Below are 144179 nucleotides of genomic sequence, written 5' to 3' on the forward strand. Positions count from 1 at the left end.
CGAGCTTTAAAATTTTTTTTAAAACACCAAGTATAACAAAAATGTACTTACAGCAGAGAACTGTTTTACCATATTTGACATACTTTATTTCCTACCCACAGCCCCTCTTGCTGTTTATAGTTGTTCCTCATGACTGACTTTTCCTTCCTCTCTGTTCTCCCCCCCAGCTACTTTTCCACTACTGGGGATTTCTCAGAAATGTTACGCTGCCAGAATTCACTTTTGTTCTTAGAAATTGGAGCACAAGGGCAATTGCTTGGAAGCAAAATGACATCTGTGAAGAATGACTTTGGACATTGAATAAAATAGAAGAGGCGCAAATTGGAGGACAGAAGGCCAGAATTCCTGTAGGGCACTTAGTTAATTTAAGGACATTTAGCATATAAATGAGGTTATTTTGGCAAAATGTGTCCTGGTGTAGAATATGTGACTGATCAGCAGGGGCTGCTGAGGAGCAAGTACTCGAAAACATTGGCTTCTCCTGGTTAAAAAAATCGTGCAACCCTTGTCACTGATGGAGGTAGTATCCTTCCAACAGCCTTGAGGCATAAACCATGGCTTTATGCTGTGTTTTATAGGCACAGACAGAAACAGAAACAGATTTCTTGGGAAAACTTACAGAGGCAGGAAATTAAAAAAGGATGTAGCTCAGTAATGTCCCTACTGATGAACATCACAAACATCCAACATTTTAAAAGAAGATTAGCACCACTGATAGCCTTGGTCTTAGTGCTCCCACCAACACTTTGCCCGCCACTGCTGGGTTATAAACAAAACAAATTCTCAGGCACAGATCGACCCAGGCACGCCAGGATGAAAAACTGAACATGGCCAGACATTTTCTGTGGCAAGTCCAGTCCTGCTGCTAGCACAGCAGCTTGGTGCCCTCCAAAGTGCTGGTCCTGCTGTAAGATGGAGTCACCAAAGAGGTGTCAGCAGCAAGCAAAGGGCTCCTGGTTGCTGAGGGTCCTCATAGTGGAGGTGTGGTCTCATTTATGGTGATTTTCCTGAATGAAAGACTTGTATCTACCTTGTCTGGCTTCTCTGCTTCTTTAAGGGGTGCAATAAATTAGAAGGTGGTAAGGTGATTCAAAATTCTGTTGGGGTCCCTTCCCACAAATTCCAGTGGCATTTCTAGGAACTGCCTGGCGTGCTCCAAGTTCCTCGCAGTGACTTGCTGGCCAGCCTGCAGGAGGGAAGTGGCTGGCCACGGCAAGGCTCGTACGTGGACCAAGTATTCATCCCTAGGAAACAAACCTAAAAAGCCCTTAGAGCATCTCAGATTACCTTGTCAGCTCTGCAGACGCACAGGTAGACAGTCAGTACATGCTCTGACAAAGCAAGCAAGGAAGCACCTTCGTAAATATTAATGTGTCCCCCAATGGGCCAGGAGTACTGGGTGAATCCATGTGACTGAGATTTCCACAGTCCCTGCTGGTGCAGCTTTCCAGAAGCAGCACAGATGTTGTGAGCCAGTTCCTTGCAGGGAAGTGGGAACATCACCTGACATTCCCTCAGCGCGGCTGAAGGGACTCAGGTAAGCCAGTTTCTGCAGGACATTAGGGATGGCTTCTCCCTTAGCATGGAATGGGCACATCAGCATCTCCCCACAGCACGGGGCCTCGATGAAGCAGCCCTCATGCCTGTAACATACAGGTCTGATGGAGGCTTTTCCAGCAATGTTCTGGGAGCTAAAGCAATTCCTAGTATTGAATGTGATGCTGGAGATCACATTCATGGTGAGACAACATGATGCAAATGTGTCTGAAGTAACTTCTTGAATTTTACTCTGTGTGTATGAGGAAATGGCTCTTCTGAGGTGCCCAGAAAACATGGGGCAAAACACAGATTAAGCACCTGGTGTCCCCAGCTCACCACGGATGCACTCTCTCTGCAATGTGCAGGGTGACATCACTCTCCTTCATTGCAGTTGCTCCTCTTTGAATCCCTTTGCAGAAATTCCAGCCACGCTGAAGTATGTCTGGCTGTTATTTAGATATCCCTATTAAATACATAGGTATTTATTTAGATATCCCTCTAATCTCCCGGGTTGGAGGGACTCTGATAAGCAAGACACTACATTACACAGAGCTCCTCTCTGGCTCAGTTCAGGGTGGAGACTGCACTTATGAGACTGCACTTATACTTTCCTGGCTGGACTTGTTCTCCCGCAGGACTTGGGCTCTCTTGATCTGTTTATGACTCCAACCCCAGTTCTCAGGAGTGTTGCCCTTGAGAGGAAGTGTGGGGGTTGTGTGGTCTGGTTTGTGCTTTCTGTTCAATGGGCTTTTTATTTTTCTTAACTTCAATGACCTCACACCAATATGGAGACTTCCCTTACCATCACTTTCTCTCTCTTCCAGGACTTGCTTTTCTCCTGGGCAATTGCCATCTTCCCGCTGAAGGGCTAGAAAGAGCATGATTCATGTTTGGGAATTCAAGGGGAAATATTTGCTGCTGCTAATGAGTGAGTGCAGCACAGGAATGTGCCACAAATTAACAGCCAGGGAAACAACCTAAATCTTTATTTAAGTGTAGCTTTTTTAAAAAGGGCTGTTTGGTGACTCATCTGCAGATTACTGGGAAGTTACAGGTAATCTCTGCAGGACAAAGAGGGGCCATGTTAGGATAAAATGAGGTGTTTTTCAGCATACAATGTGTTGTAAAGTGTTAACACTTTTATTAATCATATGTGGGCAGACAACTTCACACACTCTACCAGAATTTACAGTACCCATGTAATTTTTATATTGTGTGTCTGTAAGTGTTATGAATCAGCCAATATGTGACATTAATTATCTGCATTTAGCATTGTGCAAACTGGCATAATGATCAATTATGGAGTAACAGATCTGTAACTGTTTACTGAAGTACGGAAGTAATCCCCCAGTTTTCTAAAATATTCTGGAATTATTCTGTACACACTATATCTAACCAAATCCTGTTTTTGTCCAAAAGTAACATTCTTCCATGGCTGAGAGGTGCAGCATGCAGTGCTCAACATCTGCTTCAGCAGCAGGTTCCATGGAGGTGGCTCTTCTCCCACCACCATGCGAGATCTTCTTCACTAATTCACCTCTTTTGAGAAATGTTTCTCTATGAAATGCTAGGAAATTGCTTCATGGCTTTGAATTTCTTTTTGGTGAAATTATTTGAATTTCAATTTCTCACCTCCTTTGTTCATCCATAACTGGAAACACAAGGTATTTGTCTCACAGTTAAGTGCCATATGATCATTTTCAGGAACTGTTTGAAAAAATGATGGAAGAATGCAGGGTGTTTGGTCTAAGAAAAAGAGAAGAGAGAACAGGTAGAAAAAATACCTTCCATAATGAAGATTTGTCTGGAGACAGTGGCAATCCAAATATTCCCTATGCCCACTGAATACAGGGCAAGAAAAAATTGTGTTAATTTTCTGAAAAAAATTTCTAGGATAAATACTAGAAAAAAAATTCCCAATTTTACAGAGAGATGAGTCTTGGAACAACATAGGAAAATTTAGACTTTCCTTTTCCAAAGTTTAGAAGAAGAGTTGAGGCAAACCTTGGCCAGGAAAGGCTGAGGACAACGTCCTAAGTAGATGCTCTTGAAGTAGGTGATCTGTGATTTTAGGATTCAGGCCATGAGGACTGTCCTTGCAGACTGACAGAGTTACAGGGCTGGAAGAAGCCCTGTATAGTGACAGCCATCCACCCCATCCCTCAGGGGCTCCTTAGGCAGAAACGGATTTGCTGTGCTCAAAGCAGCTGTGCAGAGCAAAGGAGTCCCATAGCAGCTTTGGAAAAGAGCTCCCAAGAAATGTGTTTCTTCCATTTTCAGCCTCTGTAGTTCCAGAACTGGGAGTTTCCTCTGTATTTATGCAGAATTCAGCACAAACAGGCCTTTGAACACCACTGAAACAGAAAAATCAAAATGTGCTCCTTTCCCACCTTGAGAAACAAGCATGTCCCAAACACTCTTACCTCAAAAGCAGAAGAGACAGGCTCTGAATGTGGAAACATTCAGTCTGGAAATTAATCTCTTGAACAGGAGCTGAGTCTGAACAGACTATATAAATATTTGTGTTTGCCTGTTTTGAGTTACTTGATGTTGTTTTCATCTTCAGCTGAATAAAATTTTATAACGATTTTTTAAAAAGTCCAGCACATTTGTCAAATTTACTACTGCAGTAAAAGGCACCAATGCTGATTTTTAGTGAGTTTAGTTCCTTACTGTAGTAGCCAACTTAGCCTTATTCAATTGGAAGCTGGACAAATACCTCCTTTGAGCCCAATCCACCTTAATCAAAGCTTATATAAATCTCTTAATATGAGTAATCCTGTGCCTGCTAAACCCAGTAGTTATTTTGGTTCTATCTGGCAAGACAAAACTATCAGTACTCAAACCCCATGATTCTGTTTGTTGCCACATCCCTGTATATTGACACTATCTATTTTATGGCAATATGTGTGTGTAAAAAATCCCCACACAAAGTGTCCATGCTCATACAGGGCACAGGTATGTGCTCTGCCACATCACACCATGGTGCTGTGAGCAACAGAGGCCACTCTAGGACAGGACAAAGCTCCCTTTTGGCATCCACTGAAGCATCCCTGAAGGCAGTTTCATATCAATCTGCTTTTGGTGTGGTGTCAGCTGAAAATTGGTCATGTTTCTATGGCAGCAATGCAAGGAAGCCATATCCACAAATAAATATTTACAGGATAAAATAAGCACTTGCTCTGGAAATGCTGCTGCCCCAGTGACATCCCTGTGGTAGTACTTGGTAGATGAAAACACTCTCAGTGAACTCTGTTTGCATGGGGATGAGAGCACATGCTTTCAGATACATCATTTCTCTCTGTGGTTTTCCCAGCTGTTTTTACCAGGAACACTGTCACAGAGAAGGCCAGCCCTTCTCCCTCCCAAATCCATTCATTCCTTTTCACTTAGGGCTTATTTTGGACGTCTGTGAACCCAAAGGTGCCCCAGACACACTCCTTTTCTCCAACCAGCTCTTCTTCCTGTCCTCCCTTGGATGTATTTTTGTGGCTGTAACTTAAGAGGGGCACAACACAAAAGGAGGCCTCACTGAACCACTACACAACATTTTATTTACCACTCTTCCCTCCAACACTGCAGCTCTCAGCTTGCTTGTAACTTTCTGTAGCTAAGGGGAATGCAGGGAAAATATGGCTTTAGTCCAAATGCTGGTTGTTTGCCCACCCTTAACTGATTACAAGTTCAGTATAAATCAGTGTAACTCAGTGTAAAGAGGTGAGCAGAGGCATGAACCAGTAGTGCTTTCTGCTGAAATGCAAAGTATACACAGCGCAAAGGTCACGCAAATTATCTGACCCTCATTTTCTTCCATGTAACAGAAATACATGCCAACATGAAATATAAGCCAAATACATGCCATTCATGCCACAAAATAAGTTATTAAGACATAAAATGAAATCTACATTCTCCATTCTTTGTACTTCAGCAACAAAAGATGTCTGGCAGCTCAAGAAGATGAAGATTATCTCTACACCATATATCAGCTTCTCCTCCCCAGCCTTTTCCATTGAGTTTTGGCACTCAATCATTGAGGTCTTTTTATTTCAGGAACATGAGCAGCCTTTAGCATGGAAGATATCTGCATGTGGAATCCTACATACAGTAAGTTTAACCTTAAAAAAGAAAAAAAAAGGGACATTTTTATAGCTTGTTATATCTGATCAACATTTGTGCAACTATCTGACTTGTATTTGAACTAGCTAAATAAAAATTCGCCACTAAGAGAGATGAGTAGTTTTTTTTCCTTGCTGAGACTGGCTTTCCTTTCTTTAGATGCCAACGGCATCTCATGACCTCAACCTTCTCCGCAGAATTCAAATATGAATGTGTTTGGATATGGGTCATGAACCTGGATACTGAAATGTGAGTTCAGAAACACATGTAATAGGTCACAGTGGGGTTAAAGAACATCTTAGAAATCTCCCACTCTCTTCAAAAAACACAGTCTCACACAAAGAGATGTGTCGTGTTTGATAAGCAATAGGAGGTAGGCATCCAGGGCTCTGCCCTCAATACCCAAAACCACTATAAACAACTAGGCATCCACTGAAGGCAATGGTTTATTTATAAATTTGCAATTTATATGCATTAGCCAAAAAATAAAAATCACAAGTAACTCTAGTTTATGGTTGCCCAGTCAAATCTCTTGGGGTTGCTCAACCTCTTTTAGATCAAGTCCTCAAACACTGCAGTGCTGACCTTGCATTCCCCACATAGCTCAGGATTACGAGATGCCCCATCAGAATGATGCTGAGGAGCTGTTTGGTTCTGGAGTTATTCATGCCAAACTTAGACCAGAGTAAACTGGTTTGAACTGAGCCTCTTGAAATGCAAAAACGAAATTGCTTTCTCATTTGGCTCGAGACATTTGAGCCAAGGTTAGTCAAGCTTACCTCCTTTCTTGCAGACCTGCTGATGAAGAAGTAAGCCTCCTCCACACCCTGGGGCTGCAGATCATTCACAGCCACCACGTGGTCTCCGTGGTTAAACAAACACCCCAGTCTGTGAGGACCAGTCCACTGTGAAACGCTGTGGAGGGCAGACAGTAAGGGAAACATACAGGATATCCAGTCACTGCAGTGGCTGGGCAGGACTGCAGTTATGGGGCTGCCCTCTGGAAACGACACACGCGTTCAATGACTTCCTAACTTTTTAAATCTGGTTCTGGCTGAAACCATCACTAATTATTACAGAGCATGCTGGATTCTGTAGAGACCTTTACAACAGCAGTTGAAATACGAACTCAAGTACACAAAGAATCTGAGAGAGCAGAAGGAATCACTGAAGTACCGACAAGCACTGCCCCTGCCCTGTTCTGTCCTGCCAGAACTGCACGTGAGTGTCCATAGTTGTACATTTCTGTGCCTGTCACTTATACCCATCTCTCAGGCACTGTCACAAGACATCCAGACTTACCATATTCGTCCTGCTGCTTCAGTAAGTTTTAGGTAATTGTTAATATCAGCCAGGGGTACGAAAATATCCAATTTCTGCAGCTGCATCTCATCTGTAACTTGACTGTGAGAGAAAAACATCAGAGACCACAGAATCATAGAACAGCTCAAACTGGAAGGGACCCATAAGGATTATTGAGTCTAACTCCCTGCTCCTTGCAGACTCCCTAAAACTAAATGCTATGAGTAAGAGCATCATCCAGATACCTCTGGAATGCTGACAGGCTTGGCAAGCTGAAACCCATGAACATGTCTGTCTTCTCTGCAGCCAGCTGGAGAAGACACTTACCTGAGCAGTATAGACAAGTGAACCACTGAGAGGGGTAATGAGTTTTGCCTTCTCTGAAGGGTTGGCTGCAGGCTGGTGCTGCCTTCTGGGAATTTTGTGTCTCTGTTTGCTTCCAAGTCTCTTGGACATGCACCGTTGTTCTGGCATTTGGGAGGGGATGGGAGCCCATCACGTCTGCACGTGAGCTGGCATCTCTCATCCAGCAGCTTACTGAAGAGAAATGATGATAAAAAATTTAGGGGGTTGACAATTCCAGGCACTCTAGCTGTGTTTGAAGCTGGATCAAGCAGCCATCAGTAAAGCAAAGAATAACAAGTTCTTGTAGAATATCCAGTGGACAAAATAAAATTGAAGTAAAATAAACAGCCCTTCTAAAAATGGATCATAAATCTCAAAATAAACATTTTCAGTATGTAAAAACTACTTACTAAGCCTGAAAATATTCCAGCTAACAGCACGCCTTGACAAAGAAACTGAGTACAGATTGTTGGCCTTGTCTGTACTGGATTCTGCAGGGATGTAAAGCTGTCCCTTGGGAGATGTGATAACTCAGAAGTACTTGAACTCCTTTTAGTTTTATTTGATAAGCCTTTTATTGCCTGGAGCTGAGTCCCCATCATGCCCCAAACAAGACTGGGGTTAGTAGCAAAAGCTGCTCTTGGTTTATTTTAACTCAGATTGGCATAACCTTGTGAGGTTTTTATGGTAACTCCCTCTGGGGGAGTCCCGAAGGCACAGATGAGCTTGAATTAATCTATTGGGACAAACTGGTTAGTGGGTCTGCATTTCCAGTAGCCTCCCTCCATGTGGCCTAAGATCTGACACCTACAGACAGTCAGATCTTAGGCCTTTCTTTGGGACATGGCAAACACTGTACCTTCAAAACACACAGCAACAGAGCTGTTCTTTGGATGGGAAAATGAAGTGAGAATGTGACCTAACTCACACAACTTCCTAATGGAAAGTTGGGAGCTAATGCCCCATCTCTACCTTTCTCTTTCAACCTCTAGATAATGCTGCCTGATCTGGGAGCATCTGTCTGAAAGGTTGTTGGAGTTTGGCTGCAGTGACTCAGTAAAGTGGTGAGCTGTTGTGTCATAAAAACCCAGAAAATGTTTGAGTCAACAAAAAGTGCTGCATCCTATAGTCAGAGCCTGTATATAGTCAGAGCCTGTATAGTCAGAGCCTGTATAAGTGCAGGAGTCTGCAATGTGAGCTTAAATTTCATGTTAATGAGTTTGAATTTGACTCCAGTGTTCCCATGAGTGCTGAACTTTGTGAACCAAGACCCAACAAGGACTCATTCAAACAAGATGCAGCCTCTAGACCTTGTTATGCAAATACCAGAGATGTCAGCTTTATCTCTATTGCTCTGTCACTTTTAATTTGCAAAACCTTAATGAAGTTGTTACTTACAGTGATTTCATTGACATATAAATGTTCTCCTTTACTGGAGTGTTCTGCACTGGCTTCTCTTGCACAGGGACATCAGACTCAGCTGTAGGGTCAGGTTTTGACACTTCAGTAGTGCACTGTGAGAAATACGTAACAGTATAAGACATTAATGTCATTGCCCTGCCTACAGAAGAACCCCCCCGTTAATTTCCTTATTTTGTTCAGTGCTTACGCTGTTTAAACACATTGGCTAATACAGCCTGGCTTTCCTCAAATCAGTCAGTTCCCAGGAACTGGGAGCTAGAAAGGTGCTTGAAACTTAAAAGTTAATGCTGGAATTATTGGCACTGCCAGACTGGGGTGTGAGAAGCCATATTCTAGAGTGCTACCAGAAAAAAATGGTTGCCTTTTAATTTAAGCAGGCTGTAAAAGGAGACTTGTTCTTTGGGTATGCTTAACTTGGAGTACTTAGATTATATGACCAAATCACATTGTTAATGTCCTTCAGTCAGATGTACAGCCTGTGACTTCTGCAGAAAACTGACCACTTATATTCTGACCACTGATTTCATGGGAAGCCTAGAGAAATTAGCCTCCCAAATTGGGTGTCAAAATTTGTATAAAATTACCAGCATGATTTCTCCTGCTGCCTTGTTTCGCAGTGAAATGTGGATACCAAAATGTAGCACAGTGTTTTAACAGAACTGCTTTAATGCAGCTTACTGGTGCTTCAACAGAATTACATTTCAAAATACATAAAACTAATGTACTGTTACATTCTCTAAATGAAGTTTTCACATTCAGAAGAAAAAACCAACCCTATCCTATTATACAACAGGCAAAAGCCATTTACAATGAAAGTCAGTTTGGGGAGTTTCACCGAAATCGGCAATGTTTTTGTCAAAATGCCACTTTGCACCAGAAAGATCCTTTGAATGAATCTAGTGTGTTTTTTCTTGTATAAATGAAAGCTCTATTACCTAATGCTTTATCTTTATATTCCTTTTGCAAGGTACAAGTGGTTCCTCCTACCAGTTCCTCTTTGGCTCATTAAATGTCTCTTGTGTCCTTGGAGCTGTTAACAAACCATTAGAACTCACAGCTGATAAACTACCTTTGCTAAAACGCTGCTGGGAGTTTGGTAATAATCTTCTTCATCCTTTTTGATGTTTTCCTCTGGATCTGACAACAGCAGATTTTCCTCACTTCTTCCCAGAATTTTTTCCTTCTGAAAGAACGAGTTTGTATTTAACAGGCTCAGTTATACAGATTAACATGCACTTTTCTATTTACGAGAAGTAATAGAATCAGCAAGTATTCACAAAAAAACATGGGAAGATACAGTTCTCCTTGAAGTGAGATATGCTCAGAGTCATCTTATTTTAGAAACAAGGTTTCTGTATCTGTGCTCCTGACTGTATTTTTGAAATTCAGTGCACACAGACAAAACCAGACACTGGTACTAGTACTTCTCATAGATGGATTGGTGGTAACCAGGCTGTTGCCATTGATTGCATAATCATAACCTGTTATTTTGTTTAAAAATCAAGTGTTTTAAATACTTTTTTGTATGAATCTGCATGAATTTAGGGTCACTTGTGTGGAAAAGTTTTTCTCTTTGCATTCAGTTCTGAAGTCCTTACATTAGGAAGAAAATCTGTAGGAAATATAGGGGTTAATTTGGATATATTTGTCCTTTTTAAGCAGCTTTTAACTGCTATCAAGTAAAGAATGAATTTGGGATTCCCCTGACTAATGAGAAATTTATTTTCTCTTACTTCTCTGTGAGCAAAAAGATACTCCAGAAGACTGGAGATCTGACATAGAATCCTCTGTGTCCTGAGTGATATTCTGCCTTCATAAATACCTGAAACATTAAGTTTGGGGCAATTTGGTAAGTCAAGGAGAAATTCATCCCTCCACCAAGTTTAGCTTTTCAAGTTGCAAAGAGAAATTATTTATTTTTATGTCTCCTTGTTGACTTCACTACAGTGAAGAGTATGGTAATTAGTATTTAGCTGCCTCCTAGTTCAATTCTCTGTGCCATGTTTGTGATGTGTTTTTTATCTCTACACTTACATCCTTGGTTTCCATGGTGATTGTTTTAATAATTGCTAAATATGCCACGAATATATTACTGTTTTCAAGGTAAAGTAAATTAAACTAATTACTTTCTTATACATAACAAGAAGAAACTGGCAATGAATATTAATTAAGGATGATTACTGTATTTTTTTTTCCTTGTTGGTATAAATGGCATTAAAATCAACTCATGCCATGGGAGTCAGAACAAACTTCAAGTGTCTGTTGAACCATAATATCGGATTTACATCCAATTTTATATCCATTTACATTGGAGAGAAAGTAGACTATGGAGAAAATTGGCTGTAGCACAAGATAGAAATGACACCTGGAGAACAATTGAGTCACTGATACCTATAAGCTCCTTAAGGAAATGTAGGTGTTGCCCTTAGACAGAGGAACCTCTTTAAAAAAATCGGGTGTGTGGCAGATCCCAACAAGAGTGCTTTGCTGCCTGCAATACAGTAATGCCCAGCACAGGGTGATGCAAGTCAGGGCTCCTCATTTTGATGTATTTCAGATCTTGAAAGCTGTGTATCAAAATAGCTGATACTGAATTGCTGAGTCAGATGAGGTTTGGTAGCTCCAGAAGATGGGTTGAAAAGGAGCCAGGTCCCCAGATCCCTCCAGGGTCTCTGCCAGCATGACTAGACTCACTGACATGGAGAATCCTGTTTGCATGAGTGACAACTACTTAACAAAGTGTTTTCAAGGTCTGGGCCTGGGTGAGGGAACCACGGATAAAAAGCAGAACACATCAGAAGCTTGAAATGGGGAGTCACACTGCTAAAAGGAAGTAAATACCAGGGATTAGGTAGAAAGCCAGTTGTCTAGATGTCACTGAGCAGAGAATAGGTCCAGAGATGTTAGCAGATGTTAAGCTTATGAGTCAAGAGAAATATTTTTATCGAGTGAACAAACGTTGTTGTTTCTTGTTCTCTGTACAGCAAGGTTATTTATTTTCACACATGCCGAAGCAGAAACATGAGCTTTGTGCTATTCCCTCTGCTTCAGGCTAAAAAGCTAAAATCCAAATTCCTTATCTTTTAACCCTCGTGGTCAGTCTGTCCCAGCCTGAACAGCTGCATGTAATACCTGCTCTCTGAGGCATTGTAAGTATGAGAAGAATTAATGAATAAGACAGAAAAGGTATGCACAAGGAAGAGACACAAAGAAATTCTTGACATACATCCAGAGCAGGACTGGTTAAATTCAGACCAAGAGTTAACTCAGTGCATTTCAGAGCTCAGACTCACAATTGAATTACTGCAGCTTTATAAAGTACTGTGCATCAGCTGAGCTATGCTGACTGTCTGTGGCATTGCAATGTAGTTTCAACTATTCACTTCTTTCCACTAAATTTAGCTGTATTATCTCATAGCTGCTCTCAGCCTATATACAAGGATGGTGATTGCAGCATGTGATTTACCACCCTGCTAGCTGTGATAGCAGAACAGATTCTTTGCCCTGTATCTCAGCCACTCCAGGTCATAGGTCAGTGCATAAACTGTCAATAAAGATAGGTTTAAGCTTCAGAGTGGTGTGGTAGAGCCTTGGCTGTGCCTTCTGTCCTCTTGACTCTGCTGCAAAGGCAGCAATCCACGGCAGAGGAAAACTGCTGCAGGCACTAGTTCAGGGAACACAGGTCAGAACACTTAGCCAGTAATACATGATAACTTTCATCTTTTTATCTTTCTAAATCACTCCTGCTGGATATGGAAGTGAAATTACTTGAAGACATATTAATGCTGACAGAAGGTCAGTTCTGAGATGTGCCTCAATTTAACAAGCTCTTGTTCTGTAATTTAGTTACATTGACTCGATTGCTACTGGCAAAGGCTGAAGAAATAAACCATTTAGGAACAACTGTGGCACAGCTGAGAAATGTGCAGGGAGGGACAAATCCTCAATCAGTGCAACTGCGGGGCTTTCTCATCAAGTTTGTGAGAGCTGCCACAATTAGCAGTTGCTGTGTAAAAACTGAGGACCTGACTCCAAAAGCCCCAAACAAACACAGGTATTTCAAGCAAGTTTTTAGAAGATTATTTTCAATGGTAAGCAAGAAAACAGACTAAATATTTAGGAAACTTTCATAGTGGAAATCAACTCAGTGTGCTGGGAAAGTAGGTGGATAATCTATAGTCACAGACACTCAGGTGAGATAAAAGCCAATATTCACTTCTGCAGATGGAACAAGGCAGGAGCTGTTTGATTTGTTCTGCTCACCAGGCTTGGCAAAACTCCTCTTGGTGAGTCACACTGAGCCTGATGAGGGCCAGGATCCGAATAAGGCCTGTTCTTGTCTTCTGAGGAACCATTCTCCTGTATACAAAGAAAAAAGATTGACTCCTCATAAAGATGCACTGGAGGTGCTTCACCCACATTCATTTTCCACTCGCTGGGGCTGGGCCATTTGCACAGAGCTTTGTGACTACAGAAACCCAGCAATTCCTTGGCTGCTATTTCACCCTGCTACCTGCACTGCAATTGCTGTGGGATGGCAGCAATGCTTTCCCTCCTTTCTATTTAAATATTGAGGGGCAAGTCTGTAAGGCACAGAGGAATTGGATCTGAACTCTCCTCTAAGCTTTACAGCCTAAAAAGAGAGAGATAAAGCACAATCACACATCAGGAGGAATGTGGCTAGCAGCTGCCAAAACAATCATCACATACCTCTGCCAGGGCATGTCAAAGCAAATCTTCAGGAGTTTACCTAATGCCCACTAATATTTGCCAGTCAGTTGAGACAACCAGTGAGTATTTTCTCTCATGTGCCTTTACTTATATGCAGACTTGCCTCAAAAGTATTTCCCTTGTGGGGTCTGTGGTGTTACCATCCAGGTGCTACTCAGGAGCCCCACCAGAACAGACCACCCAGGTATCCACTGCAGAAACTCTGAACAACATTTGATGGAAAAGAGCAACTATACAAATGAAATTTCACAGTCATGCCTAGGCACAGACTTGTTATTAAGGATGGTTAATCAGTTTACCTTCTGGTAGCTTTGCCTGTCCGGAAAGCTGGTCATTTCTATAGAATTTGAGAACAGTGGCAAAGAGGAGGACCGGCTTCTGACTTCTGGATTTGGAAGATCTTGGTTCTAGAAGTAAGGGAACAGCAGTCTAAGAAAACAGGGCACCTTTTGGGTGTGGGCTAAAATGTACTAATGCACCCCACTAGGGCAAATTTTACTTCTGATGGCTCAGAGGCATTGTCTACATGGCATTTTTCAGGCAGACATAAATTTGCCCTGCTTGCACTTTGAGCTGTCTGGAAGCTGCAGGGATGTGAGTACTTAGTGCTGAGTCTAAACTGGTGGGCCTGGCTGGCTGACAAGGTGCAGAAACTTGGGCCTGAGCTTGAACTACTTCCAGGGCTTCCAGCTGGTTCATAACTTTGACAGACTGATGTAAAACAATGTGTAAATGTAACCAAAATGCACCCGCTAAGTATAACACACAAGTTTTCATTCTGATGCATCAAAGGTGCAGTTCATTGCAGCATAATATCAATCATCCCCTCATTTCCATTTGGCTTACTCTTCAAAGATATTCCTTCACTGTAAAATCAATCCCAGTGCAGACAGACTGTGCAATGCCTGCTTGATGCATAATTTAGCCAGGGTACAGGATTTATAAGAAAATTAATTTCTGAATAACCAAGGTCAGAGGCAACTTGCAAGGCAAAAATCAGGAAAATTCCTTTGCACAGTTTTCTAATGAAAATAGAAACATCTTCTTTTTTCTAAAATCAAGTACAGTAACATGTCACCTGAGGGCAGCATCCACCTCTTTTGTCCTCCCTGCAGATGGAAGATATCAGAGTGACCCAGTCGTCTGTTTCCTGCCTGTAGGTTGGAACAATGGGAATGAAAACTTACTGACAAGTAACACAAGGGCAATCCGTTTGCCTACCCACTTCTTCCTACGGGGCCCAAAACAAAATTCTCAAGATCAGTGGGAAAACTCTGCACCTTCCTTTCAGGAAAGAGTGCTCAGCAGGTCATGGCCAGATGGCAAAGTCTGACTCAGAGAGCTAACAAGGCTTGGGAATGCACTTGGGCCATCAGGATGAGAAACAAGCCATGAAAGGATGGTTGAAGCTGTTTTTCATGCTTGCAGTGGATTTAGTTGGATTCATTCTGGAATGCTTTCCACTGAGTGTGGGCTGTGAGAGCCGCGCCCCGGGGGAAGGCGTTGGGTGGCACGCTCAAGTAGCACTCAGGTATGTGTTTTTCTTCTGTGCTTATCAGAATTTCACACATCAGCTACTCTTCTGCAAAAAGGCAAAAAATCCCCTGACACGCTTGTGACTGGGAAACTGAAGAGGAGACACTGGGAACCAGCAGCACAGCAGCACAAACATCCTCCCTCACCTAAATGAGCTCTGGCTGATCACGTCCACAGAAACAGTTTCTGGACTCAATTCCAGCCTGAAAAAGCACCACCCTGCTGCACCAAAGCCCCCAGTCTGTACGTTTGGGATCTGTTTTCCTTCAGGAGAATTTTTGTCTTCAATCTGCTTCCCTTGATTAATAACCTACTTTGCAGGCAATATTACTCCCTGGGGTTTACCCATAAGAAGCCGAAGCTTTTCTAACCCCCAGGAGCTGCTGGGTGAGAAGGCAAAGGTCTTCGCTCTTCCTTGACCCCTAACCAGCACAGTTTGAAATGGCACTGCCATGCTGAGGTACTGCCACTGCCATCCCCACTCCCAGGCCTGTGCTCCCACTGCTTTCCCATGTTGGATGCTGTAACAGGGTGGCTGCAGGGAAGGTGAGCTCACCTGCCTGAACCAGCAAAAAATTAACCCAGCCATGAGCAGGAGGGCGGCGGGGGGCAGGAAATGACATAGAAAAGAGCTGTTTTCCATTGGACCAGCCAGCTGAATCACCTCAGCCCAGAGCTGTGCCTTCAGTAGCTGAGACACAGGAAGGGAAGGGAGCGGCTGTGAAGGAGCAGGACCCTGCCTTGGGGCAGCAGCAACTTAGTGCTACATCAGTTTAACAGCACTGTCACACTGCTTTTGCACATCTTGCTATGCCCACCTGCTGTTCCCGATGAGGTAGTAACATCTGTTTCCAGTGCTGATGGACATCACCTGCTCGGGAAGGCATTTAAACATCTTCTTCACTGTTTCCATAATTTCAGCATTACTTATGCCAACTTCAACACTCATGATTCTGTGAAGAAAACCATATGAAACATCCTATATCACTCTACATAGTTACATACAAATAGACACACATATATATGTGTGTGTATGTCCATATTTTACTCTAAGCACAGCCTAATATGATGACATCTGCAAGGGAAAAGTTAAACATTTTTCCACAGGAAAAAAAAGTGCTCAAGAAAATAATTGCACACATTCAAAGAGGTGGTCTTTCAGTGAAGAAAACATCCAGGCAAAAATATAAAATTAACTTTTGCAAAGTGTCCAGACAATGGATCCTCATTTATGGAAAAAAGGGCCGTTGGTTTAATTCAGAATCTTGAAAAGAAGCGATAGTAAGAAAAATTTCTTGTGGAAGTTTTTTAACCACTATAAAACAATAGATTTGATTTGAAACTAATTGTATATTAATAGTGTTTTAATAGAGGGGAAGAAGAACAGAAGTGCTCTTAATGGATACTTGAAGCACTTGAAGTACTACTTCCATTAACTTCCAAGAAGCCAAATTAATAAAAATAATAACAACAATAATTATGGTAATAATGTAACCACAGACCACTGAGCAAGTTGCAGTATTTTTGAAAGCTCCACAATGTAAATCATTTTAATGGAAGAAGCACAACAGCAATGTGGTGAGTGACCTCCAAGCCTAACAATTCCAGGAGCCTGGAGTATTAACGTCTAGATCTGACAGGTAAAATCTTTACATTTCCCATTACATTTTCTGTTTCCCTTGCAAGTATCTCGTACCACCTGTGACATGGTAAAGGGTGCCAATACAAAGCCAAAGATACCCAGTCTTGCTGCAGTAGCACTGTGCTGACAGGAATGAAATGACCAACCCCAATGAGCCAAGCAGAGCAATTTCACGGCAGAGTAAGAGGGAGAGAGCAACCAGAGTCAGCCCAAGGGGTTATGTGAAAGTCAGGAGACCTTTGCACAAACCTGCAAAGCACTTTGTGAAGCTGTAAGCTGGGAAAGGGTGTGTGCCACAGCTGAGAGTGAATGAATGCACAGCACTGTCCTCACAGGGGGTAAAATGTGTTCCACTACAGGAACACAGCCTGCGGGATCATGGAGCCAAGCAAGGTACCTCGTTTGCAGATACATCACAACAATCACTCACACTAAAGTAAATTACAATAAAGCAAGTCAGGATTTTCACTTCAACATACATCACAGTTGCACCCAAAGCCTACAAATCCCAAGGGACACTTCTCTGGACTTTGCTGGGTTTGAATCAAACCTCAGTCAGGAACAAGTGCCTGTACAATCAGTGGCCATTGGAGAGTGCTGATACATGATTTAAAATAAAAGAGATGATGCATTGCAGTTACATACTGATCAACAGCTATGGAGCCTTTTACATGTTGGCCTTTTAGATACTTCAGGATGTAATTCCCCTTCCTGGATTTGGACAGGACAAAAAGACGCCTTTTCCAGGAATTCTGCCAAAGAGAAAGCAATTTGTCTCTCATTAAAATTCAGGAGAACAGAAATGAGGGATTGCTGAAATATGACTAATCTGTGCTAGTATACCTGTGAGCTGAAAAGCTGAAGAGGTGGTGATTTGATGAAGAATCCGTGCTTGCAGACATCACCTTCAGGGCAAAATGTATTTTGAATTGTGACTAATCAAAGAGAAATGAACAGCACCATTACTTAACTTGCTGCCAATTAATCTCTTAAAAAAGATCAATTTCCAGTTCAGGAAATTGTTGCTTAACACTGTTTTTTTGTGCTTAAATAGCCATAAGACAAACACAAATCAAGGCTATAAAATATAGAGACACGCGCTGCTTCCCTGATGTTAATGCTGACAACTGGCCCAAATTGTAAACTAATGGTAGTGAAAATGTAGGGGCTCAGAAGGTATCATGAGCTGCTGTCTTATTTGACTGATCTTACTTAACTTTTAGGGTCTGGTCTTATTTATCTTCATAATTAGTGATCTGAAATGCACCCCAATGAAATTCATAGGTGGCATTCACTCAGCTAAGGATAACAACTTTACTAGTAAAAAATTTTAGTACAAGAAATTTTGTACCTGCAGAATTTCTTTTGCTTGTAGAAGCCATCCTGATTGTTTCTTCCACCCAGATAACAAAAATGTTGAAGCTAATTCCTTTCAGTTTGCTTGCTGCTGAGCAGCATTTCACTGCACACACAATTGCTGTTGAGAAAATAACAAATATCTTACAACTGTTAATTTTCATACTGATGATCAAAATACATAAAATAGCCATAATAACTATTAATTTAAATATATTCTAAAATAATTTTATAGCATATTAAAATACACACTATATTTGTTATTTTATAATACGATCATAAAATTACAAATAACAAATATTACCCATTTTTATAGGCCAAAAAGATGATTTGCCTAGAAGTGAGAGCTGCCAAAAGAACTTCATTTTGCCCTTTCTTCTGCGCTAGTCACAACACCTGTAACCTAGGAATACTGCAACCATATATGTTTCTGACACTGCTTTGACAGTATGATCAGTCCTGTATAAAATCAGCATAACTTGGCCTAAAGAGTTTAAAATACGTGTGGAAAATACAGTTAAAATGCTATGACAATTTTAATAATTTGCAAGTCTGTAGTATTCTTAATACAATGCCTTTTCAGAAGTTTGCCTTACCTCAAAACTCTCATTCCCTGCAAAATCAGATCTTGGCTGGAAGTTGTTTGTTACCTACGAGGAGGTTACACAGACCCTCTTGTGCCACCTGAAGCCACACAGCCTCTCCCGGAAAAATCTGAAGGATTACAAGTGCTGTTCTCTGGTTCTTTGCTGAGAACCCTGGTTGGAGTGAGAGCTTCAAGGGCTTTCCTTTGTTTGTGTTTCTTCAGTGGTTTACTCCATGGTGACGAAAGTAAACATGGCACAATGAGGAGCGGGGTGGTCAGAAACGGGGCGGGTTACACACGGAATTTTACCCCTGAAACACAATTAAAGCTATAGGCTTTCATTCCTCCTGCTCCAGGCTGTAAGTGGGAATGACCCACTGCAAACTTAGGTTCATCAGATATTTCTGAACAACATTTCTGTCTGTATATTTTTTGAGTTTTTTACGGAAACCATCGCAATTTTTGCCTTTTGGGGAAGAAAGATTTCTTGTACAAATGCTGTGATAAACTGTTACAAAACTTGCTTCTAGAGTTTTCATCTGTTGCCTACCAAAAAAATAAAAGGACAAAAAAGCAATTTCCAAAACTAAAAATGACTGCACACAAAGCCAATACTAGGGGCACACACCTGGGGTTGCAAGGAAAGGCAACGTATTATTCTGTTCAATGTGACTGACAGAGTCACCTCAACCTGCAAACAATGCAATTACTACAAAACAATGTTCCAAGAGCCTATGACAGGAGAAAAGTCTCTTCTGGATGTCAGTAAAAGTCAAGATTTGCACGTGGAAAGACAAATACCCATGAGATTAGTTGTGCTTTCTCACTCTGCCTTTTGGGAAAAAGTTTTTATTGGTTACATTTAATTGTCTTTTCAACAGAAAGCAACATTGTAAATAGGTTATGTCTAATTCAAAATTGAAAATGCCAGTTCCGTGATTATACTCCCTCAGATTTTTGTATGCCAGGCATTAAGGGATTTGATTGCTTCAAACCTTTTGAAATGCAATGAGACACTTCAGTCAAAACGCAAATAAAATGTTTCAAATCTTTAAGATGTAAGCTACGATGAAACCGCAAAAATTTCCAAGATAACGAAAACAAAGTATGTTAATACTTACAAACAGAATGTCTTCAAGGTGAAGAAGGTTTTAGAGAAATATACCTTCAAGTAAATCCAGATTCCCTGTATTGCCTCCTTCAGCAAACATGATGTGGCCTTGAGCTGCATTGTGACTGCCTTCTTATAGTCAGTCCATGGACAAATACAAACACCCTGAAATATGACCCACAAGGAAATTCCTGTTTCTGCATGGGAAGCAAACTAAAGACTGCTCTGGAAAGGGGAAATCCAGAGATTAATATTCACTCAGAAGCAATGAAAAATATGCACATTTGAGATAGTGATAAATGTCTCCTATACAGGGAAAAAAGCCTGGAGACAGTGTGTTTTTGTTGGTCCAGGTCTCTGTACTGTCCCTTCATTTCCTGCGCTTTTTCTAAAGCATAATATCCACCCATGACTGGAAGATAAAGCAACATAAAGAACCCTAAAAGATCATAAAGTAAAGGCAGTTTCAGATTTAAACAGCATTTAGTTAAACATACAATGGTGAAGCAGGATTTCTTATGCTGTCTATGCCATGACAAGGTAATTTCAGTGTCTGTCTTGGCTGTAAGTGAATTTTTGGAATCCTCTCCAGACACATTCAGTGTATTAATAATGATAGTGGCTTTACACACTAAACCATCTGGCTAATCTTGCTGATGGCAAGGGAATTGCTTTCCAATAGAAAATAGTCATAAATTTGATCAGGGAAAAAAGCTAAAACACCCTGCAGGTTTTAAATCACTATTCAACAACCTGGCTCTGCTTGAGTGAAAGGGTCAAGCTTCCTCATTCTGAGTGGGTCCTTCCAGGCTCATGGGCTGGCACAGCTCTCAGCCATGTCAGTATCACCACTCAGGGGTGATGTGTGTTGGTACAAAATTTTCTTCTGAAATAATATTAATGTTCTTTGGACATGACCTAAAGTAATGCTCATCTAGCAGAGACACTGGTCCTGACACAAGGGGATGTCTTTCTGTCTTTCACTACTACTCTATTATCTTCCCATGTTACTTTCCCCTCTAGCAGAGTATTTAGGTATTTTATGCTGATCTTTCTATATCTCATATAACTAGAACTGGCATGAAGGATAGCTCTGGAGACAGGGGAATATTGTTCACAGAAATTTAAAAACAGGGCAAACCTCAAGAAAATAAAGACTAATCATCTATAAAAACATGAAAGAGCTTCCAGAGAAGTAACAAATACTGAAATGTTGGCTGGACATGGTAAACCAGGAATATCCTTAATGCCAGAATACAGCTTAAAATGGAGCTATTTGGCAGAAGCAACAAGGAGAACACTTTCCTATGCACTGCTAGAGCACTGTACAATTTACTGAATAAAGGGCAAGATCAAGCACTGGTAGATCAGGATATTTCCAATAAAATATTTCCATTAACTTTGGTTTACTCCAAGAGAGGACATGGCCTGTTCAACCCAAGTCACCCAATGCCAAATTACTTTTCTAATCTACCTTTCCACTGACACTGTAAACCTCCTCCTGAAAAAATACCAGAGACCACCTGCATGCTATAAAGAGAAGGGGACTGGGATAAATCTTGGTTGGTTTTTACTTCAAGAGATGGAGTGACAAACATGCAGCTATACAAAGGGAATTTTTAAAAAAAAAGGTATTTATTGATATCATGCTCAATACATCTGTAAAACAACCATTTATTTAATTCAAACAACTGTAAATCTGACTTACGAAAAAATATATGTCTCACTATGTCACAGTATTTGTAAGAAAATAAACTCAACAATTTGGTAACTTGGCTTTAATGTTATGCACTTATTTCCTCAGAAGATTGCAAAAGAGTATAGAGTACATTAACTGGGAAAAGGGTGAACAACTAATCCTTTATCATCAGTTTAATCAAATCATTAAACTTACTTTCTTGAGCTAGCTACCAACTAAAGTGAATATAAAAAGTAGAAACATAAACATCACCAACATAACTCTAAAACACAAAATCAAGACCATACAGTATCTAAGAAGGCACTTCTGGTTTCTGATTCAAGTAACCATTTCCAATTTTGGCAAAACTCCTCACAAATAGAAGTTAAATCTAAACATACATTTGTTACTGGAACATAGAATTCTATCTTTTCAACATTAAGTTTTCGTGTTTTATGATAAAGCCTTGTCATTAACTTTCTGATGGTTCAAAAGTTCTGAATCAACAAGCAGACATTTTTATTTCTGCAAGCAGAACTGCAATACCACTATTCCAGGTTTTTCTGTCAGCCAACTGTCAGTTGCAAGGCAAAAAAATCTCTACAATGGTACTCTAATACGGTATCATCCAAGTAAAACTTCCCAATCTTTTACAATTTTAATTTTGATTGTTCTATTTGTTACATTTCCATACTGTTCAGGTAAATAATTTAAAAATATGGATTTTTTTATACATTCATCTTACGCTAGAATGATGATTAAGTAAACTGACTTCCATATTAAGCACAGAGCAACCATTAGCCTTCATTAATAATTTTCATTAAAAGGAAATGAATATATTAGACTAAGAAACACCCTTTTAAATAGCTACAAACTCTTTTTATCACTGGACATACCCATAATATGATGGTCTTTGGAAATTTCCAAGGAAGTTATGGTTCCATGAGCTAGCAGTAAATGAGAAGGGGTCTCAAGATTTTTTGTTTTTATTCTTAATTTCTGGGAGAAACCTTTATGGGTCAGGTAGCTGACTCATCTTCAGCAGCCATAAATCATCACAGCCACACTAAGGGAAACTGAGATACAATAATTAGTGATAGCTGCCAGGCTGGCCCACAGCTTCTTTAAAATATTGCATATTGTCCATCCATCAGATACCCCAGCTTATACAACATAAAGATCTAGTGTTATTACACTTCTGTTATTAAAAATGTGTTACTCCTGTTTATAATCACATCTCCACCCAAAACCATACCCTGATCTTTCACCACTGGCTGTGTTACAATGCACTTTCAGAAGTAAAGCTCCTTAGTGAGCATGGAGACCACGCAGGGAATCTGCTTCTTCTCACTGAAGCGGGGATCGTCTGACTGGGATTCGAAATTCGTAGCCACCACATAGTTGACCCGTGTGAGGATCTGCATGATCTCGAGCTGCTTTCCATGCTCATTTAGCACAGAGCACAAAGACTGCACAAACCAGGATCCTCTTCCAGGATTTCTCCAGGAGTAATAACCTGACAGGAAAGACAACAAAGAAAATATGGGGGATTATTTTTGCTCTTTTGTGTGAAAGATTCTGGGAAAAGATTAACAGTGCACACATAGAAAGCTGAACTCCTAACATTGTGTCACATATCCTACTTCATTAAAGTTGAGGATAATGTGTATTAGCTCTCCAAACCTCACATTAGTAAGGTACCGTTCCACATTTTGGCATTTGGGAAACTGCAAGAAGTAAGATGTCACAGGTTTCCCCTCTGAGAATAAGTTTTGTGCTGTAACTGTTCCTCTTCCTGCCTTCATCACACATTCAACACACTGGGACGTGGAAGGGCAGAATTCCCAGAAAACAGTACTGCCTTTGCCATCTGTAACCTCCCTTTTCCTCTACAGCCAGTGTAGACAGGGTGGGTACCCAGTGTACACTGGGCCTTTGTGTTTTGTCCATCAAAGTACAATGTATCACCAGTGAGGGTCCATCTATATTCCAGTCAATATGGATGGTGAGTTTTCAGGCTTCTACCCCCACCCTGACCCTCTTTTCCTTACCTGGCACCGTGGAATATGCAAACAGAAAATCTGCTTCCACTGGGATTTTGTATCTCGGGTTGGCATCTGTTTCCAGGGTGTCATTGGCAGGTCCAGAGTCAGTTTGTATACCTTCATCAAATTCAGAGCCTCTGCAGGCCTGAAAGCAGAGAATAAATAGAATTTGTCCAATAAGGAGGAACAAGGTACTACAACAATTGGTATTCATCAACATTTTTAATGGATTCAGTTCTAAGCAGTACTTCACATGTATTAGAAGCAGAGATGCAATTCTGAGGGATATCTAATTGTTCAGTGATAAAGTTACTAGCTTACCCATTTTAAATATACATCCTGTAAGTAAAGGGAGGTAAAGGTGTTGAGGTTGTGCATCTCAGTTGTTTGTCAACAAGTGCCATGTCAGTGTTAGTTTATTCTAACCATGATAAATTTTACCAGTTTAGAGTCATCCTCAGCACTCAATTATTACATAATGCCTTCATAAGTGCAGCGTGACTTCTGGACAATTTCTTTGCACTTGACTTCACAGGTGGAGACTCTACAGTGTGGGCAACCTGTTCTAGTGTTTGACCACCCATTACAAGTTTATTGCAATTTTAATATTTTTCTATTTATCTCTTTGATTCTTAATTTTCTCTTAATCATGGGTTTAGCTAAAGGGCACACTGGGACAATGGTCTGGGTGGGTAATTTTCAGCTCTTGATCAGTAGCTTTGACTGAGTTCTTGCAAAAGAACAAGTCTGACTGGCTTATATAACAGGGCTGGTTGCCTTTATTAAGATAATTTTAAAGTCTATAAAGTAACCATTTCAAAAGTGTAATTAGAAGAAACATCACTTTAGTAGTATGAAGAGTCTAAAACAGACTCAGTTTTCACTTTGAGGATGAGGATTAATTGATGGAACAGCCTAGGGAAAACCACATCTGCTGCAACTCTTATATGTAAATAATACTATGTATTATGTAAAAAGGAGAATTCAGACCCATGGTATGTCAGGTAATACTGCTTGAAACAGCTCTCTTTAAAAGCTTAACTAACATAGAATTAATTACATGCTAATTTAAAAATGCAATATAAATTTTTAGCCTACTGAGGAAGAGAAAAATGTTTCTTTTAGCAGAATACAGTAATTTGTAGAGGCAGCCTTAATAAAAAGAGACCTGGACAGTATTATTCCTATTGAAAATCACGTCATGTCTGCAGAAAAATGAGTTTATTTTTCTGCTTTGAAGTTCATATATTACCAAGAGAAACCATGTAGAAAATTACAATGATAATATTCTCATATATAAATTTTCTTTTAAAAGCAAACAATACTTTTTTCCCCCAGACAACTTCTCTCAACACATTTTTCATAAAACCTCCAGCAATATTCTGTAAGTCAAGCTACAGGGTTTTTCTAGAGCAACCAACAGAGCAAGTTTTCCCCACTGCAGCAGTAGGATACTGTGTTTACCTTAGGGCTATTACCTGAATGAAAAACAGTTTGGGTTTGCCTATAAGGCTTTTACACTTGTCTCCTCTGAACAGTGCAGTCAAACTCTTGATAGCCATGGGTCCATCTGTGCCATAGATGAGCCCTTCTTCCCCATGGCTTAGGAGGATACAGGCAAAACAAGCAGCATCACTGTGGTTCTCCTCAGCAGCTACAAGGCAAATACTTCTTAGTCAAAAGGAAGCAACCTTTTGAATTGAAATTATATTTAGCAAACACATTTTTCTGAGGCTAAATATATACTGGGGTTCTACTGTCAGGAATAAGAAGGAGTGGATCACTTTTTACAATGTGATGAGTACCTTGAGTACAGGGATGCATCCTTCACTTGACTGAGTTTAGCACACTGGAATCAACAGGCTGAGCTCCTTATCTAACATGTCAAGGCTCTTCACCCAATACACAGGACAAGTGCTTCACAAGAACACTGTACATTTCTGAATTGATGCTGGGGGATGAGGTGGGGAATTAAGCCCAGTCCATTCAGAAAACAAATCCTTCCATATAGAAAATTGCATGTGTGGGGCCTAAACAATCTGTTCTACTTTAACCTGCAAAGAGTAGATTCAATGACTCCCAGAGGTCTGTTCCACTCTAAATTATTCTACGATTCTGAATTTTTACCTTGCTTCAATAATTTTTCCATATCATCACGGCTTCGGTCATTGTATGTATAAACCTCAAACCCTAAGTTTTTAAAACTCTTAGCAAGATCTCCAGCATCTTTATCGGTGCCATTGCGTGTGCCCATTCCTGCCAGAAAACAAAGAACATGGTTGACTGCACATTACACCACTCAAAATGATTCACGTGTTCAAAGGCAAATTTTTAAGTTTCTAATTGATAAACAATGTCTTGGTGACATGTTTTTAAAACAATCCTCCAACAGCATTGAGAACAAATTGTGAGATTTTAAAAATAATGCAATGTTCAGTGTTAACACGTATCTTGTCCTGAAAAATGCTGGCATGCCTCCAGCACCTTGCAACACAGGACCTCTAAGGCTGATTCATCTCCTTTTGGTTATGCAGGGAAACACAGGCACAAAGCACCCCATGGAAAACCTGTTGGAAAATTCCCCTGTTATACCCAGTAAAAGGAACTGATACACAATCTTTGGGGAAAACAACTTGCTGTGTTTGCCAAGTGTATAGGAAAAGTCCTACAAACCTCATTAGAACACAAGTATCTGCCTACCTTGAAACCTCATGTGGTCTGGAAAGTTAAATGCAGGAGTGTGAAAAGAGCACAGCTGCAGCTATTAGCTTTTGTAGCTCATAGCTGTAGCTCAGGGACAGAGAATTTATAACATGGGTTGCAGATGCCAAAGTTCAAATTTTAACAACATAGTTTAAAACTCTGGAACAAAGGTTTGGTTTGATGTTGGTACAACAAGGAGACATGGTCTTTGAGACATATACTCAAAAGATGTTGAAAAGAGCCACTCTAGCGTAAGTGTTAGAGAACAGCAAAAGTTTTAGGAACAACTATTTATCAAAAAAGGATAAATACATTCATTAAAATTCCATGTCCTAAAAATAAAATGCTTATTGATTAAAGAAAGTATAAAAACTCTATGGTCTGTAATGAGTATCAACAAAGGAAGAACGTTACCTGTTTTGTCTTCAAAATTTTTGTTGTTTATAATAATACATTTGCCAACTTTCTTGTAATCCATATTATACTGGAATGTGGGTGTAACAATTCGGTATTGATTACTGAGAGAGGGCTTTGGCTGTTCTTCTTCTCCATTCTTCTTTTTTCTAGGTGAACCACATGAAATTATTGTTAGTGACCAGTCACATGCATGGCCTATTTATCGTAATTCAAACCATTCGTGCAGCCCTGCCCAATGTTTTTCCTTCTCTAATGTTTGTTTTCTTCCTCCACACTTCGGATCGAGGCATAAAGATCTTGTGATTTCCATGAAGGGATTATTGTGTGTGGTTGGATTCTGATGAGGCAAAATAACTCTGGAGTGAACTGCAGCCAACAGCAGGGCACACAGATCCTGACCCAGAGATAAAACTAATGGCCTACATGAAGTGAGGCTGGCAGTAACCTTCTGCAAACTGCTTCTGGGCATATTTTAGTTTTACTGTAAGTAATTATTGAAACAACAGACAGATTTCTCTTAATAGCTATTCCAGGAACATGAAGACATGCAGTTTACCCAACTGTGTGATGAGATTTGTTTACTGAATCACCATCATCCCTAAATTCTGTGAAGATTAAGACTAAGTAGTAGGCAGTTTCTGCTGATGAAGGTTATAGATGTGAACAGGTCGTGTGTTAATTTGGTCTGCCAAAGAGCAGCCTGAACCCACGCAAAACCTGAAGCACATTTTAATGTAATCATTGATACCTGAACTACACATCAAATAAAACCCAAGAAAAAACAAATCAAACTATTATATTAATTAATAGGTTATATTAATATATGTTCTCTGGTTATATGGCTGTGTACTCATCTTTTTGCTATGTACAGGAGTCTTAGATTGGATTAGAAAGAGATGCCAAGGGATGGCACAGACATTACTCACAGATTTAATCTAAATGAAGTATCAACACCACATCCATTACAGCCAGCATGCACCTGACACACAAACATGGGGAACTCAGCAGTGCTTGCTTTTAGAGGTGGGCTTTTTGGTCCAAGCAGGTGGCTTCAGGTGTAGTTAAGATTTCCTCATGCAGAAATGAAGCCAGTAAGAGCCTATAAAGAGTCTGATTCAACCTCAGAATTGTAAGCAAGCTTTGGAGCCAGCCCAGTTAGAAACAATGCTCAGGAAAGGGCAGAATAAGCTACTGGCACCTCTCTTATTTATTTGTTCCAGCATCCAGCTTCCAATAGTGTTTATTGCTGATGACTGAGAGGAAAACATAACCTACTTTCACAGCACAAAAAACTGTATAATACACTTTGGTTATAGCAAAATTAGATTTTTCCTATAATGTCAATTAATTTAAGTACTTTCACTATTCTCATTCTGACATCTTCCTAAAGAATTATTAAGCTATTTGCTTCAATAATAACCTGTAGACATGAGATTGCTATGAATAGATTAAATATTGTTTAGGTAATCTACTTTCTTACCTGCCTGATTTAACAATGGTTGTCTTTTAGCTTTAAGTGTCCTCTTTTTTATTACTAAAGGACAAGATTAATTGGAATCTATAATAAACCTTTAAATGATTCATCACGTATAAATGCTACTGCAATTCAATTTCAAAACAGCTTCTTCTTATCTTGGAGTGTCGTCATGTTCTATTACAAAGGGCCAAATTAAATAGCTGCACCTGGCAGGCTTTCATTATGCCCTTTTTTCATGTGACCATCTTAATATCATGTCCTCTTTTAGATTTCCCTTAGAGGCTAAAAAACAAGATATTGAGGATTATGTCTGATGTTCTGGAAATACAGGGTTTTTTTCTGACAAATTGTAAGTATGGGTATTCTCCTTGCATATCCTTCTCAAGGTCTCTGGAAGCAACAATTAAATATAGTTTGAGTCAAGAAAGTTGAGAAATGGTTCTTAACCATTTTAAAGAATTATTCAGAGATGTATGATGCTAATATTACATTTGACTTTCAAAGATATCTCGGATTCTTATTTTAACCTAATATTTCCCCTGGTCTTCTATCACCGGACAGTTGTTTGTCAAAGAGAGAAAAACAAATTTCAGAACAACAAATAATCATTCAGGTCCATGAAGGGGCATTTCCTCAGCCCACAGATTCAAGTTTCTACAGGTTTATCTGGCTTCAGTGATTTCCTGAAAAAGTTGTACAACCAACAGCGGCTGTTACAGACTATAGGATATTTTCAAGGGGATTGTGCACACATTTATGTCCAACCCATGAACAGCTGTGAACACTTGGGACAGACCCATTTGAACAGTATCAAGTTTGCACTGTCTGCTCTCCAAAAATGCTGGAAGTGATCTATCTCTAGCCCAGAAATCAGGCAGCCACGTTACCCCACAAAAAGCCTAACTGAAAATAGCAGCAGGGGTTAAGTGGCATAGCGATGTGGCCACGCAACTTCTCTGAAACCACTTCACTCCCAAGTTCAATAGTTTGCACTCATTCATGCAGAAATAGTTATGAGTTTAAGGGATGTAATTCCTGATGCCGGAATTCTCAAAAGCAGCCAGAAGCTCTATGCCAGTCAATGGCAAACACCACACACAAGCCTTGGCAGCACATTTACCCATTCCTTTACAGAGGTTTTTGGTTTTATTTCACATGGTTTTGCTCTAATGATTCCTCCCAAGCCAAACAGGTTAACGAGATACTAAAAAAACCACAGCATGGTTATGCCTATCACTTCTTTATTGGCAGACAACAAAAAGTTCCAGAAATCTTTTGGCACCAGTCCAAACTGAATGAATAAGGAAGCAAAGGTTGTAGATTATACTTAGCCTGGGCCTGCACTCCAGACAGAAATTCTTTTTTTGAAGATTCTGGTTCCTGTGCCAACACAGCACAATATGGGAACTGCCTGCCTGGACTAAACTGACAGCATAATGTCCAACTTTCCAGATTCAACAAGCTAAATCAGACCTTGTAATGATAGCTAATAGTTATAAATTTGTAATAATCAGTCCTTAAGGGAAATGTCCTTTCAGTGACAAGTTGGCTTATGATTGAAAGCCTAAATCCTTATTTTCTGATCCTTGAACTGGACACCTGTTAATATAAATGTTTACTGCTGTTCTTACTAAGCTTTCTAATCACTCTGTAAAGGGTTTCCACAGGTTAGTTATATGCTGTTATAAAATGTTTTAAACTATGTGCCCTCTATTTTATTTCTTTCTGCTTCTCTGGCATCTAGTTTCCCTCTTTGAGGATTCAAACTTGCCTGGTCTAAATAGAAAGTGAATTCCCTGACTGTTACTCATTCTTCAGGTCTTAATTACAACTGTGCCTACTCCTCACTCCACTAGTGGTCACTGATCCTTCCCTTACACAGAAATATTCTTCCCATTGGTGCCGTCACATATTTTCATGTTCTTTTCCCTTTGGTCAAGAGTTCAGCAAAACTAAAGCTCTACTCTGGCACTTGCACATTTTCACCCTCACTGTGTCCCTAAATCCAGGCCTCAGGCTTGACAACAGCATCTTGGGAATGTGATTTCATCAGGTCTAGAGTCAGTCGGTATCAACACTGTGAAATCATTATTATCAATTTCTCACTTTTCAAATACAAAACTAAAGTTATCTGTACCATTTATCATTTTATTACTGAACTTTTAAATAGTAGTAGTCAAGTGTTTTATCAGCATGAGTGGCTAAAATTCTGTCAAAGTCAACGGAGATACCTCACTTGCATGAGTAATGGACTTGTTCATCTAAAGGACTCCTACTTACCAGAACAAACCTTCTTTTCTCTTATACTTGGAGGAAATTACTATTTCAATATGGTTCAAGATTTAAGGATAAAAACATCACTGTCAAGATTTAACCATACCTAAAGATTACTTAGAAAAAATAAAGCAGTGTCTCTTAGCAGCTGAGATTTCCTCTCCTTTGGCTTCCTTTCTACTGGCACCTCCCTCAATTCCTTTTGCTACCACACATTAGTATGACATACCAAGGTATTAAGAATCCATGTGCAGGACAAAGTCTTCCTTAAGCATTGTCTTTATTCATCTAATATTCATCTAATCCTCCGCCTGGCTATTTAAGTGACTGTTCTTTCCCAGGCAGAGTTGTTGAAAATAAACTCTAGAAATGGTATTACAGAGGGATATCTAGTCCTCTTCTCTCCCAGGAAAATTAGGGCCTTTTGTTGCTGTGCTGCAAAATGTAAGCAGAGAGACAAAAATTCTACAATTCTGATATTATTCAAGGGAGCTGACATTCCAGCTTGGGTGGAATTCTACACTGATTCCATTCATTTTTATTTGAAGTACACACACAAAAGGAGAGAACTCTTACTGTGCTCTATGCAGTTCAGTAAACTTGGGCTTTCCTGGATAAGGAATATCTCAGAATATGATGACAGTTTTACTCTGGCATACTTCTTTCATACAATGTGCAATTATGTATCATTTTTGAATGACTGACAACATGTTTCTGTTAAAAAGGAAATTTGCCTTTTAAAACATGGTGTCTTTGCAAAACACATCACTTGAGTCCTTCTGGAGTCCAAATGCTTTTTGGCATTGGAGAATAGTTTTAGTCTAGTTTCCGTCACATTCTCAGCCTTTCTGTTGAGTCCAGGCAAGATTACAGCAGTGGTACAGTGACAAAGCCCACAGTACAAATATTCTCAGGTAATCCATCAACACCCACCAGAACCTTCATACACTTAGTTGTTGTGGAATGCAAGGTGTCTTAAACTGCAATGCTCTTTCATCTTTTACAAACAACTGAGACGTTTCCCTTAGGACTTTGACATTTGGGGACCTCTTTACAGGTTTCATTTGAATAAGTTCCCCATTAATTTACAATACTGTGGAGTGCATGGGACAGCACATTAGTTCTAAGGCCTGTGAAAAAACTTAACATAGCCTGTATTGCTGATTTATTTTTATGCAGTTTGTGCGGCCCTATGCTGCTTTTTCTGTCTAAGGAACTTCACTCCTTCCACTGTTGCATGCACAGTATAAATTATGTTTGTGACTACTGCTCATTGCAAATGCTGTTTGCTCACCTAGGGAAAAATCCTGGACTGGACTTAATTTATTTAAAAAGATAGCAAAAGGATAGGCAGAAAACCATGAAAATGCAAAGAAGATTGTGTTTGAATTCACAAGGCATCACTAAGCTTTGTGTAGTAAAACTGAGTGTGCTGGAGACCAATTTAGAGCTACTCTTCCAAAAAAATTGAACAGGAAACAGAATTTATAAATTAGACAAAACAACATTCAGTATTTTGCTATATTTTTCTACCTTAGCCTCAACAACTAATGGTCTGATACAGTCTCCATAATTTATATATCTGATGCTTTCTGATAATCAAGCATTAATATCTCTTACTTCTACATAACCTTCTCTTCAAGCCACCAGCTTTAATACTTTTTTCCAGGTTTAATACTTTTATCCAGTCTAATTTCACTGTACTTAGTACACCTCTAATTACTGTACACTCCCCCCACTCTGAATTTTTTTTAATCTTGAAACCTGTTGTCAATAACAAGCAAAAGACACTTGTTAAACCTGACTAAAGCTTTTTAGATCTTAAGTTCTTTAAGTCAGACTCTTTGTCCTTTGTCAGATCCATTTGGGTAATGTCACACAGATTTAGAGCTGCATGCAAATAATAGATTATCCTGTTGCCTTTTTCCATTAATACTGCATCAGGTTGGCAGAGCAGCAACATTTCTGGACAAGAAGAATGTGTCACTACTTGAATTGTTTTTTGTAAAAATGAATATTCCTTTACTGTTAAAAATCAGAAAGCATAAATTATTATGGGATAAAGACTGAACCGCAAGGTTTAGACCAAATACTAAAACTGTATTACAGTGCATTCAAAGGTGCATACTCAGGCTTGCAAATTATGTGCCAGCAGAGAAACCGGAAAAAAAACCTTAACAGTTGAAACAAAAGTCTCCTGAGGAAAAAGGGGCAATACTAATTGTATAAGAGGAAGTTCAAGTAAGCATTGCATATTTTCAATTTCCCTATTAGCAGTTGTTAGCAAATGACTGCTGACTTTGATAGATGAGCACTAACAAAATAACCAGTCCTTAGAAGGCTATTTTAAAATATAATCCAGATAGATGTCAAAAGAAAACTGAAAAAATTTCTAATATTAAAATCAAGATATTGTCCCACAATAGAAAGTCTTCATTCAGCAGAAAGAAGAAAAGTGGCCTTACAAAACTGCACATAAAAGTTCCCCAAAAAGCATCTAAACATTATCTCATCTATATTGCTTACCATGGCAAGCAGATGTCTTACACAAAAGGCATGAAAACTGACAGCTGCAATTCAGAATAGCAAACATAATAGCAAACATAAACAACACAATACCACACACACACACACATACACAAAAACCAGTGCTCCTGGATTTCTGTTCCCTGTCAGGATCTTGTTTCATCTGCTAAAGAAATTCAAAACTGCAGTGAAACATGCTAGACTGGTAATACTGAAGTCTGAAGCTCGTATTTATTGATGATATATAAAGTCCATGCTGTCCTTGCATATTTATACATTGCTTTGCTGAAATGCCTAAACTTTGAAAGTCATTTTTGGGAAAAGGCAGAATAAAGGGAAATGGCCTGTGTGCTTCCTGGAACACCACAGCCCACGATGAACACACTCCACTTTCCTCCCTGGAGCAACAGGACTGCTCAGGCAATAAAATAATGACTAAATATTCTCAAGAACAGGGCCATAGGAATTCATTAGCCTTCAGTTTCTTTTTGAACTGCCAATTACTTCAGGACTTCTTAAGGGCATCTTTGGAATCAGATTGTCAGCTGACTAAACAGAGACAGTTCAAAAGTCAACAGAGGCAAAGCCTTTTGCTTGAAGGAACCTGAAGTTAGGAACCTACTAGGACAGTACCTCTTGTTCATTTGGAAATGCATGCCACAGGCCCTTCAAATAACTGTAAACACAGTAATTTTGAACAGAAAATATTGCTGTAGCAGTCTCGAAAGAAAGGAGTTAGGTAAACAACGAGATTATTTCCTTGAACTTATCAAGATAATACTAGAGCTGGGAAGGACCTAAGGTATCATTAAAAAATTCTTTCCAAGACTGGATTGAGTTCATTCATCCAAAAAACCAGTGTCATACTAAAAATATTCTTGATGTGATGTAAGTAGCAGTACTGATACAGATTTCACAGAAAATCTGCAAATTTATTTAAAGAAATCCTGGCATTTCCCTAAGTTTCCTAATATCATATCTGAGAGTACAACACAGAATAAAATATATTCATTAAGACCATATGCTACCTATGCTTTGCCCAATTAATTTGATGAAAGGTATTAAACAAACCTAAAGGAATTGTGCTTCTGCTGTTGAATAACTTCGGGAAAGCAACTCCATATCTCTGGGTCTTAGTTTTTCCATTACAAAATGAAGCCTAAATAAACTTATTTCATAAAGCAATTGCAGATCATGTGGCTTCTTTCCAGGGAGATGGTTGTGCAGAAACTGAATGCCCCATGCTCTAACCAATGGATCCAATCTCAGTGCCAATCCTGTGCCATGTGCTCTGGGATAACCCTGCTCGAGCAGGGACGTTGGACCAGATGACCCATTGTGGTCCCTTCCAACCTGAGCCACTCTGGGATCCTGTGATTCTGTACAGTAAAGTAGAGAATAATTTTAAAATCCACTATTTTGTGCATCTGTGCAATGTTTATGCTCGGAGTGTGTGGGTTAGCTTACTGACAGGTGCCTCCTGGAAAGAAAATGCATGAAACAAAGGCATTCTTGCTGCCCACTTTGGAGGTTTACAGTGGATCTTAGTCCAGAAACAAATTCCTATCTTTGATTACTGCACATCAGTTTCCCTGAAGAGAGGAAGCTGCTAATGCCTGTGTATGACTATTTAACATCAATTGAAACTAAATACATTTTAAGTACCTCATTATAAGACATTTTTCAGACCCTAAGCTACTCTTGTAGCTTTTTTGTTCCATTTTAGTTTCAGATGCATCTCCAATTAGGAGAGAGAATCTTCTCTAAAAACCTGGAAAACTGAGAAACTCAGCCCAAGACAACTGAAAACTCACTGTGTAATGAAAGAGTTGAGCTGTTTGAAAGAACAAGCCTCAGACTGCAACTTCTGGCATACTTTGTAAATGTCTTTTGAAGTTCTGATAGTTGCATCTAAATATGTCCTCCTGTCTTTTTAACTATGTGTTAGTGATGGCCTTAACTAATTCAAATCAAAACTATGACTGCAATTTCATTTATTATGTGCAAATGAAGCAGACCAAGTGCATTGGGACTTGAGCCAGCTGCACTTTGGACAAAAAGTTTCAATAGACTAACACCTAATATTATCCACGTTTCACAACAGTTAAAAAAAGACAAAAGTAAGAAGAAAAGAAACAGGTAGCAGTGTCCTAGTTTCGTGCACTTAATATTTTAAGGATCACTTACCACCCACACAACAGTTTTGTGGCGTGATGCCTGCAAAACAGAGTTCTAAAGTCTCAATGATCACTTTGTAATTGAGATTCAGCTTCCCAATTAGCTGCGTGGTATCTGCCATGCAGGCCTCACAATATTGAATGCAACATAATAGCCAAATAACATCCAAAAGGTAAATTTTTACAAATAAAGAATTTTGCTTGCTGAAAGGCTTTCTGCTCATTTCTAGAAAACCAGCACATCCATACCTTCCATGGGTGTTCTGGAAACTGGAATCTTGCATGATCATACCCTAGGTAGTATAATGTACATAGATAACTGACAACTATATGCAAAAATACCCCATGAAGCTGCTTTTACCTTTCATAGGTACTAAGGGCAACTAACAGGTACATATGGATTGCTTGGGAAATGACTCAAAATAAAGCAAGCCTTCCAAACACTGATTCTCAGAGAACACTCTGGCAAGAATTAGCAATTGCAAAATGCCAGTGGAGCCACAATTAGCTTGCAATAACCATTGAAACTAAACTGTTTTAGGGTATAAACTCATGATTTTTCCAAGCAGGTGGCAGAGAAGGAAGGAGGCGAATAACATTCTACAGTACCTTGGCTCATCATCAAATGGTACTCCACACTGCATCTGAAAACAGCTTCAGCTTGTCCTCCAGAGCAAGTCTGATCTTCTCTGCTAATGCTAGGAGCCCACCATGCTCAGGGTTACATTGCAGAGAGAAACAGGATGCTCTGTGTGCTCAGGCCCCAACATTCGCCTGTGTCAGCAGTGGGTCACGCTGGACTGTTCTGTGGGGCTATTCAAACCCCCGTAGCCATCACCCTGCGAGCTGAGGTCATGCAGGCCTGATCTACCTCTGCTGACAAGCGGAAAACACGCTCCCATCACTCATTCCATCTCTGCTCCTATGTAAGAGTACAGGAAAACAGATTCTGAGATGGAGGTGGGACAGCAGACTTCACTTTGTGATATGTTCCTCTTCCTTCTGTCAAAACCTGATCCACCAGTGCTACAATATTTACACAATGAATGTTTCCAGCAAAATAATACAAGTCAACATGCATAGTTTACAAAGCCTCTCTGTACTTTAATCAGTACAACTATTTCCTACATATTTACCCTCAAACAGTTTTTGTTTATTATAAATTTGTCTTACATTTGTTTGGATTGCTTTGAAAGCTTAAACGTCACACTACATAATAACTGTCCTCCAAATTCTGTACGATACAGCCCGGAGTTTGTTGTAATGAACAAAATAAATTAGTGCACTAAAAAGTAATTAGGATACTTGACTGTGATTACTGCAGATACAGTTCCTGGATAATCCAGTGTTTGCTGTGCTTCACAATATGAAGTCTCTAAGGAGACTGGAAACAAATATTGACCATGAATTAATGAGTTCTTATAATATAGACTAGGTACTAGTTCAAGATACTTGGGCTTTTCCTGTGTGGTACATTCAGCAAGCATCCAAGAGGAAAGCACAAGCACTGACCAGAGTTTCCACTCATTGTTAAATACTCCTGCAGTGTTCTCCAGAAGTTGAGTTCCAGATCTAACAAAAATTGCTTTAACGAAACAACAACAACAACAAAACTCCCCCAAAAACCACACACAAGAAAAAGCCACCAAAAAACCCCACAAACAACAACAAAAAAAAACCAAACAAAAAACCCAAACCCCATCTGACTTAAAAAAGAGTAATAAAAATGAAATATCCCTGCTGTTCCATGTTACAGTCTCTTTATTGTCTTTGTAGGAACTTTACCAAACTATAGATTATTTCTGAAATTTTATGTTTGGCGCTTTGGGGTGAACATAAACAATAGATATTTACCTTGTGCTAAGCAGAACAAACAAACTCCAAACAAAATTTAAATTATATTGTGGTAGGTTTTGGAGCTGTGACAGTAAAAGGAAAGATCATCACCCCTTTACAGGACAGACTAAGGCACACAGGGACTTCCTTAGAGACATTAAGGAAACATGAGGCTGAAACAGGAGGTCAACTCAGACATCTGAGTTGCAGCCCAGAACATAACTTCAGATAATGATTCATCAGCTGTTATTTGCTTTAAAGTAGCTGGCTATTTTTAGTCTAAGGATAAAAGAGATACTTTTTTTGGCAGTATTTACTTTAAAAGGTCTGTAATATTCTGATACTGAAAAATGTGTAACAGAATGGACAGCTCTGGAAAACATATGCATCTGTATCACTGTGAAGCTGCTCTTCATAAAAGTTCTACCTGAAAAGCAGCTTCTTTTACAAATCAATATAAAAAAAAAGCTGTTGGTAATCCCCACACAGGACACTTATGAGCTGGACTTGATCCTTGTGGATCCCTTCCAACTCAGAATGAACGTGATACTGTGAGAAGTGGATGGAAAATAGCTCCCCAGAAGACAGAGGAACAACAGAAAAGCAGAGCTGAAACGAAGACAACTTTCCACACCTGTTACAACTCCAAACCTGAGGTTCAGCTGAGGATGAATCTCAAAAACGAATATTTATTCTTTGAAGGACAAGGCTATTTATTTTGAGAAATATGGCTATACTGAGACAAGGGTCATGAAATTAAAATAGACAGCCTTTGGTAACATCTGTGCTTCCCCACCTTCATGTCCTGTAACCCAAATAAACACTGTACACATGAAAAGAAAAGAAGCTCATATATCCATGAATCTTTTTCATCTAAATACTAATTTACAAACCTGGTAGATATCTTAACAATGTAACTATCACAACCATTGAACTGCAGAAGGCTTGATGCGCACTGACATTTCCAGGAAAGTTTCAAATTAATCAAAAGTCTCAAATTTTATAGTGGTGTGACTTGACAGAAATAAATTTCTTACAGATATTTTGGGTTTGCAGTGTTAAACAACTAAAATAGTCTTGGTGACTATATGCCCCACAAAATCTCTCAAATTCCTCAGTGGGATTTTCTTACAATCCACTTCATGTGTCTGCATTGAGGGCATTACAGAATCACACACTTTCAATTGTAATTAAGTATTTGTAAGAATTTTTAAATAGATATTTAAACTGTGGTTTTGTTTCCAGATCAGAACGGGAATATTGACTGTAAAACAAGACAGTAGGGCTGGAGCAGATAAAAGTAACCAGAAGAAATATGGTTCTGTACCATTAAATTAGGATAAAACTGTACCTAGATACTACTAACAACCACCCCCTTCTGCATTGTTTCTTCACTGAAGCCCACAAGCAGTCAGGATTTTTGACAGTGCAAGTGCAAGTCTACCAATCCTTGGGATTTTTTGGATGCAGCTTTAAAAAAAACCCAACTTTTATTAGGATTAAGAGAAATCTTAGCTCTACTTAACACAGTGGAACTGCAGTTTTATTCTATTTCATATTACATTAACTTTGCTGGATGCTAAAATGTGCTTGCTGCTATAAATCTCCAAATGTAGGTCCCCAATAAAACACAAAAGATACTAAATGAAGATATTAAATCATCTTGTGGAGAAGCAAGACTATATTTAAAGCCTTGAAAGTGTAAAAGGAGCACACACAGCATACAAAGAAAAGACTTATATGGGAAAAAATTCTATTCGCTAGATAAAAAAATAAAATACACATTTGAAATCCTTAGCTCAATCTTTGTTTAAACACATTTTTTCGGTGTGCAGCCTTGCCAGAATGTGTCCTGATACTTTTGCTTTCTGAAACAACTTTTTGCTCAACTGCAACACAGCCCAATTTTTGTCCTTCCTGCAGCACACAAAATTAATGCCCTCCTGCCATCTAGTGGCTAAAAAAAACCCGGAGCCAAACACCGCTGGCGGATTTAATCCAAAACTTCTTCCAACTCTTTTTCCCCACCCAACAGTTTTTCCTCACCGACACGAACTAAGCATTAGCACTTTTCCAAAGAGAAGGAAATACATAGAAGATAATACCCCAAAACTGTTGAGCTGTCAGAAGAATCTGCCCATCCTGGCTTGTTCTGAGCCTCGTGGCCTCCTTGGTAAAGCAGCTTCACAGACTTCTCAGAAAGAAGTGAGTAAGATTTAATTTACTTCTAGTTACTTCTCTTACAAGGTAATCTCCAGTCACAGCCAGAGAGTGGCAAATTGCAGCTGTGAAGCTACAGGAAACAGCTGGTCTGTCTACACAGCTTTGAATTTAGCTTCTCAGTGCTCTGTTCTCTCAAATTAAAATTAATGTGCTTATTTAACATCACAAGTTACTTGTTTTCCTATTGAACTTACATATGTTAAGCAATGGGACATGAAATGCAGTGAAGAATTTCATTGAAAGTATACACAGCTGGTGAAGACTGGGTTGATGAAAGAAACAAAAAAAGGGACAATAAAACTGTAGTCACTCTAAAGCTTTCTAGACACCTTATCTAAGATGTACTCATGTTGTCAAAATGAAGCTTTGGCAATCAAGACAGAGAGCCACACTGGTTCAGGTAAAAGTAGATCTAGCCTGGTATTGGGTACTGACTAATAATGAGTCTGAAGAAAATAAATTGGATGCCAAACATACTCTCACGGAGACCTGACTTAGGATCAGCTTTACCAAAGATCTTAATATCAATGTCCCACTGGACCTTTCTTCCACACATATGTCTGATCTCTTCTGAACTTACCTAAAATCTTGATATCTGCATATCCCCTGGCTTTAAGTTCTACAGTGACTATCTGCACTACATTAAAATTACCTCTTAACACTTGTTTTAAACCTACTGCATGAACCTTTCATTGGATGTCCCCTAGATTCTCTGTGAGGCACAAAGAATGATCCTTCTCTCTTCACTTTCTCCTTTATTACAATCATAGTTTTAGCTCATATCCCATCTTCCTTTATCCTCTCACACTCCTGTCCTGTCTTCCTTCAGGCCAAAGAGTTTTAGTTTCTGTAGGACAAAGATCTTGTCTCCATGCTTCGATTTCTAAGACCTTAATTTTTGAGTACCTCTTTCCTCTTTAAGCAATCACTACTTTCTTCAGGAAGCTCTGTTAGATTTCTCAAACATATTTTTTTCTACAAAATCTAAGTTGAATTCTCTTAATTACCTCATATTTAATCTGAGCAATTTTTTACTTCTGAAGAAAAATGTTGCAAATTGCATCTTCAAGGAGTTCCCAAAAGACGAATGCCTCAAACTGATGAATAGCCAAATTATTTGAAAAATTTCTTACAGAAAAAAGTCACAGAAATGCTGATTATTGCCTTTTCTTTGGAAATTATTAACTTTGAGTTGCATAATTTAATTATAGTATTAGCACATCACCTCTTATAAAGAAGACCAAATCAAATATCAAAACACACATTTTATAAAGTTGAAAAGAAACCTTTGAAAAATATTTGACAAGATTTAGAAACAAATGATACATTTGTATATTCGTTAAAATTAATAATACACATGCACATCATTAAATATATTTGAGGAATGATAAAATGAGACAGAGAAAGTACAGTGGTTTTCTTAACAGCACATCAAAAGTCTTCTAAAACTAAAGCATCTTCACTTCTCTCACAAATTTTTTACCCCTGTTAAACTCATAGAATAAACAGCAAAAATAAAAGTATATTAGCCATGTACTTTCTCTGAATTATACTGCTCACTTTAATGTAAATGTCCAACAGCAAAAAAAATCAAAACCTCTCTGTAAATGCATTAGCTTTTGTATTAAGTATGTCCTAAAAAAATCTCACTAAATCCAATGTGAAGTAGCCATCCGCTGACATTCAACAGCCATTTATAAACTTTGCATGTTCATTTTCCATCTTTTGCACTTCCAATCAGATTTATCCAGTGTTTTCAGGAGTACAAACAGCAAATAGTGCTTGCTTCCTACTGATTTAACAAAAGTAAGCTTCAGTGAGACTACTATGCTTTAAAATGAAAGGCTTTTAATGTGTTCTGTAAAGGGCTACATCTCTAGACTTGTGAGGCTCCTTTGTGCTGCACCCGAGATGGCACATCCAAGCTTTAAAGTAACTTAGACACTCAGCAGGGGATTCCAGTGATGCTGGAGATTAGCTGAGTTGAGTGCAGTAAAATAGGTAATTAATGGCATATTCAATTCCCAGCTCCACCAAAGGTCGATGTTTAAGATGTGGGGCTATAATTGATGCTAAATGAAGTTGGTGGTTTCTTAGCTGCCCAGTAAAACCTACATGAGATATTACAGGTTTTCCTATAGGGAGATCCTATAAAGAAATGCTTTAAGGTACAGACCAGATACATTAAATTCATACAATATAAACCACCTTTCTATTAAGACTATCTATAACATTGTGGACATGGCAAACTGAACACCAAATCAAGCCTTTTTACATTTCTATTATTAGAAGGGTACCACAGCAGCTGATACAATAAGAACAGGGGTACAAGTAGTAACTTACTTTCCAAAAAGTGAGAACCTGCTGCTTCTGTCTGGCCTTGCATCAACTACATCATGGCCACCTTCATCACCTCCCTCTCCAGTAGGGAGGTCATCACGCTGATCCTCTGACATCTACAAGTAAAAGTACAAGAATGTAAGTGTCCTTCAGTGAGCACTGACATTTTAGAAATACTTCTGTAAACCAGACTGTTTATGGTCTGATTTATAGAAGATACATGTGAGGGTTTTAGTCAGTTTTATTGTATAATATTTCCTCAAGAAAGAGTGGCTACAGATTTCTGGTCCTGAACTGCTGTGGCATTGCACATGTTCAGCCATCTCTATCATTTTGTGACAGTTACCAAAAGGAACTTGTCTAATACCACTCTCAAAATGCAGATTAGGGTAAAATTAAAAATAATTTTATGGTGAGAGATCACAGAATCACAGAATACAATCATAAAACAGAATCAGAATACTCTGAGTTGTAAGGGACCCACCAGGATCATCAAAGTCCAACTCCTGGCCTACACAGTGTAGTGCCAAGAATCACACAATGTGCCTGAGTGCGCTGTCCACATCATAGAAATAATTCCCAGAAAGTTTATCATGGTCTGGAGAGAAGTATATTGGGATGAAACCAAGGGCAACTAACATCAGAATATTTGTACCTGCAATTCTGTCCAGTCCTAAAACACCCAGAGAGCTCCTGTTTCTTTATTTGCATATACACAATCAAATGTATGTAAGAGAAAAAACCCTGTGTATTTTCTACGGGTGGTTTTAACTTAATCCAGATCATTAAGCAGTTGGGAAACTACAAGAAGAAAGGGCAGCACAATGATCTGCACCAGCTCAGCGCGGCGAGAGAAGCGCAGGGCAGACGCTCCACTCAGGGTGGGATGCACTGAAACATCTCGTCTCTGGTTCCAGATTTTCATGAGGAAATTAGCAGTGATTCCTGCCCCTTCCCCATAGTTAGGCAGACTAAATTTGCTTTTATCGTCCATTCACACGTTTGCATAGAGCTTGAAACCCCGGACCCCTGCAACAGCAGCAGCAGCAGCTCAGAGGCCACCAGCGGCTCCACGGCTGCCCCAGCTGGCCGGGGAGCGGGGCTCTGGCTGAGGTTTGGGAGCTCCCCGAGAGTAGCAGCAGCTCCCAAAGCTGGGTCTAGCCTGGGCTTTGACAAACACGCACACAGCAGGAAGAGAAGCGCGCAGGCCGCGGGCGGCAGTGCCGAGGAGCAGCGCGGGGGCCGCCCGGGGAAGCGGATCCGCAGCAAGGAGCGCGCACCCCGAGGGGAGGAGGGCAGGGCAGGGGGCCGGGGACAGGGGCAGGGGGGAGGCAGGGGGCTGGGAAGGGCTGGGAAGAGCCCGGAGCTTGCCTTGCCGCTGGGTCCGGCCGGGCGGGAGCGAAAACGAAACTCAAAGCGAAACTTAAAGCGAAAGCAGCGGGCGGTGCCCCCGGGGCGGCGCCGGGGCGGGGCGGGCTCCCCTAGCGCGTCCCCGTCCCCATCCCTGACCCTTGTCCCGGTCCCCATCCCTGAGCCCATCCCTGTCCCTGGCCCCGTCCGTCCCCCCGTCAGGGTCTCGGGCGCAGCCCCCGGGCCCTCCTCGCTCCCCAGGTAATGACGGCCACATCACAGCGAAACCGAAATTACCACTTTTTAATAGCTGTGCTCTGTCACACCCCCGCGAAAGAAGAGCCTGAAGTTTCATGGTGACAAGAGAATGTCTAGATCTAAGGAAAATTTTCCCCTTATATAAACTTCAGTGGCATTTCCTTATCCTCCCAATTATTCTGCGTGTTGCATCTCTGCTAATTATGATATCCCACTGCGTAGCCGTAGCATCAGGCCCAGCAGTCCAGTACATGGACTGAAGATTGGCACAGTCTTGCTAATTACTCCTGGATGCAGGCTCCGATCCTGCAAAATCATACACCTACCCAGCAGTGCGTGGTGTTTAACATTCACTACCTGAAGAGTTTTACATCAAAGAGACATTTTTCAGTGTAACTGCCTCCTAATTGGCACAAAACACAGGCATGGTAACAAACAGGCTTTGCTCCCCGACAGGTCAGTGCCTCGATGTGATGGAGGAGCACTTGCCGTGTGTCTGCACGCTGCTGCTGGGACCACTCCCCGCTTCCTGGGATTATGCCTGTGGCTCCTGGTTGGATGCATAGCCAAAGTTTTCTCTTGAAAATCAAACTAGTAGAATCTTATAGTTCCTCTCATGCCATCTGTTCGCTGCTTCTTTTCAAGAAGACAGCATCACTTCCAAATCCATAATGGATCACCATGGACAACAGAGACACTGGAAATGTATAGATTGTGGTAGAGAGGAGAAGAGAGAGGAGAGGAGAGGAGAGGAGAGGAGAGGAGAGGAGAGGAGAGGAGAGGAGAGGAGAGGAGAGGAGAGGAGACTGTAATCACCAGCAGTGACTGGCAGTGGCACCTGAAATTCAGAACATCAAAATATGGTTTTCTGATGATGTGTATGGGTGTTACCCAGGAAATCCAGACTCTGCTTGCTTCTGTATTTTGATGGAAGTGTTTATCCATTGCCATCTCGCCAGCACAGCCAAATTAGCAGACCTAGCAACACCTTTGTTCTAAGGGTCATTGTATTTCTATCAAAGAAGTGGTCTGATAATGCTTGCCGATTTCCAAAAGTTTACTATTAGAATTGGTTATGGGGAATTTCTGACTCCAATAGTTGATGAAACTTCTGTTTCTGTGTTCTTTTCACGTTAGTTGCTGGCATTCACAAAGAGAAAATTTCATTCCTCAGTGTGCTGCAATGCCTTTTTAAAATAAATGTTAATTTTAATGCAGTATATGGTGCTAGACTTTTTTTCCAGAAAATCTTGCTTTTTTTTCAGTATGGAGTAAGGGAAAAATTAGAAGGATAGTTGAAGTAGAAGGAAGTATCTTGCTTCAGGTCATGGAGTGATTGCCACCTAGGAAGGGTCGGGAAGGAAAAACTTTCTCATGTAGAATATGGCACAGCCGGTTGTATGCGTTACTGGGCAGGGGGAAGAGCCAGCAATGTGATACCTATAGCATCACCATTCCTCTCCTTTGCCCTAGAGACTCCTCTCCTCCTTAAAAACATTAAAAATGAAGCCTTTGACTGGATATTTGCATTGGGGAAAGTAAGTGTTTAACCACTGTAAGCAGCTGCAGGATGACGGTGGAGCGTGCCTTTGGGAAATTGAAAGGTGGATGACAGGTACAAACTATTCAGAGGCAAGCGAACAGTACCTGCCTGGAATAATAACTGTGTCCTGTGTTCTGCACAACATCTATGAAAACAAGGATGGAGTTTTGCTGAGACCTGGGAGGCAAGTGTGGGAATACTTTTAGGATGGAGGATTTGAGTGACTCACAAGGTGTTCCCTCCTAAATTGCATTATGAGATTTCTATATATTTTGCAAGAAAGGATGGATAGTTTTGATACGCTGGGGGAATATGGGGGCAGTGCAGTGTGATTTGGCACACCACAGCTTTAGGGAATTCTCTAGAATAATGCATCTGAGTCATCATGGTGCATGTGTTTTGGTGGGATTTCTCCATAGTCAGGCAAAGATGATCTGTTGGAGATGCCTTATTTTATGAATTTTAAACTTGGGTCTTCTTTATGTTTTGATACATGACAAATGGTCATATTTGGACACTGGTGGTCATGTGGGCTATGCTGTGCATGCTGTTCACGTTTTTCTTCAAGCTTTTAGCTTAAGTTGTAGCACATCCTCACCAGTCCTTTCTCTGCTCTATAATCTTCTTGGCCTCTTGGTTCTCTTTTCGATTTCTCTCTTACTTTATCTTGCTCTGTTAGAAACATTTGCAAAATCCCTACACTCTTAGGTTTTGCTAACACTGCCAACAAGGGGAAAGTGTAAGCATAAACCCTTTAATCATGAACTATAAACAGTTGTTGGTTGGTTTCCAAAGCAGCAAAAATGTAAAAAGCAACTATACAAGTTTAGAAGATTGTTCTTTACAGGTTCTTATTCACGTCTTGGGAGATTTTGATAAATCTTTTCCAGCTTTCTTTCAATATTTTTCTAAGCTGAATTTGCTACTATGCTAAGTTTGATTAGCATGGAGAGACTGCATGAGGAGAAAGGCCCTGAGCCCAGGTAACTAATTAACCACAGGGTTCACAGAAGGTGAACATAAACAAGGGTGGTATAGTGCTTGAAATTTTACAGGCAGCTTTTAACACTGGATAACACTCCCACTTTGTGTAGTGAACCAGCACCTTTGGGGTTTTTTTTGCAAACAGAGGGAAGATAGGGTTGCCATAATTTGTGGTGTCTGGCTTCCTGCTCTTCATGTGTTTGGAAGGGCACAGCTGCAATTCAGGAGTAACAGAGGAGGTGACCCTGACTTGAATGTCTCTTTAGAGGTTACTTTGTGTGACTAATATGTGCTTCTTTTACAATCAGATTGAGGGTGCAGAGGTGCTCCACGTTTTCTAAGCAGTTAATGCAGTGAATTTAAGGAGGCTGGAGAGGTAACAATGTTTCTTCCTACTAATTTGCACTTTCAAGGCACTGTCTCCTTGTACTTTACATGTAACCGCAGTACTTCTAAAACTTCTAAATTAAGGTTCTACTGTTAAGTAAAGCCTTTTAGGATTTTCATTGATATCAAAAGGGCTTTATGAGGCCTTACTAAAGGAGGAAAAAAGCCACAATGAGCTTTTAACTGAAGAGAAAACGTCTTGCTAAGATTTGTCAAGATAACAAACTTGCACTGGTTTTGTGATTTAATTCCTTGCATGATCAAAATGAAGTGCATGCTTTGTAATGAGACCATTCAATGTTTATTTTTCAATAAACTCCCTTTTCTGTTAGCAACTCATCTTTAATCCAGGGTGGTGAAGAACAGAACAGTTTTGGGGTCCTCAGAAACAGGGAAATTTTTAAGAGACTCCAGCAGAACTGGTGCACAGTGGATGTGAGGGAAGTAGTGTGGATGGGAATGGCAGTAGCTGTAGAGGACATTCTGTCTTACCACACTTCTCCTCTTGTACATGCCGTAACTTGGGAGAAGCAGGAGAACTTGGAATATGCATTTGCTGACTTCCAGCCAAGCTGGTAGTATCTGTCACTGTGAAAAGAGAAAAACAGGCTTTGTATATCTTGAAATGAAGTAGGATTTATCTGTAAAATAAAGGGCTTTATCTGTCAGAGGCCTTTTGGAAGGAGCTCATGGCCTCATTCCCTTCAGGGCCCTCTGTAAGCTCTCTGGGTGCACAGTGCATGTGGGCTGCATGAAGATCCATGCTGGAGTCCTGTCCAGATGGTCAGTGTTCAGGTGACTCCTGGATGAATTAGTCGTTCTGTAACTGCCAAGTCTTTATGTTTTTGTGTGGTTTGGGGTGTCCTGTTTCAGCACCTCTCCAAACTCATTTCAGAAGAGTCTTCAGCTATGCAGGGACAGGAGCAGGGACAGGAGCAGGGAGAGGAGCAGGTCACGCACCTTTATTCTTGCTGAAGTGTGAGACAAGGGCTCCAGCATGGATTCAGACAGCATGAAGACAACTAGGACTGTCTAGAAAATATACAACATGGTGACTCTTGGAGGAGACGAACACAAAGAGGTGGCAGCTGGTAGTGTGCCAAGTGCTAAATAAGGAGGGGACAGCCTGGCCACTGTGACCCTAACAGAGGTCACTTGCATAAACAGAATGGCAGTCTGGAACAAGATGCAAGGCTGTGTGAGAGGGGAACTGGAAGCTTTCCAAATTAATTTGGTTCACAGGTGTGAGCGGGATAAATATTATTGTGATGTAACTTGGTCAACATAAATCGCTCTTGATCCCAAAAAAGAATAACATGAGGTAGCTCAGCAGTTATTTTAATACAAGAAATTATGTTCTGGGGACATTTTTAAAAAAATGAAAATGCATTTGTTTATATACTGATATTAGTTACTTTGAAAGGCTTCGAGTGTTTTCAGGACTTTGTGCCGCTGCTCTTCAGATTAGAGGCTCTATTTTCAGCACACCAGTTGCTGACAGTACATTGTGCCAGTACATTGTCAGCATTCAGTAAAAGTAGCAATAATAAGTTAAGCAGAACTGTATATCTCAATAAAGAGATGAATAAGAGAGTCTCTTAGCATACCCAGAAGGCTTAGACAGAAATTATTTTGATGGAATTGTTTGCAATTTATAGAAAGGGAAAGTGCTTAGCAATATCCCAGGACTGCTGCAGGCACAGGAAGTGGGGCAGATGCATGGATGACTACAAAAACTTCTACTCAAATTGAGATAACTCTTAGCTGTGTCCCAGGGTTATGGAGCCCTGCAGCTGGAGGTATTATGATTAGGTGAGATGTAAATTTTAAATCCTGACCATTTGTAGCTGGTAGAATTTAATAACTTCTTTTGTTCAGAGCAGACTTCACAACCCTAAGATCTTGCTTGAATCCTAATATCAGACATAATAATTCCTTATCGTTTTTTGGTGAGGGAATTTTTATATTCTGATCTATTCCAGTCTACTCTTGGTTAACCCTGTTAAATAGCTGGTTTGTTCATTGTATTCAAAAGTAAATGGTTCCTTTCTGAAGTTTTTCCTGTAGGAGATAGAAGTTTGGATTTGTACCCGTCATGTTTAGGACTCTTTGAGATAAGAGGCTCTGCCTGTTTCACAGTCCATCCTCCTACACCTGGAGATGGAGTGACAGGTGGATGAAACAAGAAGATATGAGAGATGAGTGTGGTCTGCTCTGCTGACCATAATATACAAGGCGAAACTGAGCTGGCACCGACGGAAAAAATTAATGACTTGTCTGGGACAATGGCAGTGAACTTCTTCTACATCCACCCAAGGGCCAGGAAGCTTCAAACCCATCTCTGGCCTGTATCTCTGGTGGTACCTCCTTCTGCTATGAGGCTGCTCCTAAATACAATAGGAGCAATAGTCCTCCATGGGGTCACTTGTTTATCAGGGTGAGAAGAAACTATAGTAAATTGCTGCTGCTGTATGTACTTTTCTCTTCATCCTGGGCTTATGACAGCAAAACTGAAATACGAAATGATCGGGCTCTAACATTCACATGGACATGATTAGTTTCTGTGAGTTCATTCTTCTATTTAGAGAAAGATATTGCTACCCTCCCTTCTGCACTGACACAGTTGCCAAAATAACCGCTCTTACTAACTGGCAGCTTTAAAAGCCAGCCTGCAGCTGACTTTGAAACAGAAGGTCAGCAAAGGGAGCAACAGACTTCAATTCAGAGCTTTAATGGGAGCCATTGACCACAGCAAAAGGCCTTGACTGGAGTGTCTAGAGTGTGCTTTGCACGGGCCAAAAAGTCACTTTCATACTCATTGAACCTTTTGTATAAACCTATATATTTTTCACTCTGTGGATTTCAAGATGAATGTGCAGCCGTGTGCTAGATGTGGCTATGGGGTTTACCCTGCTGAGAAGATTAACTGTATAGATCAGGTCAGTTCTCTTTCTTTATCATTTTGGACTATAATAAATGTACAGATTGGCACTTCTAACACTGTGCAAATCTCTCGGTTCCAAAAGTTTTTTACTCATAACTGGGTTCAGAACTGAAAAGAATTAATAACACGTATCTATTTGAAGAAAAAAATCGCCAAATTCATTAAATGAATGGTAAGGATCAATACTGAGATTTTAAATTTAGCAGATTAATAATGAAATACAAATCATATCTGTTTGGTTTCTCTTTTGTGGCATTTCCAGACATGGCATAAAGCCTGTTTTCACTGTGAAGTATGCAAGATGATGTTAACAGTAAACAACTTTGTTAGCCATGAGAAAAAGCCTTACTGCCAAGCGTAAGTGTATTTCCTTTTCTTCCTTCCTTTCTTTTCTAAAGCAAAGGTTTAATTGACCTAGTCATTTTAATATAACAGAAGATCACAGTTTGGACTCAGCCTGTCCAACGTGTGATGTGAAATTAGGTATTGTCAGTGCCTTCATGCATATCTTTGGATTTACATGAACCACAAATGATGGGAATCTCTTTTTAGCATGCATAAAGCTTCCTCATTTGGCCAGTGTGTTAAAAGATAACAAATTAAGGTCCATTTCAGTATTGTAGGAAGAAATTAAAACCAACCACAAAATTCAGTGCTTTCCAAATCAGTGGTTAAGAGTTAAAAAGGTTGAGCTAATCATAAGGAAAATATATAAAATGCAGATTTTGGAGTTGGTTTGTTCTAGGAAGTTTTTATTTTCTAATGATCAATTCCTGTCAAATTTGTCAGCAGAAAAAGGAGAGATGACAGTTGTTTTTTATTCTATTATTCTCTTTTGTTATTAGAAACACAGCATTGATATGATGATCATTAAAATTAATTTTGCTCTAGGCACCTACTCCATACAATAATAACTTGAATGTAATCTAAGATCTTTGTGTGAGTGGGGGGAAAGTTATGGATAGAGGGGTGGAGGCTGGTATTGTGTATTTGAGTGCTCAAAGAGAACCTTTCTGGTGGGGCGTCTGGTATATTCCTAATATCCTTTATGCTTTCCCTTTTTTAGGCACAATCCAAAAAACAATGCATTCACAAGTGTATTTGACACACCAATAAATATGAATGCAAAAAAACTGTCGGAAGTGGTAAGTGAGGTAAGAAGCTTGAGGGTCAAATGTGTTTGTTCTGGATTTTGATAACATATTTATGTCTCTTGCTTTGTAAGTATAAATATGGGCTTTTTACTTACCCTCCTGTGTTCTTTTAGATCAGTAAGATCTCAGCTGGGTTTGAATCATAACTTTTTTCAATGCGATTACTCACGTGAAAGAAAGCTTAAATCTGAATTTGCCTCTGCTCTCAGAAGGAAAAGTTGATTGGAGCTCCTCACCTGTATATCTGATAAGCTATAGGGAAGCACAGGTCACCTAAACTGCCCAGAGCTGTGTAAACTTAGTGACTAAGGGGGTTTGCACAACCTTTGGAAGCAAGAACTGACTTGCTTTGTGATCTCATCGGAAACTGATATGAAACAACAGATAAATTGTATTAGGTGGGACACAGGCAAAAGTTCCCGTAAATACTTTGTCGAGCATTTCCGCCAACCCCGAGATGGGAAAACACCAGGTCTGGGGAGCTTAGCAGGGTTTTGCTGGGGGTGTTTTTTGGGGATGGAGGCACATCCACCCTGCAGGCGCTGCCGTGCCCCGGCCGGCCGCCAGGGGCGCTCAGGGCCCGCCGTCGTTCCCAGCGCCATCCCTGGATATCCCGCATTGTTTCCCTCCAGGCACCTCATTTTCAAGCCTGCAGTTCTAAGAGTCTGGCGGAATAAAAAATACAGGAACGCCCAGTAATCGACGGCTATCGCATCTCCCTGCCTAATGCTGTTTTCTTGAATGTCACATCTTTCTATATTCTAAGATAGCTTTACCCATGTGAATATATTTCATAGGAAAAGCAATGTTTTGATGTGATTAGCCATCACTAAAATAAACAAAGAAAGTTGTATTTCTTAGAATATAGCTTTCTAAATTCATTCTGATGTCCTATATTAGCTGTACAAACTTGATGCACATGAATAGCCTTCATCTGACACTGTATCAATTATAATTTTGTACAGCATTCTTATGCCTCAGTTTTTGCAGTATCATGGGCTGTAACTGTTTAAGCAGTGACTATCACACTTAAAACTGTGTGTGACGGATCTGCTCAGGAATGAGTTTGGGATTACTGCAGGTTCTATTTCTGGTTTTAGGCAGTGATATGAGACTGATACTTCCAGTACATGTGAGTACACAAGCCAGACAAATTATAGCTCAAAGATCACTTTCCCTTGTTTTATACACCTAAAACACCTTCTGTCCTTTTCAATCACATAATAAGGTTCTGTTCCAGAGAGAAAATTGCTAGGGGTAGTAAGGAAGCTGATTCTGCAGTGCCTGCTTAAAGGGAGATAACTTCTGTAAAAATTTTGAGAGCAGGAAGGGTTTTTGCTAGTAAATGTATGAAATGATGATAACTTGGGAAAAGATTTCACTTGCTACTATGGAAGTTTGTTGGCATTTTCACATAGGTTATTTCTGATGCAGAAAATAGAATGTTTCTTCAATCCCAACATGATGTTCTCACATAGGTCTTGTGCTGAGACGTCAACTGGAATGCAGAGATAAAATTTAGGTCTCTCTCTACAGAATTCCTGTGTTATCAGGCAAATCATTCAGCTCTCAGCACCTCTGTGCTTAATTTATAAATGGGAATAATGGTACACGTGCTCAGCAACATTTCTGTCCAGTCAGTTTAAACTTTCTGCTCTGGGTTTTTACATCTGAAGAGTGAGTTGTATAACAGAGCTATGATTTCAGTTGGATTTCTACATGCTATCATGATAAAAGTAGCAGTAGGAAAATAATGACCCAGGGCTAAATATAGTAGTCATTTACATATTCACAGTGAGGATATGATACATTGTGGACAGTGTGCAGGGAAATAGGAGAGTAAAATATCGTTCACTTGGTAATAGGTTTTTTTTGTCAAATGCTGCATTGACATGTCCTGCTTGAAATTTCTCAGGGATTTCAATTCTCATCGATTATTTCCCCCAAAAGTATTATCTAAAGATCAAATTATTCTTTCAGAATGTCATGCCAGGTTTCAGGTGTTGTATGCTGCTCCTTTATAGATGTGCAGCTCTATACTGGCAGAAATCTTAGGTAGAAGCTGGGTGTGGACTAGAAAGCAGAGTTTTGGGCTTAGGGCTAAATGCAATCATCGCCTTGTTTGTCTCTCTTCTTATTCTTCTCCAAATGTGGGGTGTGTTAGCATGTATTAACAAACTATTAGAACGAGTTATTGTTTTTTTTCTTTTTAGATAAAATATCGAGAAGCAAGTGAACAATTCAAATCGGTCTTTCAGTGGGATGAAAGGTCCAGAGAAATTGAAAGTGTCTATAAAGCCCAACAGCTGGCTACCCAGGTAAGAAATATCCCTTGAGTTTCCAAGCCAGTAGCCTGCAGGAGACCAAGGATTGGCCCTGGCAGTCCTGAATGTTAGGGGTTTAATCACAGCACTTCAATGCTAAAAAAAGCCTTTGCTTCTCCTTTGACTAAACTTTTCAGGGCAAAATAGCTCAATTATAGCTTAGGCTAGAAGAATCAGAATGTGAGGGAGGACGAGTGTGTCTACAGTCAGCTGTTGGGGCTGCTGCATGTACAGCCATACTCTGTGTCTTCTCTCTACTGGCACTGGAGCTTCACAGCAGGCGATCTGATTCCCAGGGGGTGTTATTTGAGTCGCACTCCAGGATCCTAGATCCTGTCATCTTGATGTCAGTTCTTGTTATACAAGTTCTGCCTTGGCATTCTGAAGGGATGTGGAATGTAGGCCTTGTGCTGCAGAGAGTGAATTTCACTTCCACAACACTGTTCTGTTTCCTTTTTTTCTGTCAGATCAGCTGTTCGAGTGTTAAAACAAGGGTGAAGGCAGCTAGTTATTTAGTTTTTGTTTTGTAGAATGCTTATTATGCTGCCTATGAGGAAGGAAAATCATGGTACCCAGGAACAATCCCAGATCCTGAAATGGTCAAGATAACACAGGCACAGAAGGCTCTGAGTGATGTAAGTGGACTGATGTTTGACTTTATTTTCATGGTCTATCATATTCTGAAGATGGACAAATGCATCAAAGTCGACCTTTGGCAAGATGTCACCTCCAGGCTTTTCAGGAAGAATATCTGGAGGGTTTGTCTGCACTCTGATCTTTGTTAAGATGTTGCCAAAGGTGAGACTGATGCGTTTATTTCTGTCAAAACAACACTTAGTCATGTAAGTGATTAAAGTCATGTAACGGGTCTATTGCCATCATACATTTATATATTTATGTAACTGAGAAGCCCTTCAACTGTTGACCAAACTGAGGTGATCTGATCTAGCAGGCAGTGCTCTCTCTCTCAGGAGAGCAGAACCCATGATGGTAAATGTGTCATATTTTCCATAGACCAGACTTTTCATTGACTTTATTTCCATGACTGGTCAAAATCACTTCTGAAATATGATCAACTGTCTGTGTCCATACAATGGGTTAGTGACCCAATCAACACAGGCAATTAACAGTGGGTAATTGATACGAATGAGAAATGTTTTCTGTTATACGGAGGAAATTGTTTTACCTAATCAACTTTTAAGTTCTTTATTCTGTTTTCTTTTAAATAAAGCGATACATACCTTTAGGAAGCAGGCATGAAAAGAGGAATCACATTAAACTACAGTGGGCTCTTCTGTAACACACATATTCATTTTCTAGTTTCAATATACAGAAGAATATGAGCCACGAAGAGGCAAAGGCAGCTTCCCTGCTATGATCACTCCAGGTTATCAGGTTGCCAAGAGAGCCACCCAACTAAGCAGCAATGTAAGTCACAGGGGTTTTTAATTATATTTTAGACTTCGGAATTTGGATAATCCTGGGTTCAGGCCACTCACTTGATATTTACTATGGTGACTATTTGTTGTACTGTTATAAAGTGAGAAAATTTTAACAGGATTCAGAAAACAGGATTAGTAAACTATTGGCCTGGGAAGACAATCATATGGGATATTTCCTGTGAAATGTAGCAACTTTTGCTGTAATTTATCACAACCTGAAAAAGATTGTGACTCACACTGAAATGTTAATTTAATTCATTACCTTTGCTTTAACATTATGGCTTTATTCATCTAATTATTTACATTTGATATTTTTCACTTTCTTATTTGAAATCAAATTAATTGAAATAAATTAATATACAAGCTGCTTTAAATTTATGCACAGAAAATTGCTTATTTATAAAAAGAACAACTCACATGAAAAAGATAGGTAAAAATAAATCCCATAAAAATTATTTTAAAGTATTGCATTGTTTTCTGCAAATACTATATGCGTTGTCATTGCAGTATGATATTGGGACAGTAATGACTATTCTCATGGTATTTTAATCAAATGTATGGCTCACATAAATCAAGTATCTTTTGAAAATTTGATTATCTGGGTCCATTTCTGTCTGCTTCTGGTATTCACTTTAAGGAAGTTGGGCCTTAAATGTATGGATAGCTTGACTGTACAGTGGAAAATGTCACAAATGCTGTTGCTCATTTTCTCTTGGAGCCTTCTGACAGGAAATATATTTCTGCTGCTTATTGTTTGTAATATGGATATGTATATTTTTCCTCTTCAGGTAGAATATAAGCGTGGACATGAAGAGAGAGTTTCAAAGTTCACCTCTGTTGTAGACACTCCGGATATACTTCATGCAAAGGCTGGAGCACAGCTTGCCAGTGATGTAAGTGAAACAAAACAGATTGACCTGTTTTTGGCTCTGCAAGTGGTTCTTAGGGTATTTATAAATCACTTTAAAATATGAACACAAAGAAAAGTGAAAAATTAAAGTTTTAAAGGCAGACTCATTTAGTCATTAAGTGTTTAATACTTCAGTTACTGAGCCCATGTTCAGTTTGAGGCCATTTTAGGCTGTCAGAACTGAAGGTAGAGAACCATTCTGTTCCGTACCCAGCAAGTGGGTGCCATGCAAAATCAGGAAAGAAGCTGCCTGACCCTCATAAATAGAGCAGGCATCTTGCAGACACCTTCAGTATTTTCTTTAAACAACTGTTTTCATCCTATACCCTGAAGGAGACAAAGGGGCCTTGCAGAAGATGTGTGATAGCGTAGCTAAAGACCAAATTGCAAAGATTCAGACTTCATGGTTCATCTTCCTTTTGGCACATGACAGCCATTGAACACCTGACTTTGCTACTTTAGGGATTGATTATGTGTGCAATCAAGATACATTTGATCTCATTGCTCCCAAACTGTCTTGAAATTTTACAGTTGAAATACACAGAAGACTTTGAAGAACGGAAGGGAAAAGGAAGCTTTCCTGCTATGATCACTCCAGCTTATCAAATAGCCAAGAGAGCCAATGAATTAGCCAGTGATGTAAGTGTTCAAAGCAAGGTCTATTTTGGTAATGAAAATATTAAATTGTCACACAAATTTTGAATGAAAGCATTTACTGGCAGAAATTCCGTGAGCATGACATACTGACCTTTATTGCCTTTCTTTTCCTTTCCAAACATAACAAAATAACAACACCCCTGTACTCTTTAATAAGCACCACAAAAGGACATTAGTATTGCTTCAAAATATACAATTAATTGTCCTTTGTTATTGGAAACTGAAAGAAAAGCTCTTTTTGTTGGAGAAGAGAACATATGGAAGAACATAAACTCAATGGAAGTCAATTTAAGACACTATTAAGAGTCATTAAGGAAAATAAGAGATCTGTAATTTTGAAGGCAAAAGCAGTTGACTCTAAAACAATTACATGTTTTTGTTTGCCTTTGATCTGTGGAAAACCCTTCACTTTTGTCAGCAAACACACATGGTGATTAAAGGGCAGCATCAGGTTACAGGCATTGTTTTGACTTTAGCAAATGTAGTGCAAATCTTGGTCTAAACTTGAAGGCTGATTGCCTAAAATTCCCTTTATCACTGGGGAGATCAGCGTCTTTCAGAAACAAACCCATTTATTGATGGGGTTCAGGTGACCCTGTGGTAAAAAAGTGCTCTGTGGTAACCACGAATTTGAATTACAATCAGTTTTATTTTTTTAAACTGCTGGAGCATCAGGGATTAGCCACTGTCAAGCAGGTGGTGCTGAACACACTGACGTAATGGTTTGGGTTAAAATGGCAAGTGCCGTGTTCCTGGTGCATTATTAAAAAGTACACCACTGGTTCTGTTTTTACATCTTCAAGTGGCATATTTGACTTGTGCAGGTTGGTGGCAATGGGAATTTCGACAATCCTTTATTGACAACATGTGCATGTCATTGGTTGTTATTTATTGTGCAGCATCTGTGTACCAGACTAAACTCACCCGGATTATTTGTTTCCTTTTTTCCTGTTAGGTAAAGTATCATCAAAGATACGAAAAAGAGATCAAGGGAAAAGCCATCCATACAGCTGGAACAGATGTTGCTTTTGCAAGAGAGAATGTAGATCAATATGGACAGGTATGCAACATCCAAGTGATAGCCCTGCTGATGTTGATCATTACTACAGCTGATTGCTCAAGGCTTTAGAAACTGGTGACACCTATTTTCACTTTGTTTTCCTGTGTGAGAAAACAAGGTCTCAAGGGAAAGGATGGCGTGCAAACAGCACAGTGCTCCTAATGTGTAACGTGTCTGGCATTGGCGCTTAAAGGTGTGACAACAAGGTGTCTGCACTGTCACTGCATGACCCTTACGGTAGGGCCATTCCTAAAGGTAAACACTGACCTTGGCAAATTCTGTCTGGGTGCATGTATGCATTCTACATTTCTGTTATGGTGTTGTAAGGTATCACACTGGAATGTGTTCTCTTGAGAAAATGTTCCCATTCCATGAATAAGGAAAAAAGCGAAAGGGTTGTGAAATGGTAGAAAGTTGGCAGATAGTTAGGTGTCCTTTCTCTGCTGGTATTTTTACAAATCTTAGGAGCTTTGCAGCTCTAAATATGTGAGAACAGCACTGAATCTCTTAGGTACACAATCTCTTAGATTTCAGCTCTCCTACAAAAGGGGTATTATAAGCCTGACAAGCTGTAGTTCTGTATTTGTGCAACCAAATAGGCTTTAGTTCTGTTTTGGTCGGTGGCATTCGTTTTGCTTATGTTTCGTTTTCAAGGGAATACAATTGGTTTTGTGGTCTCCCAAAATGCACCCAAAGTTCTATTCCAATTAAGTTAGGGAAATAGCACAGCTAAATAGAACTGAATGCAGCTGAAGGGAATTTGAAAGGAATTGAATAGTGTTCTTGTATAAAGAAAACGATATGGTTAATCTTGGGGGCTTTTGTCCTGCTCCTCAGTAGGTCCATATACTTTGGAGAAATGGAGGAACAGGGACTGCAGTTTCCTAAAACCTTTGGTATTTTACGTTTCTTCACTTCGTCTGTCCAAATCTACATCTAGTATTCTGTGGAAAAGCAAACCATCCTTGAAGAATATAAGTTTAGAATTGTAGCAATGAAGCCTTCAATTAGTTTCTGTCTTTTTAACTGCTACAAGTTTTAATAGGAATAAACAAATAAAATGAATTTGAAAAAGCACTAATTACATTTCCAAGCATTAGAATGCTTCTGTTTTAGAATTAATTTAAGTTTTTTTTCTTTGAAAGTATGTTTGAAACGTCAGTCACAGACTTCAAATTCAATTTGAGTTTTAATCTTTATAGATTGGATACTGATATTATTAGTCAAATAACACAGAGTTGCTGAAATTAATGGATCTTTCTGAGTAAATTGTGACTTAACATGGGTAAAGGGATTAAATTTCTGACTGTTGAGATCATCAACAGTGAGTTGAGCGTGCATCATATATATATAGGTATACATATATACATATATAGATATACATATATATACGCATATTTATATATAAAATATGAGACAATTTAAGAAATCTTACTGTAAAATTCCTGTGCTGAACACCTGTTTTGTTCATGGTTAAAAACCTCAAGAGAGGCTAAAATAGTTTTCTGAAACTTTTAATATACGCACAACATTAGAAATTATATTAAAATGCATTTAAGAAAGTTAGAAGCAAAAGAACAGGTTGGTCTGGAGAATTCAGACTCATTAATGGTATTTTAAGAAACTAACTCAGCTGATTAATCAAACGTATTTTTTCTTTCCTATGCCTGTTTAATGCCATTGTAACTATGGCATCATATTGTTCACAAACTTACAGTGTGACCTATTTACCATGTGACACTGGTGGTACACAAGAAGACCTGCAATGGATGGTTTTGCCTTGAGAACACACAAAAGAGATATCCCAGATATTTGTAGTCCTTCCTATCTGTGCTATCCATGGCATTCTTGACATGCATTCTATTCATGGCACCTTCTATTTTCACTCAAACTGCCTCTTTACTAGGGAGGATTTACAAAGTACTGCAGAGAAGACACATTACACTATGTCTCACTTGTTTTTATCCTTGTTTGTACACCATATTCTCTCCAGATCTCGCCATAGATGTCTTTGGATGATTATTGTGCATTACCATTTAAAGAAAAAGCTCCAGTGTTTTGCTGTTAAACTATCAAAATGGCTTTCAGATTGTCAAATATTTACACATAAACTTATCTATAGATAGACTTAAGGGTGTTACTTCCACAACAATTGGGCTTTTTTTAATCAGGAAAATGGAATTTTGTGATTTTGTTCACTAGGGAGTTTGCCATTTTGATATCTAGGTATTTCTGCTTCATTTATTAATCCGTCTTCAAAATACATCACTGCACAAGAGAAGTATTATTTCTGGTCAATTATGGTGTGAAAAATGACCATGGGAAAGATCAAGCAGCTTCTGTAACACCACAGTGGAAGGCTGATCCTATGTTAAACTTGCTTAGCCTTAAGCAAGTCTCCTGGCTACCCAAACCATAAGCTATTTTTATAATATTCCAGGGAAACGTGTATTGATAACGAGAGAGGCAAGCAGATATCATCTCTGTAAGAAATGGGGTGAGATCTGAAGGCTGTATATCATTGCACACTTGAGTGCTATCTTGACCACAGCTAATAGCTATCTAAATTTCTCTTGGAGCACAGGCAGTTTCACAGGCATAGGTAATTTAACAGCTCAATTTATTCTTATATTTTGGTCTTTTTTTTCATTTAAAAAAAAATTCATAGAAGTCATGAACCTTCCTACTAACAAGGACTGTGGGGCTTTGTAAAATATCCCATGGCCCCATCTGCTCATGTGTGATGAGTAAACACTCTGAATTTTCTTCAGGGATATATGGACGAGTTTGAGGAACGCAGAGGGAAAGGAAGCTTTCCTGCTATGATCACTCCAGCTTATCAAAATGCCAAGAAAGCAAATGAATTGGCAAGTGATGTAAGTATGAAACCTGAATCAATACAATTCATAAACAATTGAAAACAGCAGTTTGTCAGAGCAGTGCCTGGGAGGAGAATGCTAAAATTGCACTTGAGAAGTAAACAAAAGTGACATTTTTCTGCATTGCTGGGAACTGGATGGCTCAGGGGATTAATAATATCCATTAATAGAAGGGGGCACAGCTCCAACTTACATGAGGGAGGAGATGGATGTAGCAACTAATGGGGATCCCTACTGTTAGGTTAACCCTCCTGGCAAATCTGCACCTGTATTATTAATGAAACCTTCAACTGCCTTAATCATCCTGTGGACTACTGTGGTATTCCCAGTAGTGCATAAATGGAGGATGAATGAACTGTACTGGTTTTGATATTTTGATGTATCATGCCTCTAGCACAAAGCCAGTCATATGGAGGAAGAGAAACATAGAGTATGACACTGTCACTTTACAAAAGTGAGCTTATTTCTGGATTGGGATTTTTGGGTTTGGTAAACGAAAGAATTGGCAAAGACGTGGTGGTGTGTGATTCCTGCATCCAGCCCATCCATTAAAGAGCCCCACTCCTATTTGAGGAGGCCACTTCTGGCAGTGACAAGAAATAGGTCAGTCTGTGGGTCAGTACCCTGTGGCTGCTCTGAAGGGTTCCTGTGAGTGACAACCTTTGTAGTGTGGACACTTGTCCCCGACAGGGCTATCTGAGCTGATGAGCTCAGTCTGTCTTCTGGGGAGCTAACAGATGGTTGAGTCTTTCAGCTTGTATTAGCCTGAACTAGACATGAGCGGTAAACTGGAGTGAAAGGATCAGTCATGTTCTGTTACCTGAGCTTATCACAGAGAATATAAAAAACCTCAAATCCTCTCTGATCAATCCCACTTTGATGACAAACTCAGTGATCCCCTGTTTAAACATGAAATATTTAACCTTTCCAGACAAAGATCACAGTTTCATGGGTTTTGAAAGCTAATGGTCAGTAGTTTCCTTATTAATTTATAATACATAAAGAAGAGGATTAGTTCATGGCAGTATCATTTGCACACTTCAGTACTTACCAACCTGCCTTATAGTTTTAAATTCTGAGGAACTGTGTGTAGATTTGGAAAATAAAAAAACCCAAACATTTTGCATTTCACTTCATGTAAAATAATTTATTTTGCACATTATGTTACTGGTTTTTGAACACATATAAAACGAGCAGTTCTTGGATGCAAGATATATTGAAACATATTCCCAACAGGGGTTTTGCTGGACAAAGTTTGGCACAAGGCCAGTATGAGTATTATCTCTCTTTGCCCATCCAAGCCCAATTTATGTCAATAACCTAATGTCTAAATTAAATTTAGAAACCCCTTATTTCAATCTTGCTTTGGTAGAGAAATATAATTCCTTCAAACACCCTGAAAGTACAAAAAGATACAACTTTTAAAAAAAGCTAGTTTCTACAAAAGGAAAAGTTTACAGTGATGACTGATATATAGATGACTATCTGTAATTCTCTGACTAAAATTAAAGTACTGAGGATTAACTTCAGTAATAGAAGAGCACACAAGCTCCAAGCAGTCACCAGCCAAGAATCTGCTAGTAATCTGCTCAAGCTAGGAACAACAGCCAGTGCTGTTCCTTGTATGTCAAAAATGGATTAACAAATGCTGTCTGGTGAAATGTCTTGAGAGGGACTGTGAACGGCTAAGGGGCTATATTTGGGTTATTCAAGGAAGTAAATACAGTGTTTCAACTTGGCAAGTTCCATTTACCTATCAAAACAAGCCCAGGGAAGATATTATCCTGACTCATGAAGCCAGTCTAAATAGTAGTGATGAAAAGGTGCACATCTATTTTATAATTCTCCCTACTTTTTTTCAGATAAAATACAAGAAAGATCTTTCCAAGATGAAAGGTGCAGCTCACTTTCACTCCCTAACAGCTGAAGACAACTTGGTCCTTAAACAAGCCCAAAGTGTTAACAAGCTTGTCAGCGAGGTAAGGACTTGAATCGATCTCTTAACAAGTTTGGGAGCAGCTCATACAAACATTTTTGTTTGATGAGTAAGGACTGCAAGTGAAAAAAAGATGTTGTTCTTACTGCATTGTACATAACAAAAATCATCTGTGTGTAGCATAGCAACTGGAGAGAAAAGATCAAGAACACATCTTCAGGTGCTGTGTTCTGGCCCTTCCAATCATCTGTATGAAAGTGTGGGAAATTAACCCCAGGAGAATGATTCTAGTTCTGGCCACATGAAGAACAGAAATCTGGAAAAAATCCACCCCAAACCTGAACTGTGCTTTTAATATGATATTAAGGAATAATCACAAATCACAAAAAAATGAATTGGGTCTGTACCTTAGAATGTCTCAAAGGTTATTCTAATAATGAAAAAATAACGAACAGAGCCAAAATTTATGCCATTCTGATTATGCAGATTTCTGTTTTCTTCCATCATGTGAAAGACTATGAGTCACTAATAATTGATTCTTTTTCTGCTTGGCAAGGGAAGATTTTTAGAGAATTCTCAGTAGATTCTGAATTATTAATTTATTTATAGTGTCATATCAGCTATAAAACTATTAATAAATGTGAGTTTCTAGAACTTCCCCATGGCAGTTTAAAAACTTATACTCCTGAGATGTCAAAGTATAAAACCTTCAATAATGAAAAACCCCTGGAAGTAGGGCTGGAAGGGGCCTCCTGGGCCAACGATTCCTGGCTCCTGCTGGTTCAACACAGCATCATATAATCCTCCTATTCCAGTTTCTAGCCTATATTTATTCCTGTCCACTTTATTGCCACTGTGTTTTGTGCTAGTGTTGCCCTTTAGTTTAAAAAGTTCTTCTCCCTGCATGGTTACTTTTTTGAGAGGTTTACAAATCTATCATTTTCTTGTCTCTGCCTTTGATTTCCTCGACTAAGCAAGCTGAGTTCTTCTCCTCTCTCAGTCTTTTACTGCAGCTGTTACAGGCTGAGTACATGTTCCTTAAACAGGAATGACTGTAAGAGTACAAAAGCTCTTGCTGGGGCCTTGCTGGAACCTGGTACATGGCACATTTGTGCATGTTCATTTGTTCCACACTGACCTTAGAATTCCTTTGTATATCATTGTTTTTGTTAATAATTTTCCTCCTGTCACTGTCTCATATACTTTGCAGAGGATGAAATTGTGTTTCTTTTGCCTGTAAAATGAGAAATGAGCATCTGAAAATTCTCTTCATATTAATTTTCATCATATGCCATCTGATGAAAACCACATATCAAAATCTCTGAACAGTGGGTCTGCCTAATAAAAACTGTGTGAATGAACTTGATACAGCAGATTAAAGTTTTACCATGGCTTCCCATTGTGCATTTTTTGTCAGGTGGAGTACAAGAAGGATCTTGGAAACAACAAAGGCTACAGCATGAACTACTGTGATACTCCACAATTCAAGAATGTGAGCAAGATCTCAAAATTCACCAGTGATGTAAGTTTTCAGTACCTCGAGTGTGGCTTGCTTGCCCTGGTAGCTGCTGGGATCACAGGTCAACTGTGTATGTGTGTGTCAGATAAATGTGTGCTGGAAATGTGATTATAACTGATTTTAGCCTGTGTCTGTACAACACCTATCCTAGTGTGTCCTGATGTATAGCTGGGGCTCATTTTATATAGGATTATGAAAAGAACTATTATGGTATTTGGAAGAGAGGTTACTTACCGTGGACTGCTTATCTAGAGAAGTAGCAGTTAGTTGTTAATGCTGTCTGCCATAATTATTACTTATTTCATTGTGCATGTTCATTTCCTGACTGGACAGTTAGGCAGAAGATACCTCACCAGAATTCATGCCAGAGAGGAACATAATTCTTGTGTGAAAATCATCAGTGTTAATAATTATACCACTTGCATCTCATGAAATATAATTTTGTTTCATACTGCCTCTTACCATTCTCTGAAATCCCAGAGGAGTAAATATTTTGCCATACAGTTGAGATGGTAGAATGATCAACTTTTCTTGTCAAATCCCTCTCTCTGGGATTGGTGAAAGATGCACCAAAACAATCCAATTTTGTTCATTTCTTAGTGTACAAATATTGTCTCCCTGGAACTTTGTTCTAGGGTTTGTTTCTGATAAAACACAGATGTATCTTCATTGTAGGGCATTCAGGTGATATAAAGAGCAAGTAAATGATATCTTGTAGAACAAGAAACTCATGGAGGGTTTTAGCTTTTATTTTTTAAAGTACCAAGGTTGTTTTGGACTAATGAATTCCTGTATTGGAGTAACACTAGTAGACCACAGTTGTAACAATTTATCTCCCTGCTGTAAAATATGGAAACTCTGAAAAGCTGAAACTCTTCAGTAGAAAAGTTGAATATATTTTCTCAGAGTATTTATATCTTTTTTTTTTTGTACAGCTTAAGTACAAAGAAACCTACCAGAATGAAATGAAGGGTCACTATGTGGGTATGGGCATGGACAAAAGGATGCTCCATGCCATGAAAGTTGGCAGTTTGGCAAGCAATGTGAGTCCCTTTTAATCACTCTTTTATGGTTGTTGCCTACTTGTCTTTCAGTTTTTCTAGAATTAAGTTGATAGAAAACTTTAGATCATACTGTACTGAGGATCTGACAGATAGGTATGTTGAGAAGAAGGGAAATTCTGGAAACCCTTTTGTACTCTTTTATAGCTTACTGTGTGGAAGAAGTTAAAATAAGAAATTTCAGTGATCTGGCAACATACTGAGATCCTTCAGTTTTCTTTGACATCAGTAGGATGCTGAAGGTTGTTTGCCACCACCCCCAGGGTCAGACCTTTGCTGGAAAAAACAGTCTTTAATGAAGATTTCTGCATTCCAATTTAATTTACTGGGTTAGTCAAGAAGCTATTTCATTACATACCATTCCTTCAAGTACATTATTTACAAATCTGTAAGAAGCTTGAGAACTAAGCAGAAAGATAAAAGAGATGTGTCATAGGTGGAAGTTAAGTTAATGCTCCCACTGTTGGCATTGGATTAATTGAGAAGCTGAAAAAGAATCAATTAGTGGCTAAACTATGCAAATAATTTCATTTTCTTTGTCACTCATGACATTGAACTTACTTTGTTTCTTGCATTTAATATTAATATTATTGTTTCTCCTTTCCTCTTGACTGATAATTATTCAAACAAATGACAGGTGAAAAAAAAAGGAATGATTTTTTTTTGTTCTCCTTGTGTTTCAGATAGCCTATAAGTCTGATTACAAGCACGATGGTGTTGACTACAATTACCCAGCTACTCTCACTCCTTCATACCAGACAACAAGAAAGCTGGTCCCTTTGAAAGATGTAAATAATTTTATGTTGGTTTTTTTTTCCCCCTATGATTTGCATAGCCCATCATCTCACTGTAGGAGAGATTGTGATAGATTGCATGTGTCAAATGATGTTTAATTATAGGAGCAAACAGCCAGTGCCAAAAAAGTTAAAGCAAAAAAGTGCAGTGTCAAGAGGTCAGAGCAGTAGAAAGAGGTGCCATGTCCTGTTGGCTTCAGTTCAGCATAGATTGTAGAGTGATGTGAAATCAGTGACTTCTGCCCTATCCCAGCTCTGCGCTGTAAAAGTCTCACCATCCTGGGGCAGCTTCAACAGCAGCATCAAGCACTGAAGGCACTGAAAGGACAGGGAGACTAAAACATCCCTCTCATCCTTGGTGAAATCCCTGAGGATCGGTGCTGCCCTTTGAAGGGGAACTGATTGGTCACATAACCTTCCTCCAGCCTGCGGTCCATGCCAAAGGGCTGCCCTCTGTGCCTGGGCTTGAGTTACTGATGGAGCAATGTCAGGAGGTTTGTGTACTGCTGTGGGTATGTGTCCTTCGGGTAAATGAAGGATGACAGACTGTACAGCTGACTATACTTTCACCTCCCACAAACATTAAAAACTGATCTCATGTACCACTGGCAGCTTAAGCTGTGCCTTAGTTAGGAGCACAGTCACCAGGCATGGCTTATAAAATCGACAGGGAGAGAGCAGCAGCTCTGCAGGGCATTTCTGACTACCTAAGGTGTATATACCCTGCCTTTACATTGGAGTTGCAGTAAACCAGGAGCAACATGCCTTAGAGAGGTCATTAACATTATGTGAGATTTATCTGGGGCTAAACACCTTTTCCAAAAAAAAGATGGTAGCATGAAGAGCTAGAATTGAGAACCCTGATGTTTTTGAGGAAGTATTGGATATACTTCAACTCTAAGATGAACTATTGCCTCTACAGCAGTAATGTCAACTTTGCCTTTGTAAAAGCTGAAACCAGTAAAATTCAGTGTTTGATTGCTTACAGTGTGAGAGAGCTGTGTTTTTAAAGAGTAATGTAAAAAACATTTCAGCAATTCCAGTGACTCTACAATTCATAGGGTTTGAAACACACAATTCCACTGGCCACAGAGACTCAGATGCACCAGTCCTGATCTGGGATTTTGAATTAGTCCCAGGACTTGTCTGCTCCCAAACAACAAGCTTACTCTGAACTCTTTTAGGAGTACAACTCTCTCATACACTAAGCAATCACAAGTAGCAATAAATACACAATTTCAGTTAAAAAGAAAGGATCTCTTTCCATGGAATTCTCTCTGTCTCTGAGGAAGCAAATACACTGTTTTAAATACCTTGATCACTTTGGACCTTTGAGATAATTCAGGCCTTTTTTCCTAGCTTTTGTCATTCTGGCAGAATGAGCAAGTTTATGCGAGGATACCTGAGATAAGAAGGTTTGCACTGAAATTGTTTCAGTAACTCAAAGTCTCTAGAAATATGCTCCACTTTACTGGCAAGGAGGTTCTTAAGAAAATAGTTTTAAGCAATGTGATTTGCAATGTTTGCAAAATGATGATTATTAATGGTGAATATTAATGAGGGCCTACAAAATCATAATTTTTTTCTGTAGCATAGCAATGAGTTCTTTTGCAGCAACAGGTTTGAAAGGAAGCTTCACTATGATTTTTTTTATCATGCATAGTCTGTGGCTTTAACATATTTATTTTATAACTTTTTGTTGTTACTACCATATTAATGTGTTAGTAATTTAGTGGGCTCCAGTCCTCTTGATGGCTGACATTAAAATTACTTTTTTTTGTACTGTAAGTACATATTTTTCTTTTTTCATCATCCACACAAAACTGTGACCACGCAGGGAAATTCTGTGGTTAATTATTACATTAAAACTCAGTAAAGACAAAGCATAAGAGAGTTCATTTGCTTTATGCAGTGTTACACTGGACAGACCTCTTCATAGACAGTTACCAAGTTCCTTGTCTGATAAAGATAAGAAAGGACGAGGTGATGGTTAAGAATACCAATTTTATACCAACTATTTGGGGGATTTTATAGCAATGTGTTGCAGCTGATACTGCATCTTTTTAAGAATTTGTGTGTTTGACAGGAAGGGGTTATAAATTAAGCCATTTTCAGAGTGGGATGAAAACTGTGACCTCAGACAAGGAAGTTTTGAGAGCATTAACTCAGATTTCATCCAAGAGATCCTGGCATTTTTCCTCAGCTCAATTTATTATGGTTTAAGCAATGCTTTATCCAGAGTATTAGCTAACAAACTTTGTCTATTCAATCTCTCCTTTTCTGGTCTGACCATTTCTTCCTTTACTAAATTTTTTTTGGTTGTTGTTTTTTAATTTTATCTTAAATTAGGTAAACTACAGGCAAAGCATAGACAAGCTGAAGTACAGCTCTGTTGCCAGCACTCCACAAATTGCTCAAGCCAAAATAAATGCGCAGCAGCTCAGCGATGTAAGTTCTGCCAACATTAGGCACTGTTGTTTATTGGAATTATGAGATTATTTCATTTCATAGCATTGGTAGCCTTAAGTGTTTTTATTCTTGGTGGTTCTTTAGCAGATTTATAGTCAAAACAAGAATATATATTAAATGAAATCACTTTCAAAAATGTGGCAAGCATGCCAGTAGAGCTAATATTTAACTCCACTTTTAAGATTTGTATCAGTGTGCTTTGTTAGGAATTTATCTTCTGTGTATTTAAGGAAATATCTTTTGTACTCAATCAGTAGCTTTTCTATGAGTAGAATAAATTTCTCTTTCCTAGTACCTAAGTAAAAGTTATAATTGCCTTATTGCCTTCATATTTACATCAGCCATATCTATGAGTGGATCTATAATGTATGGCACCAATAACCTGAAATTTAACAGCAAGCAATCAGTCTAGTGGTTATACTTTAATTAAGTTAAAAATAACTGAGTGTCTTGCTGACTTTTTCAATATATGCAGTTGAACTACCGAGCCCAGTATGAGAAGACAAAAACAAATTACACTCTACCTCAGGATGTACCTCAGTTAGTGAAAGCAAAAGCCAATGCTGAGTTGTACAGCGAGGTAAGTCAAGCCTTGTGGAAATGCTGGCATTCATGGTGCTGTTAATAGATAGAAATTAATATAAAGATGATGACACTCTTTCTGGAAGCACTTACCATTTATCATTTGGCTTTGTACTAAACAACATGAAATATGGTGCCCAGAATAGACAGAGATCCAATTTCAAGGACAGTGAAACCTCTAGACTTCTTTTTTCCAAGACATTTTCAGATGATCTGAATTTCTTTAAATAAGTAAATCAGTATTAACTTCACAAAACTAGCTGCTTCTGAGGTGATATTTTTATGAAGATCCAACATTTGCACAGTTCTAGCAATCCAAGTCCGCTGAAGTCAATGGAAAGAAACAGTGAATTCAGCAAACTTGGATCAAGCACACTGTTGCTCCATTCATACTTCCTGACAATATATAGTGATTCACTTAGAGTCTTGTGTGTTAAAATCAAATGGTTGCAGGAAAAGTTGAATTTCTATTTAATTTTTAAAGTATTTTTCAGGCCTCCATTGTCATAGATAGTTTTGGAGAGAAAAAAGCCCAAGACAAATAAGTGCAAAATGAGAAAAAAACCTTCAGATATTACTGGTGTGACTTTTATTTTTTAACCAGTTTCATGATTTTTCATGGTTCTGAGTTGGCATTACTGCAAGTTTTTTGCATCTTGTGTTCTTCCCCTAAGTTTTTTTGGAGTTGTTTTGGTGCAGTGTTGTGGAGGAACATTCTTTGCGACTGTACTGGATTGGGATGCATGCTCATTGTTAGATACTGGTAAAATACAGACATGCAAAAGCCAAATCCAGAAACTGGGGCTTCCTGAAAACCTTCTGCCTTCATTAGGTGCACGCATAACATGAATGAAGCCATACTTGACCTTGCTTTAATGGAATTTCAAGTGGAATCTTGAAAAAGAACTTAAAAAACTATTACTTTAAGTTCCACTAACTTTCAAAAGTTAAGGATGTGATTCTCCTGCATTTCATCTGTGTTTGTGAGATAGTGTGGCTCACGAGTGTGCTTTTGAAGACAATCTGACCATAAGGGCTGCTTCACTGACCTGTGCTTCACGTTGTGGGGTGGTCTCAGAGCACACGAGCTGGATTCCTTTTGAATGCCCTCTAACAGCTCATGTAAAGAACTGCAGCTTCAAATTCAGTGCATGGGACTTGACTGGTTGTAGTTTGGGGGTGGGAAAGAAAAATTCTGAGATGAGTGGTGTGATGTCTGGTTCTTAGCTAGCTGTTCTGCCTATAGATCAGCTCCTATAGATCTCTACTATTTGCGTAAGTAGACATAACCAGAGGCACTTTTGAAAAACCCTCCCTCCTCCATATTTGTCTGAAAATGAGAGTTATTAGTGGTTGTTCTGGGACATTAAGTGCCTGTGAACTCCAAGAATAAAATTTTGACTCTATCCTAGACAATTAATTAGCTCAAAATTACAATGAATTGTGACTTAAGAAGGTCCCAGTTTGTGGACTGAGCATATTTATACTTCTGTTTTTCTCTGAGCCATTTCCATGTTTGTTTGAAAATCCTGTGTTTATGTGTCTGTGACATGTTGTTGTCTTTCCTTTCTCAGATTAAGTACAAAGAAGGCTGGGAGAAGAGTAAGGGCCAGGGCTTTGAAATGAAACTTGATTCTCTGCCTTTACTTGCTGCCAAAGCATCAAGAGATCTTGCCAGTGATGTATGTGACATTTAGTTACCTGGGAATTATTCTTTATATAAGTAGCTGTAGCACAGGGAAATAAAGCTTAGTTCTCTTCATCTGGATTTTTAATCAAGATGCATTTGGCTGTCCATCTTTCTCAATGGCTAATGAACAGTTGGAAAATTTCTCAGATTCTGCTGTGAAATTTCACTCTTCAAAAAAAATTTTTTTTAAATCATTTGTACAGAGCGAAGCAAAATTTTCACAATAAACCCATAGTGAAATTCAGTGTTTTGAATTGTTTATAGCCTCAAAAATAGTGTTATCATCTACTACAAAGGGAATTCATATTTCTTTAGTCTGCTTCCTTAACATAAACACATGTATATAAAAAAAATTGCAAACAAAATCTTTCTAAACAACTTATATCAAGATTTTTAACCTGTCGAGAGGCAGAAAAGGGAGACACTTTTTCTGCAGGTGGAAAGTGTTCAGCAGTGGTGGGGATTCTGAAATCCCACCTCATTAAGAAAATCAAATCTTGAATTCCTTGCTTGGATTGATTTCTTATCTTTGCCTCTAAGAACGAGATAATTTAGCTAATCAGAAGAATTAAAGTTTATAAACATATTCACCTCAGAGGGCTGAGCCTTAAGGAATGAGGTTAGAGACCTCATAAATGAGACTGACCTTGCATCTTTGGAATTTCTGAGAAAATCTGGGAAATTTGAAGTGACAATGAGAGAATCAGACTAAGCTCTTCTAAATTTTGACTATCCAAATCACCAGTGAAAAACATATTGCTTATCTCATGGGTAATTGGAAATATTCTTCGATTTACGTCTTTTTTGGGTTTTTTTGGACAGATTAAATATAAAGAAGAATATGAAAAAACAAAAGGAAAAGCAACTGCAACCAAGGATTCAAGACTTTTGCACTCTCTGAAGGTGGCCAAGATGAGTAGTGAGGTAGATTATTTCTCTTACTCAAAAGACGTTTTTCATAATTAGAAAACTTTCAGCAACACTATGCAATCTACCACTGTTACTGCTCTCACTGTAAGAGATTCTTGGAAGCATTTAACAAAATTGGTTTTCCTTCCCCCATCTGTTAATCTGCAATGGTTGCACAGCAGGGGATTTTGGGCAATGGTGTCCTTATTTTGGGGCAGGGAAATAACATCCTATTAAAACCTCAATATGAATAAAATATCATCATATTAAAACCTCAATATAAAAACTTCTACACAGAACTTTCAAGTCTGTAAAGGTATGTTTAAAAGTAAGGTGCACTGTAATAGAGAAAATGTCTCTAGAATCTGGAAAATTTAGCCTGGCATCTGTTTTGTCCTGTATAGGGCCTGATTTCTACATGTTTGGAGTTTTTTTGCCTAATCTACATAAGGACCCAAACAAGAGGGGTGATTTAAAATAGCTTTGCAATATCTGATACAGACAGTCTGTTTTCATTGCTTCTCTTTCTAGATTGCCTACAAAAAAGGGTTTGAGGAGAGCAAGGCCCATTTCCATCTGCCCATGGATATGATAAACCTGAGGCACGCTAAGAAGGCTCAAGCGCTTGCCAGTGACTTGGATTATAGAACGAGACTCCATGAGTACACTGTGCTTCCAGAAGATATGAGGACCAAGTGGGCAAAGAAGGCCTATGATCTCCAGAGTGATGTAAGATGATGTACACCCAGCTTAACTGTTAAAAACAGTATAAGTGATTATAGACTTTTTCCATTTGATCTTAATTCTCATTTCATATCAGCACTGTCTGATTGTACTATGGCTTTTTAAAATGTCTTTGCAGTGACTTTGAAACTGGAGAGGGTGCACATGTTACTTGCAAACATTATACTTGTGTTCCCTGTGCCAATAAATGTAATTTTCCTCTGCAGCTCCAATATAGGGCAGATCTGACATGGATGAAAGGAGCTGGATGTATCACAGAAGGAAGTCTTAATATACAACAAGCCAAAAAGGCAGGAGATTTAGTCAGTGAGGTAAGCAAAGTGCTCAGGCATCTGCATGTTGTTTGTTCAAAGCTTTATGCACACTTATTCCATTACATTATGTGGAATAGGTAAGGAATTCCTAACAAGGAATATCTGAGAAATGGAAAAACCGATGGAAATAATTTAGTTATTCAATAGTTTAGAAGATCCTGGGTTAGAGATTAAAATTATTTTATGTAATTATCAAAATAATCTGTGAAGTAGAAATCCTCATAGTTGTGCTTCCACCTCTTTTCATTCACCTGCCCATTTTGCAGAGCAGCATTGAATTTCCATTGAGTTTCTTGTGCTACGTGAAGCACAGAGAGGCTTTAAGGAGCAGTATTGAAAAATTAGATATTTGTTAGCCATGTTTGAAAATTTCCTTGCTCCTTGGCAAGTAGGGGCTGTGACTTTACTGTCAGCTTCAGCTTTTCCTGCTTTTCTTTGCTTTTGCTTTATTAATTCGTGGCTTTGCACTGCCAATAAACTGATGGAAGTAAACTTCCTCAGCTTCTCAGCTATGGTTGAGGAGGCTCACTAGTACTAGGAAAACTAGAGAACAGTGAGAAGAATAAATTAGGGGAAGTTTGACGGGAAGGATAAAATCCCACTTAGTTCTGGAAGGAAGAACAGAAGCCAGCTAGTTACTGGTGATCACACTCTGGCACCTTGGGTATCTGACATCCTCTCACTACTCCTACAAGGGGAAAAAGTACATCTTAGAAACAAAAGAAGAGCAGCTACCTCAGATCTGGTGTCTTGCTAGGGATAGACTGACATCTGCTTCTGGGGTGTGCTGTAGTAATAATCACTTCCACAAATATTTAATCCATAATGATCTGCCTTTGCATTCCAGTGCTGTGCAAGGCCACAAGATGGCTGACAGTCACTTAAACTGGAGACTGGTGGATATTATTTTAGAGATCTCTGTTGCCATACAAAGCCTGGCGTTTTGTCATTTCTTTGCAGGATGTCACTACATTGTGTTCCATGCAATGTGACAAAACATGCTGTTTTTAATCTGCCTCCCTCCCTTCCAGGTTTCTAAAATAAAGCGATGAGCACCTCTTTGAAGTGCTGCATGCTTTTTTAACTTCTGTTTTGTGTTCCCCTAGCAGAGACACAGTGTAAACTGATCTGTTCACCCATCAGTTCAAATAGAAGAATTTCTCTCCTGAAATGCCAGATTATGAAAAAAAAAGCATTTACACCCTTTCTAGGTGGAATGCCCCACTTCATGACTGAACTGGTAGAATAAGAATTCAATTAACATATACTAGAAGTGTTTGCTTGGTCTCCCCTGTTACACTGTGGTCTTGAAACAGAGTCCCACATTTCCTTGCACTATCTCAAAGAAAGAAAGTATGCTTAGCTCGCTCTCAAATGAGTGGTGCAAAAGGCTGAGGCAAAGACGTTAATTTGAAGCAGGCCTGTTCTGAAGCCTGATGAAGTCAGTTAAAGTTTTCCATTCACTTCAGTGTGTTCCAGATGTAAAACAAAAAGTAAAATGGAATGAAACTATGGACAGTCTTATTTATCAAACTAAAAATATTACTCTCTATGCACATTTGTCTGTTCAAATGGATTTTATATAAGTACTGGCACCAGAGGATGAAAAATATTGTTCATTTTTTTCTATATCTGAGACTTTAGCCTTTTGGAGGCCTGTCACAGCTGTTCATCCTAGAAAGGCTTGACTGCGGTGTCTGTGCTGAGCTCTACTTTGAAAAGAGGAAGATTTTGAGAGGAAGGGGAAGATTTTGGATTCAAGTTACTTCCAGGACTCTGAAATTGCTCACTCTAATTTAATTATAATCTTAATAATTTAAAAATATCTCAGTAACATGCATTCAGTGATTTGAACCACCCATGCATATGCTTGAATAGTCTCTTATAAGGAAATGAGATAGTAACACTGACTGTGTGGCTTATCAGCTCTCTTGGGTCCTGACTTAAGTCATACCCAGGTTGTGAACACCACTCACTGGCTGGTGTGCAACCTTAGTCCTGTAAGACATGTAGATAGTACATCTGGCACCAAAGATATCCATGCCTGCAGTGTCAGCAACAGTGCCCTTGGCACACACTTGCACTGCCCTCCTCTCCTCAAAATACCAGCAGTGGGTAGTACTTGGAAGGTTATTTTATTGACACCTGTGCTAAAGCTGTCTTGGGAATTTACAGGGCACTTTTGGCTCTCTCAGTTGTTTTTTTACAAACTGATACATTTTTGGGGGAGGGCAAGTACTGTAGAAAATTTTGTATAACTTGGTTTAATTTGCTGTAGACAAAGTACAGGCAGAAGGCTGATGCTCTGAAGTTCACCAGTGTGGCTGACAGTTCTCAGATCAAGCATGCCAAGAAAAGCCAGGAACTTCAAAGTGATGTGAGTCCTTGACTGAATTTGTCTCTTTGCAAGTAGCTTAGGCATAGTGTGGTCATTCCTGACATATGTACACCAGTGTGATGGTGAGAGAGCCCCCAGTCATGAAACCTTTCAATATATAAAGTTTCTTCAGATCCATTCTAAGGGGGTTTATTTGTTTATTTGATTAGTTCTGTCCTTGAATTCTTTGAACTAGAACAACAGCAACAAAAATCAAGCACCACTGAGAATGGGCTACTGACTCCTGTTACTTCTCTGTTGTGTGCTGGACAAGCTGCCTTTCTGTGTGTGCTGAAATCAGAATAGTAACCATAGATTTAGAGCTTTATAGGAGGGACTTCCTTTTCTATGGGATGTAAGAAATGTAACAATCTGTGAAATAGGGCATATTTTCATAGTTTTTCAACAGCTCCTCCAAGAACTTCATGGGCTAAAACAGAGCAGTTAATTTCTCTGCTGTTGTAGCCCTGGGATATAAAATGGGGGTGATTGCTACTTGGATCATAAAAGGTCCTTGATGTTTTCAGTCAAAGTTGGAATGTTAGTCCTCACTGGAGTATTGTGTCAGCTGTTACATCTAGGTCGCAAATATTGTCTGCAGATTCAATTGCTTGGTGTTCTTCATTTCATGCCTAGAATTCTCTGTTTCTATGTCCTATTAAAAACTTCCATTCTATCCAAGAAGTAGCAACAGTTTAACATTGGGTGAAATATGTTCTTGCATGCATTCTGTATAGAGTATGAATTGCTGTCAGCTTTATAGCTAGCTAAGTAGCTAACTTTGGGAAAGAGAATTAAAGTATCCTAATATGTGTGTTGCTTCACAGCTTCCTTGAAATTTAACTGTATCTAGTTTGGTCAACCTGACTCTGTAGGTCAGTTTTTAAATCCATATTTAACAAAAAAAAATTCAAGATGCTAAAGAAAACCTCTCCAAAAAAGTTAACCCTAACAAATCCTTGAATATTTGGGTGTTTTAACCAGTGCTCCTTCAACATTAAATGTGGACTACTGCTTTTATTGACCATGCTTTGCTTCCTGTGGACAGGTTGCCTACAGGTCAGGGAAAGAGCAATTTCTTCATCAGTACACCATCAGCAAAGATGACCCTGTCTTCATGCTGGCCAAAGCAAACGCTGCCAATATCAGTGAGGTACTGTGTGATTCCCTCACTCCTGTGGATAGTTACAGCTGCTGTGAAATACTTGTTCTGTAGGTAACAGTTATGTCCGTTCTCTGAGAAGGTCCTCATGTTTTAGGTGTAAAAACTTGAAATTTAATTACATGCTCCTAATAAACAGTAGTCACATCTGCTGTTCTGAAGACTTGCCACTTTTAGAGTTTGAAGCTGTGCATTTTTCACATGCTTCCAGGTGAGTGACACACTGGCAGTTTCACTGGAACCAGTGAGATATTGGAGTTGCAGTAACCACAGTATCCACAGTTACAGGATGTGAGGGAAGACACCAGGATCTGATCCGTAGCCATGTGGTTTCCGGGCAGAGAGTGTAGGAGGGACTCATTACTTGAGTTTTCACTGTGACTATAGAACAAATAGAGTGGATTGATAGTAATAAAGAAATTGTGTTGTTGTCATCTCTTTAGAAACTCTACAGGAGTAGCTGGGAGAAGCAGAAGGAAAAAGGATTTGTGCTTCGTCTGGATGCTTTGTCATTCTTGACAGCTAAGGCAAAGAGGGATCTGGCAAGTGATGTGAGTATGGACTCCATCAGCCTTCTTTATTCTTAGGACAGCTGACAGTCCAGGCTGCTGCTAGTGTTGGGGATGTGTCACATATGTCTCAGTGCCCTGAGCCACCCTCACTCGATTCATGCTAGGGAGCGATGGAGGAGTTGTCTGGGTGATTGGCATTCTGTAATTAGTCAGAAGGTTTGCTCTGAGCAATTCAGAGCTTTTCTCCACATGCTAGCTGTGTTTTCCTATTCTCATTTTGACCTGAGGGTGAATTCTAGAACTCAAAATGAAGTGGAAATCTCCTGCGAAACATCATAACTCAATACATCTATGTCTGGCCAGAAAATTCCTGAAAGAACCTTCTGACCTCAGTGCTTGAAAAATGTTGTTTTTCCTAGAGAGAACCAAAAAGAAAGTATTTCTTGTAGGTTTTGGTGAACATATTATTGTCAAGAAAGGGCTTATTCTTTATAAACACTAATTTCTAAGACATTCCATTTCTCTTTTGCAAATGATCTTACTTGCTTGTATCGAGGACCCAGCATGTCACAACACTGACAGACCATTGCTTTACTACTAGTAGAGCTGTCAGTTTGGCAGCTTAGATCATTTACTCTTGGTCTATTTGTTTTCTTCACAGGTTAAATATAAGGAAGGTTATGAGAAGATGAAGGGTAAGCTCATTGGAGTAAAAGCTGTGGAGGAAGATTCGCAGATGGCTCATTCCCTGCAAATGTCAAAGCTGCAGAGTGATCTGGAGTACAAGAAGGCCTTTGAGGGCACAAAGAGTCAGTTCCAGATCCCCATGGATATGGTTAACCTTGTCCATGCCAAAAAGGCTCAGAATTTGGCCACAGATATAGGATACAAGACATCCCTCCATCAGTACACAGCCCTGCCTACCGACAGGAAAGTGGCATGGGCCAAGTGGGCCTACGGATTGCAAAGTGATGTAAGTCCAGACCTTCATGTACATCCATACCCTTCCATCCAGCCCATTCTCAGCCCCACTTAGGGCTGACTTTCTTCAGACATTTATGCTTTTAATGCCATGACACCTTTATGCAGCTAAGTTTTCAGCTATTTCAGTTTTTTCAGCTATTTCAGTGAATAGCTATTTTTCAGCTATTAAACAGTGAATATTAACACAGTAAATATTAACCACTTACTTCTTCAAGAGATATATTTAAGTTGTGCAGTGTTTTTGAGGAGAGTTATAACTCCGTTTATGAGCATGGCTTCTTCAAAGCCTACTTCAAATGTTAATAAAACTCTAGGATTCCTATATGATGTACATTTATTTTTGTTTCCTAATGTGCAGGGAGGTTAAATAATGCATGGTGATAAAATTGGTGATAAAATTCCATATGGAGACCACATGTTCAGCTGTAACCATCAGATGAACTGTCTGATACTGTAAACTGTTACTTTAAGTTAGACTTTCCATTCTGAGGTTTTAACTGAGAACTTTTCAAGGAGACTGAGGTAGAAATGTGTACAGGCCTTGTTGAGATATGGCTGCTGAAACATTTCTGGCATCTTTGAGAAACCTGACTTACAGTCAACATTTGAAATTCAGGTAGGAGAGATTTTGTGAGGAAAGTGAGAAGTACTCCTGTACTTTCCTCCTTAAAAGACACATGGAAAAACAAACAAAGCACAATGCTTTCTCTCCAGTAAAACAAAAGGGTATGGTTTGGGAAACGCTAAGTATCATTTTCTTATAATTGCAAGTCATGAATGATCTTTTAAAGAGTGCTCTATACAAATAAAAATGAAGTTAGAGAAAAACTGCAAACATCAGTGACGTGTAGACCACTTTTAAAAATTACCTTGCAAAGTATATTGCACAAGTACTGGTGAGTCCTCATTCTTCTATTTCATTCTGTATTTTTTTTGCTTTCCTTGCAAATATGCAATAGTGAATAAAACAAAAGCAGGCACTAATTTGACTTCATTGTTGTTCCTGAGATGTCTGAATCCTTTAATGGCATTTTAAGTGTATGAACACCAACAATAGGACTTTTTTTTTCCTTTGTCAGAACCGATACAGAGCGGATTTGAACTGGATGAAAGGAGCTGGATGGATAGCCACTGGGTCATTAAATGTGGAACAGGCTAAGAAGGCAGGAGAACTCATTAGTGAGGTGAGATTTCATGACAGCATGTAACAGAATTTGCTGCATAATGCGTGCAAAATGTCTGTATAAAATTAAAATAATTTCCACTCAAAGGGGAAAGAAAAAGGCATACCACATGAAAGCCCTCAAAACCAGGGATAGGACTGGTAATTAGAGGGAAACCAGATACCAAACACATACCAGTAGGAGTCCATATAGCCTTTGCAAAAACAAAGTAGGTGACAAATGATATTATGAATAATAATGGCAATCAAACAGTGCTCAATTGCTAACCACTAGCCTACCTTTTTAATGAAGAAAAACAGGAGAGATGATGAAAACGTGGAGTCATTTGACCCAGAACCTTCTTTTATAATAGATACACGTTTCCTTCTTGCTCATTTTTCATATACATTCATGCTAGCTATTGAAATTCATATAGATATCTCTGTCTGTAGCTATCTGTCAGTAGTTTTCATCCTTATTTCTCCCTATAACCAATATCACTTACAGGGGAAAGCATACTCTAGAATACTTTGTGCCTGTCCCACGAGGTCTTCAAATGAAGTTCTGGCGAAAATAGTTAAAAGGTTCATGGTATTCTGCTCCTCTTGTTTCAGAGAGAGTCCTACTGGCCAAATCTGTTGCTGTAAGAGATTGAATCCTGTGATTTTTCAAGAACTATGATGCAGGAATCATGTGTCCATTCATGCTGCAGGGTCTCAGAAAAATACAGTCATCCTTTCACAACTGATTGCTAACACCATTTTTTCCCCATGTAATTATCTATTGTGAAGAAGGATGATATTTTAGACACAATAAATGATATCTTCAGCTAGCGTCAAGCAAGGTAGTTTCATAAAAGCTAGTACAGTAACGCCATCTGGAATAGTAACTGTGGATGTGTATAGGTATTCCATTTGGTTGTTACAGTTGTGAAAACTGATGAGTAGAAATTTGACCTCCTAGGTTGTCCATCTCAACCTTTTTGTGAGTACTAAGCAATGTTAGGTTGATATGAGCCTTGTCCTTTCTTACACATGCACGTGACTAGCCCTTCTAACACTGCTAAAAAACAATTGCCAGAATATAATTTCTAGCAATTTTATGCAGAGATGCTCTGGTCTACTCCACTTTGACTCCAAATCTGATCAAGACAAGGTATAAACCACTTTTGTCCCCAGTTAAAATTAGTATGATTACTCATTTTTAAGGTGTTACTTTCGGAACCCAAAACATTACTTATAAGCTTATAATACTTTTAAGTGCTTATGTGTTTTACTTTGGTATTTTTAGTCTTCAAAGGGTCAAAATGTTGCTTCAAATAAACTTCTTTTGGTCAGAGCTCAGTTTAAAAGAAAATGACAAGCCACGAGTTCATCTTGTGCATTTGGAAAATTTAGTATGTGCTATTTGGAGAAGTGATAAGGGTACTGATGGATTTAAGACAACTTCTGCAGGAAGTGAAGCTTTTAGTGACAGGGCCAGATGGAAAAAGTGTCATTTTTCCATTGAACTGCCCACACCTCAGAGGTTACTATGGGTCCTTAACAACAAGTAAAATTAATGTCATTATCTAGAAGATATGCCATAACGATTAGGTACAGTGTCAATGGTTGCACAGATTTGCTGCAGGTCTAAGGAGGTAACCTAAACCCCTTAACAATAAGTTAATTAATTGCCATTATTAACACACCACAATTGTATATAATTTCTTGCTTAAAGGAACTGTAAGTTAAAAATACAGTCAATCATGCTCTATTTGAAGTAATATAAAAAAGATTTTAAAATCCGAAGTTCTGGAGTATTTAGGTAAGCAGAACCTGATTTTGAAATATTTTTCTTAAATTTAAATATTAATATTAATTGGCAAAAGGTTATTGTTAAATTGAAACAAATATTAATCTGAAAGTACCTAGGACATAAAGATGAGGAAAGAGGAATAATAATTATGTTCACAAATTCACTCTAATCTCCAGCAACCTATGATTTTTCTCTTTCAAATAGCATGAAAGAGCAGCACAAAATTCACAGCTTTGATCTTTTTCTGCTCAACAGAAGAAGTACCGTCAGCATCCATATGCTTTGAAGTTTACCAGTATTAAAGACACTCCTGAGATGATCCAGGCTAGAATTAGTTATAACCAGGCTGTGGATGTAAGTTATAATGTATATACATTATGATTATAAGAGTGGTATCCTCTTTGAACGACCTGATTGAAGCACTGGCTTTCTCTCTCTTTCTTTCTCTGAGATTATCCTTGGGAGCCATGAAACTTCTGTATTCTTGTGTGGTGCATCCCACAAAGAGCATGTTTCTAACTTGGATTGGGAAGCCATAGAGATCCCACCGAAGTGAATGGGATTTTCATACAGAAAGTGCTTTCTGTCCCATTTATTTTCAGAAGTAAAATTTAGGACTAAGACTGACTTTGACCTTTAAAAAATTTTGGCCTTTTGATATTCACTGAGGAAGAACACATTTGGAGTTCTTTCCCCCTTTCAAACATCTTTCAAATTTCAGTTTCTGCATGTTCTTTGGAAATAAAATGTAAGGCAGCATGACAAGGAAGAAAAAATAAATTATTTCAAGCTGTCATCCTGCTGAGAGAGAAATCCAGGAGGGGGAACCTTAAAGGGAAGAATTGAGGCTGTTTGGTGTTTAAACATGTTTATTTTTAATAGAAGAGCGATTTAAAAATATTGTAGACTTAACTGGGATAATACAGAAGTGAATAATAAGCAAAAGTCACTCAAAAAAGACAAGTTTCAAACATGAGAGGATGTTTTATGGTGAAAATAGAAATTTTTAAAGTGAAGGAGAAGATGAAAGACTTTGTGTAAAACACATGCTATTGTAATACTTTTGGTGTCTGTGCCTTTGGTTTAATTAATAAGATCCAAAAGGCTTACATCTCAGGCAGGATAAATATAAGTCATTTTGTTCCACTGAGCCACAGTCAAAATCAGTCTGGTGCTCTACTTCTTCACACATGGAGTGCTCATTAATTTTCCTCTTATGGAGCTGCAATACAAGTGGGCCCAGCTGCTAAAAAAAGTGTCAGATAGGTGGAATGGAGGGGTCTATTCTAATCTAGAGGGTCTTGAATGCTCCTGCAGAAATAATAGCTTGGGAAAGGCATGTCAGGTGCTCCAGACATGGGTCTTATCTAAGGCAAAAAGGCGTCTGTCTGCACCCATCTGAAAATTATGGTGTCAATGTAAGAAGAAAACTAGGCTAGGAAAGAAAAATATTTTAGAAGGAGAACTCTGCAGAGCCATTGCAGGGGAAGTTCCAGTTGCAGTTAACTGCATAGAACTCCTCTTACCTGTCTGCAGACACCTGAATGTTATCTGGTCCTGGGCCAGCCCTGTGCTCTTCCTCCAAGGGCTGATTCTAGAGGCACACACAGACACCCCTTTTATGATGGAATAAGTCGCCCTCTGAGGTTTTTAAATCTTATCCCATTGACTATTGAGAACCCTCTTGCAACTAAGTCGGGAAATAAATTTGGAGTAATTGCACAGATAATTACCATCCCATTTATCTGCTAAAATTGAACACCTTTGGAGAGAGGTGTTTGGGGAACTTCAGCTCCCTGGATTTCTGTGGAATTTCAAAGTGTTGGTGGGCCACTCATTGCTGCACATCCTTAATGACTACTGTTTATTCTTCTTCCCTCCACTCACATATGTTAGAAGTTTTATCAAATTAATATTCAAATATCTGAATTTTCATATACATTGATTTACACACTCAAAACTTCAAGGAGCTCCTCTCTAGCATACTCTAGCTGATAAGTGTATCAGACTCCCAAAGCCTTTTGAATCCATTTTGACTGATACAATTACCTGTATTTATTAATGCCTCTGTTGCTTTTCTGTAGTGTTTGCTTTCCATAAACCTAATTGTTAATGTTTCTGTTTGAACTAATGATTGAACATGTAGTGAGTACTTGCTACTGAAATTCATCTCTGTTTGCAGAGGCTGTACAAGGAGCATGGAGAGAGTATAAAGCATCAGTATACACCAACGACAGATCTTCCTGAAATCCTTCAGGCCAAATTAAATGCTATGAATATCAGTGAGGTATAAACCTGGCCTTTAATATTTTAAAGGAAAGTGGAAATGTTGATAGTGCTTTGATGTTTGTCCTAAACAGGAAATCATAGTAAATTTCTTTCCTTTCTCCAGTATATGATCATTCTATGGTCTAAATATTTCTGAAGTAATACAGGAAATCAAACTTCTTGTCCAAATTCACCTACATTAGAAAGATTAAGAATGAACAAACAAATAGTCTTTTATGATGTACATTTGTCTTGTGATAATTCCTGTTGTGCATTGATAGTTTCATTTGTGATTGACCTGTGCATTAGAATAGAATGAAACTCATGTGGTAACGTAGGAACTCAAAAATGCTGCAATGTCAACCCTCTGAACAGCAACTCTTCTTTATTTCTGTTCCATATTTCCTAGACTCATTACAAAGAGTCCTGGAGAAGGATGAAGGATGGTGGCTATCAACTGAAACTGGATGCCATCCCCTTCCAGGCAGCAAAGGCTTCGGGTGAAATCATAAGTGATGTATGTGAACTTATGGCTGATATTGTCTAGTAGGACATACAGGCTGTATCTGCCCTGCTGAGGGACTCTTGATGGAAGCAGCATGTCCAGCCAGCTCCACACCTGGGAGACATTTGGCCTCGGACTAGTTAGTGGTGCTTTTGGAGGTGCAGCCACAATGAGGTGTTACTGGTAAATAAGCAAAGGCAGGTTTGTGAAAGCAGAGCTGAGAAGTGACTGGACAATCACAGGGATTGCAGTTGGGTGAGGTCTTCCTAGAACCCACTAAGGCTTCATTCAGTTTTATTATCCTACTGAGTATGGTCAGAATTTACTGTGTTATGAAACCCCTCTTATTCAGGTTTTAACAGCTGGACTAACATTTCTCTTCACTGCTATCCACATTTCTATTCTTACTTCCTTTTTAGTACAAATATAAGGAAGCATTTCAGAAAATGAAGGGGCAGATGGCTGGTTCATGTGGCCTGGATGGTGACATTCGTATTGCTCATTCAGTCCATGCAACATCTCTGCAGAGTGATGTAAGTACAAGAAAGAAGATGGGCATTCTTGGTTTCCTAACTGCAAGTCATTCCTCAAGGAAGATGCACTTAGCTGTGGACTAGCTGTGGAATAGCCTACTTATTTATAACTTAGGGCTTTCTGTCCCACTTTCCAGATATGTAAATATAATCGTGATATTCTTGCCATTCGGCTATGTTATTTACAGTAACATTAATTTGACAGTAAAAGGAGCCTGTGTTCTAGCACACTCCCCTGCTTCTAACCACTGCTGCCTATCACAGAATATTTCACTCTGTGAAAGCATCACTCAGAGGCAGGTCTAACTGAGAATCAGCACTGGTCTTTGTACAGAAGTAAATTAAATTAGTTATTCAGCGTTTATTTTCAATTTATTGTTTTTCTGAAAGACTAAAGGATGAACGAGTTTATGGAATTTCAAGCTGGACTTTTTTGGCTGGGGAATGGTTCCCACCTCATCTTGAGATGTGCCAAGAATCACATCATTTTTGTTTGCTTGTAAGGATTGTAACATTTCAGTGCATTTTGAAGTCTGTGGCTTGATCCAGAAAGCAGTGAAATATATGGGAGGGTGTTCATGGTTCTCAGAAGTGCTGGTCTTGTACTGATGGCAGGCTTAGACATACAGGTAATAGCAAGTGCCTGAAGAATTCATCCATCTGTCAGGTTACTCTAAGTCATTTGATGGCCATCAATAGTTCTGGATGTTCATTATCCCAATGAACAGCCTGAACATCTCAAATTTGTATAATCTGATAGGGAAATGTCATGTGAAAAAAGTTTTTTGAAAATTTCTACACCTTTCTTCTCCTGGACAGAGATAAAAAGTTAAAAAAACCAACTCAGCACTAAATATCGCTTTGAAACTATGAAACAAAACTGGCCAAATCAACAAATATTTTGACTGAGGATTTGTTCTTCTAATATAAATAAGGCTGTTTGCATGTTTTATTCAGGCAGTAGCTGCCCCTTTTTGTGGCACTTTCTAAAAATGCAGTGAATCAGGACTTGTCTTGCCAGTTTGGTTAACTTTATAGATTCAATGTATCAAGTTTTAACAAAAAACTAACAAACAAAATAATCTCAGTTTAATTGAATATAATATAGATGGCTATTTTTTTGATGAAGAATAGGCTGTCACATATTCTAATTATAATTATTGGTCTTTCACAGTATGGTGAAACAAGTTACGGAACTTGTTTTAAAAAGAATAATTTATACTGCAAAATGGAAGAAATACGAGGAATGTCTCCTCTGATCAAAACCTGAATTTTAATTACGTTGCTGTGATATCTATGTGATCTGTTTCTCATTTGATAGGTGAAATATAAGCAAGGTTTTCAGGATACAAAGTCTCACTTCCACCTGCCACTGGATATGATACACTTGGTCCATGCCAGGAAAGCCCAGGCTTTGGTCAGTGACCAGGAATACAGGCAGCTGCTCCACCAGTACACTGCTCTGACTGACGACGTGAGGCTGCGGTGTGCCAAGAACGCCTACAAACTGCAGAGTGAGGTGATTTCAAAGTGTCCCAGGGATATTTCCCTGTGGTTCTGGTGTGAGATAATTCTGCTCCAACTCCCAACAGCTGACAGCGCGTGTTTGAGCAGCAGCTGAGGGATAAAAAATGGCTGTTCCCCCTTGATTGCATGTAGGAATGAGGCTTTTATCTTATGGAACAATGTGTGTGACTTTTATCTTACGGAACAATGTGTGTGACCATACTACACTGAGAGATAAAGTTTGAGTAGTCTTTGATGATTGGGTAGAAAAGTGTTTGCAAATGAGGATGATTGGACTGTTGGCAAAAATACTCTTTTTAAGGTCTTGCTAACTACGCAAACCCTGTACCATCTAGTATTTACAACTTGGTTTGCATCTGGGTGGAATTCACGTGTACTTTCACAACAAAGATCTGATTTGTAAGACACTTATAAGCTCTGGCCCAAGACATATCCACTGAAATTTTAAGAAGGACGAGCTTAACTCCCTATGTATTTTTGAGTAAAATTAACTGGGTAATGACTTACAAATCTGTAGGCACAGCCTTGAGCAAAGGGCTTTTCATAGATTACATTGCCCCTGCAGACCTCAGGGGGGGCTGTATCTTTCAAACATGTCTGGCCACAAAATGCTGCTGTAGATCAGTTCAACACTTCCAGCCAACAGAGTTGGAGATGGCAGACCGTGTCCAAACAAGTGTAACGTCAGATTCCAGTTGTGCTGCCCTAATTTGGGTGAAACACACATAATCAGAGATTCTGAGGCAAGTTTCCATCCATCCTACTCCTCATCCTCCTCATTATCAAATGAAATAATATTGTTGTAATGTATTTATCTGTAGCCTATTGGTAACTTTTTAAAAATTAGTATTTACAGTGAGTCACTGCTAGGTTTGGTGGTCTGGAAAATACGTTAATGAAGTGTATGCAGTGGCTCAGTGCTATTTTTCCTTTGTGTTCCTTACTTATGACCATTCAGAACTGTTAAAAATCAAGGCTATTTTGTCTACAGTTTCTCTTACTTAAAAGCTACTATCCTTTATTTAAGGATATTGTCTTAGGTTTTTATAAACTGGTCTTATTTTATGTATATTTATAAATCAATAATGTCTACCTCTGATTTATATATTATATATGGAGAAAATTCATGTACCTAGAAAAGGTTTTTTCAAGGTCACAAATAGAAGCTAGGAGTTGAGGCATCATTTGGTGTTCACGAGGCTCAGTAGCCCTCAGAATCCTGCATTGTGCTGTAGATCTGTCAGGGCTGTATTCACACAGACACATTCATAAACACAAGATCTTAGGGCAATGTGTATGAACTATCTGTGGTAGATACTAATTTTAATGGATTTATTGTGTATTTTTGGGTGAATAAATATAGGGCATCTCAAATGCAAACTCCTAATTACTTCTGCTTGGTTTTCTTTAGAATTTATATCGGTCTGACATGAACTTTATGCGAGGCGTTGGATGTATTACTCCAGGGGCCCTGGAGATTGAAGGAAAGAAGAAAGCTTCTGAACTCATCAGTGAGGTAACAAAAGAGGGTTTTGATTTCTCCACTATGAACAAGAGTTTGCCAGATGTCTTTCTATTAGACTGGGCTGGCAAAGTGACTCAGTGGATAATGCCAGACTCCCTCCCCTCGCGTTTGATCATTCCACTCGTGTCCTAAGTGCAGATGGGTGAACCTGATGGAATTCTGGGCTTTGCAAACTTTGCTAACTTCTTTTGCAAATGTTTTCTCCTGTGTTTCAGACCCAGGAGGTGGTTATTTTATGTTATTTATTTTAGAATTTAAATGGGCTTTTTCAACTAAAAAGAAGGCTGTGCCTATCTGTAATAAGTACCTTGTACTGTTTCTCCAAAATTAGAATGAGCTGTGCAGTGCCCAGTACCTCACATGGTCCTCAGCTCTTCTCCTGCTTTACAGTCAGTGTGTTTTTCACCTGCTGCTTTTGTGTTCTATTGTTTTTCTCCCCCTGTAACCAGACTTTTATTTTCTCTGTTGTGTTCTCTCAGTACAGTTTCTCCTGGTTTCAAATCTTGCGTCTTTTGCCCATATTCAAGTAGATGTGAAATGAGGAAAAATAAAGAGTTGTGTTCTAGGGAACAGATCAACGCTTGCAGTGATCTTGCAGTTGTTTTCTTCACACTTCTGATGTAGGGTCACAGGCCAGGTGGAACCTTGTTTTTCCTCACAAAAAAGTTCAGTGGGCTTGTGCAGCTCCTTCTCTCTCTGGACTGGACTGCCTTTGCTGTAATTCCACTACCCAGCGTTAATGACACCAAGGGGTGAAATAACCTCATTACTGTTTTCAGCATATTCAGCACAGCAGCACATTTTTTTCCCTTTCACGCCTTATTCCTTATTTACTTTTCATTTCCCCTGTGAGACTTGAATGCACCTAACTCAGAATAGCAAAAAGTAAATTAGACTAAGGATTAATAGACAAACTGGAGTTTTAAGCATAAGAAGCAGCACTAGGCCACTGGAATTGGAAAAAGTCCCTTATCTGACAAGACAATTTACCTATTCTGTTCATTTTTCTTTGTATGTGAACTCAGAGTAAATATCGTCAGCAGCCACATTCCTTCAAGTACACATCGGTGACAGACTCTCCTGGCCTCCTTCATGCAAAATTCAGCAATATGATTGCTAATGAGGTAGGCTCTCCTAATGTGAATCAAAAAATATGCTTTTCAAAATGCAGCAAGCTGGGGATGGAGAAGTGGGAAAGAGACAACCCTGTTCTGAAAGCAAAATGCATCAAAAAAAGCGCAAACGTCACAGATTTGTGCTTTTTCACCGTTAGATCACTTTTTTTGTTTGTTTCCAAACATTTAATACAATTTTCAATTCAATCTCTTTCAAAAAGCTCACATAGTATCCATACAACAGAGTTCCATTATTAGGGTTTTTTTGCATGAAGAAGAGACTAAAAAATCAGGGCTGCGAGGCGTTCTAGAGTGAGCTCATTTGCATAGTATGATCCACCTTTGAGGGCTCCTAAGAAAAGAATCACTTTTTTAAATTATGAAAAAAACAAGACAAAACCTATAGAAAAATGACCAAAATCATATATAATAATTTGAAGAAAAAATTCAAGCTAGAAAATATGCCCAGTCTACCAGAAATGCTTGCCCTTTTATTTAACACACATTCATGATGCCCTTAACATTCTTAGGTCTACTTTTGCCCTGCTAGGAATGTAACAATGCAAGGCTAAGAATGTAGGGGTTTGGCATCAACATATATTTATAAAACTTAATGTAAATGTTCTTTATGCCCAGCAAAAGCCCCCCATCTTTATGCCCAGAAAGAGTGATACACTCTTACCTATTTTCAATGATGGCTGACTGTAGCTGTCACAATCATTAACAACTTAAGTACTGCTATTGTATCACTGAAACAAGAGAGAAAATTAATTTCAGTTGTCTCTTTGATCTCTTTCCTAGCGCCTCTATAAAGCAGCAGGAGAGGACAGTCGGCATCTCTACACACCAACGCTGGGTCTGCCAGAGTTTACACGGGCAAGAATAAATGCAGCCAACCTCAGCGATGTAAGAATTTGTTCTGCATTTCTTGCACTTATTTCAGATGCAGGATGAATTGTGCAGTGGCAAGGAAGATGGATAAGTAGAGGAAATTTGAGGTCTATTCTATGTATGCTTTCCCTGATTTGATTATAATGATATTTATCTCCATTAGCATATATAAGGTTGTGAGTAAATTAAATCTACATAAAGAACGAGACATGTTTTGTCTGAGTTAGTAGGATTTCCCAAAGATAATTTTAAAAAAATCCTTTGATTATAAAGAATGAGACTGTAACACAGAATAACAAATGAAAGATGGTTTCTTTGTTTGTTCCTTTGTGCATTTAAAAGTGAAACAGCAGTCTACATGTGCCTTTCCTACTTTAGGCAAAATACAGAGAATCTTGGCATAATCTACGTGCTCAAGGCTACAAGCTGACAATGGAAGCACTCCCATTCCAGACTGCCAGGGCCTCCAGAGAAATTGCCAGTGATGTGAGTTGAATGATTCAACCTCCCTTCTTGCCTAATTTCTGTTAACTTCATGTAGAACAATGTATAAGGCAGATTTTGCTGAATTAAAGCAACTCCATAACCATGTGAGACAAGTGTGAGACAGAATATATTACTTATGAATGAGATTCTTTGTGTGAATTAGGAAAAAAAAGAAGACGAAGAATCGCTGCTAATCGGGAACCAAGCCAGGTTAAACATCTTCCAGTGGGAAATAGCAAATGAATTAAAGAATTTGCAAACAGCAAAAACAGGGATTCTGCTCTTTTTCAGGCTTTCAGCTCCTCATATTATGAAGTGCCCACTACCTCTGTCCACTTTGCTTTGAGCTGACATTTGGAAGTGTCTGGTTAGGAAGTAAAAATCAGTGCAAATTCCTGGAAATACATGTCCCCTTAAATTCTGAAATAGAGGAAACAAATAATCTTATCCTTATAAATATCCTATTGTTTGGATTGTTGTATGCAAAACACTCAGACATGGTGGCATCCATTTCTCAGAAAGCCTAGGTTCATCCCTCCTTCACAAGATATTTAATAAATTCTAGGAAGATGGAAAAAGTATTCATTTTGTGGTAGTATTTAGTTGCATACTTTATCATGTGATAAAATATGAATATATTTCACCTGTGTTTGTTTAATGAAGCAACCATTCCTAGCTGTAATTTATAATATATACTTAACCATATTTTGCAGAGTGCTTTTGGTTACAGCTTCAGATCTGCTCTAGAGGGTACAAGTCCATAATAGAATTACATCCACTTACAACAGATCTGAATTTGGCCCTTCATCTTGGAAGCACTTTATAAACATTAGATGCTGTAATTTAATCCCCACAACTCTCTTGTGTGGTAGATAAGTGTTATTATCCCATTTCAACTACATTATGAACTCTTCAGGGCCCAGGCCTTCCCTTTAAAGTTCTAAGCACCCTGTTGATGCTGTATAAATAAGCATTATCATCATCATCACTATTTCACAGAGAGGATAAATGCAAGATCACAGGGAGAGTCATAGTCACAGCTAAGATGAGAATGAGGGGTTGCTGGTTCTTATTCTTTCCAGGAAAACTGAATTTACTCTTTAAAATAGCTGGGTGGCATTTGCAAATCTGAAGGCTACAGAGTGCACGATGTTTTGCTTTTGTATAGATTTTTTTTCTTCTGTCTTTTGTTTGTTTCTCTTACATTCTCATTCCTGGCGATAGGAATAAAATTCTCAGAGAGATAATAAAAATACATGATTTGAGGTTAAACATGATCAATGCTTTGGGCATATTCAGAAAATGCATTGAGATGTGCTTAACTTTAATGTTGCAGTTCCCGTGGTATTTAAATTTGAGAGCAATGAGATATTCAAACAATTGCTTTCTAGTGCTACGTACCTTGACTGGTTTTACAGAAAACAGATACTTCAGTAATTTATCTTAAGTTAGTTACCTGGAATAGCCAGTCTAAGTTTGGCACATTTTCACTTTTACCCTTTTGTTTTAATTTTTAGTACCAATATAAACACAATTTTGTGATGGAGAGAGGAAAACACATTGGTGCCAGAAGTGTTCTGGATGACACCAGGTTGCTGCACTGCTTGCATGCTGCCAAATTACAGAGTGAACAAGAGTACAAGAAAGGATCCCAAGAAGTGTGGTCTCAGTTTCATCTGCCCATGGACATGGTGAACCTTGTCCATGCCAGGAAAGCCCAGGCCTTAGCGAGTGATCAAGATTACAGACAGAGACTCCATGAATTTACAGCACTCCCAGAAGACATGAAGATGAAGTGGGCCAAAAGAGCCCACATGCTACAGAGTGAGGTAAAATCTTTATTTCAGACCCTACCCTAGGTACTCCTGAGCTTGCCTACAGAGGAACAGGATAGGATGTGAGGGAGAGCCTCAGTGCTTGGCTCTTGCCTTTAGAACCCCAAGTCAGGAGCCCAGACAAGTGGTGATGATGGTTTTGCCTGATACCCTCATTGCCTAGTAGAGTAATGTACAGTACACTTGAGTTAATTGATTGTCATGTCCTGTCACATATAGGGCAGACCAAAAAAATGAAAAAAATGGATGATTGGATTAAAGTCCCACAGTGAGACACCATGACTCTGAAGTGAAGTCAGGATTGTGGGGATTGCGGGTACTTTCCTGACTTTCACTTTTTATTGGGTCTGCCTGATTTTCTTTAATAGATTAGGAGGTAAAAGCAAGCCTTTAATGTGAGTAAAGGAAGAGTAATGTGTCCTCCTAGAAATGCGGTTAATGAGGAACCATGAACCAGATAAAATAATTAGTATTCCTGACTTGAACTCACCTCATAAAATTATTTCAAAAGAGGTTCTTTTACGCCCAGTACAAACAGGTTATTACTTACTGCTTTGAGCCATACTAATTCACTCGTGGGGCCTTCTCTTGTAACTTGCATATGATACATTATTTAATTCCTGGTGGAACGAACAAATGCAAACAGTTTGGCTTTACGATCTGATATGTGCATGGCAAATGAAAAACCTCAAAATGTGAATATGAACCAGGGAGTTTTTTAAAAAACCTTAATAGCTGTGGATACAAAACTGATAGCTAACGATTTTCATTTTTAACAGCATCGCTATAAATCAGACCTGAACTTCATGAAAGGAGTTGGTTGGATGGCTCTGAGATCTCCGCAGATAGAGAGTGTAAAGAAGGCTGGAGAGCTCATCAGTGAGGTAACTGATAAATCTTTCATGGGATAGCAAGTCTGTAGGAATTGTTTACCATCAAGGCTCCTCGTTACATGACACTTACGAATGTAGCTTATCATTTCCTTTTGATGTGGGAGCCTGTTTATACAAGGTGTAAGTTACCAAGAAGCAGTACAGGAGACACAAGTCCACTGTGTGACACCTGCTGAATATTTTCCATTCCAAATGAAACACAAGAGTATAAGCAAAACATGTAGCAATAAATTAATGCAGGAAACTCCATTATGAAATTCTCAGCAGGTGGTGGAAGTTATATAGAAAGATACAGCACTGACAACCACACCGAAGGGGCATTTGCCTGTTCAGTATCATGCATTAATAGAGAAAAATTTTGAGCTGTCAAAAGTGTAATGTTCAAAAGCTTTTTGCATGTGAATTTTCAGTGTGAAATCCTTCTTGCACACACACACAAAGACACACACAACAAAAAGTTTGGTGCCTGATACAAAGGCATCCCCAGTCCCTAGCTGAAAGAGCTACTGAGACTAAAGCAGAACAGTGGCTTCAGGAAAATGTCTTTTATGTTTTACCCCAGTCATCACACTCTGGGAGTTTTCGTATATCATTAACAGAAACATCTCATGGTTTTTTTCCCTTTGTTTGTTTTTGTTGCCTGCTCCCCCCCTCAGGTAAAGTACCGTCAGAAGCCAGAAAGTCTGAAGTTCACTGCCGTGGTTGACTCTCCGAATTTGATTCATGCCAAAAACAGCTACCTCCAGTGCAATGAGGTAGGTTTCATTCTAATGTATGAGTGATCTTAACTTTTGCTGTACTATACTGCATAAAAGAATTGATCTTGACATTGCTTCCGGTGTCAGTTGCATTCAATGACTTTTGGCCCCACAGAGACTGTACAAGGCTGGAGGTTTCGAAGGCAGGCACAGGTACACCCTACCTCCTGATCATCCGGATTTTATCCGAGCCCGCCAGAATGCACTTTACATCAGTGATGTAAGTAAACCTTCTCCTTTGGGGAGCTGACTTGGTAAACTTGTTAGGGAATAAAAACTTCCATGTATGTAGAAGGCAGGTTCTCCAAGCCTGATCAAAACTAAAAAAAAGCCAGAGGCAGTGAACAGCCAACATGTTGCTAGGTTTGGGCTGGATGAATCAGGAAAAGTCTGCTAATTTTCCTTCTGAGCATTCATTCAACGTTCCTAGTAAGCTATTACTAAGGATTTCAAACCTTCAACATAGACATGGTTAGTTACAAATTAAAATCTTTTCGATTTTGTTTGAGGGAGGAGGGAGAATCCTCTTTCCTTGACTATATAATCTACCTTTCTGAAGCTGCAACACTGTGTTGAACTGATCCCTTAGGCATAGTAGTCATCAATCTGGATGTAACTGAATCAGTGTGTGGAATTAGTGTAAAGAGAATTTGTTTCCACATTATCTCATACAGAGGAACTCGGTCTATTCCTAATGTCCTGTTCCCTGATTAAATAGCTCTTGTCTTTACCTGTAGCATCAGAATGACCTTAGTTTGTAAGGAGCTTTGAGATAGGTGAAAGAAACAAGTAGAAATTACATTTTTTGAAGCAATAGAGGAAACTGTAAAAAGGCAAATATTGTGTGCAAGGATTGCAGACAAATGAAAGGTCAGCCCTATACCTGTTAGCAGGCTGTACAGTGATGCTTGCATTGCTTCTGCCCTGGCCGTCTTGCAGGATTTCTGGCATCTCAGTTTACTGTCAGATTTAGCAGCACCTACCACTACATTCACCAGTGAAACAGAAGATTATCTTAAAATGTGGAGTGAATTTTGTGCTTCTTTTCATATGGTCACAAACCCCAGAAGGGATGAATCAAAGACTTACAGAAAGCAAATAAATAAAATAAATAAGGGACAGCCAAAAGTGTCATGGCCATGTAGCAGAACCTGCAGACTGGAAGCTATTTTAAGAAAACTACTGATGGAAGAAGAACCAAATCTAGAGCAATTTCTCTTCAGGATGTAAATGTGATTCACATCCTCAAAGTCACATTAAATATGTTAGAACCAGCTGTTATTCCACATGAGTTAATGAAGCCACATGTGGCTGGGGATAGAGACGAGGATCATTTGAAAAGCTTGAAATAACTGATATTGAAATTATGATGCCAGGAAACCCAAGACACTGTGAGTGGATGCATCAAAAGAGAGAATAAGGGCAATATCAATGCAATATTGATGTGACTGATGCATCACAGTTTCTAATAGAAATTAAATCACATCAAAAACAACCACATTCAAGTACAAAAGGAAACCCTGGTGGCACTTTTCAGATGAGGCATTTTATCATTATGGTGAATAGAAAAGAAGTTGAAGCGCTATAGATCTGGATCAAAACCTTGGAGATGGTGCTGATGACTCCTGATACAAATAAGCCCAGTAGGATAAAACATTTATTATTGCAGTTATGGGACTGCGTTTAAGAAACTGCAGGGGGAAATGACTGTTTTGTTCTTTTCTTCTCAACACAGAAATTGTATAAAACATCTTGGGAACAGACAAGGGCATCTGGCTATGATTTTAGGATTGACGCCATCCCATTCCAGACAGCAAAGGCTTCAAGAGAGATTGCTAGTGATGTAAGAATTGTTCTGTTTCAAACACTTCCCAACCCTCTTCCCATGCCACCCCATCCTGTAAAAATGGGTGAATTCTGACATGAGTGGACTTTGTTCTGGTGTGGAATACTGGTGATCCAATGAAACCAAGTACTGGTTAAATGCAAAGATTTCCAGCTGAAGGCTGCCATTAATAGTGTCCAATACCAAGCTGTTCCATTTTATGTCCCAAGAGTTTTTCTTGGGAAGAAGACATATTATGATTTAATCAAATAAAATAGGTATTAGGTTATGAATAGTTAAAGCATGGTCTAGGATAAAGTGGGTCATCTTTGAGCACAGAAGACCACAGTTGGCAAGAAAGCTAAAGGTAGAGGAGCTTCATTGCTTGAGCTGTGTATTGTGTATCCAAGAGTGTAACAGTAGGAGGATCTCTGATTACTTTTGAGAGATGAGCATTTTGGGCTGCCTAAGTCTTTCCACTCCTTTAAAATTGAGCACAAAGGTCATTCTTCTAAAGTGTCTTGTTAGATTAGGAGATGTAGATTGGTATCAAACAAACCCTTGGTCTTTGTGCACTACAAGAAACATGATTGATGGCTAGGGGAGAATAAGTTATTTCATAACAGAATTTGAAGGTAATTTGAATGTGAAAATGAGCTTTTCCTCTGCACTTCCTGCAGTACAAATACAGAGAAGCCTTCCTGAGAGACAGAGGCCAGCAGATTGGATTCCTCAGTGCAAATGATGATCCCAAAATCAGACATGTCCTCAGAGTGGGGAAACTCCAGAGCGACATCCAATACAGGAGTGATTATGCCCTAAACAGGGCACAGTTCCAGAGTCACCTCAACCAGCCAGGATTCCTCCATGCCAAGAGAAGCCAGCAGCTTGCAAGCAATGTTAACTACAGGCAGCCCTTGCACCAATACACTTGTGACCCTGAGCAGCTAAATGTGAAACATGCAAAGCAGGCCTATAAGCTGCAGAGTGATGTAAGTGTGGCTGGGCAATATGGTCCTTCCCTGGTTTCGGGGCTGTCTGTGCAATCTCCTTGGCAAACCTTACCTGCCAACAAAATCACCTTCTTGAAAGAACCACAGTTTGCTTGCTAAAAATGGATAATTTTTTTATTATTGACTTTGCTGTTCTTTATATGCTCTCTCTTGAATACCCAGGGCCCAATAAAGTAATACATCCTGGTGAATGTTTCGTTCTCCCAGGTAAAATACAAGTCTGACTTGAACTGGCTCAGAGGCATTGGCTGGACCCCCCCAGGTTCTCACAAGGTTGAAATGGCAAGAAGAGCTGCTGAGCTGGCATACCTTCGGGAAATGGGATTGCTGGGTGCTTCTGCTCTGCACAGACCTGGAGCTGTAAGTAAACAATTCTTCTCACAAATCCCAACTGCTCTGCTCCTTACCTGCACACATCCTGTCTAATACTTTTGAATGCTCCCTGGAGTCTACAGTTCTCCCTGTTATCTGAACAGCATGCTTAGTGTACATCTTAATTTGAAGGAAGCATTGAAGGGAATTCAGCAGTGTCAGTGTCAGGATGTGTTTTCCTCAGCTTGGGGATGATTTCAGATCTCCAAATGTCCTGTGGAAAGCAGAAGCAGAGATGGAAGGGACTCCCTGTGCAACTCCTGTTCTCTTTTCCTAATTTCAGCAGGAACCACGTGTTGCCATGTAATTCTGTGTTGCCATATAATCTCCACTGGCAGCTGTATCAACAGGCTGGTGTAGGCTCCCAACAGCATAATGTGTGCTGGGGGAGGCTTTGTGCAAAGGGGCAGTGCTCCAGCCTCCTCTGCCTCTGTCCAGCCCAAGGTTAAATATATTACAAGCAGGGATCTTCCAGGCTTTGCTTCTGCCTGCCTCCACAGGGATGACTCCCAGCCTACAGTGTCCTAGCACAGGAGAGCAGAAGTCCAAACAGGAATCTCACAGCCCTTACAGTTAGGAAGCATTCAGCTACAATAAAAGAGAAGCACTGCACTTCAAACACTTTGATCATTTAATTGTTAACTTTGGTAAGAAGTCAAACAATAATCCAGACCAAAAGAAACAGTACATATCCATGATTTACATTCCCATATGAAAAGTTACTCAGGAAATAAGTGAGAACTATGGTTGGGTGAAGCATGTAGTAGGAACTACAGGCAATATCTTCTTAAGTAAAAGGTATGAGAGTGATCTGATGGTCCCAGGCAAACCTACAGGTGTGCAATCCATGTGGAACTCAGGTGTTTGTTGGTTTGCTTTTTGTTTAGGGTTCAAAATAGAAACTAGGACTTGAGCACATTTAGTCCTTTGGTATGTGAGGTATCTAACTTACATGAACAGGTCCGTTTTTTGTACTTCTCCACTGCAGAAATACGCTTAGTGCAGAACAGTGATTTAGATTTTCCTCATTTTTTTTGCCAGTTGTGTAATTTTGAGCATGAAAATATTGTTACAGAATAATAGTTAAAACCCTCTCCTGTCCGCTGGCTGGTTTCACAATTTATTTGGGTGTGATTTTACAGGACCAGTTGGCGACAGAAGGATCTCAGCAAGTCGGAGTCAACCCCGATGCTTCAGAAATTCTGCAAGTCAAGAGAAGGCAAATGCAGCTCTATCAGAAGTAAACAGAAACATGACATAACACAAATAGATTTTCATCTTGTCCTGCAAATCCTGTAGCTTTTCCAGTTTTCTGGGAAGCACAATAGATGGCATTTAAAAATTTTTGTTTTAAAAAGCAACCAAAACATTGCAATTTATAACTGATAATTTTAATTTTGTGTGGACACTTTGTGATTTACCACTGAATGTATTACAGATTCTGCTATTTATTTAAAGCTGTAAATGAAATTAGTACTAGATGACTGGCAGGCTCAGCTTTGTACCACGGATGGTAGAATATGAAAGAATTTGTAATTAATAAATCAGGTGACTCTTATTCCATATTTGTAATTTTTGGAGTTCCTGGATTATTGGCACCATTGACCTAAGAGGATACAAAAGTATGATTCAGTGGTTTAAGAGATGAACGAGTCAAAGGCCAGTGGGAGCAAAATTATAACTGATGAGCCAAAGACAGGTTTTCTAGCAGATGTCAGGCAGTCTGCTCTAGACTATCAGAATGTATTCAGAACACAATTAGTTCTTCAGCCTTTTTAAAACCTTCCAAAGTAAAAAATCAGGATTACTCTTTGCAGTAGGGGTAGCTATTGACAGATTAGGTAGCTGCTTAGAGAAGGTTGTAAATCCTGGAATTCAACTGAGAGTGACATTGCTAGTTTAAGGAATTGACTCTTCACAAACAAGTCTATTCTTTATATCCTGATTTGATACCAATTCCTTGTTTTTCAAATTTCTGTGCAGAATCACTGGGCAAAAATTACACAATTTGACATGTACATCTTATGAGAAGCCCCAGATTATGCAATGGCTTTAGACACAGATTTTTTAATGGCATTTAATACTAACTAGGTCTCACTGGTATTGTTAAGCACGTACAAACCACTGTAGATCTGGAGTAAACAAGTAATTATCCTCTAATCAGGAATAAAGTGAATAATTCTAATAGTGTTTTAATAATTCTTAAAGTGTTTTTTTGTTTTTCAATCTGGAATGCACAGCCAATGGAATTTGTAGCTATTTACCCACAGAAGTGGTTTTAAAAAATAATTGTCCTGCCTGATCCTCTCTCCTCAAGAAATTCCAATGGCTGCAATCTTGCAAACTCAGCCACATGGTGATTCTTGAGTATGTGAAAAATGGTACTGGCTGTAAGAGCACACACCAATAACTTTGAGGTATCAGGGTGCAATGAGTGCAGAAAAAACACACCTTTGACAGGAGCATGAGGGGAAGAGGAAATGTCTGGCAGCACCTGAGCTTGGCAAAGGTTCATGACTTGAAAAGCAGGTCTAGAAACATTGATATCAGTGCCTTTGATTTTTTTGGGGAAGAAATGGAGTAGCTTTACTTTCTGATCTGTTTAGCTACAAAATGTGGGCTTATTTCAAAGCCCACAACAGAAAAACTATCACTGACATTCTAGCTAGCATTCTAAAGGCTATTTTCAAGATGGTGATGAAGCATGCCCCATGTAGGCCGTGAGAAAATATCAGTAATATTTTTCATCAAAGAGGAGGCATTTGGAGAATTGCTGAAAATAGTAAATCTCTCAATCTTACCGTTTGTCATTCCAAATCTCTCTCCTAATAATGTGATCTCGATGAAGACTGAATTACAGCTGTAATCCAACTGGCGAATTTTGTCACCTGGGTATAAACTCCTGGCTTGTTTTTTAACCCACACCCATCACCCCAGCTCACAAGGCCGTATACGTAGTAGGAGCCGTTTTCTACACAAGTCAGTGGGCCTCCAGAGTCTCCCTGATGAAGGAAAGCACACATGTTCAAAGCATGAAGCAAAATATTAACCAAAATCAGAATGGTTCTCTCTCATCACAAGACTTTGAAGCTGCAATGGTGGTTTTTTCCTATGGCATCTACCATCAGATGCTGCTTAGCCCCTGAGTAGGCTTGCAGTTCTGTGACCAGGTCAAATGATATCAGACATTTTGGATGTATGTTTTCATTTTTTTCCAGTCTGTGACGTCTATCTGACAAGGTCACATGAAATTTCCCAGGCGTGAAAGTAGCAGGAACTCAGAGTCTGAACTCAGAAAGATAGAGATGTGATCCCTGGCACAAACGAAAACTTAAGATGTCTCACACTCCTCAAAATAGCCTTATTCTGAGTTGGTTGGTCTCATTTTTTTGTTTTACTTCTGATTTCTATTGCAAAATACAGTCTACAGTGGTAATTTGCACCTTAGGAAGTGTTGTTCAATCTCTTCCCTACCTTACAATGGTATAAGTACGAACCTGTTTCACATTTGTGGTAGCTGGAATGAAAAGAAACATCAATACTGACTCCCTGCGAGTCTTAGCTCTGATAGTGAAAATCGGATTAGAATTGACACTCAAGGTAGAGGCCATTAAAAAGCTGAGGTAAAAAAAGAGCAAGTTTTCAGGTTATTTTGACAAACTGCCTCAGAAGCCAAGCTTTCCAGGCTGGTCTCTTGATTCCATAGATCTGCCTGTAGGTGACAGCGGCAATATTAGCTCTAAGGATGTACAACTCAAAGTGTACTGCAGAAAGGCTGTTGAAATACACTGATGTGAGAACAGATACATATGCAGCATGCTGCCAGAGCTCTGCACAGCCTGACTCTTTACACGAAAAATTAGTGTTCAAATACAAAAAAAGCAACAGACCTGACAAGAATCGATTCCAGGTTTCCGAAGCCTTCCTGCACAAAGCATGCTATCATCCAGTCTGTTATCATGTAGTTTGGGTTCATTGCATTTCCTCTGTGAAATCAGCTTGACATTGGCATCTAACAGCTGATGGGATTGTTCATCTATGGGATGTGCACCAAAAAAGTGGAGTCACCTTCCTCCATTCCTGTTACATGTTGTCTTTTATTCAAAACATGATCTTGCTTGCCGTATAAATGGGATGGGGGAAGAGCAGGGGGGATGCATGTGCTAGCCTGGGAAGAAAATAACTATCTGGCTGAAATGGTAAGTTTCCAGTGAGTTGGAGACTGAAGTTTCACTCAGGACACTGAGTTGTTTCCTGAATAAAAGTGGAGTCAAGTATTTAGAATTTGGTTCCAATCAGCTCTCTCCGTGTAATCCTGCTTTTCCAAGGTGCAGCTCCCAGAGGTCCCCATGGGACTTTGAGCTGCTCAGCACTTCTCAGGCTGGTACTATTGGATGCTTTCACATGCAAGCTAATGAAACAGATGAAAACTGAAAATCATACAATATTTAAGGGCAATGATTAATTACAGCAAATCTAAAGACATAACTTGACATCTAAAGGCAATAGCCAGAGTTTCAAAGTACTACATCTGTAGATAATTAAAGGTGGTTTATAAGTTTGGTTCTGCTTGAGTTGCAGGAAATATTCCATTTCTTCAGTGATTTCCTGAAATGCTAATAATGGCTCTGCTCAAAGAAGGAGCCATCTAGGTTGAACACATACAGGGTACTTGATATTCTTTGTTGGGGAAAAAAACCACATAAAATCCCTTTTACCCTTTTTAAGGGAGACTTATTTGGAACTTTAAAAAATGTCCATTAGATTCTGTTGGTGCATTCTGATCAAATGAGCAGACTCCTCTCTTGTGGACTTCAAAGGGAGTTAAATCAGAAGGGAGAATTCCATCCTGTGTATCATATCAGGCTGTATCAGCCACAAAGCACTAGGACATCTACTGCAGCCTCAGTGACACGTTTTCCTTCTGCTGCTTTACAGCAACACATCAATCAGAACATAAGAAAATGCATTTTTCAGAAAATTGCCATTATCATTTTTTAAGCATAATAATTTCTCCCCTTAGGATTTACCATGGGCAAGAAAGGTTTTTGGATAGAGCTGGTTGAACTTGAAAAGCTTGGGATTTTTTTTTATTTTTCAGTACATCTGAAGGTCCAGATGCTGCTTCTGAAAAGCTTTATCTGACCCAACGGGCTGGAAAACCATGTGAAAATTCCGGTCTTTCTTGGAGCTGTCTTGAAACACACAAGATATACAATAGCCTCTCTTGATACTTCCTTGCTTCTGCTGCTGGCTTCAGATGAAACCATGACATAGATGGCAGGCAAAAGAATGCATCAGGCATTTTATCAGAACTCTGAAAGGTTTGGTTGATTAAGCAGTTGGAGATTTCTGGCTAAAGAGTAATTTGCAAGGCATGCTTTAGCTGATCTTACTTTTGAATTCCATGTCTTGGTTTCACTAGTGCCTAAGTCCTCATTTGGGTCTGGCAACTGTTACTGAAAGTACCAGCCCACCTGGCCACTGAAGTACCCACCAAAATCCAGTTAGCCCACAAGTACCTGTCTCTGTCTCGCCCCATCCAGAAATGAAGCAGGAGGCCCCAACAGGAAGGAAGAAGTCAGGGACACATGCTGTTTTCACATACTTTGTTTCCACTGCACAGGAACCGTCAACAGGCTGCAGTTTAAGTAGTGCTGGAGAGGAGATAAACAATAACAAAAAGTATTTGGAGCTAATTTTGATCCCTAACCATTGTTACCAGTGTGTGATACAACCCCATGCAAAGCTGTATAAACCCAACATTCCATTTGCCCCCCTGTGCTGGACCTGTTCCCATTGTTTGATTCCTCCTGTGCAGTGACTTCTGCCTGCCCATCACAAGTTACATCCCAAAGATTCAAATGGGTCCAGATCACAATTTGGCCTGATTATTTCCAGAGCATAGTCTCAATGAGAATTTTACATTGACTTTAGTCAATTGGGAGAGAGGCAAAGGTTGGAGGTGAGCCACATGAGTATCAAATAAAGGATTTACCAATATCATTGTACAGGACACCACCCTTGTCTCTGTATTCACCATGTAAAATTATTTGCACTGCATCAAATACTTGCTCATGATTCTCTTTCGTCTTGAGGTTTTGCTTTCCAAGGGCTACTTGGATCTTTGTTTCTGGGTTTCTGGAAAAAAAAAAAGTCATTTATATACAGACATTTTCTATCGGTGGCAGTGAAAACCTGCACTTTTAGTATGAAGAAGTCAAGATATTCCTTCCTGTTGTAAAGCCCATCCAGAAGATTTCCTAAAATCATTATAGGAACGCTTATATAGGAAAGCAGTGGTGGAAAATACATGTGCTCTTAAATTGTTGCAATCATGATATAAAGTGATTTAAAGCTGCATGTATGTGATTTTCTCTGCATTTTAGGGCAGAGTAACAGTGTGCACATGATCTGTTCCTGTGGCAGTGATGACGAGTGGCAGCTCATGTAGCCATGGGAGTACAGTTGTTTGCCGTTGTCTGAGCATATTTAAAATCATCTGTGTTGGAATGATTTCCAGTGTGTAATTTACCTGTTTCCTAGGGTGGTGGCTTCCAACTAATTCAATACAAATGTTGGAGGAAGTGTAATATTCTATGCTAGTTGACACAGAAAAAAATTAAAGCTAAGTGCATATTTTGACTGTTTCAAAGAACTTAATTCTGATGTAATACGTGATGTTGCTTATGGCATCCCAACATCCCCTGAGTTTTTCATAGTTCTTCTTTTATACTTCACAAAATCTTGTTACTTTCCTCCTTTTTCCCTCTACACAACTTCTTTAGCTCATTTTATTTGAGTGGGGCCTAAGTTTTTTATTCCAGCAAGCACCATTTTCAAGTATATAAACATTTTTATGTATGTGTCCATTTTCTTTTTACATATATGTTTTCCTTTCAGTTTGACTCCCAGCAATCATTTTGATTGCAGATAATTTGGATACCAAACTGCCTTTACTAACCATCCTGATTTTTATACATTTATCTACCCTAATCATAAGACTTGCACCTACTCAAGGCAGTGTGCAGCAGTAAGAACCCAGCATGATTTAATTAGCACTCCACCACAGAAATGTTCATTCCCATCTGGAGTCTGTCTCTGCAGAGATGCCATCCAGGGATGTTGTCCAGGTGTAGCCTTGGATCCACCATAGATCCTCTTGCGTGTTCTACGAACTTCTGGTTGTCCACAGGTTTGGAATATTTCAGGGGGGTCTGTTGGGGGTTCTGTTCGGGTCTCTTCAGCTGCATTGGAAGACAGCAGATGTATAATGCAGAGATATCATCAGACTGGAAGAGTTAAGCAACCTGCTGCTCTAGACCACCTGCTGCCAAATCACTCTCTTCTAATTCTTTACCTGAGCAGGGTGAAACATTGCAGTATTCCCAATCTACTTTCTTATTTTTTCTGATGTAGCACCAAGGTTTTTCATCCTCATCAGGATTCCTGAGGGGAACAGTTGAGAGAATCAGTCATTGGGAATGGGGACATCTCCATGAAACCAGTGAAGGAGCTGAGGATTCTTAAGTAGTAGCCTCATGCTCCCATATGGGAGATGAACTTCCAGAGATAATACTTCATAAGATTTGACAAAGAAGAGGCCTGAGCGAGCCATACAATACTGCCTTATTACTATTCCCATACCTATCTTAGCCACAAGAGAAATGTGGGACTGATTCAAAAATAGAGGGCAGCTTCTGGAAGCCTCACATCAGCATGGTTAGAGAAGGCATCTCTAATATTCTGGTGTTTTATGGGCAGGCGGTATCTAGAAAGATGTGAGATCTTAACACCACCAGTTTCTCAAATTTGTGAGCAGTTTGTCCTCAGGGATCTCTTTTATACAGACCTCTACAAATGCTTCTTCAAAATATTACCTGCAGAAGTTGTGTTCACCAATGCCGTATGAGTCAGCATCCTCCATAAAAGCATTAAAAGGGTGGTCCAAGAGATGGTGGGAATTCCAGTGCAGGCAGGTCCTGCCATTTTCTGCTTGGTTCACTGTTCCTCTGTATGTAGAGGAGTCCTCTTCATAACAATCATCAGGTCCTGTAGAAAGACAATGCTCATATAAAAATGATTTTGGTGTTGCTCCTTGCTCAAAGTGGTTCCTCTTCCTTCCGTTCTTTGTCCTACATTCATTTTATGGAGGATCAGAAGAACCTGCTGGGCCAAGTAATTATGTTCCTTATTGTACACAGGCCAGAAATTAGAATAATGTCCCAACATATGTCCACCTTCTAGCTTGATTGACTTCAAAGGCCACTCCCCTCAGCCTGGGGAGTCACAGGCAACTGAACAGGCATCTTCACTACATCAGATTTTGAGTGTTTAAGGAAAACTCGACACTTCTTCCCTTTGTGACATGTGACCTCTGGGAAATGTGTGCTCACTCACTATATACACCAGTGGGACCTTGCCAAAGCACACTTAGAAAACACCCTGATGGCAACTGTTTCAAGCCCCTTTGCCAGCACTGGCTGCAGAAGTCAGCCTCTTCCTCTGACCCTCTCTCCAAAGGGGCTGGTGCCCCAGTGTAGTCAGGCTCTTGGAGCAGTGACAGGAAGTCACCACAGGATGCTACAGGAGTAGCATCAGTTAGTGTGGCTGCAGGGGGAAGCCAGCCCCTGGCTGTCTGGAGGTTCACCCCTACCTCTGTCCTGGGACTGTGACGTACCGATCTCGCAGAATCTCCCTCTGAAAGGTTCAGGGCACTTGCAGGTGAATTTTGACCTGTATCTGTTCCGTCTGCAGATACCTCCATTTTTGCAAGGGTTTGGACTGCACTGTTTGGATGCTGTCAATGTGGAAAACACAGAGCCGTCTTGTCAATGTGCTGAACACTATACAGCCACTCGCATGCCCAGTGGAAACTGGAGAGAGCTCCCACTCAGACTGTTGGCTTTGAGTTCTCACAAAATCTTGAGAAATGCGTATCTCTGGGGGTTTTACCAGTGACTGAACCACCACCCCTCAAATCAAGCATAATTCATCACTGGCCGGGGCCGTGGATGGGAGCTGCAGCATGACTAGGGCAGGATCACCCTCTGCAGTGGGTGATTTCCCACTGCAGACCAGCCATGGTGCTGTCCCCCCCACAATTTGTGCTCACCATATTGGCAGGAGGGTCTCTTGTAGGGAGGCTTGCAGCTGCACTTAAAATAAGGTGGAGTTAATATAATCAGGCAGTCACCATGGTTGCAGTTCTTCTCCAGACACATGTCCTCCACTGTGGAAAACAGGGACACAAAGCACATCATCAGCATTTGTGTGTGCACAAGAGCTGCTCTCTTGCAGGGATCAGGGGAAGATGGCTTCTCTTGACTTCAAGGAAGCTTTCATTTGGCAGGTGTGGACTTGGGATCTCACTTCTCATTCACAGTATCTGCGGCAAAAAATCTGTGGTACCAGTGAACAGCTCCCCACTGCGCCCCTTGCAGAGCATAGAGGAGCACTCCCTGCACTCCTGAGGTCTATTTTACTCGATGCTATTTAGACAGGCTTTGGCCTGGATGAGATCCTAAGAACTATGGACATGACTGCTGTGGGCTGTCAGAACACTCAGCTCAGCAACCTGTGGTTTTATAAGTTGCAACAGTAACATTAACTGCCAAAATAAGGAGTGTAAATTAGCAAGAGAGCAATTACCTTTTTCACATGTAGTCCCACCGTATGGCTCAGGGCAGTGACAGCTGAAGTCTCTTCCTTTGGCTTCACATGTACCACCATTCTTGCAGGGGTTGGAGAAGCATGCATCTGCAGAGGTAAGGATGGAGATCTTTCAGCCTCTCAACCTTCATCACCTGCTTTTTCTTCTTGCATTTTGTGGCTGCAGGAGTCAGCAGGCACAGCACCCTGTGTAACAATTGCTGTGCTTATGCATCAGCTCAGCAGCCACAGGAGTGGTTCGAGTTGCTGCAGAGTTTATTCCAAGCTGCAGTGGCTCATGGCTTTGGGTCTGGGGATGCGCTACTCCCTTTGCCCTGTCTATTACAGAGCTGTAATGGGGCAAGTCCCTTCTTTTGATTGGAGGTAGATTTGCCTCTGTGGCATTGCTTCTGGCTGTCTGCCTTCATGCACTTAGTCTGGAGCGATGTGGATTTGGCATTGTCCTGTTTGGAACATAGCATTAAATCTCCCATGGAACAGCCATCCATTAGACTACTACCATACCCCTGGGTGGCTGTTGCCTCAAGGGAGCTGGCACCTGATGAAAGTCACTTGTGTGCTGCTCTTTACACTGCGCTCAACATCTCCACTGCAGACCAGGCTGCCAGGAGCAATTGGTATTGGAGACAGACAAAAGTCAGCTCTGCTTGTTTTGTACCAGGGGATAACTTGGGGAATGTTACAGGCAACTTCCTTGCCTCTCTTTTTGAGTCCCCCGAGCAATCTCAAGGATCCATTCCTGTTTTCCTGAAGTTCAGCAAAACAAAAAAAGAAAAGGAAATAAAACCCCTGCAACTGATAAAAGAAGAAGAAGAAGAAAAAAAGAAACCTGCTCTACATTTGATTCCTAGCATAAATACAGAACATATATTCCATGAAAACAGCAATTACATCTTTCAGTGTCTATAGACAAATAAGCCTATGCTTTTTTGTAGTAGCAATCAGAAATGTTCTGCATGATCAGAATCCATCCTGTGAAACCTGGAGATAAAACACAGGATCCTTACAAGAGAAATACAAAGAAGAACACTGCAAACGATCCTCCTAACTCATCCCTTTGATGCAGGCATTTCGAGAGCAGGCTGGCAGCCAGGCCTGCCATGCTCACGCTTCAAGCATAGGGTTGGGATTTTACCCCTTCCTTCCCTGCCCACCCCTGAGAGGTACCTTTCATGTCAAAGCTATCACCTAAAGATGTCTCAAACCAGCTAATTTCTTCCCAGGGCTCCTGCTGGAGGTTGGTGTCCTGATCTGGTTCTGTGTAGTCGTAGTAGTTCTCGTAGTCATCAGCCTCATCTGCAGGGAGGGGTGAGAAGAGAGTGAAAGAACAGAGGAATTAAAACTGGAACAAGAAAACTTATGAAAGAAGTTAATCCCTGAGATGGACAGTCCTTTTTCCTTTCGCTCATTTGGGATGTCAGTGGGTTTAGAGACCATCTTGAGGACCAAAGGTGCTGTTCAGCTCCTCCTTGGCATAGGCAGAGCTCACCTAGTGTCCAGCATGGCCACCCTGAGCACAGCTGGCCCCAGCGCTGCCCTCGAGGATGCTCCTGAAGGGCACTGGGGCTCTGGCTGCCCAGCCATCTCCTGTGGTAACAGTCAGGATGCCCCAGAGGGGATGCAGGCCAGGGCTATCCAGGCAAATCCCCGTGTGGCACCACAGCCGGGGCAGACGCTGAGGCAGGTACCAGCACAGTGACAAAAAGAGATTCAGTTTCCTATGAGAAGAAGGGGTTTTCTTTGTCCAACTGCTTTGTTGACCATCACCACTGCTGTTGCAGAATGAGGCAGGGCCCTCCCCAGCTCAGGGGCCCTGCTGTGTGTGGGAGCACAGAGTCCCATCTCGAGGGCAATCAGGGGACAGAGGCCCTGACGCACCTGCAGGTCTGCGTGACTTCTCACCCACAAAGAGCCTTCGAGGAGTGAGAGCCCGGCACTGCAGACACGTGCTGAGGAGCCCAGCCCTGCCTCTGCCAGCCCGTGGCCTACAGGAGCCAGTGTCCTCACGGGGCCCGCGGCGACCCGCGGCTTCGCCAGCCACGCTGGGGGGGTTGTTTGATTAAAGTGGGCTGGCGGCTCCTTGCACAGGTACAGCTCTTGCCAGTGGAAGCCACTGCAGTGTTTCAAAGACAAGCTATGGTAATGAGCAAAGCTAAGCTACGTACAGAGACATTTTAAAAAGCTCTCCCCTAGGGCTGGACCGATGGCCCCATGGATAATGCTCTGCCTTGAACTGATTATCGACTGCATTATCTTAGTTTTCTCTCCTCATTCATTCGCTTGCAGCCTTTATCTTTATTCTTTCTTTGCTTCTGAAAAAAAAAAATTCCACGTTTGTACAATGGGTGTTTTATATTTCATATTAAAATAGAACCGTCTTTTTTCTTCTTTTTTTTTTTCCTACATGCCAACTCTCGTTTCTCACAAAAAAAAAAAAATAGAGGAAAGTTTCACCTCATTTATTGCTATGTCAAGTCAAGACTCCTTTTCCTCAGCTCATTATTTCCACAGGAGCCGAATCTCGACTATGTGCAAGTGTTGCAGAAGTGTATGCCTTGCTGGGGAACAGAAGGATCTTGCTGAAAGATAAGGACATTGTCTACACTGTACAAAATTAAATTTAATGTGATGTAGTTAAGGTAGAAAAACAAAAAGGAAGTTTTGCCTGAAATGCAGCCTTCAAGTTCACTTCGTTGGAGAGGAGATTTTGCAAATGACTTGAGGTTGAAGGAACTGTCTGAAGTAGTCTGATTTTGTATCCCCTGTTTATTTCCAGAATCTTAGAGGGGCACGTTGGCTTTTATTCTGCAGATGCTTTCTGAAGGATGGGGTATCCCTTTTTATGGAAAAAATATACCTGCTAGAAGTTATGAAGGATGAATAGGGGACTGACGGCTGCAAAGGCAGACTGCAAACATGCCAGCGTGCTTTACAGAGGCTGGTGAGGACTCTGCTGAATCAACAGAGGAAAAATAAGTGCCCCAAATGAGCACAAATAGCTAAGCTGTTGTAGAATCATCTACCCTGGTTTTTAAACCAACTGCTTAGTGTGAGTTGTTAAGAAATGAAGCTACTGTCACTTGATTTTTGTTTGGCATGATTTCTCAGCCACAGATTAATCATTTATTAATAACACCTATGTAATTACTTGATATGTTATGAACTATTTCTAAGTGCATCTCTTCTGTAAACAAGTTGGCCGAGATGTAATTCATGTTTTGCAGGACGTGCTTCTGGCAGCTCTGAGTGGCTGGGGAGCACCACGTGCACTGATGGGGCAATTTTGGGACAGGCTGTTGCACACCTGAAGCCAGTTTGGCACCCAGCAGCCCTCAAAGAGAGCAAGTAGCCAGGGCTGAGGTAAAGCAGGCAACACTGGCCAACCCCCTTAAAGGCTGGCAATTACCATTTCAAGAAATTTAATGGCCAAAGCATGGTGTTAAGGGCGCATATGGAAAGGGCTCAGAAAACATCAGCAAGCCCTTTTGGGTACCCAGGCCCCCATGTGGATATGGGAGTCAGGAAGCTGAGGTTACTGTCCAGGAGACCAGGCAAGGTGATGTAAGAGTGCAGCAGATCTGAGAAATGAGTAGTGTCCCTGCTTTCCCCATTGCCATCCCTCTTTGTAAAACTGAGAAACAGACATAGCTCCTACAGGTCACATGGGTGATGTTTCCCATCTCCCAGCTAGTCCATGTCATCTCCAGCTGCATGAAACAGTGGAAAACAAAGACCAGAAAACCCTGGCTGGGGCATATGATACCAAAATAAAAGGTGTCTTCTTATTTATCACTGCTTTGACACTAAATAACTGTTTGCCTTCCACATATCTTATTTAAGAAGTGCTCCCATTCCAATTTTTTAAATTATTCATAACAAGCCATAGGTGTAGTAAAGCAAAAACAACACTTTTTTAAATCTGAGCACATAATTAAAGCACAAAATCTGATACACTGGTTGATTTAAACATATTACTAAATCAGAGTGCTCGTTCTTTGTAAGTGCTGGAAAACCTTAACATGCTTAAAAAAAGCAGTGATCTGACATTTGTCACTGAAATGTGACTATTACATGAAATTAAATTAGACATCCTGCATGCAAATTTTCAAAGAATAACTTTCCTCTGTGTAGTACAAAAAATCCCCCCATAATTGATAGACAGAGATTGACTTTTAAAGCTTCAAATCAGCTTTGAGGTCTGGGTGATCTTTTAAACTGCACAAGCTTTCATCTGCAGTTTTTCACATTGCCAAGAGCTGTCAATCAAGCAATGGATTTCTGATCAATATCCCCTTGTTCATTAGCTTACACGGGCTCTCTGTTACAGAGAGAACAGATATCCCAATGCCGACAGTCACACTGTTTTCAAAACCTTCCCTGGATCAAGTGATGACTAATGTTCCAAGTGGGAAAGTGATGCATTAGGATGCCATCGGGTGACCTGAATTGCGAGGTAACTTTGTTGGACTGCAGTTGTCAAGATGAGTGATGTGCAGAGTTAAAGCCTATTGCCAACACACATCAAGAGCGCCAGAAAGTACCCAGCATTTATTCAAGCTCTCTGAGCCTCTGGAGACTGACTGAAATCTGGCCTAATTTAAGCAGGATGAGTTTTCCTACCACCCCCCTAAATACTTTTTGTCCCCAGCTCTGAGATTATTGTAGTGTTATTTTTATGAGGCTGAAATCCTGACTGTATTTTAAATAATGAGATATTCCCCATTTACTTCTGCAGAGATGAGACCTCACAGTATTTCCTCCCTTCCAAGCGGGCTGTGGCTGGGAGTATCTGCAGCTTCAGAAAGAAGGGAGACTGGCTAACAAGGGAGGCCAGAAAGCCTTTCAAATAGTTTTGTGGCTGTTACTTAAAAGCAGTTTTGCAGCATTTTTTCCCTCAGAGGGATGGATGTGGGGCGAAGGGGGACCGTGATGGTGAAGGAGTGGAGACTTGCAGGGGGATGGGGAGTAGGAGAGTGGAAGGACAGACGGAAGGACCATACACCACAAGGCACGGAATGAATTAAAAAATTGTGAAAGGGATACTCTACCATCAAAAGGCAGATCAACCGTTTTGCACAAGGCTGTGTAAACAGGTGTGCAAACCCTGAATCAAGTGCATGGCTGTGGCCAAATATTTGCAGAACCCGAATACTGACCTCAGACACAAAAATTATTTGGAAATTTGTTTTCTACACACATGTTGTTGGAACAGCAACATTGATTTGGCTGGTGCTGTATGAGTGCCAAGATTTCTGGTTTGACCTGAAAGCTGAAATTCCACTGAAATGAACAGAAATGCAGATGAATAATGAGTGCATACTAAAACCCACCCTATTTTTTTGCAGGAAAATGAGCAAAATTATTGTATTATTTCATTAGCTATGCATTAGAAACTCAAATCTAGGAGCCATTGAAATCAAGAAAAGAAAGAGCAGGGCTTACCTGCAAAAATACTAAATTATTCAATAAAACCATAATCTTCTACTTGGACCATGTAGGCTGTGAAAGGATATACAAATCCTCACACATCCTACACATCCTCACACAATATTCATCACAGCTTTTCCCTTATCAACATCTTAATGCGATGCAGCCTTTAACGATTTTTTACTTGCATGGGCTTGTTTTTGAACCTTCTTGCACTTGGGACAAAACCTTGCAGAAATAAGTTCCACAGTTAGTTGCATGCTGCAAGGGAAAGTCAGCTTTCATTTATTTGACCTCCAGTTTTCATCCCCTTCTAGGTTCTTTGCTTATCCTTCTGTGAGGTTTGCAGCCCAGGACCATGACCTCTCCTCCAGACCATGGCCCACTGCATCACCCATAGGTCCCCAAAGCACATGAAGGCAGAGAGTGACAGAAAAGTCCTGGCTTGGGACGGAACTGAGAGTTCCAGGTATGGTCCAGGAGAACCCTGTGATCAGCTGCACATTGGTACTGCTGCTGTACTTCTGGTTTGGCTCCAGTGTGCCAGACACACTCCTGGCTGGGATATGATGATGTACAGCACCTGTGGAGGTCTGAAAGCACTCACCATATTATTTGTCCGAAGTCAAACAGACTTTTTACTTGATGATAGACCTTCTTTTAAGCAAGGCTCTGCATGAAGTTAATATAATTCAGCACTGGGGACTAGTGAAGGGTCTTGATGAACCAGGTTGCCAGACTTTCAGTTTTGTGGCAGGCAGAAGCTAAGATGAAGAAAGTGAAACCACTTACCTTCCATCATGTTGGCCCAGAAGGAAAAATGGGAAGCCTGCATGAGATAATAAAGGTCAGAGAGTCAGTTTCTGAAAAAACAAAAGCCAGCGCAGGGCTTTGCTTACAGTACAAAGATTCTGTTTGCCCCTAGTGCCAGACATCCAGATAAGGCTGTTACCCACTTTGGAGCTAACTGGCCTAGATTTCAAGAGCTCTTTGAAAAGAGTAACAAAAAGTCAACAGTCTGTGGGAGAGGTCTGCCTTTTCCAAGCATACAGCCTAAGCTGCAGGGCTGGTCTGATTTGGAGCAAACCTGACCTGAACGAGTTAAATTGTCTCTTTGCTTATGAGGTGATGGCACATTGGCTACTTGTCAAGCTTCTCTGAGATGCTGACAGAGGCCACACTCCAGCTGGCTACCAAAGCCGGAGGCTGGGAGCTGCCCGGGCACGGCAGAGTGTATGTTGGGCAGTGCAGCATGGCCCAGGTCCTTACCTCCAGTGCGCCCAGTGGGATCTGGACCCCTGAGCTGGAAGGCTGTCAACAATGTCTGGATACAGGAGAATATTTCTGGCACTTTCTGTGAGGAAATGCCGTGTGTCCCACCTGCAATGTGGGGCTCCAACCTTTCCTGTTTGGCTCATGATCAAGGGCAAAAAAAAAAGGGAACAGAAGAAGATGGAAAACAGCTCTCAGCCTTTGAAGAGTGTGAGTGAGGTTTGTCTGAAAGGAAAGGCACTGACTCTACACCAGGACACATCCCCAGCGTGACAATTTCCGTTTGCTTTCCCTCTTGCTCTAAATCCCAGCTGCAGACAGGATTACCTGCCTTCAGTGAGGATACACATGATAACGGTGGGTGTAAAGGAGATTTGAAGCAGCTGTTCTTCATCCCTCACATGATTTTAGGGAATAAAATGTATTTCCAAACAATTTAACACACATGGTAAGGACAGCACACATACACACACAATTATATGTGCATCTATGCATTGCTACAGATACAATTAACTGTAAATATATGCCCTGTTTAGTCACACATTATTTGTAGAAGAAAGACATTCTCAGATAACACTGGTTGCGACTAAGAACAAGTGAATCAGAAGCAATGAATAAGAAACAGGACAAAATAAAAAAGCCCAGGATTCACGTTTGTGAATATTATCTGGAATATATAAATGAGTTTTTGCTTCAGGCACGTTTGCGTCCCTCTTGTGTTTGAGCCAGGGAGAACAGACACTCCAGCTCTCCCCTTCCCCACTGACATTAATGAGAGCAATACCCCCTGAACCACTCAGCAGAGCTCCTTCCCAGGTGCATTTGAGTGAGCCACACACACAGAGAACTAAATCCTTTGCAGCTGGAAGGACACACATCCTCACACAATTGCCCCTCCAGAATCAGCGTGGAGATGATGGTAAATGAGAAGGCTGTAAAAGCCCTGTCCTTGGTGTATACGTTTCCTGAGTGTAGGTACAGCTTTCTTCAGATCCTTTGCCAGACCCCAATGGAGACTGTATAAAGCAAAGGTCTAATTGCTCCATTTACAATTAGTGGTAGCGTTCATCCATAAACACAGACCAAAACAAACCCTGCAAGTGTACTTCTTTCTTTTGGAGGAACAGATGAAACAAAGAACAAGGAAGCAGCATTGGGAGCAGTATGATGCAAGAAACATTTCATGTCCCTCTCCAGCTCTCTGTGCTGCCCTGTTGTGCTCTTTGCCTTGTGGGGTGGAAAGGGTTTGGGTCGGAAATGTTTGTCTTAGTGAGTTTGCCCCTGCACTTGGGGCAGCCCTTGGCACCTCAGGGAATGCTGGAGGGCTTCAGCCCAGGCTGAGCGAGGTGCACCAAGCTGTTCTGTGCCTCAGTTTCCCCAGCTGTAGGGTGGAGATGACATTCTCACAATGTTCACACCCCACGAAAATAGGAAAGATGAGAGACGTAACATTGCACTACGCTACATTCTTTTCCAGCTTATCCACCTGTCCCTCTGTCCAAGCACAGGCAGAACTGACCACAAAAGGGCAGGTACCCTAAACTCCCTCTGGCAATGAACTGGTGCCCTCGACAGTGCAGGTTTACACTATCATCCTTCAGAGCCGGCACAGGCTTGGTGGCTGGTGACTGAGTCCCAGATTTTGATTGCTGCTTTTGGATGAAAGCCTCTGTCTGCTGCCACAGTATAAATGTTACTGGGAACAAAAGCTTCTGGAGCACCCAGCACGGAGAGTCCAGGAGTTAAACACAGTCTTTACTGTAAGGCTCCTGTATCTCATTTTGTACTGAGGCTTTCCCTCCCTGTGAGCCTGTCACAAGCTGCAGCAGCAGAGCCACAGGAGACAAAACCTCTGGCAGAGCTGACTTCTCAGCATGGAGAGTTTTCTCCTCCCTCCTGAGGTCCACTGGACCACTCACCAGACCACACTGGTTTTGAAGCATTTTCTCCCCTGCTAGCCAGCACAGGGCCAAATTTTACCATCTGGATTCATGGTGTGAAGCTTGCCATGGTGGTGTGCAGCAGAGGAGGAGGAAGAGCTCACTCCTTCCCTCCTGTCTGCTGGAGCTCTCCCCTTCCTCCACTCCAGGAGAGGATGTGGGATGCAGGATGTGGGATGCAGGATGTTGGATATGGGATGCAGGATGTTGGATATGGGATGCAGAAGGAGGCTGTCAGGAGGGGTGCACAGGGTGGGGGTCCGGGAGGCGGCTGCAGGAGGGAGTGCAGGCAGGGGCAGTGAAGGCAGGGCCTCCTGCCTGCGGTGCCGTATTGCTCGTGGCCAGCAGAGGAGGATCTTGTCCTTCCGACGAGGTGCAACACTGAGCCCAACGAGGAGCAGGATTCGAACAAAAGGAACGGGGGCGGGGGGAGAAGAAATTAGACTATGGGGCTGGTTTCACCAAACAATCTCCTTGCTGCAGCTCCACACCGATACTTTGTGTGCTCTGTCAAGAGGGAATAAAATCGCTGGATTCTGTTCATAGCCGATCTGCAGTGATGAGGGACAAAGCTGGAAGAATTTGCAGAAAGCAATTTTAAATTTTATTACTTTAGGCTCATAAAAAAGGAACCCTAAAAAAAAAAAAAAGCTAGGAGGGACATTTTATACGGGTACCAGTGCACTGCTGGCTATGGAGCCAACTACATTTATAGGGCTCCTAGAAAAAAATTGTGAAATTCAAAATATCGTAATTTCACCTGACCTTTGTTGTCTTTTGTCACTGTAATGATTAGCACTTCACTAAAACTTTAGCTTCATTCCTCCAAAGAACCTTCAAAATTTTGCTAAATAGATTTTGTACTAATATTAAACATTGCAGATACATGATACACTCAATTTTTCCATTTCAACTCCTTAAGAAAGAGAGACTAATGAAATGTAATAGATTTCAAACAGAAATGACAGAACCATGAACTTTCCTCATCTCAGGATGGAATCCTGCGGCTCTTTCTCAGACAAAAATGTCCAGTTAATCTCTAGCAATTCTTTCTGCATAAACCCAGGAAGATTTGACCCCAAATCCAAGGGAAATTATTTACAGCTGCCAAGGGCATTCTGCAATTGAACTGTTTATTGTGTCTTGGGTACATTGCTACCCCTTATTACAACAAAAAATGAATCACTAAAACACAAAAGCAGGTGGAGAAAGAGAGCAAAAAGGTGACAGCCCAGGGTTATGCTGTGAATTCACATGAGTGCAAGACAGACTTCCAGAGAAAACATTGTAATTACTCAAGCTTGCATGACAAGAGTAGCAAGAGAGATGAAAACTAGCTCTGTACATACACACACACTGCAACAAAGCACTACAGGAATTCCAGTATTAAACTGCACTGCTAGGAATTGGCTTAGTCACTTAATTGCATTAAGTCCTGCAAATTCTCCTGCAACTTGTCACAAAGTGGCCTCCACAGCAGAAAAACAAAGATTATGCTTTCATTTGTTCATCTGTGAAGTCACAGCTTTGCAGCCAAGAAGGTGGGATGGGGTTGAACTGGAGAATGAAGATGGATATTTGATCAACTTCCATCCACAAGTGACACGAGCCATGAAGGAGCCATGAGGGCAGACACAGCTACTGCCTTCTCGTAGTGAACCCCTTGATCCTGCTGACAGCTCTCAGTAGGAACCTTTGTCTGGGCTGCTTGCCAAAGGAGGAGGGAATTGACAGTTCTGATGCTCTTACAATCGGCCAGATTTTTGCCTGCAGCCATCTTGGGTCGTGACAGTCTTTGAACTTCAAGGGAAAGTGGCTTTTCCAGCAATGACATTGTATTTCTCAGCCAAGGCCATGGTTGCAGTATAATGAAAGCAGGGCATATTATCATCTGTAGCACACATGCAACACATGTTGTGTTTTTAGCCTGGGAAACCATTCTCTGAAAGGATTCCACCAAAACCTCTGAGTTCTTCACTTCTCTACTAACAAGACATCTCCTGCCTCCACACTGAACTGCAATTTGAGCATCAGAGTAAATGTTGTGGTCCTGGTCGACCAGTCCCAGAGAACCCTGAGAAGTTCACATTTAAAATCATTATTTTGCTGATTATTTCTTAGTGAACCCCCATGGTAGCACCTGATACAAAACCTAAAGGGATCCAGGGAAAAAGCAAAATCCTTCAGATGTGCTGCTGAAATCGGCTTGGTTCTCTGCTCAGGAGTTACCTGCTCCTGTTTTCCAAGAAATCAAAATTTCCAAATTAATCTCTGCACTGTAAGATGCAGCCTGGTAGCAGCTGGGTGTTTTTAAAGCTGCTCACTGGTGGATGAGGTGTGTTTGTGCTCCCAGGTGGAAAATAGGGTCAGCCTTGAATGCCACAGCAAGGGGAAGCTACAAAATGTGTTTCAGGGGGCTGCAGGAGCCAGCTAGTCACACTACCACAAGTGCCTGTGCTATGAAACACTCCTACAGCCAGTGCTGGGAATGCAGGTTATACTGCTAGACTTAAAGCTTATGCAAAGTCATTAAGTCCCTTTAGTTACACAGGATATCAACCTGCACGCTGCAGGGCATAAGCTGATTGCCTTCAGGGGTCAGCAAGCAACGCTTCCCTCTCTGAGAGCACGGTGCAAAATTAGCTGGGGGCACTCCCAGGGCTTTGTTGCTTTCGTGCTGCATCAGGCAAATTTAGGCGAGCATTGCAGAAGGGTATTACACCTGATGGACCACAAATCCAGGCGGGCTTGGCAGCATTCACTTCTCTCTGCAGTGATTGGTTTGCAACACAGTGGAGCGTGAAACCCTTGTGTGCATGATGAAGCCCTGGAGTGAGGGCGAGGGGAGCAGAAGTGGGAGTTTGCTACAGGAATGGATCTGTTGGGCATTAGAAAAAGATGTCAGACAGAGTTGACTTTAGAACATCCTAAAATGTTGGTCTCCAAGCACCTGAGGCAAGGAAAGACACGTACCGCTGCCAACAGCATCCTACTTGAGGTGCGCCAAGAGGGAGATAGGCCCTTATGATAAGGGGCTCATTTTTGCAATTGTTTGATCTTAATGTGATACTTTTATCCTTCCGTTTCCACTACTAAGTGCACTTGATTATTGGATTGGGCAAGGCTAGTGATTTTGAAACACTTTCCACCACAACTAAGAGGATATCAATTTTTTGAAGGGCCGAAATATTCAGTGAAGAGCCACCTCTTCTAGTCTGACCCTTGCAAATCTTCCTCCCTGCTGCCAGGGAAGTTGAGTTTGCAGGCAAATTTGATACAAGGAAAAGGACTGATCTGAACACCTGTAGATTTAAAAATAACTTTTTTTCCCTGTGAACATGTGCTGAATCACTTTAGACCACTGTTAATTGGGAGCTGCAGCCTGGTGTACAGGCAGGGGCAGCACTGGAGTGTTGTGGGATCCAACTTTGTATTGTCCTGTTCCAGATTTCTCTAGCCCAACTCAAGCATACCATTTAAATCTGAGTGTATTCTAGGAAGTTTGCTTCAGAACAAGTCTGGATAAGTGAGGATACACAGCTCGGTTGCAGCAGAGTTCTTTGGCTTTCTCTTCGGCTAATTAAGGAATACTTAACAATAAAATGTCTTGATGGCAGGCGCATTGCTACTACAGTATCTTGCTGAGCAGAAGTGAAATGAAAAGCAGGGGGAAAAAACCCTGAACCCGAGAACTCCTGCCATGTCTGAAGACAGTCTTTGGTGCAGTTGCACCATACATGCTAAAGTAAAGGATCAAATTCTGACCTCACCATGCAGCTTTTTGCTTTTTATGGAAATAGTTTGGATTCATGCAGATGGCATCAGTTTCTCTTCAGGTAGTATGAAAGAACTGAATGAAAATTTTTGCCTTAGGGTTCTGCTCCAAACCTGCCAGATCCATGGATGTCCAAGTATTTTCTTGTTCCATTGTGACTGACTGAGCACGAACTACTGCTTAAACCCATTTTTGACTTCTGCTGTATTTCACCAGTAATATTTGTTAATCAACTTATTACTTATAAAAACTTCTAAAACCAGATTCAAATAAAAATGATGAAGATAGTTCTAGAAAAGGTTGAAAATAGGAATTTAAGGGTGTTTTCTGTGGTTTCAGCAAAGTGCATCATCTATTATTTTTTCATTCAAACTATTTTAGTGCAACTTTTTCTTCAGGACAAATCATTAAGACAAAAATATCCTCTCATAACTTGTTTGTCATGCAATGGTCACGTCATGGCAACTCATTCCCCTCTTTTTTTTTTCTAGGATCCATGCCAAGTGCTAAGCCAGAAAACCTTGTTATAGTAATTATGAAGAAAAAGCATGTTTTATTAAAAACTAGCCTGCTGAATATTCTGTCGTGCTGCTTTTCAATGACAGCAGAATTGCTTTTGCATTTTAGCAATGTTAATGAATTTTCAGGGGCGGGGAGACATATAGTCTACATTTTCCATTGCAATTTTTAAAGCAACATCAGATTAGGACTGCCAAAGGTATTGAATCAATCTAAGACTTAGGACTAGTTAGAAAAAAATCTGGGCAAGACTTCATGTTGTCTAAGACTGGTCCCACATCTTCCTCACTGAGCATGAATTAACACTGCCAAATTCGTTAGGAGCTTATTTGTATGAGGTGGCATTCCCACAAAGTCTGTAAAACTGGCATTGAAGTATCCTAGAGCTGATCCCCTCAGTAAGAGGCTACATGTACTACTGGAACAAGTGTGACATTGGTCCTGGTGATACGCTAATTAATCATTACTCTATTGAGTTGTAAAAATCACTGATCTCAAATTCCAGACTTCTTAAAAATATCTATGCCCCATTAAACCCCCTCACTATATATTTTTCCCGAAGAATTAAATTTAAACACATCAACATCTGAATTTTTGAAACGCATTTCAGTAAATATGAACCTGCACACATAGGAAATGTCACTAAGAAAGCAGATGTTTTAAAGAACCTCAGATTCCTTCACGAGAAAATCTACTTGATTGCTTGGAAGAACAAAAGAATTTTTTTTTAAACTGACTTTTAACTTTCTTTTGATTACAAGTCATTCTTCCAATCTTCTTTAAAGAGGAGATGAATAGATGTAGGAAAGTATATCAAGCTCTACCATGGCAGAGCTCTGGTCACCCCTAGCTGTGTTGAATATTTTGCCATTAACCTTCTTCCCATGTTAGCAACAACGATAATTAAGTCATTCAAAACATGTGGCTGGGGGAATTTTATCTTTTACAGAAGAGTTTGCAAAAGTCCCAACGCAGTGCCTACCTGTTTAATCCAGTATTTAGTCCCTTCAGAATGAAGACTGGAAATAAGGAAGAAACTATTTACGGTGAGGGTGGTGAGTCACTGGCACAGGTTGCCCAGGGAGATGGTGGACGCCCCATCCATAGAAACATTCAAGGCCAGATTGGATGGAGCTCTGAGCAACTTGGTCTAGTGGAAGATGTCCCTGCCCATGGCAAGGGGGTTGGGACATGATGATCTTTAAGGTGCCTTCCAACCCAAAACATTCTATGATTTTAAGATGAGCTGCCCATGCTGCAACCTGGTGTTCTGGGACATTTCTTAGTGCCCAGGGCTAGAAGAGGGACTATGCTCCCCACCACAGACCACTGGGAGTGAGGCGACCACTGAGTGTACCCAGAAGAGCCATTCCTTGACACTGTAGATGTCTGCTCCAGAAAAAACCATTGGGCTTCTCTCTTATGCTGCATTAACTTGGTCACCTCAGTGGCCTGAAATGCGGATACAGCAGAGCTGGCACATGGAAAGAAAAGGAGGATAAAAACATACTCACGCACAAACATGTGGTCCCTAGGAGAATAACCAGTGGAAGAACTTGAAGGATCAAAGCACTGCTAACCATTCTCATCTTTTTCTTGAAATTAGCTTTTTCTTGAAATTAGCTTTTTCTTCTTGCCTATGTTTTTTCAGACAAGCCACAATCTTTCGAGGCCAAGCTAATTCAGTGCAAATAATTAACCACGCTTCAAATATTGTTTAATGTTCAACAGATTGCCCTGATCAAATAAATGCATCCTATCCAGATAATCACTGCATTGACCACTGGCAAATGTTCCAAATCAGTAAGTATCAAAGTATAAATTAACAATAAAAACAAGCATTGACCTTGTATTAGAAATATCTTTCGACTATTATTATCAATTGGAAAAAAAGTATGAAGCATACTTACCTCTCTCCCACCTGAAAATTACTGAGATCTAGTTACATAACATATGATTTTTAAAAATATCAAAGTGTGGGTTTTTTATTATTTTCTAAATTTCAGACATGAAACAGAGTTCATGTTCTCAAGCTTTTGTCCACTAATGTGAGAATCGGGATTCATTTTTTTTTTAACAGAATTTTAAATTCTTGAAAACCTCTATTCTCCTGAGGCTGAAGCATTTGTAACAACAGTAGCAACGCAGGAAATCAGAGTATTACTGCAAGATAAACAACCCTCTATTGCGGAAATGCTGACAAACTCTTGCTGATCAGAAATTGTTTGTACTACATGTTACAGAAACAAATGAAGTGACCATTCTTTCTCCAAGACAGTTTAGAACCTGAAAAGGAAGGACGTGATAGAAATAGTGTCCACATGCTGAAATATGAGGAAGAAAACAGTGAAATCCCAAGGGCTTCATAATTTCCCATCCTGAATGTGAATTTTGTGGTGAAAGAGACAGTTGTGAGCACTTGATTACAGTGACAGGTGCTGAAATTTGGATGCCAGAGAACCTTGTTTCTGCTGATTCCTTACTGTGGAGCATGAGCAATCCTAAAGGAGATTTCATACACCAGAAAATACACAAAGAATTTCAGTATCCTGACTATGCCACATGTGCATACCTTAAGCAGGTGCCTATTAGCAGTAGATAGACGTTTGAGACTTAGTATGTTGGTGGCCAGCCACAAATACAAGTTTATGAAATTCCAGATTCTTTAACTAGTTAGAAAGACAGCAAGATAAAAGGAGTTAGATAACACGCGACTTTATGTAATGTGTCCTTGAGTAAGCTGATTTGCACTGAATTTTAATAGAGCCCTGATTCATCAAATCTCAAACAGAATTAAGGTATGGACTGGATCCTAATAACATCATGCTTTATATCCATGAAAGATAAATTAAAGGATGCAAAACTGCTATTGACAAACATTGATTATATGTACTTTGATGGACTTTGAAGTTGTGCCAGATGCATCTTGTCAGCCTCCAAAGTTTTCTTTTAAATCTCATTGCATAAGGCTTTTACTTTTTAATTATTTTTTCCCTCAGCCTCTTTGATCAAGAAAAAAATGTAGATCATATTTGTGTGATGCTATTTCCTATGCATTTTACTTAGATATGCCCTTGTGCACAGCTCATGATATGTAAGAAATGTTACATGGCACCTACTGATCTTACCGTGTTATCATGGGTGCTATTTAATACTTGATTGACCTTCTCAAGCTGCTGAGTGAAATCCTGCTATGTGCAGAGAGCTAGCACAATGCTCATGGTCTTTTTATACCACATAAATCTACACAATAAGATGCAAGAGACAAGGTTGCTGGTCTCTCTTTGTTCCCAGGAGGATTTTGACCAGTGAGAATGTCCAGTGGATCCATTTCATTCCACCCCCTGACCATGGCAAAGTGGTCCTCATGTCAGACCCAATGGGAAGGCAAACCTCTCTGCAACTTCTTCTGGTTTTAGGAGATGGACTGACGTTTATACCAGAATTTTGACCAAGTGGAAGTCCTTCTTTCACTTTCCTATATATGAAAATATTTTGTCGGCAGGAAGCTTCAAGAAACTGAAAAGAGGCTTTGGAACTATTTTGATATTTTGAAGTTGTGAGCCCTCATGCACCATCTTGCTTTCCTTGTCCATGAGGATATGGCCAACCCCCTCTGGGCATGGGAATGCACAAAGTATATTGCTGTGCATGGCAAAAGGCTTCAAAGGTGGTGCAGGACTTGGGTACAGGTGTTCTCTTTTTTGGGAATTGGCCATACCCTACACATCCAAGCCCATCCTAGTGATCATGGCTTGCACATCAGACATGAAACATCTCTCTGTGACAATTCAGGTATCTTCAAACAATAAACATAGAGGGAAAAAGAGTAGATAAATGCCATCAAATCCTTTTAAATTGAGAATAAATAGATGAAAACAAAAATTTCAAGTACTGGATCAGAACTGTGGTGGGCTGGGGGTTTTCTGCATCACTGTCAATACTGCCTTGAACAAATCATTTACTCTCAATATTCCTTCATTCCCATCACAACAATGTGGCTAGTAATTTCTCTACTTTCACTGTGTCCTGTCTGTTTAGATAATAAACTCTTCTGGCTCACTATTTTTTCCTATATTAATGAGCAGCTCCAGGCAAAAGACATGCCCTGTCCTAGCTGTGATGTCTATTATAAATGAAGGAAAAGAATAACCTAAAAGACTGTATTCTCAAATGATTTATTTGGAATTACTACTAAGTATTATACTCTATAATGCTTGAGCAGCTTTGGTTGCCAAAATAAACAGCAGAAGCACTACTTTGTCCTTTTTTTCCCCTGAAATGGCAATTTCCACTGAAAAAATATTATACTTGGATATTTTTCTGCCACTGTACAGATGACTTGAATTCTGATTCTGGGAAGCATTTTGAGCCCTTCCTGGATGATAACTCTTCTCCATCCTCCAACACAAATGAATATTCTGTGCTGGATCTACCCCTATGTGTCGTGTGTGTGTGGATTATTATGCTGTTGGACTCACTAACTGCAGATCTAGTTATTAACACCAGAATAAACAAATCACCACAGCTGTGGGGGAAGAGAGACAATCCCAAAGGTAAAAGCAAGATAAAAACATCTACTATGTGACTCTAACAAAGGCAGAAGTTCTAGAAATACTTGCTGGCATCAGCCCACAAGAGCACAAGCCAGGCCCTTCAAGGGTAAGAACATCTTCAGAGTCAATAGCAATGCCATGGAATATGCATGGATGCTTTGACTTTGGTCTTTTCCATGGCTACCATTTTGTGGCTTTCTTTAATCAACCTAACAACTGAAAAACCCTACACATGTTCGTGCTTCCTCTTAATGTTCCCTCTACTTGCATTTAATACAAGCCCTCTTCAAACTGCAAATGAAAATGAGAAAGCAGAAGCCCTATTATTCCTCTTTATACAGAAGGGCTGGAGTTGTGAGAGAGTATAGGGAATTGACTTTAATATAAAATCTGGGAAGTGGAGGAGGGGTAGTCTCTATGAGAAATTCATCTTGGTGCAGAAAGCCAGCATGAGGTCTAGACATGCCTTAAATCAACATTTAAAGTGTTGTGGTTGCATTTTGTTTCGTAATTCTCTCTAGGAGCACATTCCCAGTGATGGTTTCAATTCTTGGGCTCAGATCAAAAGCACAGTAAAAAATTTCAAGACAATCAAACAAACAAAAAGCAGAATAAGTGCAGGCAGCAGAAAGTTCTGTTGGACATGCAAGAGGGCTCTTCCCTCATCCACCCTGCTGCAACCCAGAAGTAACTCATCAAAGGCTTTATGCAAGCTCAAAGCTGGTGCAAGAAGCTGAGCTGTTTGGAGAGAGAGGCAATGCCACCTCAGGGATGCACACCAGGACCAGCAGCCCCTCTCTGACACTGATTTGGTACCAAACTCTTCCTCTGAAGGTGCATAAACACCACTTTGAAGACCAACCTGCCACGGTGGAGCTTTGTCCAAGTGCTCAGTCAAAGACTGACAGACACCTGGCTAAAAGATTTTCAGTCCTCTTCTGGCCTTTTGGGTGTTCTTTTACATCTTTCCTACAACAGTTCCAGATATTCTTGTTAGCTGTGCTGCTTTCTGAGCCCATTTCTGTGTCTTGGAGTTGCCTGCTAAAAGCATTAGAATTGTAAAGTGGTGGATGAAGGAAGACAGTTTTGCTTTCAAGCTGAAAAACATGCATCAAAGCCCCTGTAGTAAATTTGCAGAGTATTAAAAACAAACAAAATCTGACCGTAGGGTAACATCATTTTAGGAAAGTTGCGATGGCCTACCTCAAAGTCTGCATTTAATGTGCACAGCTCTCACTTAACCTGCCTAGGCTATAAATCCCAAGGGCCATATTCTGTCCTACCATCCTAAAACAGAGATATTTTTAGACTGCAGAGGTAGAGCTAATATAGTCTCTCTGCTCCAGTTGCCAAACACCTCCTCCACAGGCCCCGTTGGTCGTTTTCCAGACAAAGTGGAGAGCAGGAACATTAATCCAAGGGAACTCGCACAAACAAAGATGTAATAGAATATGACCCCCATGATATTTTGCATGCATTTAGAGGCAATCACAAATTAGGAAACACCTGATTTAAAGAAACCCCAAGACATGCCTCCAAAATGCATAATTAAGTAATAATTTCTGCAATTTTAAAAATTATTTTTTCTTCCCATTTGCTGTTGTGTTATTACTTTAAAGAGGAGTCACACATTTTTCATTGAGTCATCATTTGTTTTCAGGAGAGGACTCCAACAGGTGATCATACAGTAATACACATACCAAATATCTGGCAGTTCTTTGGCAGAATGATTTAGTATGTTGTTCAATTATTTGTCTGAATGACTGAAATAACAGAGACAAGTACCTTCAGGTGCAATGATGCACAAGTGTTATGAGCACAGCTATGCAGTTCTGACAGAGCCAAAGAATCTTACTTCAGTAAGAACTATACAAATATTTCATTCTCCTAAAATGTTTACATTTCCTTGAGCAACACACTAAATAATTATATAAAACAGATTTTAAATTTTCATTTATTATCTAATGGTCATTACTGCATATTGACGAATTGTTCATCTGAATGGTCAGCTGAAAGGATGTTCATGGTGGTAGACCCTGCCTTAGCCTCTTGTTCTCCCGTGTGGAAGTGGTGACATGAGTAGCCTTATGTCATATTTATCTTGAACATTAAGATGTTGACTAATTTCAACCTCAGCTTCCCCAGGTCAAAATTCCTCTTTATGTTCCATCATCTCAGATCTATAGTTTGACCTGGATTTTCTTTCTGAAAAGCAATTTTTTTGTAGATACTGTTCCATTATTCAAGCTCATTTTTAACATAGTTGGAGTAAAACAAATATTTTTTAAATTTCAGATTCTGAAACTTGTAACAAGCAACACAGCATGGTTTGTACTTTTCTGCAAGTAGCAGTGGCAACCACAAGTAAAACTGATTATGGTTTTTATCAGACTTTCTGGGATGAGAAAGTTTTCTCTGGAACAGCAATGTTAAATGTGAGTACCACATCAATAACTGTGGTGCTAATAGCTTGTAAGTTAGTCACTGGAACTGTGAGCAGATCCTAAGGGATTTTGTGTCCTGTTTCCACTTAACTCATCCTTACCTTCCTCTGAAAGCTTCAACCATTCTTCTTCCCCCTAGTTCACTGCATTCAGCACTGTTTTTCTGCTTCCCTCTAGTCCTCTTCAACCAGTTCTTTTTTTGACCAAGAGCCTACCAAATCTCTTTTTTTCCCTTTTCCACTCTGTAATTTCTGTTCTCATTGCAATCAAACCTTGATGTTCCTATGAAACGCTTCACAAGAAAGATATCAGTGAATCCTTTTGGCTGTTGTTAAAAAGAACTTTTTGGGAAAAAGTCGGTATTTTGTGTGCAAAGCAGCACTTTTCATACAGTAGGTTTAGAGAGGCCCCTAAGCTTTCACTGCAAATTTTGATTGTGGAGGTGCTGGTATGGGTAATTACAGTGATGTTATAATCACTCCTAAGCCAGGCATTGCAAAACAGAATAATTTATTGTTAAACTTAATGCAAATGTGCTCCAAAGTGGAACTGATTCCTGAACAGCCTGATCTCAGCTCTTTAGTGACATGTTGAAGACAGTGAAGCAATAGGGTTACATTATTTTAAAGTCTGTGGTCTGCTGTAACAGTATATGATTTTTTAAACGTGTATTTATTTTACCTTTTCCCTTTACCATGGTGCCTGAGTGGGACCCCAAAAACTGAAGCAAAAAACCCCCTTGAGGGAAGGAACTTTCACACCATGTACAAAATGCTTTGGAAAAAGAGGCTTCAGGCAGGAGAAGAAGCTGGAAAACCCATTTTCCCTGGCCCCTGAAGCTGCTCCTTAGTGGATGTTCCCATGCTGGAGCTGCCCAGCTCCTGACGTTGCATCCAGCAAGGAGGTCTGACAGAGAGACGCTGCACTTAAATCCCCTTTGCTCTGTACATTTTTGGGTCCATCCTTCCAGCAACCTGCCCCATATACTGCATGCTCAAGTAAATTCCAGAGGAAGGAAAAAGCACGTCTGAAGTTACCCCTTCCCCTTCCTTCTCTGCCCTTTCCTCCCCAAGCAGATGTACCCCCTCCACAGCCCATATTTCCAAACTTTTTTGCTTCTTTGAGTGATTTTCATACTCTGAAACAGCATCATTGAATTTTGCTTAGTTAAGGCAAGACAGCTCATGTCAGAAAATGTTTGCTAGATTGGGTCTCATTTTGTAACATTTCCCCTCAAAGGATGATTCAATGATGCATCTTAGAATCAGATTCCAGAGAGGGAACTAAAAGAAACATCAATAAAAAAAGAAACTGTGAGGAAACTAAATATAGAACAGGCCAATATGAATTAAACAACATGCTAGAAATCTTCACACAATAATTGATTTGCTCATTTGTACTTCTTTCTATTCTTTAATCTTTCAGCAGGGCTTCAATCCTCCCCCCATTGCTTTTTTAATATTCTCTGTTCATCTGTTGTCTACAATATTGTTTCTGATCTCTCTCATCCCATCAATCATCTATAAAAAGAGACTAGTCCACACACTCTGGTCTCCAATCCTAATGACTGTAAAGAACTAATCACCTAAACTGAGTGATGTTCATTGTTGTAAGTGTCTCTTTGATTTATTAAACATCTCTGTATAAATTCCTGCATGTTTTGCAAGTTGTTTCCTAGAACCTGTATGAAGGCACTTTGAAATCCTAAAACTGTCTGCTTATGGGGTTTTTGGTTCACCTAATAAATGGATTCTTGTCATGAAAAATGAGCTTTTACTTAACTGAAAGGACCACTCAATTCCAAATTCAGGTCAGAGCCTCAGTTTGAGCTTCCCTTGAATATACAGCAAACTTACAAAGGCCACTCATATACACTTTATATTAATTTGAAAACACTGTGTGCATTGCTTTGGGATGTCTGCCTGCTGATGGAGAGCCATAGACACTATGGAAATACTCCTAATGATGGCATTTTCCATAGCTGTCTCTTTCACATGCTGTTGCAAGCTCTTCAGTTGTGCAAGTGGACTTTAAATCTGATTAATTAAAGCTTAAGGACTGAATATTTTCACAACCTGTCCTTGTCAAAGCAACATTTTCAGTGCTGTGCCATCAGTGTGCGACCGCCCCGCACAGTGACAGGGTGGGATTCAAGGGCTGAACTCGGGGCCTTTTACACCACGCATCAATGGTGAGGCCCCTCAGTGTCCACCAAGGAATCTGGGTGTCACCAAGGTTGGGGATTCTCAAAAGGTTTTGAGAACTGCCTCCCCATCTAACCTGGTCTCACTTGAAAGGAAAAGAGATGCTAAGTACAGAGCAGAACTCAACATGAGCGAGGTGTGTCTGAAGACTGTGTGAGGCTTTTGAAAGAACCCAACATTATGTTCTTGTGAGGTAATTGCCAAAAATGGGGACTAGACAAAGCATTAAATGGGCACAGCTGTTGGTAGAACCACACTCAGGGGACAACACTAAAAATAGAGGACCAGTTTCACCAAAAAACCCTCTCTGCACTTTTCATGCTTTTTCACCAGCACCTTAGGGTGCAGGACTAGAAAGAAAAGGTATAAAGTGTTTGAATGAGGCCATTCTGGGAAGGATTCTTTGCCAATGAGAAATCCACTCCCCCTTCTCATGCTGGATTTGCATAGAATATCGAGTGCCTGCTAAAAATAAAGGCATGCTCCTTAATGTTCACCCCAGTCTTTACAGCAGTCCCTGGCTAATGAACCAGCCACTGTTACAGGTGGGTGAGTTTCATGCATTGATTGCCTTACTGCCCCATACTAAGTAAAAAAGATGTTAATGATCTTATTATTACAGAAACATCATGAAACTCATAAATATAGATTCAACAGATAACATCACAAATCTGTGAAAACCCTTCTTTCAGCACAGTATGGGCAGAGTTATGCTGTCAGAAAAAAAGAAGTGGGGAAAAAGTGTGTAGAAATTATTCTATAGAATTGCCCACTTTTTATGTTTACAAAACTAATACCTTACAGATTTTGTGCTCTTTAACCATGAGCAAAACAGTCTCCTACACCCCTGTGGTAAGGGTGCGTTGAGGCAGGCTGGTAAATCTTGGTTTGGTGTATATAGCTCATATGGGTTTCCTTTTCACTGTCGGGTTAGCAGATCAAGTGTTACTCTTAGAATGAGCTTTTGTTTCTTTGCATTTCATTTAGCATTCCAGATTTGCTTTCTGCCTGTATCTCAGGATCTCAAGCAAACATCAGTGTTTTGTGATTGCAGTTGTCACCTAGAGTAGCCACAGAAAGTGATTATCTTCCTCACAAGTGCCCAGGCTCGGAAAGGGCTGCAACATAAAAACACAGCAGAAGAGGGATCTTTTCTCTCTCTCTCTAAATATATATTTTTAAAGGAAAATGTGGCAATGATGTTTTGTGGGGAAATTTATATTTTCTTCCCCCAAATAACTGAAAAACAAATACAGATAAAGTAGATTTAAATTTCTGTTCAAGCGAATATTCGAGGAACTGATTAGTGAAGTTTATAATGTTCCCATTATCTGTACTCACATACATATAAACATATATAGTTGCTGTGAAATATATTTCTATTAATATTAGGTGAGAGCACTCCATTACCCTTTTACAAGAACATAAATAAGTAATAGCCAGCCGCAATACTGGTGTCAGCATCTTTATCACAGGTGCTGATTTGGGCTAGATGATTTCCAAACTCTCAGGAAGGAGAGACTCATTTCTATTCTGAGAAGCTCCCACGCAGGGGACCATCACACAAATGGACAGAGGCTAGGGACAGCTGAAAATTTCTACCAGTGTGAACTCCCTGCACCACAGAAAGGCTTGCAGGAAGAAATGTTTCTAAAGAGCTTCAGAAGTAAAGCGCAGGCAGGGGAGAGCTTTTGCGTTGTGAGAAAAAGATCACCAACAGGAGAGCTGAAAGCTCACAAAGAATTTAGCCCCCTAGCAAGTTTAACCAAAACATTTGCTCAGAGTCATATCACACCATGCTGCAGTTGGATCACCTAAACTAATACTGTATCCTTAAAATATTTACTGATGATGGACTCCATCAACAAATTTAGTAGCAGTAGTTTCACTGAGAAATGATATTTGATTTTTCTCTGTACAACAACACTGGCAATTTCAAATCTATTATCTCACAACCTACCTCAATATTAGAAGTTTGTTTTGTTTTTTTCTTTTTTGTCAAACAAATGCTTCCCAAATCTCTGTGGGATACATACATTGATGATTTAATATGCTTTGCAATCCACTGAGCTTTAAACATGTCAGCTCACCTAGGAATGGATATATTTACATCCCTGGTTTGGGAGAAAATCCTACATCTTGAAGAAAAGAAACAAAGACCTTCATTTTCTGATTTGTGTGCCTGTTGTTTGGGTTTTATTTTCTTTTGTTTTTCCCAGAAAGATGGTTGCTGCTTGAGAGGCACCAAGCAGTAAAGAAGACTGAAAGTAGTTAGCCTTGGAGGAGGTGAACTGTATGGTTAGAGGGCAGAAAAGGAGGTCAGAGGTATATATGATCAATACAATATTGCACAGGAACTGCCACAGAGGACACCTCATGCCTACTTTGTGTGAGCACTTATAAATACCTGTCTGTATCGCCAATCCCTGGCTCAGCTGAAAAAGGTTCTGTATCTTTGACGTGAGGCAAGAAGATCTCCATCCCCGCAGTTCTACTGAGATTACTCAGCTGTGAACAGATAACTCGATACAAAGAAGAGGAAGAAAAAGCAAGGAAAAAAGTAGAAGCAGACAATTTCATAGAGCCCAAACCAGACAAGACTCTCTCTGATGACCAAGGGAAAAGCTTTGATAAACGGTAGGGCAGCTCCTCAAATCCAGGTCTCTGAAAGTGGGGGTGGAACACTGCAGGAAATAATATGAGAGTCCCTGCTGTGGGAGTCAAGGGAGACAGGGAAAATAGTTCAGGTAATAAAAAAAATGTTAATATTACAAGAGTGGAATGCATCTGAGTATAATTCCAGACTTTTAAGTTCAGTTTTCAAATCTCGGAGAAAGAAAGAGGCAGCCTGCTGCCATCTCACTAGTTTGTCTCTTTGGGCTTAAGGTGTGGAATAAATCAAAACTTTTTTTTTTGGAACGTGGTACAAAGAAATGCATTAATAATACATAAAAAAAATGTTCATCACGTTGGTGTGCATCAGTGGAAACACTATTTTAAAGAAACTATGAGCAACACATGAAAAGATTTGACCTAGGTTTCACTTCTGATGTGCCAGGGTGGGAGCAAGGCAAGCATTTCTCTTACCTACTGATGTGTTGCATCTGTGACTTCCCACTTGGGTAGAGAAGTTGGGTTCCCAATGCAGTGATGCTTTTTTTTTCCCTACAAGCAAGCAAGGAAGTTCGAATCCTCTGAGCCATCCCCTCTAAGTGTGTCCAAGAGGAATAGAGAGAGAAATAAAACAAAACCACCCAGTTAGCTGGTAGCTGCCATGCCTTTTCTTCCTCTGCATGCTGAATGTTTGAATGTCTAAAGACTCTGATGTTTGCTGAGAACAGCAGTCGTATTTGTGCTCAGCTCAGCACTAGTGCAGACATGGAACACATGCACGTGCCTACATCCTGTGCCTTTCTAAATGCTTGTGCTTTCCTGCCCTTTAGCTTCCAGATACACACTTTAAAAAAAAATCAAAAATTTTTCTGATTAAAAGTATACCATTTCTATTTGTGGAAGAGCATAGCTGCAATAAATATTTGTTTCTAAGCTAGCTGAATCTATCCGCAATCACAGTGTGGAAAAGATCAAAGGGAAGGCAAGATAAACACAAAAATGTTATTTGTGATTTGGATTGTGCTAGAGCCCAAGTGCTCCACACAAAAATGGGACCTCCTGCAGTCAGCGGTGTACGGGCAAAAAGTGGAATTTTCTTGTCTTGTGAATCACCAGCAGTCTCAACAGGCAAATTGAACCCAAGGGAGATAAAAACAGATTATTTCTGTTAGTGACCAGAATAAGGAAATGCTCCTTTTGGCACGGCATCTCTGGTTCCCTTGGTTTGCAAGAGGTGTGGGCACCCTCTCTCCAGCTGGTCACAAGAGGTACCTGGGTTCTGCCACCTCTATGGGGCTCTCTGTCCAAGGGGGAACCCTTTGGAACCCTTGTGCTTCAGGAATATAAGAGCTTTGGTTCCACCAGCTCTTCCATGAGCTCCCGGGCCTCTCAGGACTGGTCAAGCATCATCAGACCAGACAATTTCCTGCACTTAGTGGCCACTTGGTGGACAGAGAGAGTGAACAATGGATGTGACTGTGCTGCCCCACTGACAATCTATCATGCCCCACCCTCCAACTCAATCTGGAGGACACCTCAGCTGTGCCTGGACAAGCAGAGGGAAGGTGAGTGCTCTGCATCCTATTCTGCATGTCCTGCCAGGTGGGGGAACCACATCTGACAGCCCTCACAGGGCTCTTTGCATGCATTTCATTCCTCTCTCCCAACACACTGCCACTCCATCACCCTCCTCGACCCAGATGCTCAGGTGAAGAGTATGAGAAAGGGGGAATTCACTGCTCCAGCAGACAGTCATTGCTCTCCCTATATATGCCTTCAGCCTGTTGTCACCATCTTCATTTGTAGTTTTGTGAACTACTTTTAACTTATTTAATAGACTATCACAATAGGAAAAAAGGCCCTAAGGAAAGAGAATAAAAGTTGTTACTTTGCTAAGACCTTGCCTGGCAAATTTCAACTCAAAAACCCCAGAGAATGCAGAAGAGATTAATGAAAATGCTGAGAATCACCATAATAATTCCAACTACCAGCACCAGTGTCAGCAGGCTCAGCAGGGCCTGTCATTTGAAAGCCCCCTTTTAAATGGGTGTCCCTCCTATTAGTTAAATTATCTACACTGTGGCGAAGAATATTCCAAGGTGACAGAAAGCAGAACAGTACAGACTGCTAAAAATGAAAATCAGATAATTGCTCATAAATTACTTCTGGGGTCTTTCAAGATCTTTTGGTCTTGCTGACTGAAAGGCAAGTCATTTGGAATGCAATAATTAAAATAAAAGCTGCAACATACAGGAAATGTGGTTGGAAGGAAGATATTAAGAGATGTATTGTACCTGCATTAATTATCATCGGATTTTTGATAGCATCCTGAGTTCGCTCTTATTCGCCTTAAAAAGCAAGTAGAGATGAGAACCTTGGCATGGAGAGCAGCTCTGGCTCTGGTCTCCAGTCTCTTCCCTAGATCTTCACACATATTCCAGCCAGGAGTAAATAGGGTCTGGATATTATTGTCCTTTCTCACACTTTTTCCCCAGTGTTGTGTCTGTCTAATGCTCAGTGACACCCACCCCTGACACCAGGGATCTTCATGGGTGGCACAGCAGCCCTCAGCTTCCCTCATGACTTCAGCCCCTTCAGAGAATGGGGACCTCCCTGTTCACATGAATTGAAGGGAAAACCCCAAATTTCCTCCCTTGGGATGGGACCTCAGGACTTAACGAGGAAATATTTTAAACAGAAAGCCTTTTCTCCTAATTTGCCACATCTGAGAGTAGAATTAATGTCACTTGGTGTTCAGCAAAGCCATCTCTAGATTAGTTTTTTCAGTAGTTTTAGATGAAAGTTTCTGAGCGACAGAAGGGCTGCTCTGATGAGCTGAAGGTCAAGACATTGTCACCTTTTCAGCTGTATTCTCTCTTTTTCTGATCATGCCACACAGCTACCAACTGTTTGGAGGAGGATAGCCATGCAACTCCAGAAAATGTCTGTTAAAAATCCATTTGACACTCATTTAGTGCTGACCACATTTGGTCTAAAAACATTAAGAAACTATTTCACCCCTCTTGGCATTTATTGGACTACATGGAGATGTTTTTTCAGACTTTACTTGTTGTTTTTTTTAAAGCCAGACTGTATTTTGTTAGTTGCCCAGAGGATTTCATGCATGGGCTATTCTATAAATAAGACTTATTATTCCCCAGTGACAAATGCAGTTTCTTTCTCAGAGGTTCTGTAATAGCTCATGTGGGATAAACAGGAGTTTTCTGACGGTGTTAAGTTTCACAATTAAACTGGACATACTTCCTGCTACAAGAGGGATAGATAACCAGTTTTTAAACCACCTTTTAATTGCTGAGGCCAACAAATCTTCTGCCCATGAGTTACAGCTGGGTAGTGAGAACAGGATGACATCAGTCACCAACTGTGATTCTCTGTGGTTCCTCAGAGAAAAAAATTTGGTTCCCCCAATCCAATTTATAGCTAGGAGGAGGTAGGGAAAGCTGTAAAATCTATCAGGCTAGCATATCAGGCTGGCACTGTTATCCTGATCTCAGTAAAGCCAAGGACTGTATGAGCAGCTGAAATTCCCTGTGGTGTTCGAGACAAGGCAGGAGAAATTCTGCAGGACAGCAACTGCAGCATGGACAACACCGTCTGTTTCTGGGAAGGAAAATACAGGATTTTTATCTTCAGGGCTGCTTCTCTGCACTTTTTGCCAAAACTAAATTAACCCCATGAACATAGAACAAATGTACATATATTTCAGGGCTTCTTTCATGAATAAAGGATGCCAGGTCAGCTAACCTCCATCCAAGTGAGCGGCGCAGGAAGGGAGAGAGGAGAAGTGAAGCTAATTTGATGTTACAGCAGGGAGGAGACAGAGGTTTATGCACAGCTGAATCATCCAACAGCCCTATCTGCCAGAAAATAGCAAATATCACACAAATTCACATGCTTTTCATCAATCTGTCCCCTGCCCTAGCACTGCTGGAATGTCCTCTAGCTGGATCTCAGAGAAGTTTCACAGTGGAAACATCCCAGCCCCCTGGCACAGCCCCTTCCAGCACTGATCTCGCTGCAAGGCTGGACCTCAGCACAAAGGAAGGGACAGGGATGATTTTTCCAGTTATGACATCACTTCCCCACAAATAATGCTTTTCTCCAGTCCCATCACCTAAACCTCCCTCAACACCTGGTAGTTTAACACATATTGAAAATTTCCATTGCAGTGAGTCTTTACCATTCTTCCTGCTTTTTAGGCTCAGGAAATACTTTGCGTAGGATTCAGGGCATGCAGGTGGGAGTGTTCCTGCAGCCTGACCTTTCTATAATCTGTAATTCTCAGTGGCCATGGCTTCACCTTTATCTGGAAACTTATAGGAAAAAATCTCTTTTGGAACAATGAGAAAAAGGCTGATTAAATAACCACCTATCACCTTCTGGGATGGTTATCCCTCAGTGAATGCCTGAAATCAGCAGTCGAGAACAAATAAAGAGCTCATACTCCTATTTTATGACTAGATCTCAGCATTACACTGAAATGAAGCCAGTTATCCTGAGTGGCACCTGGGCCCTTTGGAGTTTGACACAAAAGGCACCACGGATCTGGTGCTCAGAGGCACCACTGAGGTGCGTGTCTGCAACACGTGGGCTCCTCTCAGCCACGTTTAGGGGTCAGAGTTCCTATGTTTAGGGGCCAGGGCTCCCAGCTGAATGCACTGAGATGGACTGTGTGCTGGCAGTATGTATGAAATATGTGTGTGCAGCCCAGAGGAGATCAGATTTGTTTGTAGACAGGGGAACTTTGAAGCCTCCCTGTGTGGGCATCCACTAGAGAGCAGATGGAGATCAGGCTGCAGAGTTGGTATTTCATGATAGGTCTCAGCTCCTGCATTGCCAGTTTCACGTGCTCCTCCCAAATTTCCCTGCTCCTTTACCACTCTGCTTCTATATACTTGCTGTTGAAAAACATTTGCATGAAAAAGGGAGAGAGGTTAGCAAAACTGTCAACCGGGCTAAAAATATTAAGCAAATCTTTTTCAGCCTCATGAAGTAATAGATTTCTAGTGCTGCTTACTCAGGACTTCTAGCAGGCTGCTGTACTCACAGGAGGGTGCTTTCTTAGCTTAATTCATGCATAAGTTTCATGTAGAATATTTGTTTGCTTCTGTGAGTGAAAAACATATTTTCTGACGGAGATTGCTTACCTCAAGGAAAAACAAAATGTAGATCTTCAGCCTTGAGAACATCACCTTTTTGTCCAATTTAGCTAGCAAATTGCAGAATCATAGAATCATAAATGCCATGATGGAAGGGGACATTAAGGACCTGGTTCAACCTTGCTTGGCAAAAGCACAGTCTAGACAGCACGCCTGGGCATCCTTTCCAGCTGAATCTTAAAGTGCCCCAACATTGGGGAATCCACATATAAAACCATATCTACACCTGAGGAATTTCTTCAAGCTGGACCAGACACATCCTCAAAAAAGACTGTAAAAATGTGTTGACTTTGAGTCTGAGCTCAAATCTTGGTAGTTGAACATATATTAGTCCAGGTCTGAGGGCTCCATTCCCGTGCCTTTTTTTAGTGGTAGACCTTTACATTCTTCTCTCTCTCCTTGGCCACAACTTTGTTTTCCTCCACCAAGAGCAGGATATCTGCCTTTTCAGATAAGCATCCAGTCACCTAAACCTCTGTATCTGAGACAGACATACTGCCTGTCCCAGTAAAAGTGGGACTGCTTTGGCAGCTCTCCCACTAGTTGTTGCTATGGTTTTTGACCTATACTGCTTCTGCTTAACTGATCAGGGCTCACTCCTGCGCCTGAAAGAACTGGACCCTATTTTTGGTGAAGAAACAGGGAAGATAGAAGAATGAGTGCCCTGCTGTGCTGGCTGACAGAGGACAGAAGGAATAGAGGGAAGAGGGATGGAGTCAAGCTGCCAAATGCAGCTGCAGTGTGTGACATTGGGACAGACAGCATAGAGGGGACAAGTACACATGGATGGAGCAAATGATGCAGTTTGTTTACTCTGCAGTGATGAAAGAGAAAGGTCAGTTTCTATACACCCTGGCTCAAAGGCTGGCATATATGATTCATATATATGTATTTAAAGTCTTCTATATCTCTCTGGCTCAGGCTGCCACTCATTTCTAGTCTTCTAACAAGCAGGCTTTTGAACAGCATTCACGCTCACTTTTTAAGTTTCTAAAGAAGCATCTCTCGCTGTAGAGGCTGCTGCTAATGAGAGATGAGGCAGAGTGAGGAGACAGCACTACTCCAGGTTGTCTCTGTGTTGTGCCATCCTGTGCTGTGTGAGCAGATGATAGCAATGCTCTCCACCACTCTGGCTGCACCATATGGGTCAGAGTCTGTGTTAACACACAAGTAACCATTAACCTGGCCTTTGCAACCGGCATCCAAAACCATCTCTGAGCACTCACCTTTTGTTCTGTCTATAACAGTTGCATTCAAGAAAATGTCAGTGAGCAACAAGATAGGGTTCCCTAGGACAGGAGTCACAGAAAAGCAAAGTCATGGCAACATGGAATTCACCCCAACACGGACAAATAAAGAAACTCTCTCTCACTGCCTTGTCTGTGCTGAGGGGGCTGCATTTCAACTCAGTCACAGCAAGGGGCTGTGGCCACAAAGTCCCTCAGCTGTTCCCACCTGGGTAGGTGGGAAGAGCACACAGGCACACACCTGACATCTGTGGCAGGAACTGCAGGCTTCTGGGGTCTGCAGTGGGAAGACCTACTGAAACAGGTGCTCAGCATCTCTTAGCCCTCGGTCCTTTGGGATTTTATTCACAAAGCAAAGGAGTAACTCCTCTCTCCAGCCACATCTGCTTCAGACTCAATGCTAGAGGTACTTGAAATATTGAAGTCTGAGAAGAAGGTATCCTAGTACATACCTGAAAGGTACCATTTAATGATTCACAGAACACAAGCTTGAGAACTATATGTGCCTGATGTTATATTAATAATGCAGCAGAGCTGCCTGACCAGATGTGTTGGATGGTCCCAGTAGAAGTTTTGCCTGCTCCTGTGACCCCATCTGCTCTGCTCTGCCCTTTTCAAAGACCAAATACATTTCTTTTTAACATGGCTGGAAAAGTTGGGAAAGTAGGCAAAAGTAGCACCTACCTCCAAGTCATGGCTGCTGTCACATAAGGGTGTCTCCAAACCTGCCTCAGTTCCACTGACACATAATTTCTGACCAGTAAGAAACCCACAGAAACACAGAGAGTCTCAATGCCTCTTCTTCTCCTTTTCTTGGAAAAACATCTTTATAAGAAACTTCCCCACACTTGGAACACCAGTTCAGTATCAGCAGAAGATAAAACCAGTGATTCAAAAACACCTTCGTGGGAGACTCCCACACCTTTGGAGGGCATCAGAGGAAAAACTCTACCCAGACCTGGTATGGCTTTGATTTTCTGTGTCCCTGAAAATAAGTAGTGATATCTACATAGTCTCACAGAGACATGAAAAGTGGAAGGAAAGATGGCTCTTGCTCCGTTAATTTTTTTTTAAAACCTACAAGTGCTCTCCACCAGCTGTCTCTTTCTCAGCACAAGGCTTCAGGGGCTGGGCAGAGCACTGCTCAGTGAAATGGATATACTAAACATTAAGCAAAAGCCCTTCTCATTTACAGCTGTCCTACCTTCAGCAGAATTACATCAAGGATCTGTTCTATCTGCGGTACAGAGCCGTGCAATTTATACACCCTCTTCTGCCTTAAAATTCCCAAGCTGCACTGTGCAAGCAAGGAAGCAATAAAAGACATGGTGCACAGACAAGGCTTACAGTCTGCACTCAAGCTCTGATGCTGTAAAAAATGCCTAGCTGAAACAAAGATCTAGGTTTCACATCATTTATTTAACTTTCAAACATCATATCCTAGGTTTTACAGTGATGGGCACTACAGAAAACACAATGAGAAATAGATGGGTAATTACAGTGGTGGTTTTGACTTTTACCATCATCCAAAACTGTAGTAAAGTCAGAAGACACAGGTTTATACTTCTTGAGATACGTGTTTAAATCGAGTTTGTGTCATAAGTGATCTGAATGTAATGGTCACAGCTTGACTCCTAACCAGTCTTAGATAAGTGACTGCGATTTAGAATTAGGTGCAATTTTCTGTATCAGAGCACGTGTTCTGCACGGTTTGGTACAAATCAGTGTGACTGGCAGCACACTCGGGACTAGGAGAGAACAAGAAACTTAATTTCTGAAAGTTGTGATGTGTGTGGGATGCTCCCTGGGCAGCTGCCCACAGCCTGCCTGCTCCTGAGCTTGCAGCCCCGGCACCGAGCGCTGCATGCAGTTTGAGAGAGGCACTGATCGGTTTGGGAGGAGAGGAAGGGGCACACAAAAGCAGCTGGTGGAAAAAAAAATGAGAACAAAACAGACATGAAAGATGTTTTAAATGGCACGTATGTATAGATCACAGGGGAACTTTGAAATGCTCGATTAAGTACTGAAGTAGCCATCACACAGTCCATAACCCCTGACTGTTACAGAAGCCCCATGCAGGCAGGTACCGCTCGGGCTGCAGCATCCTTTGATGTCCAGGTACACGACAAGAGCGTGAGTCACCGTGCGGCGAGGGACCGGACACAGCGACCCGGTCCTGGAACGGGGTCAGCGCCGAGCAACCCCGCCGGCTGCGATGTCGGGCCGTGCTTCTCCCCGGGAAGGCTTGCGTCCTCCAGCGTGGGTGGCCCTGGCTCCACAGCGGTGTGACCCGGGACACACGGACCTGCGGGGGGTGACGGCTCATCCCCACCAGCCTGTGTGGCCCCACAGGGGACGCTCCAAGGCGGCGATGTCCCCCAGGGCTGCCGGAGAGCGCTGGTGCAGCCTGAAGGCGCAGCGGGGTAGGAGGGGGTGGCAGGCGGGTGCCTGCGGGGCAGCCCTGGGTGGCGATGTCCCCGCGTGGGGCCGCCTGTCCCCTGCGTCCCCGAGCCACGAGAGGGCACTGAAACACAACCCAAGCGACGGAGCGCGCTCGGCTCCTGCGCCCGACGGGGGTCTCCGGTGTGCCACCGCCTTCCCGCTCATTATATCTTTAGATAAAATTCCAGAACAAAGGAGCAACACGAGGATTTGCTCATTGCGGCGCCTTCCAGCTGCCCCTTACCGGGTCTGAAACAAAACCGGGGCGGGTAAACACCCGGCAATGAAACGCTTTGTGCACCGGGAGCTCGTGAGATGAAATGAGACTTTCTGGTGCAGTTTGTTTGTCAGGCTAAAATAATAATTGTATCGAAATTCATTTTTAATTAAACTGTTTGGTGTGTTCTGGGAATCTGCATTGGCATGTATGGAGTGCCCATCATCGCTGTATCGGTGGGCTTTATCTGCACAATCAGTTAAGCTCAGTATATTTTAATTGAAATTCTTTCAGTCTTTCAGCTGTTACTTCCCCCTTCAGATTATCATTCATATTATAGCTGCATTTCATGCTTATCCTATCCTGAGTGATTAAAAGAATTATTCTGACAATTTTTTTAATGCTTCCCTCACTTCCACCATCTCTTTTTATAATAAACTCTTGCTGTTATGAGGGAATTTGGTGCAAATCAGTTCACACCTTTTTGTTAACTATAAACCAGATGTAAGAAACTCCAGCATTAAAAATGTGCAGAACTGAGTGACTGTCATTCTTGATAACTGAAAATATGCCACTAAGATAATATGAAATATTTTAAAACATAACTGGAATATGCAAGATGTAAGTACTGAAATAATTGTAGCAAAATATACCATTAAAATTTCCAAGAGACAACCAAAAATCAAAAAAAAGGAATGAAAAGAGAGCCTGTTACTTCCCTTTTTTTACACAATGCATTTTATTTTACTTCATGCAAATTAAGTTTCTTTTTAAATTTTTGTTGAGCATTCTTAGCTCATCTTACTGTGAGGAAAAAGAAAACTATGAGATTCACAGGTTTACTGTATGAAAGAAAAAGAGTAAAATTGAAGTAATTTAAGGAAGAGAGATCTTGATTTGCATTTCTCTAATAAATCAAAATATTAAATTAGTTAAAAAATAATTTCTGCAGTTAGTTGTATCAATTAATACTCTCTTAGGATTGCATTTTTTACTGAAACACCTGAAAATGTGTTTTTTAATCTCTATTTGATATTCATTGTCTCTCACCTCACTGGTAAGGCACTATTTTCATATTTTCTTGGTGCTGAAAACTGCAATCCCGAACAGCCTGCATTCCCAACCTCTGTCAGAAACAAAAGAGACAGGATGTAGAGGGAAGTTCAGAGAAAGGAATAACACTGGAGCTTGATTTTACTTCAGTGGGAAGCATGACATAAGTGAGAAGAATTAGTGTGAGTACAGTTTTGGAGGACAGCAGTCCACATCCAGCGCTGACAAGGGAGAGGACTTAACCTAGCAGTTTGTTTCCATACCTCATGGTCACGAGCCTCAGTAACATCCACCACACTCTGTCTGAATGAGGCATTTATTTCAGTTTCTGACAGCTAAATTGTTACCAGTCATAACAGCATTGTCCTGGCACTCAGTGTGGACCTGCACCTTCTATTAGGAGCTGCAAGGGCCCTGGGAGTGAAGCTGTACTGAGTAACCCATGGTCACCTGCTCGACAGGATTACAGGGAACTTTGCCACTTGTTTGTCAACATTTAGACCTCAGAAGCTTTTATCTAAATCCAAATCACTCATGTGAGTCTGTCTATTCCAGTATGGTGAGGGGGGAAAAAAACTTTCTCTAAGAATATGTATTGCCTGGTGATGGTTTCCTAAGGAAGAAGCAGGTTTTCCTCTTGTGCTGTATTTCAGAAAGCTTGTACCAAGGGACACCTTTGTGGCTTACATGTAGGCTCTGGCAATTTTTTTCATGTGCTTCCAAACAACTGATTTGCATCCACAGTGTGTCTCAAAATATAGAAGAAATGCTTAAACAGATGGGGAAAATACTTGCATATGTCAGAGCAGAATATATTTATTCTATATGATTCTATTATATATCTGAGTGTGTATGCATGCATGGAAATTCTGCATACTGCAGAGCGGGAACAACACAGTGAAAATGCACCCCAGTTTAGTTTAGTAAATTCCTGGTTGCTCTGCTGAAGGGGAGTACAAGGCTTGTCTGGCTCCTGGGCAGAGGACCGGTCTGTAACACGCTCTGTATTTTCCAGCTTTGAACCCCATGACCCTTAAAGTCTTTGCAAATATTTCCTATTGTTCAGTGCAGCGCCTCATGATGCAGGGAGAGCTGATCTCCTGAGCGATTTCCTCCCACCGGACGGCCCAGAGAAAGAAACCTGACATCAGCACCCCCATCTAGACTCTCTTCTCTCCTGCAGCACTGGGAAACACATAGAGCAATCCTCTGCCTGCTGGGAGCTAACGCCAGCCCAGCAGTGTTCCAGACACACTCTCCTTCGGGGAGGGGGGCAGAAAAATGTCTTTTCAAATTCGCAAGGAAAATTCGACTTCCTCCCCCACGTTCCTTTTTTTCCCCCCACTCTTTTAAATGTCAGACTCTTACACAATTTCTTTGAAAGTTCAAACAGTTAGACCAGTCTGGAAGCAAAACAAATCACAGCACATTTCACCTTTTGCAGAACTTTCCAGGAAACAACATGCATTTCAGAGTGGTGATGATTCAGTGTTTAGCTCTCTGGGGTTGGGGTGTAGACCTAAAAATTCAAAACATTTTTTTGTACATCTGTGTTGAATCAGGGCTTATTTCTGATTAAGGTGGCTGAATTTTTAATATTAAATTCTTTTCTAAATTGATCACTTGTATTTAGGGACATCAGATGGAAATGTAGTTCTGCTCTAACACTGTTCACTCTGCTTAGGATACAAGTTAGCTGGGCTGGAAGGTTTCTGATTTTTCCTTCAGCTGTGTTTTGCCCCAGGTACAGCCTGTGACAACAGAGCATAGGCTCTTTGACCTACTCGTGGCATTTTCTTTCACTGCACATGAAAGACAGAGCATCACTGGGAGATGCTTAGGCTGCTGCTCTTTCCCTTGTCCTGGTGCTTGATGGGAAGTTCATCTCCTCTCCCTCTCGTGCTTGTGGGAGGCTGGGTGCTGGAGCATCTCAGGCTGATGGCACATGAGGCACAACTGAGATAGGCTTCCCAGGCAATAAAGTGCTATGGGAGATACTGGTCTGGTTTTGAACCCTGAGCTTTGAAGGGGAGTTTCTTCTGCTCTATCTTGCACTGAAAACTGAGCCAGAACAACAAGATCACCACATAAATACTGGGAAAAGTAGTAAATGCAGTGCAATCACCCCCAGCACATTTTGCGGGCAGTCCATAAGCAGCCACACACACCCAAACACGGGGCATAAATAAAGGGGGACAGAGGAGAGAAGGAAGTTTGAGTTTTTAGTGCTCCTGGTAATGAGAGTAGCTTGTATTTCTCTGTCCTTCATTCCCAAGAGCAGCATCAAGCTGGGGCTGAGCTAGCAGTTAGTGGTCTACCAAAATCATCTCTGGTGAGCACTGGTTTTGTATGTGTGTCATCACCCCGGCAGCATCAGCCAGGAGGGTCCCTGACATTTTGGGGGTGCACAGGTGGACACTGTTGTGCTAAAGAAAGAGACCTAATGAGCAGCAGTGGATCTGAAGGGCCCAGATAATGATGCACGGCTGAGGCAGACAAGGCTGCTGGCTTGCACATCATACACACAGGCTGTGGGAAGTGCACAGCATGATGCTCCAAGCACAGTTTTCTAACTGCTAAATGTGGGTTAGCCTGTTTATACCATACCCAGGAACCAGCAGGATGCTGTCCAGGCAGCAGGCAGGGCAGCAGGCTCACACAGTCCACACCAGGAAAGAGAGGGAGGGCAGCAACTGCATGTCCAGGGGAGTGCATAGGGCAGAAAGAGGTCCTGCCTCCCGAGACAGGTGAAACCACTCAATTTATAACTGAAGAAGGCTCGACAATGGTTTGGATTCCGCAGGATTTGTCACTGAACAAAGTGACTCCCATTGCCCTGGATCAGGGCTGCCACAACAGCTGGCTGAGAAAGCAGGGTGGGGGAGCAGGAGCACCACTGTCCCTCTGTGGGACCTTCACAGCCAGGGTGGTTGTGGCTGGAGTTTATGAGACATTTTTTTAGATGTGCTGTGCCAAGATGAACTGTGCTCATACCAAGTTTCAACTCAGCTTATGGCTGGGAGCTGAGGGCATGGGGGGCTGGCAGCAGACAGACAGCATGCTGGAGAGCAAAGCTGCCTTCTGGAAGTACCACTCGGATTGTCTGGGATGGTGGGATGGTGGGAGATGTGTGACAGGGACGTAAGTCACATCTGCACAGCACTGGTGATCATGATATACCACAAGTCATCTCTGGCAGCTCTGTTTGCCTGGAGATGGCAGCTGAGTCCACCTCCACAGTATTTTCAGACTGTTTCATGTCTGCTGTTTGTATGCTCTGTGGTAATGAAGAATTTTAATATTTAGTTTTTTTAAAGGAATGCATCATAAACCTTAACAACCTAAAAAATATTGTGGTTTCTCTGCCTGGGGTAACTGGATTTACCCACCCCACGTCAAACCTTATTCCCCATCATCGTCCACCAGGCAAGAGGAATGGCCAAGGACACCCTTTTCTTAGCCCCCAAGCCTAATTCTGTGACAGCCAAACATTTTGCCTTAATTCCTAGCTCTCCAACCAGAATCCCCTCAGCTCTGAATTAAAGAGATGACAGAAGCACTAAAAAGAAGGTTCCTTCTGTAACAACTGTGACTTCAGAATAAGTGGTCTCTTCTCAATATTAGCAACACGGAAACACTCCTGTTACCAGGCTCAACTCTGTGTACAGTCTGTGTATAACCTTTTAAACAGCTTTTGCTGTAAAACACAAGTCTGTGTTTGCTGTAACAGGAGCATTTCATTCCTCACAGTAGAATAAAAGAGTTTGCTGAAAGAGAAAGGGCATTGCAAGTCCCTGCTTTGTGCTCTGAATTCTTTTCCAGCATCTTCCTTTTAATACATCGCAAAAGGGGGGAGAGAAGAAAAAAACCACACATTAAAAAAAAAAAGTGTTTTAGAGTGTTTTCCCAGGAAATATCACACAGTGAATTGAAACACCTTATCTACAAGGAGGTCCTGGTGGCAAGTGTAGAAGCAACACCGGAAAAAAATCAATACAGCCTGCAGAGATTAAAAACATACTGGAAAAACATAAGGAAAATGTAACAATTAATGCCAGTTGTACATATAATACGTGAAAACAAAGCAGAGAGGCATTAGTCTCTACACACAGATCTATTGGATAGGTAATGCTTTTATCTCAACTTGAAAATGGAAGCTTTATTAGACTGCTTCCCATCAGGAGGCATCATACCAAGAACAGTGTAAGGCTCTAACTAGCTGAAAGCCTCTTCCCCCCACACCTTCCATCCCAATCACTTTGCATACCCGTGAAATTCAAATGGCTCAGCTTCAGACTGAGGTGGTGTCAAACCAGGGTTCAGATTCACCAGCCTGGATGAAACCACCCACTCTCCCTCCAGTGGAAGGCATGAAGCAGCTGACCAAGATGCCTTGCAATAGGTAGGAGGTTTTTGTCTGCAATTTTAACAGCCCCTCCATGAAGTTGCAGCTAGAGATTGTCTTATCATTACATTGTATCATGCTGTAACACCTATTAATATATGCCTGACTTGAATAAAATGTCCTACACAAGTTTTAACTGTGGGGGATTTTGTAATTAGGATGCTCAGGCACAAAAATCAGGCAGATATTTAAGGTGTGGCTCAGTTGAATGGTTCCTCAAAACTCTCTTCAGTAGCTTTTCATTTCTACAATAATTAGACCAAATGTTATCATTTTATCCAGTATCTTGAGTGTAAACCTCAAGACAAGGCACTAAACAGCTCCTTCTTACTCCAGCCCCTAATGTCAAAATGCATTTTGAAGTCTAAGTAGAATATTTG

The 144179-nt window shown here is 40.5% G+C and overlaps 4 protein-coding genes across 10 annotated transcripts; 1 reads left to right on the forward strand and 3 right to left on the reverse strand.

Annotated features, from left to right (window-relative positions):
* Nucleotides 1-3349: 3349 nt before the first annotated feature.
* PLEKHS1 (pleckstrin homology domain containing S1) lies at nucleotides 3350-18764 on the reverse strand. Of its 3 annotated transcripts, XM_032117138.1 has the most exons (15): nucleotides 18586-18764; nucleotides 17985-18110; nucleotides 17477-17568; nucleotides 17279-17385; nucleotides 15810-15944; nucleotides 14534-14609; nucleotides 13755-13862; nucleotides 12988-13083; nucleotides 9794-9907; nucleotides 8701-8816; nucleotides 7285-7494; nucleotides 6958-7059; nucleotides 6435-6570; nucleotides 5563-5654; nucleotides 3350-3893 (listed from the first exon to the last, which is right to left on the reverse strand). In XM_032117138.1, the coding sequence occupies exons 2-14, from the start codon at nucleotides 18013-18015 to the stop codon at nucleotides 5586-5588; spliced, it is 1392 nt and encodes a 463-aa protein (XP_031973029.1). In that variant the 5' UTR covers nucleotides 18016-18110; nucleotides 18586-18764; the 3' UTR covers nucleotides 3350-3893; nucleotides 5563-5585. The 3 variants fall into 3 exon arrangements, with proteins under 3 accessions (XP_031973029.1, XP_031973030.1, XP_031973028.1); XM_032117139.1 differs by lacking the exon at nucleotides 3350-3893 and having other exon boundaries at nucleotides 5072-5654; nucleotides 17477-17538; XM_032117137.1 differs by lacking the exon at nucleotides 3350-3893 and having other exon boundaries at nucleotides 5072-5654.
* A 2543-nt stretch (nucleotides 18765-21307) lies between these two features.
* CASP7 (caspase 7) lies at nucleotides 21308-42924 on the reverse strand. Its single transcript, XM_032117140.1, has 7 exons — nucleotides 42754-42924; nucleotides 41386-41498; nucleotides 26527-26675; nucleotides 25537-25665; nucleotides 24888-25063; nucleotides 23416-23554; nucleotides 21308-22880 (listed from the first exon to the last, which is right to left on the reverse strand). Exons 1-7 carry the CDS (start codon nucleotides 42919-42921, stop codon nucleotides 22657-22659), a joined length of 1098 nt encoding a protein of 365 aa, XP_031973031.1. The 5' UTR covers nucleotides 42922-42924; the 3' UTR covers nucleotides 21308-22656.
* A 5656-nt stretch (nucleotides 42925-48580) lies between these two features.
* NRAP (nebulin related anchoring protein) lies at nucleotides 48581-96391 on the forward strand. Its single transcript, XM_032116664.1, has 42 exons — nucleotides 48581-48843; nucleotides 49111-49205; nucleotides 49915-50002; nucleotides 52216-52320; nucleotides 52857-52961; nucleotides 53647-53754; nucleotides 54557-54661; nucleotides 55210-55317; nucleotides 56291-56395; nucleotides 59167-59271; nucleotides 61137-61253; nucleotides 62628-62732; nucleotides 63665-63772; nucleotides 64474-64578; nucleotides 66934-67032; nucleotides 67529-67633; nucleotides 69210-69317; nucleotides 70148-70249; nucleotides 70766-70963; nucleotides 71185-71289; nucleotides 73571-73669; nucleotides 74718-74822; nucleotides 75275-75382; nucleotides 76005-76316; nucleotides 77407-77511; nucleotides 79543-79641; nucleotides 81470-81574; nucleotides 81965-82072; nucleotides 82480-82593; nucleotides 83915-84112; nucleotides 85532-85636; nucleotides 86671-86769; nucleotides 87562-87666; nucleotides 88030-88137; nucleotides 89655-89966; nucleotides 90752-90856; nucleotides 91522-91620; nucleotides 91739-91843; nucleotides 93359-93466; nucleotides 94129-94440; nucleotides 94669-94821; nucleotides 95976-96391. Exons 1-42 carry the CDS (start codon nucleotides 48772-48774, stop codon nucleotides 96075-96077), a joined length of 5214 nt encoding a protein of 1737 aa, XP_031972555.1. The 5' UTR covers nucleotides 48581-48771; the 3' UTR covers nucleotides 96078-96391.
* HABP2 (hyaluronan binding protein 2) lies at nucleotides 95442-119112 on the reverse strand. Of its 5 annotated transcripts, XM_032116670.1 has the most exons (16): nucleotides 118953-119112; nucleotides 111202-113716; nucleotides 110725-110761; nucleotides 106671-106817; nucleotides 105673-105801; nucleotides 104485-104592; nucleotides 103949-104065; nucleotides 103514-103633; nucleotides 102714-102885; nucleotides 102194-102282; nucleotides 101849-102080; nucleotides 100832-100974; nucleotides 100356-100490; nucleotides 98724-98869; nucleotides 97635-97835; nucleotides 95442-96035 (listed from the first exon to the last, which is right to left on the reverse strand). In XM_032116670.1, the coding sequence occupies exons 4-15, from the start codon at nucleotides 106753-106755 to the stop codon at nucleotides 97659-97661; spliced, it is 1653 nt and encodes a 550-aa protein (XP_031972561.1). In that variant the 5' UTR covers nucleotides 106756-106817; nucleotides 110725-110761; nucleotides 111202-113716; nucleotides 118953-119112; the 3' UTR covers nucleotides 95442-96035; nucleotides 97635-97658. The 5 variants fall into 5 exon arrangements, with proteins under 5 accessions (XP_031972561.1, XP_031972560.1, XP_031972557.1 ...); XM_032116669.1 differs by lacking the exon at nucleotides 111202-113716; XM_032116666.1 differs by lacking the exons at nucleotides 106671-106817; nucleotides 111202-113716 and having other exon boundaries at nucleotides 95442-96064.
* Between the last annotated feature and the right edge of the window lie 25067 nt (nucleotides 119113-144179).

The sequence above is a fragment of the Corvus moneduloides genome, chromosome 8 (assembly GCF_009650955.1).
Source record: "Corvus moneduloides isolate bCorMon1 chromosome 8, bCorMon1.pri, whole genome shotgun sequence".
Lineage (NCBI taxonomy): Eukaryota > Metazoa > Chordata > Aves > Passeriformes > Corvidae > Corvus > Corvus moneduloides.

What these genes read in the sequence shown, in the direction of transcription:
- PLEKHS1 (XM_032117138.1), bottom strand. Translation starts at nt 18,015, where the DNA reads ATGGCTTCTACAAGCAAAAGAAATTCTGCAG. An exon ending in GAGGTGGATGCTGCCCTCAG is followed by an intron (nt 13,863 to 14,533) that starts GTGACATGTTAC and finishes CCTTACTTCTAG; the next exon opens with AACCAAGATCTTCCAAATCC. An exon ending in ACAGGCAAAGCTACCAGAAG is followed by an intron (nt 13,084 to 13,754) that starts GTAAACTGATTA and finishes CTTTGTATACAG; the next exon opens with GAGAATGGTTCCTCAGAAGA.
- HABP2 (XM_032116666.1), bottom strand. Translation starts at nt 119,027, where the DNA reads ATGAGAATGGTTAGCAGTGCTTTGATCCTTCAAGTTCTTCCACTGGTT. An exon ending in CTGGGCCAACATGATGGAAG is followed by an intron (nt 105,802 to 110,724) that starts GTAAGTGGTTTC and finishes CCCTCCCTGCAG; the next exon opens with ATGAGGCTGATGACTACGAG. An exon ending in TGTCCTGTACAATGATATTG is followed by an intron (nt 100,491 to 100,831) that starts GTAAATCCTTTA and finishes TCTCCTCTCCAG; the next exon opens with CACTACTTAAACTGCAGCCT.
- NRAP (XM_032116664.1), top strand. Translation starts at nt 48,772, where the DNA reads ATGAATGTGCAGCCGTGTGCTAGATGTGGCTATGGGGTTTACCCTGCT. An exon ending in CCTACAAACTGCAGAGTGAG is followed by an intron (nt 84,113 to 85,531) that starts GTGATTTCAAAG and finishes GGTTTTCTTTAG; the next exon opens with AATTTATATCGGTCTGACAT. An exon ending in GCAATATGATTGCTAATGAG is followed by an intron (nt 86,770 to 87,561) that starts GTAGGCTCTCCT and finishes TCTCTTTCCTAG; the next exon opens with CGCCTCTATAAAGCAGCAGG.
- CASP7 (XM_032117140.1), bottom strand. Translation starts at nt 42,921, where the DNA reads ATGGGCTCAGGGATGGGGACCGGGACAAGGGTCAGGGATGGGGACGGG. An exon ending in GGAAAAATTATTGAAGCAAG is followed by an intron (nt 25,064 to 25,536) that starts GTAAAAATTCAG and finishes TTTGCCTTGTAG; the next exon opens with CTGCTGAGGAGAACCACAGT. An exon ending in CCAAACTGTTTTTCATTCAG is followed by an intron (nt 23,555 to 24,887) that starts GTAATAGCCCTA and finishes CTCTGCTTTCAG; the next exon opens with GCCTGCAGAGGCTCTGAATT.